Consider the following 114,868-nt stretch of genomic DNA (forward strand, 5'->3'; position numbering starts at 1 on the left):
AATTTTAGGTTTTGGTTTATTAAGTTTTGGTTTTGGTACATTAATTTTTTATTTTCAGCTATTATGATTCAATTGTTGACATGAAATCTAATAAACAATAATTTTTGATGTCATGACAGCACAGTTCGGTGTCATATAATCAATTGAATCAAAATACTCAAAAATTAAAATTTAGTATATCAAAACCAATCTTTAAATTTTTAATCGATCAAAACCCAAAATTAAACAAGTTAGTAAAAAAAATATTTTCTCTATATTCTATTATCATGATTAAATTTATGTAAATCAAAAAAAAAATTAAGTTAATGATATTAATTATCCTTAGAAATGAAAAAATAGTGTATTTATTGATATCATGAGGCGACAAGTTGATACAATTAATAATGCAAGTGGGTGCAAATATGATATAAAGAAGATAAAGTGCATGCTATTTTGTGTGTGTGTGTGTGTGTATATTTAAAAGATAATGTCCCAAAATCAATCTATAATCTCAGTTAATTATATACATTATTCAATGGAGTCTATAATTCATTTAAGATATATATATCATAGATTAATATCCATAAAAAGGTTGACTCAGTCCATATTTTGAGTAAAAACTAATATTTTTAACAAAAAATGTAATATTTTTCATAGATAGTGTCGGGGTAGGAGATTTGTCTAACAAAATTAAACCGTAAAACAGTATCATAATAGTTTTTGTGTATATATAATACAAGAACACCATATACTAATTACTATATGGAGTCATCGAATAATTTTTTTTTGTCCAAAACATCCTCCATCTTTTAATACCGACGAATTGGTCCAAATTCTCATGTTTGTTAAAAAGCCAACATGCTATTAATTAATGCGCGATCAATTAACAAAAGGGGACCATTATATATCCATGCTAATTCATAAAATTCCAAATAATTTCAATGATGTCCTGGAAATTGATATAATATCTCATTTTTTCTTAATAAAAGTACATTGCCCCACAAATTTTTATTATTTTTTAAGTAATTGAATTGCTTTCAACTAAATATCAACTTGGATTTGATGTATATTTCTAAGAAATATGTAGTGACCACAAAGCTTTGTAAATTTGAATGATGGATCAGCAATCCAAGAGTCGAAGAAATCTTCAGTTACTGCCAAATTTGATATATCAACTTTGTTTGTCATATATTTAGTAAATAAGATTCCTATTCATGCCTACAATAATCTTTTTTGTGTTGAAGTAGTTTCTGAATATAAATATAGAAATTAATGTTTTAAAATGAAAAATATATATTATTTTAATGAGGATTTTTTTATAAGTTTGATTCCCGAGTATTTTTGGTCATTAGAACTTGGATAAGAGATTGAGATAATCTTGTATACTTGTATAAATGGTTCATGTTTAATAATTACACACGCACACACATATTTAAACATGAAAAAAAAAAATCAAAATGAAATTATATGATATTTAATATCGAAAAACATAAATTTTCTTTCTGTTTGGTATTGGGGGCAAATCTAGTCACGATCATGTGATATTGCCACCAGGAGTAAAAAAAAAAAGAAGAAGAAGAAGAAAAAGAACGTATTATTTTATTTGGTTTTAGGTACTAATTAAAATGTTGCATTGTCTATTTATTATTTTTTTGTAATTTTTCTCTTACAGGAGACTCAGATTATATTGCATGCTAATCTATTCTATTTCGTTTGTTTTTATGTTCTAAAATGATTTTTGGTCCTAAAACTAAATTGAAGACATCATGAGTTTTGTTAAAGCTAAATGATTTCATTGTTTTCTCATGTGTAAATGTAATATGCTCTCAAATATTTTAGAGTTGACCTATAAACAAAAAATTTGTTTATGGAAACGTACAATCTTACTTTGCTCGTTGTCGTTCAAATTAGAAGGCATCCTTCTCCTACCTCAAATGTTCCGGATTCTCTTCCTTTTAACGAAAATAATTCGGTTGCACCTTAATATTAACAACGATGAAAGTCGTAATTACTGTACAAAATGCCATCTTAAAAACGACATTCAATTTTTTGATTTAATGTTAAGACTTAGATGGTTTTCATATGAAATTCTATAGAATTCCAAGTAACAAAATCTTTATATTTATTGTTCATTCTAGGTACTGTTGCAAAATTCCCTTGTCTCGCGCTCTTACATCAAATTTTGAGGTTGGAAGTACTAATATACATCAACAATAAACTCATTAGGTCATCTTCAACCCATAAATTTATTTTGGTACAGTTTTTGCACCAAAATAGTGCAATTTCTGCACCAAATATAACATTCATCTCCAACCCATATACTTCAAATCTTACACTAAAAAGTATATTCCTAATATATTCTCAAATTATTCTTTTTAATTTGATTTATTTAACTTATTTTAAATATATTATTGAATATATTATTATTTAAAAATATCTAATTATTAAAATAATATGTTATTATTATATAAATAATATTTATAATTTTTAATATTAATATTTATAATTAAAAAAAACAAAAAAATAAAAAAAAAAGATAGAACTCTGCGCCAAATTTGGCGCAGAGGGGAAATGGAGCTGCGCTATTTTAAAATAGCGCTTCTCCGTTGGAGCGATGCCCTTGCATTTTGGTGCAAGGGAGATGTCTTTATGACTATCGAGGTAATCTAAGACCATGTTTGGTATGGTTGAATGAAATAAGATGTGAAAGAAATAAAATTTGGCATGAAATAAAAATAAAAATAAAAATGAAATGATATATCTATTCAATTCTTATGATTGACATGAGAAAAAATGGAATATACTAGAATAAAATTATTTTAATAATTAAATCGTATTATATATAAAATATTTAAATTATAATTATTATAATTTTTATTATATATCTAATCATTATTAATAATGATTGCGGGTAGTTTTCTTAATTTATTTAGGTAGATTTATTTTTTTAAAATTTTTTTGCCAGCGATAAACAAGTCTCGGGTCTATGCTCAAGTCTCGTCAATATTGTTCCCAGCAGTATTTTAGTATATCCTTGGTAATTATATATATGTTAGCTAGTTGCAACATTTATTAAGATTCATTAATTTTATTTACGTAACACATCAAAATTATATCATAATGAACCACAAATTTGATAAACTTAAGATAAAAATTGAATATACACCCTTTTTATTTTCCTACTTGTGCATTTTCTGCGCTCAGACAAGCATTTCACGCATGATAATGCATGCAGTACTATGGAAGATATAAAAAACATTAAATATACATATACAAACGTACATAAAAATATATAGATTATGTTAATTGATCTGTACGTAATCATAGGAACTGAACACATTGGAAACAATTCCATCAGCAACATACAACGATATTCACGACGTCGACACAGTTGAGTAGCAAGAAATTTCGATGAGGTTAAGCAAAATGGTCGCTGGAAATTGCCCAATCCAACAATTTGTCTACACTGTGAGGCTTTATTGTTCCATGGTGTAACGTCTCAATTAATCTTGCTGTGGAAATTGACACACAAGAATACATCAAATACCTTCGCCAATAGAATTGCAAGAACCATACGATGCGGAAAATGAACAGGGCTGACATTTTTTTCAAGTACATCAGGATATATATACCATCATGTTTTCTCTTTTACGTCATCGTAGATTAATCTTTGGCAACCAGTGCAGATTGAATTTACACATTTCGAGCTCATGGCTAAATTTATCACTCGATTGGCAGCCTTTTGGCCCTTTTACAAAGTGAGAATTATAGACCGATGCACGTGCAGATGTAAATTGTAGCAAAGATCATGAAATAGATAACAAACTTCAATAAAATCAAGAATTTAGACGTGAATTGCTGACAAAAATGCAAAATATCCTCAATCAATTTGTTCATGTATTTTGACAAATTGGCCAACGCGAAGACATTCTCCGTTGCAGCCTCATCATCAAGCAGTAGAAACCACGCGAATATCAATACTGTCTACCAATAGCATCTCAATTTGCAGCTGTCATCGTTTGAACATTAATTAATCAACGGATAATTTAATTGGTCGAGACATTTTTATAAGGAATACAGGAAATCTTATGAATATTCAGAAAATCGTTGGTTATTATGATCATTTACAATTTCATCTCATTTGGTATACATATGGTTGGGTTGGGACACAAATAACTGAAATATATCAATGGTATCCGAATAACATGTCTGGACTACTATGCTGCATACAATGCTGTAGGTTAGAAAAAAGGAAAACATAAATATTTTACTTTATCAAGATTTGATATTGAAAAAATTCATAGACGCAATGGTTTATATAAATCGATCTTTCTGACATCAAGAAAATTAGAGTTAAATTAACACAAAAACTCAAATGAGACCGTGTCGCGGAAAAATTTTCTGAGACGATCCGATTCATGAAAAATATATTACATTTTATGACAAAAATATTATTATTTTTATTTTAAATGTGGATCGAGTGGATCATTTTCATGCAAATATTTATGTGACATCGTCTCCTTATTAATTAATATATGGACACATGTTGCAAACGGTCGTATCGTTTCTATGTTTTTACAGAAACATTTTTCCTTTTGTTTTTAATTAATTTCGAAGCGAGAGCAAGATCTGGATATTGAATAACAATTTATAAAGAATTTTAATAACTAAAATATTGATTAACAAATATTAAATACACAATTAATTACCAAGTGGAGACATAACTTTGACACAACTTTAAAAATTAACAAAACAAAAATATTATATAGAATAGAATATAAAATATTGAAATGAATTTTGGAAAACAATGTATTTAATTTCAAGGCTGGATTCAAGATCGTCAAATCTCCCCTCGTTTCCATTGTTAAATAATTTAAGTTAGTGAACTATGAGTTTATCATATATTCCTCGGAAGTCAACTGATTAGTACGATAATAAGCAATTTAAATAATAACTTTCGTTAGATTTTAAGAAATTTAATTTAATTTTTTTCCCAATTTCTCAAATACATTAAAGCATCTCATTTCATTGAATCATTTCCCATTCACAACTCGGCATACTTAGCTACGTAAATTGTCCATTCTCCAATCTTTATTCTCTTCAATGGAGAGATCACAAAATACACCTGAAACTCAATCTCCTCGACACCTTTCCAACAATGACTTCCCAATAATCGCCATCTTAATGTTAGCCATTGGCAGCCAAAACTTTCCTACTGATCAGCTACATTTTCGTGACCAAATGTTACCTCATATGGCAACCAGTTTCGTTCAGGCGAACACCACCGAGCGTAAATCCATCAGCATCTCACTCGCCTTTGTGGCAGAATCAAGGGCTCGACGAATTGCAAATCCGGGAACTTCCAACTTTCCAGTATAGCAAGAGCGAGTTTGGAAACAGCAGCGCTCTTTGGAGATGTGTGGTGTGTCTGACAGAGTTCCAAGAACATGAATTGTTGAGAGTTCTTCCAAAGTGCAATCATGCATTTCATTTGGATTGCAACGATTTATGGCTTAAGAACTGTTCCAACTGCCCTTTATGCAGATCGGCCATTTCTGGCCAGAACCGCTTTCGGTTTGATAAAATATTGGCACCTAATTCATCACCTCAAGATCCGCAGCCAATGGTTCGAAGTGAAGATCAAGATTTTGTAGTGATCGAACTAAGCGGGGAAAATGGGAATGGTGGTTTAGCTAATAGACAGCAGGAAAGAGTCAATTTGAGACGTTTCTTGGCACAACCTAGGAGCCATTCATCAAGAAAGCTTGAGCAGAATGTTGGGAAATCAAAACCAAGACAATTTCAGCATGTTTCGGTCATTGGAGATGAAGATCATCAGATTTCGGTTCAGCCCATCCGAAGATCTTTCTCTATGGATTCCGTGGTGGATCGCCATGTTCACTTGTCAGTTCAAGAGAATTTACCGCAAAACAGGGATGTCAGTCAGGTCAGAAGCAATGAAGAAAGCAGCAGCAGAAGCCAAAGATCATTCTTTTCATTTCGACATGGAAGAGAATCCAGAAATGCAGTTCTTCCCATTGAGTTTTAGCACGCAGAAGGAAAATTTCCTCCCTCGACTTAATTTTGCATCCACCCCTTTGTAGATAGTAAATGGAATCAAAAGAGCAGGCATAGGCAAAAGAATTGTTACGCTACATTTTTTTTTGTTGTTGAAGGGATTGTTACGCTATTTTTGCATGAATGAAAAATATTTTGTTCCAAGTTTGGGTGCTTTCCTTATTCTAGACCACCAGGCGTCATTAAGGAGCCAGCGATATTGCAAATTGATTCAAATGGGAAAAAAAAAATTGAAGTTGAAGACAGTGCGATCTTGGGGAAAATATCAGATCCTAAGCTTGCAAGAATCTCTTCAAAAATATTACTTTAATCGAAAGGGCACATGCTCCGATTACTATTTGGCTTATATACAATCTATTGACTATTATGTTTATTAACTTGTTGCTTGTTTTAAATGTGTTCTCTTATATTTTTACTTTAATCGAAAGGGCACATGCTCCTATTACTATTTGGTTTATAAACAATCTATTATATATATAAATCTGTAACTTGTTGCTTGTTTTAAATATGTTCACTTATATTTTTATTTATGTTTTAAAAATGTGTGATTATTAGTATTTGATCTTTTTTTTTTGCCAACCCAATATTTTACTTTTTATTTAATGATTTATAAATTTTTTTTTAATCTTTTCTCATTATGTAAATTAAATTAATCTTATCTATCTATCTATCTATCGAGTAGGCCTCTTGTGAGACGATCTCACGAATCTTTATCTGTGAGACGGGTAAACCCTACAGATATTCATAATAAAAAGTAATACTCTTAGCATAAAAAGTAATATTTTTTCATGGATGACCCAAATAAGAGATGTGTCTCACAAAATACGACATATGAGACCGTCTCACACAAGTTTTTGCCCTATCTATTACTATTACAAATTTATGACTTTGAATTATGAATTTACATGTATGTCCTTATCTTCATTAAATAATAATCATTAATACATGTCTATTTGTTTGTTTCATTATCAATTAATGAAATATGAAATAAATTGAAGAAAAATAAAATTTAACATCATTTTTTGAAATGAAATTTAAACTCTATTTTTAAAAAAAAAAACTATGTCCTTATTGAAATTTAAATTGTTTTATTGTTTTTTAAATTTATTAATTAATGAAATCTAAAATAAATTGAAAAAAAAAAATTAACCTTCATTTTTTGAAATGAAATTTACACTCTAATTTTTTTTAAAAAATATATATCTTTAATGAAATTTAAAATAATAATAATATTATTAAATACATATTTTTTATTTGTTTTTCTCATCTATTAATGAATTCTAAAATAAATTGATAAAAATGGAATTTAGTCGTCTTTTTTGGAACCAATTTATACTCTATTTTTTAACAAAGATTATATCTTTAATAAAAATTAAAAAATAGAAGAATAATAAAATTTTAAAATAAAATTTTAAAATAAAATTTATCTTTATTTTAAAAATAATTATTTTTATATGATTTATCTGTTTTTTCTTTTGTTTGAAAACCTTGAGCATGTCATCAAGAGACTCCACAGACTTGAAGGTCTCCTCAAGCTCGGATTTTTCCTTGAGTTTCCTCTGCCTCGAGGACATCTGGGGCACATTTTGCAACTGTGCATCCACGGAAGTACTATATTTCCGAGATGGGATGACTCGAACTAATTCAAGTAAAGGTCGAGGGGCAGCAAAGATCGAATCTTGGTGCAAGATTTGGCTTTTGATGGGTGAGTAAAAGAGTGGTGTTCGCAAAGTCTCTTGAAAGAAGAGAAAATGTAGCTGAGGGGTTGCATTTTCGAAGGTGGGAGAAGAGTTCGAATGAACCTCTTCTCGTGGCGATGGATTTGACGGCAAGTCTTGGAAATCTCTGCCCTGTAGAATTCTATTTTTAAATCACCATATTGATAATTTTTTGTCCTACATACGCTTTTATCAATACGCGAGATCATCTCAAAATTGTAATTCTGAAATTGAAAAATATCTCTATAATGTAACTCATGTGCACACATTCTTCTTTCTTTTTCTTTTTTTTTTTAAATAAAGAAATATATATATATATATACACAACACAGAGAAAACTTACCATATGTTTTCAAGCTTCGAGGAATCATAATGATAACGATATTTTTTTTAAAAAAAAATAACTAATATTTTTTATTCCATTCAAATGCATTTTCGACATTAAAAACTTTACTTTCAAACTTAAAACACAAATTTACTGATATTTCATAAAAAGATTTAAGCCGCATAAATTCAGGCAAGTATTGTGCAATGAATTGGCCACACAAACCTTTCATTTTGACAGTGAACACGGGACAAGCAATGGCTTCACCTGAGATAATAAATAAAGATGATAGTTGTTTCTACAATTTTGGACAGCTGACGGGACTTGCACCCTTTCATTCACCAGAGGCTCGTTCTGAATCAAATTAAGTGCAGTGTTATATACAACAAAGAATATCGAGCCGCATCTTCTTCGGGGTATAAGATCTAGACATGGAAGCTGATACATGTTCAATGGATGAAAATCAAGAAAATGATCATACAAGATCTGTGGGATCAGAAGAATTTTCATATATATCATCGAATGGAAGCTTAAATTCTCCAACATCTGACCCATCCATGTAAAAAGTTCGTGACAATCCCCTCGAATTTCTCAAGTCCAGAGGTTGTTCTTGTTCCTGTTCACGTTCCTCCATGCTGCTCTCTGAGAATTTGTCATAAGCATCACGAGAAGCTCCACGGAAGAAATTTGGAGGTTCGAGAAAACTTGTTTGCGGACCCGGACCTTGGAATCTAGTTCTAGCCCACCACTGGCTTTTTGCAGGGTGTTTGGTACTATTTGAGTCGTGATGCTGTAAGACACTTTCTTGGAAGAGAGGATCAGATGTAGAAGCTTCTAGATGACTTTGTACTCGATCCTCGAACAAGCTATCCCAATTTTCGTCGTACTTAGTTTTTGTGTGTGTCACGTTTGAAGGAATCCAGAAATCTTTTGGACTATTAATGATAGGTCTTGATGTATTGCCCCTCGAGTTATTGTCTCTGTCATGGTTTTGGGACGTGTAATACCAGTCTAGGATATATGGAAAATTCTTCTGTTCGACATCTATCAGCCACATTGAACCAAACTGATTGCAACCTCCCACAACATTTAGAGGTGTTTCTCTTGGGAAGAAACTGTTAGGGGAACCAAAGCCTCCAAAATTTGGATATTGTTGCTGCAAATCAGATGAGAAGTATGCATTTGTCGTTCCTTGAACTTGCATCTTCTGATCACGAAAGGTTTTAAGTGCCGCAAGGAATTGCTTTCCCTCGGCATCAGGTTCCCATGAAAGATAAGCAATCTGAAAGCTGCAAGTCAAGAGAAATTCAGTTAGTAAAGCGCACAACTCAAAAGGCATATTTTTATTGCTGTCACAGTCTCACACTAGCATATGTCAGCATGGGAAATTGTTGGGAACCAACATAAAAAATTTAATCTTGATAGTAGCAGTGGTTTATTTACGCCAGAGGTTCCGCAAATGCTCGTACCTCAGGAATGATTTTTCCATTTTTCCCTGGGAACTCCTCTGCTCGCGAGGTGAATCAAAGGGAGAACCATATTTTCTGTTGCCATGATTCTTGAAATCAAAGAGACTAAAACTGCCGGGGAAAAAATTATAAATTTTAGAAATTTTTTTGGAGGGAAGGCAGAAAAAGACGTTTATCTCCCATATGACAGAATCAAGATGATGGGTGATAGAACATAAAAATACGATTTTACAAACCTACAAACATGACCTACACCTTCAACATCCACAGTGAACTCCATTATGAATTGCAAGATAGCATCCACCCGCTACATCGACAAAAAACCATTATTTCAGAAGCTACTGATTTAATTTAAATGAATTTCCCGAAACTATTATAGTGAAACAATAACCTTTGGGACGACAAATAAGAGTAGGTATGGTGTCAGAAAGATTGAGGCCATCTCCTCTAATAACATCATTCCTGTGTACTGCACCAAATTTTTTTTTCTCAACATCAGTTTACACAGTCGACAATCATAACAGCCAACCCAAATTTTCAGCACATAGAACTTAAACAGCCTGATACTGAGTCTCAACAGAACATCTTATTGGCAAATCAAACGAATTCTCCAGAATAAGGGGAGAAGAAACGATAACTTAATATACTTTATTGCTTTATTGAGTTGAGGATGTTATAGTAAAATATGATGAGGATACCTGAAAAAGAGTTTCAAACTCAAGTCTTACTGCCTCGGTGTTCTCTTTCCCACGCCATCTTTTTGGCATATAATGTGTATGTTGAACAACAATGGACATTGCCCCCTGTGGATCAAGGACAAGAAGCTCATCTACAATAGCAGCCCGGCTTATAGCTGTTATAGTTCCAAAAACAGCAGCATACCAGAATAAGTTGCGACCAAATACCTGCAAGGTTAAAGTCATAAGAAATGCAGTAAATTCAATGATATCAATACATTTCTATTACATTATTGTTGGGTAAGAGACCAGAGTATTACATGGCCTTCCAGAAGAGATTCTTCCAAGAATGCAATGATAATCAGCACGGCAGCAAATCCACCAGAAACAAACGAGATAAACTTTGCAACAATAGTCAAGATAGGAGATGGAAATTGCTTTAAATAATCAGAAGCATGAACAATAGTGTTATTCATCCGGTGCTTGAACAAATGGTCAACCTGCAAAACAAGATGAGGATGTCCCAAGCAACCACCCTTTTAGCATAGAAGAAGAATAGAGAGATGGTTGACTGAGATAACAATTCTCTTTTCGATTCCAAACAAATGTCCAACATTAAGTTTTCCAAGAATCACAAAACCATGACTCCCAACTATTAGGCACATGCCAAATCAACGAAATAAAACATCACCCAAACTAAGCTAATATCTGTTTAATAACTCAAAGTCAAGAAAATGTAAATGGAGATACCTCGTTGAATTCTCTTAGCATCCATGTCGAGAGATTTGACCATCTTCGGGATGATGCAGTACTTGGATGATTATAGAACTGTTCAGCATGCCTCAAGAAGAGATACACGAGCATGAAGATGACAAGGAATGGAGACAGAAGAAGCAGCACAAAGCCAACTATCATAAGCCTTTTCTTTAAGGTTCCAGGATCTGAAACAAAATCCCTTCGTACACAGAAGTTTCTGGAAAAGTAGAGGACAAATCATACAAATACATAATCTACTCAAGAAGTATAATGATATCGATGGACATTATCATAGTATCTCAGAGGTATGCCCCACATCAAAAGCAAAAGAGTAACGTAATTTATTGCCATAAAAAAGAAGCAGCTTTACATATTACTTCTGTGATGGGAGAGTACATGACTTACCGGTCAAACATGCTCTGTAGTATGCACCAATTCAAGGTCCACTCGAGGGTCTTTGGCAGAACAAGACGATGCCGAACAGCATTTGGGCCAAAATTGGCAGTAGGTCCAGCACCTGGAACCCACCCAGATACAGAGAAGGCAAGGACTCCTTTGTTGAGCATCCCAATCAAGTAATTCTCTTTTCTCATCAACCTCATCACTACATCTTGAATAGAAAGATCTTTGACCACACACAGCTGCTGCAAACTCTGTACTTGAACAACCTTTTCGAGAATTGAGGCCCATGACATAGTCTGTATTTCATTGTCCTTCACATGGAGACTGCATATAGATACCAACTATTTTCAACCAACCAATGGATTCACTCACACTAAGCACCATATTAAATTTAATCATACCTGTTATAAAAAAATCGACGGATCTTAAGAGTCTCCTTTAACTGGGCAAAGAACCTCAAAAAACAGAAAACCCAGTATACAGAAAATATACCCAAATATCCAACAATTACTGCCTTGGAAAAAGTAAAAGGAGTCAATGGATGCTTATGCAAAGCTTCCACAGACAGATCACAAGGCTTGATTCCAGATTCCACTGCATTCATCCCACATTTTGCTTTGCGTAAGCCATTCCAATCAACATATAGCAAAAAAAATCCAGAGAAACATATAGTAAAACCCAGGCTCAGAAGCTCAAATATCCACTTGATGATGATGCACCAAAGGCCTTTGTCACAATAATAACTGTAAATCCTCTCAAAGAACAGATCAAGATCATCAATTGGGTCAATGTTCAAAGTCTCGCCATCTAGAAGCCCAGAAGGGCTTTCACTTCCAGGGCCTGGTGTCTTGTGGTAATCAGATAACTCAATTTCATGAGGTACATCCTCGAGTAACCCATTTGTTAAAGATGATTCTATGCGCCATTTCCACATAAAACAACTAAGAACACGTTTAAGTCCACTGAACATCTCTCAAACACACTGACAGAATGCAAAGACAGCCAGTCCATTCCATATGCTTCAATCAGAGCATTGCACTAAAAAGCCAAAACAAAATCAAATAACTACAAATATGGAACATAGAAACAAAAGTTTAACAAGGAATTAAAAACCAGTTATATATAAAGTGTGCCGCAAAGGCATGCTGGGCAGAAAAGGAATAATCTTGCTGTAAGATGATCAATGACACTTTTGTCCACATCTTAATTTAACACACTGAATTTCAGCTACATTAAATAGAACTTTATCTGTAAGAAAAATATTTCAATCTCGTTTGCTTGATTAGAAACTTGATGTTAACTGAAGCTGAGATGCTATGTTCTTCAAAACTCAAAGGAGTTCAAAAACAGGGGAGAAAAACCTGAAACTTGTTCTAGTGATTGTGAAACTGCATAAGAGTGTCAATAAACATGACAGAGATATTCCAAAAGACATAGAAAACCATTTATTAGCACATTTTAGCATATTCTGACTCAACTTCGTGTTGATAAATAGAAAAATCTAAGGGAACACATTTTTTCCCTACAAGAATGTAATGCACTTTGATTGAATCAGACAACCAAAGTGTCTGACTACGAATCCCTAAACATCATTAACAGATGATTTCAGTAGCTCCCAGAATGAAATTTTTCCTTGCATTCCAAAGATTGAACAATTGTTTCTCACTCAATTATTATAATTTATGCAAGAAAAAGTGGCCAAAACACCACTTGAGGAAATTGCTAGTTTTAAATCAAACAAACCAAAAAACTGAAGACAAAAATGACAGGTTACAATAAAATTGTCAGCAACTTATCTCGTCCGATTTCTAGCAAAATAACAAGATACAACAAAAACCCCAAACCAACCACTCAAAAAACAGGGACAAGTCTATAATGTTTTCAACATTAAAGGTCTACAGCTCATCAATAGCTTGCAACAAACTCAAAACTTGTCTTTCGTGCGTTAATCTGGTTCTGGACAGACAACAATCAGTACAGCATATCTGAATCCCTACGAAAATCTTAAACATAAAACCATAAAGTTCACAGACTAAACAAGGAAAATACACAAATAAATAGAAAAAACAATCTAACAAACAGTGAAACAGAACAGTAATCGAATACAACATGGAGAATAACTTGAGAAACCCAGATAAAGAATCATAAATTTTTGGCAAAACGCGAAAAGTAAAAGAAAAATCTTACCCAGCCAGTCGGCCCAACGAAGCCAAGAAACCACCGCTGGAGTAAGTAAGAATCTAATATTTTCGCCAGCAAAAAGAACGCAGGAACGTTAAAAAGGAATCGTAATTATTCTACGAAAAAACAAAAAACCTTTCTGGGTCTCAAGAATGTCCAATTACGGAAGAAAACCGACCGAAGAAGATTGGTTTTGATTGCGTGGAACAACGTCTTCTCTTGCTGTGTAAAACAAAACAATCCTATGGTTTCATTGAGTTCTTATTTTCTATCTGCTACGTCTCCAAGTAATTCGGGATTCATTGTTTCGTTATAAACAAATAAAAATTAAAGAATCAAAATTCTGATCACGAAAATTAAGTTTTAAATTTATTATATCTATAAATTAAGAGTTTCATCAAATTTTAAAATAACATATAAAAATTAAAATAATGTAACGTGAATTCTAGTTTATTTTGATATTACTCGAACCAATTTTCTAATCGAGTCCCGTTGATAAGAAGCAAATCACTTCATCAAAAAATAAATCAAGATTCGGCTGGGATTTGGGTTAAATTCGGTCTACATATGTATATATTAGTCTTGATGTGGCAACTTCCTATATATCTACCACACGGACACCGCTTCAAACAATGTTTATATAGATACCAACAATAGATCTTCACCAGTAACAAAATTCATTATACATATAACCCCAATCATTACTATATTGAGTTTTTATTGATTTTAAATTAAAATATTAAGAGATTAAATAAAATATATGGAAAAATATAACATGGTAATATTATGATACATCATCTCTTCGATTTTACATGCATTAATGGGCGTTTATTTCGATTTTCCTTGGATCTTTCGAAATAAATCAAGAAATATTCAGAGGTTGCAGGCATTTTGATCACCACATTCTTCACAAAATGCTGCAGAAGTGGGCATAATAAATATAATGGCGTTTCTCAGTTTCTATATTTGCTTTATACACATAATTTAGCCCATCCATAACTTCAGAACCTTGTCCTTGCCACCGGATGCTACTTTCTCGCCATCTGGGCTCCAGTCTACCGCAAAAACCTAAAGATCAAAAGGTTCTAATAATCAGTTTTTTTGTCAGCAACCCCTCAAAACATGTAAAAATATTAAGCAAGATAATAAATGTTCAACTCTGCCAGTAAGAGAGATTTTGTTTGAATAAAAGGCCTTACTTCATCTGCATGGCCTGGAAGGTCTTGTTTCAGCTTCTGTGTTCGGATATCCCAAACCTGTTCAAAATCTAACACGTTAATGCACATTTATAACCAACCAGAAAGTCGGTACTATTTGGTCTTACTGGGGTGATTCCATGAATTTCAATGCAAATAAAATATAACAAAGTGGAAAATGCTGTAAGAGGAGCCAGAGCACAACTTTCAGAGTGGAGCTGATATGATTTATACCAACTACAAAGCATTGTAAAATTAATCATTTCAATTATTGTGCTACTTCATTTTCCATTATAACTTCCGATGCTAACGCAACTTTATTCTTCACCTGATCCCAAAGCTGTAAGAATTACTGATCCTAAAGGAAATCAAGAAAATAAAATATTAAATTTTCCAAAAGTAGGAGATATTTCGTGCAATCACTCCCTTGATTCCGATTAATTATCCAGAACTAAAAAAAACCTATTTAAATATAATTTCAAACACAAGATTGGTTATGGAAAAAATAAATTAAGAGAAAATATTATAAAGCACGTTCAAATATCATAAGAACCCTTGCCTTTAAAGTCGAGTCTTTGCTCCCACTCAAAAGTAGCCTACTGTCTGCTGACCAACTGTAGCAAAAGAAATGTTATAAAGAAATACAGCATCTACATGGATTAACATAAGAGAAAATTTTTCTAACCTTATTTGATAGACAGGCCCCACATGACCACGGAATGCAGCAACAAATTTTCCAGTGATTCCATTCCATAACTTGACTGACTTGTCAAAAGAGGCACTTGCAATCCATTGTCCATCAGGAGAAAAGTAGACATGATTGACAAGCTGAAGCATAGTAAGAAATGAACACAGAGACTCAGTATGAAGCAAAAGTCTTGTTCAAATGAATTAAGTTACAGTGTATCACTAGTAAATTGACAATTAAACAGATAAGATCGAGGTGTTCAATATTATTAAGAATTAGTTGGAAGCAGAAAATTATATGTAGCAGAGGCTCTGCAAGCCAAAAGTTCTCCTAAGAGTGGACATTAAAGTTTTCAGCGCCCAGGTTACAATATAGGAGAGAGCAAAGGTAGTGTGTAGGTTAATTGAACGAGAAGAAAGGTTATTCTGCCTACCCTACTTCCCAACTACTGTGTCCTAGCCCTAGCTAAATAAATGGAGCACTTACAGACAACCCCGGTATTGAACATAATATCAAGTTTCTGTACAACTAAAGAGCTACCAAATACGACCTTTAATGATATACTGCAACTAGAACAAAAAATGATATGAATAAGATAATCATACCTGTTGATGACCAGTCATACGAGTTTTGGGTTGTTTGCTCACTGCAGGTTCCCACAAGAACATGGTAAAATCATCTGAACCTGAGACCAACCTTTCTGCGGCACTCCCCTTCATTTTGTTGTACCTATCTAAAGCTACCTGGAAGGGAGAACAGAGCTTAAAAGGGTAGCAGACCGAATATCTACCAAAATGAATATCCATGTAAATCCAAATAAGAGAATTTGACATAATAATTATAAGGAAAAGAAAAAATATATCATATCATCTCTTTTCCCTGAAGATATTGATGATACCTGCTTCATTTCCTCCGGAGATGAATACTGTTTTCCGGTGTGATCAAAGGCACCACTCCGGAGAACATATTCGGTGCTCAGTGCCAAAGAATTAACCCAATGCCCATGGCCCTACATTTCATGAGAGAATTAAAATATTTAACAACAAAACAAATTAGATTTGGTGTGCTCAAGGATGAGAAAGTTGTCAAACAACAGACTTAGACAGAGTGAAATATAACATTCTTGAAGAGTGTAGCAGACAATAAAAATTTACAATGACTAGTTCACACAAAAACTAAGTAAAGGTGTAATTTAATGCCATGCAAACTGTTAGAATCGAGAAAAAATCAGCAACCTCATTGTTTTGTCAAGAGAAGGTTTGTAAAGGAAGAAGTTAAGATAATTTTGAGTATCCATTTAATGAGATACTCTAATAGAAAAATATAAAAAGGAAGTCAGGTTGAAAAAAAACATTGCCAACACATAGGCAAGTACCTTTAATTCACGTATTAGCTTCCCTTGCGAGGTTTCCCACATTTTAATAGTACAATCCTGAGATCTGCAAATGAGAAGGTGTGAACTGTGCTGCACTTATAACAAGTTAAACCTTTCATACACACATGTATGAATTGTCACGTAAGTATCTCAATACTATACGCCTCAAATTTTCAAGAAAAATAAATGAAGGCATCATATCAACTTTGAAAGCCATATTGTCATTGGTGAGGGGAGCGTACCCAGTATATATCACTCCATCTCCACCCCATTTTACACAAGTTATGGCAAGTGTGTGTCCGCTAAGACATATAACACATTTCTTTAGTGAAACATCCCATATCCTTGCATCACCATCTTTACTGGCGCTAACAAAGCGACGACAAGGAGCATTGAGATGCAAAGGCTCCCACGAAATTCCAGTTATCCATTTCTTGTGACCCTGAGATGTCAATGATGTCATATATTTTTACACGTCGTTACCAATATGCGCAAAGACGTGAAGAAATGAATAACAAGTTCGGTAGTACAACCAGAAAATGGACATAAATTTATGTTTTTCTGATATCATAATCTTTTTCATCAACTTAAAGCAAAGAAATTAAGAAGGCCTCCATTAACTTTTTGCGAGCTTACAATAAGTGGATTGCCTGATGGCTCCCCAGTTTGTGGGTTCCAGCATAAGATTTCTCCAGCTTTGCTTGCACTTACAAGATGCTTACCATCTGGCGCCCATGCAACACACAGAACCCAATTCTTGTGTCCTAAAGAAAAGGAAAATATAGCCCCAATGGAAAGCTGCATCAGAGTACAGAAAAATTCCAGAAGCAATGAAACAAAGCCCCAAACTAAGTAGCAGACAAGTACAAAGGCGACAGACGGAAATGGATAAATAAACGAGACAAGGAATTTGGAGAACAGAGGCAGAGCCAACACAGAGGAGGAAAAAGATGAATTTAAGATGTCACTTCTTCCATCAGAAGTCCTTAAGCATCGATTCAGAAAGATCATGCACAGATTTATAAGTTCAGATGTTGTACCGCTTCTAAACTCAACTGAAACCCAGATGAGATCTTTGTGAAATTATAAAGCTCTATAACAATCACACACGTCTAGTAATGATATAATATAAAATTTCCTGATAGTAAAATTTCATTTTTTTATTACAAACCAGACATCTTGGACTTGGTGATTTCAAACGGACAACAAAATTAGTCAACCGTGAATGGCCATACATGCCACGAGAACATGCTAAAATGTAAATTTCAATTGGAAAGATAAAGCAAGTGTGCGGAATGTAAATCAAGCAGAATAAATATATCTCAACCTTTACATGTAAATAATGGTGTCTGTGTACTCAGATCCCAAAAACGGACAGTGGTATCACCGGATCCACTAGCTAAATTCCGTCCATCGGGACTAAAGGAAACTGAAAGCACGGCCTCATTATGACCTGCATACAATACGTACAAGGTTAGGGAAAAATGTGGGGACAGAACTTCCAAGATCCAACCATAACGTATCTGGCCCACTAATAAAAAGTTTCAAAAATAAACTGCATTCATAACAGATGTAATGTACATAAGATAAAAATACTAAAAGGCAGGAAAATACAAGTATTTATCAGTACCAAAGAGGACATAACTTGAGGATTGAAAATTTACACAAAGAACTCTCCAAAAACATATATAAGACTTCTAATTTTGATGATGACATATTTAAGCACGTCGCGTGAAGAAAAAAATTTGTTTCGGGTAAAAGCGTGAAATCACAGTCAACCCAAGGTTGATCACATTAAGTGCAAAAAAACGTGAGCTTTTTTAGGTAAAATTTTATGTTAACTTTTGATAACATAAAACTTATAAAAAAACCTTAAAGGCACCAAAAATTTCTTTAATGGTTACTGTTGATGGTAAAAAAAGAATTATTAAATTGTGTACGTTTATATTTTCTTTAATCTATCAATTGATTTGATATGATTTTTTTTCATCGGAAACTATCATTTTATTATCTATCAATTGACCTTGACTCACGCTTTTTAGAACTTTGATTGTGACATAATTATAGGGAAATAGAACCCACATAATAATCAGGCTTCAACAGCCTACCATATCAGAAAAAAACAACCAGAATAATACTTTGCAGAACATAAATCTGAAAGAAGTTCGATTCATGCATAGTCCACAATCCAAACAACACAATTAAATTGTATCAACACTGGAAGGAAAGTTAATATATTTCATACCAGCGATTGTTGAAGAACAGCGAGTTACTGGGCGTATTCTAAATACTGCTTGTGGCTGGTAAACAATCGTCAGAACCTTCTCCACAGACACTGCAATAACATTTAATGACAGTCTTCCCAACTGTGTATTGTATGCTGCTAGACAACATAAGCTTTGGTACTGAAAACTAAGATAAGCAGAACTTCTCACCCTTTTTCTTCTGCAAATATGATCCAAGTTGCACCAGAAGCTCATTGTCGGATACATAAAATGCATAAGGCAATTTTTCCTCCTGAAATTAATGACAGACCCACCACCAAGTTGAAGCCATTAAACTGGATGTTAACGTATATTGGATGTTAACGTCTCATTGCATCAGAAGCTCATGGCATATATTTATATAGTCATTCACTTAATTGCACATGTTAAAATTCTTTTCTTTTCAAGATAAAATGGATGTTAACGTATCATTGGCGCATAATCTAACATGATATGTCCGATTTATTTTATCACAATGTCTAAAGCTTCGATCATCACAATTCTCATGCCAAGGTCCATATATTTCAATTAGCAAATCAACCCATCAAAACACGGAAGAAAAACCACGTATTCTATATAAAATGAACCTTGAAGAAGACACATCAAAAAGAAAACCAGGATTAATGAAAGTAAACTACGTTTCAATAAATTATAACAGAAACACAACTTGAAAAAAAAAACCTCAGTGTCACCAGCACTTACGTTGTTGAGGATTTTATTGACGAGTTGCTGGAGTTCCTTAGGGCCGGCGCTCTCCGGAAGAAAAATTGGGGCCCCAAGAGGTGTACCTTCGGAGTCGGCCAACTGACACATTACCCGGTTGCTAAGCTCTCTCTCTACTTCCATCGTTCCTGCCGCAGTCGATCCTTCTACTTCCATCGTCTCTTTTCAATTGAAAATACTGAGTGAGAATTCTGGGCGAGGTTAGGGTTTTGACCTTTGACTTTCAACCCGGTAGAAGAAGAGGGTCGGGTTCGGTTAAATGGGCTTCTGTTTTCGTATAATTTTTCTTTTAAAACACACGGTTGAATGCATTTGGCGAAATAGATTATATGTTCATTTAATTTTTAAATTTAAAAAAGATTATCGTAAAATAAATTACGTAAACCTTTATGTGGTATTTGTTTTTTAAATATTACGTCGTGGTTTTTTGTATGAAGCTGATATCTTTCTTTGAAATTGTTTGAACAAACAACATTTGAATTTGAGAGATATGATAATAATTTGACCGACAAGGCTATCAAAAAAATTGATAAACTCGGAGTTGATTGGGTAACAAGGCACCTCACCAAGAGGTTCTTTATAGCTGATTATCGGCAATCATCGAATGTTTTTTGATTTATTTCAATTTATATTTAGTGGTTATTGACCTATATTCCGATATTGCACAGAATGAAGATCATTACAGAGATAAGTAGCAAAGGAACTGGAACAGAGCATTCACTTGTTAAAAGCTCGTGCTATTCTCCAGCAAGATCCCTCGGTTACATTACCGAAGATCAAGGTCCAAGTTTCTCAACAGCAAACCAAAGACAATCGCATGGAGGAATAATTGAATTATGTCATCTTGCTATCATTTCAGATTTCATATTTTTTGACGAGTGCGATGAAATAGAATTTTCCATTAAACTCTTGAATTCGACCCTTGATCATTGATGGCTATTTGGATCTTTAAATGTCTTACATCGACTAGGTTAAGATTCGAGGTTTGCATATATAGAATTGAACAATCCTTCTCAAATAGCTAGTTTTTGGAGTTGAGTTATATTCAAGTTTCAAACTTTACATGGTATCAGAGCTCGGGTTATGTGTTGAACTGCCATATAGGTCACCCGATAATGTCTTATAAACTTCACGTTCAAGTCGTTCATTCATGGGCTTTAGAGAGTGTGTTGAGTGTCCTATAGACTTGAACAATCATTCTTCTTGAGCTATCTTTTAAGGTTGAGACAAGTCCCAATCTTTAGATTCTCTCGCAAGAAAAGCACAAGGCTACTCGATTTTAATGCTGAGATTTCAAGTTCATATGTATTCTGCATTTCTTTTTCCACTTTTCATACACATAATTAACCATCGAACAATGTATATTTTTATTATAACTGTTCCACCGATGTCAAATCAAAAATAGCAACATTTGTAAAATAAAAATGGTAAAATTTAACATTGGCCATCAAGTTATATATTTGACACAAGTATATCAAACAAAGTTTATTGGCTTAGAGACGTATATCAAACGACTACTCGATCATTATGATGTGTATTCACAATGCTAGTGAAAAGTTAGGCTAAGAGATCTACTTAGGATCATTATAAATCCCACAAAGTAAAAGTGGGAAATGATGCAAATGACAAAAAGCTTGGTGGCCACTTCATCTAGTCTTGCTACATAAAACATATAATATAGTTTATAATATGCAGTGTATCTTATTAAATTAAATTATTATATAGAAAACAAGGTTTAATTATGCTCTAACATTTAATTTTCGACCCCATTAAAAATATAATATATGTAATGCGATATTTTCGTGGGCTCAAAATGTTTGAAAAGATGATAATAAATCATTTACATCAATCATAAATTACTGCTAGCATGGAACAAACCAAAAATTACAGTTGAAATTTATAGGGAAAAAAGGGGGGTAGAAATCGAAAGTGGAGCAAGGCAATATGTCTAATTTTGCGAGCTGTCTGAATTAATGATTGATTGCCAAGTACCATCTACTTGTTAGTGGCTTTGGCAATAATTAGATTAAAATCCCACTTTGAAACCATGAAATTATATGGCAAAAAAGAAAGGGGACAAATGTAATTGAGGTGTCACAACTTTTAGCAGTAAAAATTATTGCTGAATGGCAATTGAGATCTTGATTTGAATTCAGTATACTCTATTTTGGATTTTAATTTATCTAGTTTAGTTTGAGTTTTAAATTGGATTGTTAATCGATATTTGAAATCTCTCCAAAAGAAAACGCAATATGAATTATTTCGATACATTCCAAAAGTAAAACAAAAATTGGTAAGAGAGATAGATTATGTTTTACATTAATTATTTCTTAACCTTCATTCTCCCAAACACAAAGATCACATTTTTTTTAAATAAAAAATTCACGAATATATAGTCAACTTTTCATAGTTTATATTATTTTATGTATATTTTTTTTAGTAGGTCTATTGTGAGACGGTCTCACGAATCTTTATCTGTGAGACGCGTCAATCCTACCGATATTCACAATAAAAAGTAATTCACTTAGCATAAAAAGTAATATTTTTTCATGGATGACTCAAATAAGAGGTCTGTCTCGCAAAATACGACCAGTGAGACCGTCTTACACAAGTTTTTGCTTTTTTTTTTCAATTTATCTCATCATTGAATACATTAAATAATTTCAACAATTTTTTTTATTTTATTTAAATATTAATTAAATAAAATAAAAAATTTCTAAAATTTATTTTTTTAATAACTTTCTTGATTAATAAAAAAACACATATAAACCTGAATATAAAAGGCGAAATAGCATATTCATATGCTATGTCTTAACTACATGTTATTAATACATTAATCTAAAAAAATTCCGATGAAATGTGCTTAGATTTGTGGAGTTGGTGGGGCTGCGAAAAGGTGTAAAAGAAAATTTTGATGAGGGGAGAATAAGAAGCAAATTTATTCACACTGATATTATTTTGTTTGCCACAAAAGTGGACTAAATTCAAAAGCACACCTCATTTTCCATCATAATGTGATACATGTAACAATAATATTATGTAATTTCATTTTAAGTTTCCAGTAGCTTTGCATAATATTTAATCATTTTTTGTTTGAGTAGGTCTTTTGTGAGATATTCTCATAAATCTTTGTCTGTGAGACGAGTCAACCTTACCGATATTCACAATAAAAAGTAATACTCTTAGTATAAAAAATAATATTTTTCATGGATGACACAAATAAAAGATCCGTCTCACAAAATACGACTCGTAACACCGCCTTGCATAAATTTTTGCTTTCTTTGTTTAGCTTATATCATTTTTCTCTTTTTCAATTTATATGTTAGATCCTTACATGTTTTTTTTTATAATGAAAATAACTAATATAGAACAAAAGATTTCCGATAATTCTAAATATTAAAATTTAATATTTATTTATAAATGATCATATTTATGATAGTTAATCGAATTATTTAATATTAGTTATTTTGTTTTTTGAAAAGGCAAAACGAAAAATATTTCGGGATATAATGGACATTTAAACAATATGCGGCGCAAAGTGCCCAGCGGAGGATTAGAGAAAGCGCGGGTGTCAACTGTAGCGTCGACAAAAGCTGAACACTTTCTTTGTATATAAAGAGCAAAGCTTTTGAGTTCGAAGAAAATTTAGAGGAAATATACGATTGAATCAAGTTTTCATCTTTCTATTCTCGAGAACCCACTTTTCTTTTCTCCTTTAACGTAGAGGGTTGTCTTTTTCGAGTTCTCTTCTCCCCTGAAATGTTGTGATTGATGCTTGATATTCGTGATCGAAACTCTAATGGCAGCAAACGGATTCCGTTGCTCGTTTTTTCTGTGCTGAGTTTCGTTTTGAACCTGTGTGTTGAGTTATTTGTATTCCGGAAGCTGAAAGTTAATGAACGGAAAGAAACTGCCATGGACTGCTCAATGTCGTTTGATATACGATAACTAGCTGGTTTTTTGCTTCCTTGTTCGTTAGATTGAGTGTTTCAGTTGGATTTCTAAATCTTTTTTTAGTTTCTTGGAGTTGGAGTCTTTTGGTTGTAGTGAATTCTGGAAGGCTGTGGTTGGTTTGTTGCTCTTCTGTGAGGAATTTCAGTAAAGGTTATTCTGAGGGTTTCTGTGATGTTTCTTCAGGTTGAAGTGTGATCAAATATGGAGAATTGCTTGAAGGGTGGGACATGAATGGTGTTTTCCTAGATTTTTGTGCTGTTTTTTTTTGTTGTATTTTTGTGAGACAAAAGTTTGTACTTTGATTGTTGCTTGGCACTTGGGTTAGTGTGTAATAGTGGGAGAGGAGATGGAGAAGGATGATAGAATGTTGCTGCCAACGGTGGGTCCTGTAATCAAGAGACGGGTGAGAAGGAAACAAGCCGGGAGAGGATCTTACAGGGGAAGCTAGGATCAGGAATTTTACTTCAAAGACGGGGTTGAACATAGGTATTTTGCGGGTTTCTTTCCATTTAGAATTGGGTTCTGAATTAGGATTTTCGTTTGCTGGGAGGAGGAAAGATGGAAAGCCAATTACAGCAGATGCTGAGGAGCCTTTGTTTTAACACTGGCTGGAAGTATGCAATTTTCTGGAAGCTCAAACATCAAGAACAGATGTGAGTGCCATTACTAGTTTCTGGTCTGAATTTCAAGATTTTTTTATTCAATAAAATCACCATTACTGATAGTTTTCGGCTTGTCAAAGAATTTTCATGGGTAGTGACCCATTGTAGATTGGTTCTTTATTTACTAATTTTAACAGCTTTTACACCTGCAAATTTATGCAGGATATTGACTTGGGAGGATGCCTATTATGACGGCAATCTATACCCAGATAAGAAATATTTCATCGAGGCAGCTCACAGCTTGAATTATGGGCTATATTCGCATGATCTGTTGGGCTTAGCCGTGGCAAAGATGTCATATCAAGTATATTCTCTCGGGGAAGGGTATGGCTTGTTTTTTAGCATGTCCAAAATTTCCTCACATCCATATTTTACCGGGCTTGTTTTTGTTTTTGTTTTACTTGTGTTTGTGTTTGTTTGTGTTTGTTTTTGTTTTTGTTTTTTTTTTTTTATAACTAAAATCGACTATTATTGTAGCTAATGCTTGTGGCAACATCAATATGTCTCTGAGGGTCAATGTTTTATGAGTGAATTTTGTAGAAACCAATGATTTCTTTAACTTCTTTTTTTTTTTAAGATTTGTTTCTTGAAAGATGCACACATGTTTGATTTGTTTGAGTTTTCTCATCTTTCTATTTGCGCAGGATTGTTGGACAAGTGGCAGTTTCTGGGAAGCATTCATGGATTTACTCAGATAAGCATGTTGCCGATTTTTCCTCCACATCGGAGGTCTGGAATCTTTTTCTTACGATGTTGAAATGATTCATTTATGGAATAGAGCTATTTTCATAATTTAATTCTTGTTGTGACATCCAGTACAAAACTGATGGTTATTGTGAGAGAAAATAGTGCGGTTTACGTAGTTTTTTATTATTATGTTGTTAACTAAAATTTAGCTTTTTTACTTGAGACATTGTTGTTATAACTTAAGTAGTTGTTAATTGCATAAGAATTTGGTAATTCTTAGTGTAATTGCATTGTTATAGTTCACCTGGTTTAGTGCCCTATATTTGGTCCCCACTCACATATTTGTAAGAAAGATAAAAAGCACACTTTGATTGTTGCACGTGGTCCTAGTGTTAGAATTTTCCATTTGGAATATACGGGGGCGTGATTTTTTGTACCAGGTTAGGGATGCTTTGATTACTGGAAATCACAACAGGAAGGGGTCTCATGTTTATGAATTTTGGTTTAATTATGAGAACTGTGGTACGGAGTACGGTGGTTATTTCCCTCTCAATAGAAGAGTCTTTGGAATATGAAACTGAAATGGGAGATATGGCAATGAAAGTGTTGATGAATGTTGTGAAACTTTTTGCTTCTTTATTGCAAATCACATGGTGCCTTTTCACCCGTTCTAATTGAAAAAGTTTATTATTTCCAGACTTTTGATGGATGGCAAAATCAATTTTCAGCTGGCATTAAGGTGAATCTGTCATCCTATTTGTTTCTATTTTATACTATCAATTCTTATGTCATTATGTGATTGTTTCAGTGATAAAGTGAAATCATCCATTCAAACAGAGTGGCAACTAAACTCATGCTTAAGTGGCTTCTGAAAATATTTCCTTTATATTTCAAAAAATATATGTGTGTGTGTCTATATATATATATATATATATATATATATATTTCCTTTATGGCAATGGTTAGGGCTACGAAATAAGAACCTGAGTAGAATACTGAGGAAATATTTGAAGTTGGTGTTGAAGTTGGGCTACATGTTTGATTTGAGTGTGTTTTGTACATGAGTATAAACTTGTTGAGTTGGAGCTCAACTAATAATGCTTGTGGCTGGAGCTTGAATTTTGAATTGAGTACTTAAAATTACATGACCGGTTGTGAATCCTGATCAATGATAAAAATAATCAGCTTTGTTGCTTAAATGAACTCATTTCTAAACTGGCTCGAGCTCGATAAGTACCAATCTGAATCTAAACATTGTCAAGAATATATTGGCAGCTTCAATTACAGCCTGATGGAAATGGTAGAGAAAACCAGCTGAGCAAATTCTTCGCTAATATCTTCACATTTTGCTATTTATTTCTCATCATTTCTTTGTTCTTCCTTTTTCATCGCACCAAGACAAAATAATTCCTTGGTGTTTGTAACAATCGGCTTTTGATTTATTAAGAAAGCTCAAGTGATATCTCATGTCCTTCGAAATTCTACTGGCCATTTTGTTTCTTTTGGAAAGCAGCTTCTGAACCTATGTTGTATATAACAACCTTGACCCTCTTCGGATTTTGTTGAGGTGTGTTAATGATGGCGGATTTCTTATCTCGCAGACCATTGCAGTTGTGGCAGTTATTCCACATGGAGTCGTACAAATTGGTTGTTTGCATAAAGTATGCCATTTTCTAACTCAACTGTCCTCTTTGCTTCTTGTGATTTTTTATGCTGGGCACACTGGAAAAATTGATCAATTACATGCGCTTGTTGGCTGATAGTGCTTTGTATCGGTAGCATAGCCAATGAAGTAACTTATGTTTTCTTTTTTGATAAAAATATTTTGATAGATGAGGTATGTTATTATATATGTGTTCTAATCACAGATGCCATGAGGTCATTTGTGCTTGATATCATGATGTTTTCTTGATTTGAGAAAGTTGGGTAGACCTTGTTTGCCCTATCCTGCATCATTGTCTATACTTCAGTTAAACGAGTTGATGAATAAATATATTTTTTCCTTTGGTTAACATTTGTTTGTGCAATATAGTAACAACTCACCTCTACATTTAAAAACCTAAAGAAACAGACAGGAACGACAAATTAGGCTCCAAATTTCCTGAATTCTGCTTGATATTTTTCCAGCCACCATCATTGGTTGTCTGGATGATGACATTAAATAAGCACTTAGTTTAAAAATACTTACATAAAGGGGCCTCTAATAGTTAATGCCGTAATCCTAATCCCGTTCTCCTGATATGGAAATTACATTTAATTTTTTTTTTATGTTTGAGCTGATCAGATCTCTGAGGATTTGAAATTGATCAAGCACATCAGAAATGTTTTTTCTGATCTGCAAGATTCTTTAGCTGGTGGTATTCACAGTTCACTTCATAATACCCTAGAAAATTCTTGTCTAGTGAGTCTCTCTTTCTCTTCTCTCTATTATCACACTTTCTACTTATCCACGTGTATTTACGTATAAAGTCGATAAACTCATTTTCCCCCTCTTGCATGTTGCTACATGACTTGTCAGTCAGATGCGTGTGTGAGAATTCCGAATTCAGCAGGAAATCATGACCATAAAATGATTTTGGGCAGCTCTTTTTATGACGATGGGACGAGTTTGTGTTCTCAGTTTCTTTCATCCATTGGGAGTAATCACGCGTCTATTTCTCCTCTATCGGGAGGCTGTTTAACACTCAAAATGAAGATGCATGAAAGATCAGAGTGCTCAATGCCGGAGAATGAAATTTCACTTCCCTCAAGTTCTGAAAGTATTCTTACAAGGAAGAAAAGACAAGAAGCAATGGGATCTTTTCGTGAGATTAAGTGTGGAGAAGAAACAAATGACCTCAAGGATTTGGGAAAAAGACCAGAAATCTTGAGTCTCCCATTTCAGGATCAAAGTGAATTTTATGTTCCAGAAACTCCAAGTGAGCAGTTGCATCCAGACTTCGAGAGGAATCTAGAAATAGAAAGCAAGTTTGATAATTTTGAGATGCATCTTTCTCCTTTCCGTTTTTCTTCTGGCTATGAGCTGTATGAAGCACTGGGACCCTCTTTTAGAAAGCAGAATGGCTATGTCTGGGAAGAAGGAAAAAAAAACTCTGATATGGTTATTGAAAATCCCGAGGGAATGGGTAGTAGCAGTTTGCTGATGGAGAACCCTGATATGCACCTTTTGGATGCATTGGTGGTCAAAGTTAGTGGTAAAGATGATGATGCAAACACTGCGAAATCATGCCAAGAGACCGAGGAGAGTCTCTTTTCTGCAGAAAGAACACCTTGCAGCAGTGTTGGTACCATTAGATCCACAGGCTACTCATTTGATCGAGCCACATCAAGTAGCTTGAACTCGGTACCATGTGGTGTTGAGTCTTTGAAAGGTCTTTTGTCTCCCAGCTCTAGCAGAGGGAGTGGACTTTTGGAAAGGCCGCGGGAACCAGTTAAGATGAATAAAAAGAGAACCAGGACTGGTGAAAATTCTAGGCCAAGGCCAAGGGACAGGCAATTGATACAAGATCGAATAAAGGAGTTGCGAGAGCTTGTTCCCAGTGGATCAAAAGTGGTGTCGATACCTATTTTTTTCCTGATTTTGAAGCGTTTCTTTTTATTTTCCATATAATATGTGCTGAAACTTCTAAATGACACAGTGCAGTATTGATTCACTTCTTGAGCAAACAATCAAACACATGCTCTTTTTGCAAAGCATCACCAAGCATGCGGAGAAGCTGCATAAATGCTCTGCATCAAAGGTAAGGATTTAATATTGCTCAATCCAAGGTCCTATCACTCCTATTGGTTGGAATTCACTACTTCAACCTTTCTTCTCACTCATTGGAATATATTTACTAATGAGTGGGAGTTGGCACACAATCTCGAGGTTCTACTATTGTGGTGATGCTTTTGAGGTTCACTAGAATAAATGCAAAGAGATGATAAATTTAGAAATGTGACTGTAATAAACCCTGTTGTGGGCCACACAGGTTCATTTGTATTGCCAGTAAGCTCGAACAACTGCATTAACAACTTAATTTGGTGATGGAATTTTATAAAATGAATTCTTTGCAACGAAAAGAGCATAATATGTTTGCTAAGGAGAACTTCCATTCCACAAAGACGTTATCGTGAATTCTGTAGCGGCATGTTTGCATCTTTCGAATGCAAATTCTATTGAAACTGTGTATGGATAGCCAAGAATTGAGTACCAACTGGATTGAATTTGCTACATGTTATATATGATTTGTTTTAATCTAAGAACAAATGTGATTTTACAGTTGCTTGACAAGAACACAGATATGTGGAGATTTTCAAGTGAGCAGGGTTCGAGTTGGGCCATGGAAGTGGGAAATAACTCCAAAGTTTTCCCAATAATAGTGGAAAACATAAATATGCATGGACAAATGCTTGTTAAGGTATCGAAATGTTTCGTTATCCATTCATATTTTCTGCAGCCAACGACAAGAATGCATAGTTTTTAACCATCAAATGGAATTTTTCTCATCAAAGAGTAGAAAGTTTATACTCGTCGAAGTTTGCATAGCAAGAGTTGACTGTGGCGGGAAAAGAAAACACATCATATATATATTCTTATCTTCTAATCTTCATTATTACCCCTTTTTATCTACGTAGATGTTGTGTGAACGGCGCAGCCAGTTTCTCGATATAGCAGAAACCATCAGAAGTTTGGGTTTAACTATTCTGAAAGGTGTTTCAGAAGCATATGGAAATAAGACCTGGATATGCTTTGTGGTTGAGGTATAAATCTTACTGTAAGTGATATATATATATATATATATATATATATATTCAGGGAATCGATTCACATCTGGCATGTTTCCTGAAGTGGCATTCCATTTGGTGAAGTAAATAGTGTCAAAAAAATTGGTAAAGGCAGTTGCTGATTGTTGGAATATGGAGATCTAGAATCCCAAGACTTTCATACGTTGTCTTTCACGATCATTGACTCGTGAAGTTTCTTTTGTTATGCACAAGCTTCTCTCTTATTCGTTCATTTTCTAATGGTAGCATTACCTGCCTAGGGACAGAACAACAAAAGCATGCACCGGATGGATGTTTTATGGTCTCTGATGCAGATTTTGCAATCTAAGAGTTCTAGTTAGTCTCCTCTTTCTCTAAGCATTGGTTTCGTGATCCATTCACCTCAAATTCAACCTCTAGAGGCAGCTGTCGACCACGGGAATTTAATTTTCATGCTTCTTCACTATGACCACTGAGTGTATTTTCTTCTTGTTGTCACTTACAATATCTGGTTTCTTTTGGCATTTTTGTCAGATTAATAGATTGAGTGAGATTTCTTTTTAAGAAATTCGCGTGTGTTATGGTTTTCAAATATGTATTATCGGTTGTCGATGCTACATTTTGATCGCTTCAAAATTTGGCATTTGTAATAAGCTATAGTCGCATCATAATTAAGCTTAGCTTATTTTTTTTCTTTTCTTTTTTTGAGAGAATAATAAGCTAGCTTTTAATTGCCAAAAAAAAATAATAATAAATTCTCCAACAATATACTAAATGGATGGCAACGGGGCGACCCCAACAATAACTTGGACCCGAATCTGCCTTGCCGTCCACAAATCAGGCGGGTCCAATTCGATTTTTTATTGACCAAATGACACCCGTTTTTATAAAATAATAAAATTAATGTCTATTGTGTTCGGTGGCTATTTGTTTACAAAAATGTTACATTTTTTTATTTTATCATTTTTTGTTTTCGTGAAAGATGTGAACTACATAAACACGCAACACATGTATCAAAGTATTAATATATAATAAAAAAAATTTAAAAATTAGTGCATTCATTAAAATTACATTTAAACCATTACGTTTCAATAATATGTTAACCATAATAGACGAAAATATTCAGTTTCTAAACCCCGTTGATCGAGTTTTAAGTTATGTTTATAAATATTTTATAAAAATAATTATTTACAACCCGTTTAACCGAATTTAGACCCGTCTCAAATGGAACGAGTTTAACATTAAACCCGATCCATTCTTATATAAATACGTCCAACAAAATGTGAAATCGAAGTTGGACGATATGTGTGGATTGGGCCTATAGCCATAAAACACATTCACAGAGAAAGAAGCCCATAAAGTTTTGTCCTTCCCCATCCCCACCACCCGGTCCCGGTGGAGTCCTCGAGATGTCTCCATATTTCACCGACCTACTACCGTGAAATGTTCGAATTGCCCATTAAACAGTTCTTCAACATCGTGGGTCTGTTCTCTTCTTAATTAAATGAATTAATAATTTTTAACGTTTAATTTTCTTGTATATTTTAGTAGAAGCATTAGATTGTTTAAGAAGGATGGTTCTTACAAGAAATACGTGTACAGCTGTATTGTGAAGCGCTTCCAGTGGTCGAAGGCAGGTGATGATGAGTTCAAAGGAAGAAAGGATTTTGATAAGTTCGATAAAGACCTCGCAAATTATGATTCGAGAATCAGCAGGTATAGTTCAGGGGAGGATGATTTTAGCATTTATAATAAAAAATGAAAGCCGGATATTGCTTGGATCGCTAAAGCTATGGAACCCGCTTTACAGTTGTGAACGTGGGCTATTCCGGCAGGTTCTTGTGTTTTATCCTATCTTTCAATGTATTTGCAGAAAAAGTTTATATTTTTTTCTGAATAAATTGTTCACCATTTGGATTTTAAGTATGATTAATCTGTTGAATGTTTTCTAATTTGCATTTATGTGAGGGAGGTAAAGTGACGATGTTTTCGAATATTGTGAGTTTGTAAACCTCTTCGTGACTTAGATAAATTTGAATTGGAAATTAATTAGCCTGTTGGTACCATTAATAATGGAGATGGGCTTTTTTCCTGGCCTATAAAAGGATGAAGAATGGGAGATGGGGCAAAAGCTTGAAGTTGATGTGTAATTCAATTCTTGAACTTGATCTAGTCTTGTAAAATCCATGAAAATATGATGGATTTTTCTCTGTTATTTTTTTTTAAAAAAATAAATAAATAAAATTCATGTTTACGGATTTTATAATATAAAATTAGATGGATTAGCATCATTAGCAGCCGAAGAAAGTAATTTTCCTTAAACAGAGGGAGGACATCTTTGGGAATGATGGGACCTCATTCATCAAATTTACGTGGAAGCAAGAGTACTTTATTCAAATTGAGAACCCACGTTGTGACGCCATTATGCAGAACATGACAACTTTGGAGGCAAATATGCGGCGGCATGTTTCCTCCGTCGCCTGTCTAGTCAAATAAAACTTCTTGGCTTCATTCCATGTACCATTTATGTTTTATTTCTTGCTTTTTTTTGCAATAATTAGAAATAAACGAGTCAAGCATTGTTACGATAAGTTTAGAATGAAGTATTTTAGCCCCATAATCTTTGATTAATCATCATGTTGGATATTATACATCAATGAAGCGAATCAAGTTTTTAACGAGTTTTTTGAGCTAATATATTTTCCGTAAATGAAATCCTAAACTTTATTTTTAAAAAAATAGAATTCTTGATTAGCAAGCCAACAAAATTAATTATCCATTAAATAATTAGAATATATTTCTCTCTTTAATTCTAAGTAAAAGAGTTTTTTGAGCCAATATCTATTACATCAATTAATTACGTCTTATTTACTTATTAATAATCGAGTATGTTGCTTCCAATGTCTAGGGTTAGAAGTTGTCTTATTATTATACAAATATATATATATATATATATATATATATATATATATATATATATTCGAAGCTAGAAGTCACGTCCAAGTCCAGTCCCTTTTCTTAATGAACAAAAACAAAAACATCCCTTTCATTACATCTCTTAATAAGGCATCCTAAATGTTTATACTAAATTATTTAGATATAGAATCCCTATATTATGGTTTGGACTTTGAAGATTTGCCTCCTCTTCAAACTACACTTTACTTTAATTAAAACATTAATCATTGGCGAGTTTTGGAATATTATTTTCTATGTTAAGCTTGATATTTTTTAAAATAACATCTTAATATATAGTTGTAGGTTTTTTATGTGACGGTCTCACGGACGGTCAATCATGTTCATATTTACAATAAAAATAATATTTTTTAATGAGTGACCAAAGTAGAATACATGTCTCATAAAATTGACTCGTAAGATCGTATCACATGAGTTTTTGTGATTGTCAAACAATGATATGTAGTATCCAAGATTTCATTTTTTTCCCCAGTCAGAAATGTTTGAAAGAGATATTATTTGCACCCAAATTTATATTACGTAAATAACGTTGGAGCGTAAATAACATTGACCAAATCGAATTACTTAAAGTTATTTCGAGCTTTAATGAGACAATTGTTTTCTTAAGTGAGAAATTAGCAATATAATGTTATTATTTTATGATTATTATATGAAGAAACGAAAAACCCTAGATATATTTGCAATCATCCATACACGTGCGTCGGACCCACGTGCAAACTGTTTGTCTGCTTGACTAGAAATAGGAATGGCCGTATGTCGGCATCGCTTTCCAACACCAATCTTTTATCAATCAACCCAAACATGCCCTTTCTTTCACTTCAAAACCCTTATTTATTTTAGTCTAGATGTTATGTATAATTGTATCTTGAACTCAAAATATCATTACAAATTTGATATTTTCGTGTTTGATAGGCTATAACTCATCGACATATTCTTTAATAATTTCTTTATATATATGTATGTATGTATAATTCATGAATAAATTAAACAAAATGACTTGGAAATTGTTATAATTAACTCTCCAAAGTACGAAAATTGGAATAATACATGTAAAACAATCTTGTTTTAAAGAATGTATTAAGGTCACAAAAAGTCTAACCAAGAAACAGGATTTCACCTGGATTCAATTTTTGTTCGGAAGAAAAACAAAAACATAAAAAGATAAGATAAAAACCCATTTTAATCTTGCACGTAAAACTTAATATTTTTTATGAGAGAGCGGAGATAATATTTAAAAGAGTAGGTTTCTTGTGAGACGATCTCACAAATCTTTATATGTGAGACGGGTCAACTCTACCGATATTCACAATAAAAAGTAATACTCTTAGCATAAAAAATAATATTTTTCATGAATGACCCAAATAAGATATCCATCTCAAAAATTACGACTCGTGAAACCGTCTCACACAAGTTTTTGTCTATTTAAAATATATCCTAAGTTATATAATTATAATTTGATTAAAAAAATAGAATTATTGATGATCAATATTCTATAAGTTAATTTTAGTATATTATAAATATGTACGTCGGAACATATATTTTAATTTAATGTTCCTAATTAGGCTGATATTGGATATTTAATTCATTAACAAGTTGTGTACAGCTTTAGAAGTTGAACTGATCTCGAATTGTTTATTATTTATAAGGGTAAAGAATTAATAATTGACCACGTTGTTTATCTGTACGTACTATATACCACGAATCTAGGTGATTAATGTCTCTTTCGGCTTTCTTTTTAACTTTTTTATATACTCATAATATTAGTTAAATCCAATATATTTTGCCCACTTACGTAAAACATGTGTGGCGATTAATTTTTAACACGAATTTATGATTCATTAGTTTGACAAATCAAATAGATAATAATGATATTATTTATCTATGAGTGAGTCTCTTATGAGACGGTCTCACGAAACTTTATTTGTGAGATGGGTCAACTCTGTTCATATATACAATAAAAGAAATATTTGCCAATGGTTAACCCAAATAAAATATATGTTTCATAAAATTGACTCATGATACCGTCTCGCAAGAGTTTTTGTGTCTCACATATACCGGAGTAAAAATTTATTCGCAATCCTATTTTTAAATATGTATGAAAATCACAATTTCAATCTTTTATATATCTGATCACATTGCGATTTTGGTTCTTTACAAAAGCTACTTCTTAGGTCTATACTTTGACATTTCGAACGAGCAACTTTGGATGTTAATTTCTCATTCATTAAAGTGTGAACAAGCAAGGATTACCTAGATAATTAAGTTCATATGGTGTAGTGTTTCTGATAGATTAGTTGAGAACCCCTCCTCACATTATTGTCCCTATAAGTTGATTATTTTAAGGATCACGATGAGTTTACATTACTTCTTGTCTGAATATATAATTGTTTTGTCTTCTTGGTTTAGTGGCCAACAAATACACTTGATTTAAGTTAATTATTGAGAGTCGAAGAGATTAGAGACAAGATATATACCAACGGCACACGCGAAAAGGACACCATGCATTTTACCTTCAAAATCATGTGTACTATATGTATTATCAATCAACTATGATGTCCAAAACATGACATATAAAAAATTAACTTATGATACTATTATGATTTATTACTAAAATTAAAGACTGAGCATTGGGTACTACTTTATCAAAAGATATGATTTGCGATAATCATACAATTCAAATATTTTACAACGTAAAATGCAAGATTTTGATCGTTTTACCATAAAAGTAATTGTTGTTCCAAACAAGAATGGAGTTCAAGTATGAAAAAAGGTGTGTTGTAAATTTTAGTTTGTCAGAAATAGATTGATGCAGGTAATGTTAAAAGTAAAAATTAGGGAAAATATATTTAATATCAACTCATACATGTCTCAAATAATTTTAAAATATTTTCATTTTTTGATGACGACGACGACGATGAAGCACAGAAATGTACACGTGAAAAGCTCAAAGTTAATTATAGGGTAAAGAACCTGCCAAATTACTAAATAATTGTAGAATCATTGAGAGCCACCATTGTTCTGCGTGCTTAATTTTTTTAATAAAAATAAATTAAAAACATAGGAACTACCAATTGATCACAAGGAAACATGATCACCCTACAAGCCTCCTAACTTTCTCCATTAACTAGAAAAGTACAAAATCTCCACCTACAATTAAACACTTACGTGTAAAATTTGATCACGATTATCGATCTTTAATATTTTTAAAAAACGATGACAAAAAAATGAAAAATCATAAGTTACAAGATCAAAAATATAATTTTTCTTGATAGAGTAGTGTAGAAATATGTGTCATATTCTAGTTTTCTTATCTTAGGAATTACCGATAGTGTTTAAATTTTAAACTCTTGATATTATCAAGGGTTGTTAGTTTGCTTCCTTTATTCTAGCTTTTTAGTTTTTCCTCCTCTTGTATTTAAACTCTGATTGATGAATAATAAAATAGACACTTAAAAGCATATGTTGTCTCAGATTTCTTTATGGTATCAGAGCAATGACAAAATATGGAAACAACTATGGCTTCGCCTCGACTTCATCTGATCCTACCACAAACTCCCAACCAAACACAGATCACTTCTCTGCCCAAGTCACGAGTCACAAACTCAACGGGCAAAATTATTTGCAGTGGTCTCAATCTGTCTTAATGTTCATTTGTGGTAAAAGCAAGGATGATTATATCACAGGTGCAGCTACAGCTCCGAAGGAAGATGATTCTACATTCAAAGCGTGGAAAGCCAACAATAATATGGTCATGTCATGGCTTGTCAACTCCATGACTCCTGAAATTGGTGAGAATTTTCTGCTATATGCCACTGCTGCCGAGATATGGGAAGCAGCCAAGGTAACCTTCTCCAGTTCTGAAAACACTTCCGAAGTGTTTGAGACTGAGAGCCTCCTCTATGAGCTAAGGCAAGGTGATCTTTCTGTCACTCAATATTTTAGCACACTCACGAGACATTGGCAGAAAATAGATCTCATCGACATTCAAAAGTGGACTTGTCCTGAAGATGGTAAACTCTATAGACAAATCGTTGAAACCAAGCGTGTTTTTAAGTTCTTGTCTGGACTCAACAAAGAACTGGATGAGGCCCGTGGGCGTGTCATAAGCATCAAGCCATTACCCTCACTCAGAGAGGTATTCTCTGTTATTCAACATGAAGAGAGTCGAAGGAAAATTATGATGTGTGATTCCACAACACCTGTCTCAGATGCTTCTGCTTTGGCAGCCTCTGTTGAACCACAGAATCAGATACATGCTACCAAGGTTTCAAATGACAAAAGGAACCACAAAACACGTCCCTATTGTGAGCATTGCCGTCGTCCAGGACACACGAGAGAAACATGCTGGAAGATTCATGGCAAACCTCATGACTGGAAGTCATCTCGATCCATTGAGCAAGAGTCCCGAGGAAATGCAGCCTCAACCACACTATTTAGCAAGGATCAGTTAGAACTTCTCCAGAGTTTAATCAACCAGTCACATCAGATTCAAGCTCCACTGGCTCCGTCTCCTTCAACTACTGGAGGTGCTAATGTTGCTCAAAGAGGTAACATATCTCAGGCTGTTCACACCAGATCAAATTATTCATCCTCATGGATAGTTGATTCTGGAGCCTCTGATCATATGACTGGTAACCGGAGTCTATTTTCAGCATACTCACCTTGTGATAAGACAATTACAGTTAGTATAGCTGATGGTTCTAAGTCAGACGTTGTGGGTATTGGGACCGTGAATATCTCTCCTACATTACAACTTAAATCTGTATTTTTTGTTCCAAACTTGGACTGTAATTTACTGTCTGTTCATAAGCTAAATACAGATTTAAAATGTCTCACTCAATTCACGGCAAACTCATGTGTTTTTCAGGACTTGGACTCGGGGAAGATGATTGGCAGTGCTGATATTCAAGAAGGATTATATCTTCTCAAACACCCTGATCCACCACCAGTTCCAACTTCAAACTTGGCATCTAGGTTTAGTTCAATTTCTGGTAATAATGATCAAGAAATTATGATGCTTCATTGTAGACTTGGTCACCCTAATTTTGTGTATCTCTCACGATTATTTCCATCGTTATTTTTGAATAAGAATGCCAAGTTAATGCACTGTGATATTTGCCAACTCTCGAAGCATACACGTAATGTTTATCCCCCTAAACCATACAAAGCTACTCATCATTTTTCTATGATCCATAGTGATATTTGGGGTCCATCTAGAGTACCTAATGTAACTAATACCAAATGGTTCTTACTCTTTGTGGATGACCACACTCGGTTAAGTTGGGTATTTTTAATGAAAGCCAAATCAGAAACTAGCAAAATATTTAAACAATTCCATGCCATGATTCAAACTCAATTCAATACCAATATCCAAATTGTTCACACTGATAATGAAAGCGAATATTTCAATTCTGTTCTTGGTGATTATTTCGTCTCTCATGGTATTGTTCATACTAGTTCTTGTGTCAAAACTCCCCAGCAAAATGAAATTGCAGAACGAAAAAATAGACATCTCTTAGAAGTTGCTCGGTCTATTATGTTCACGTCCAACGTTCCAAACCACTTCTGGGGGGAGGCTGTACTCACCGCAACTTACCTCATCAATAGAATGCCATCCAGGGTACTAAATTTCTCAACCCCGTGTCAAATATTACTCAAAACCTTTCCAAGCACTAGGTTACTCCTCAATATATCACCAAAAATCTTTGGATGTTCAGCTTTTATCCATCTATATGACCAAAGTAAACTTGCTCCAAAGTCCCTTAAATGCATTTTCTTAGGGTACGCTCCTTCCCAAAAAGGTTACAAATGTTACTCACCATCTCACAGAAAATTCTTTCACACTATGGATGTCACTTTCCTAGAACACAAACCTTTTTACCCCAACTCTTCCATTCAAGGGGAGAATGTGAGCGAATATCAGAATTGGGAGTACACATACCAAGATCAATTTGATGTTCCTTCTGTGGTTCCTTCTGTGTCGATAACCACAGGTGTTTCTAATGCTCCTACTGCATCGGTTCCTACAACTCAAATTCAAGCTCCACCAGATATTCGAGTTCAGGGCTGCCAAGAATCAACCACAACTCCAATGTCCCCTGACCATGATCCAGGTACATCTGAACTTGGTAGCAGCTCCAATACTGACTCTATAACTGTTAATGAACTAGATTTGCCTATTGCATTGAGAAAAACAGCTCGTACTCACACCCCATATCAGATTGAAGACTATGTTTACTATGGGAAATTGTCATCTCAATACCGAGCTTATGTTTCTCAAGTGGATCAAGTGAACATACCTAATACAGTGTACGAAGCACTTGCCATTCCAGATTGGAAAAAGGCTACTTATGAAGAGATTAGAGCACTGGAGAAAAATAATACATGGGAGATCACTGTATTGCCTCCTGGAAAGCGTACGGTTGGGTGCAGATGGCTATTTACGGTGAAACACAATGCTGATGGTACAATTGAAAGGCTAAAATCTCGACTTGTTGCAAGAGGTTACACTCAGACATATGAGATTGATTATCAGGAGACTTTTGCTCCAGTTGCTAAACACAACACCATACGAGTTCTTTTATCTTTAGCAGCAAATTTGGACTGGCCACTTCACCAACTTGATGTGAAGAATGCATTCCTCAATGGTGATCTCACAGAAGAAGTATATATGGATATCCCTCCTGGATTTGAAAATCAACGCACTCGTGGCAAGGTGTGTAAATTGAAGAAGTCTCTGTACGGTTTAAAGCAAAGTCCACGTGCATGGTTCAATAGATTTTCACGAGTACTCAAACAATATGGTTATTCTCAAAGTCAGGCAGATCACACATTGTTCTCTAAGCATACACACAGTGGAAAGATTACCATATTGAGTGTATATGTCGATGATATTATAATCACAGGAGACAACGAGGAGGAGATTAAGTGCTTGAAGCAGATTCTAGCTACTGAATTTGAAGTGAAAGATCTAGGAAATTTAATGTATTTTCTAGGCATGGAAGTAGCTCGTTCCCAGACAGGTATTTCTGTATCTCAACGCAAGTATACTCTTGATCTTCTAAAAGAAACGGGCATGCTTGGATGTAAACCATCTGAAACACCTATGGAGCCGAATTTAAAGCTTGATGCTGGAGAATCTGAAACTGCAGTAGAGAGGGGGAGATATCAAAGGTTGGTTGGAAAGCTTATTTACCTAGCTAACACCAGACCTGACATTAGCTTTGCAGTGAGCCTTGTCAGTCGATTTATGAGCAATCCCAAGGAATCTCACATGGAAGCTGTTTTCAAAATTCTTAGATACCTAAAGGGTTCACCTGGCAAAGGTTTATTCTTCAGAAAGAACACCAGTCGAAGCTTAGAAGTGTTTACAGATGCTGATTGGGCTGGTTCGAAAACTGACAGGAAGTCTACCTCAGGTTATTGCACTTTTGTTTGGGGTAATTTGGTTACATGGAGGAGCAAGAAGCAATCAGTCGTTGCTCGGAGTAGTGCAGAAGCTGAATATAGGGCTCTAGCTCACGGGATTTGCGAAGGAATTTGGCTAAAACGCCTACTCAAAAGTTTACAAATTCCATTTGAACACTCCATCCATCTCCACTGTGACAATGAAGCAGCCCTGAGCATAGCCAAGAATCCAGTTCACCATGATCGAACTAAGCACATTGAGCTTGATAGACATTTCATTATTGAGAAGATTGAGAATCAAGATATTGCATTACACTATGTTCCATCACGTCTCCAATTTGCAGACATTCTCACTAAGGCCTTACTCCGTCCTATGTTTAATAACTTGTGTGGCAAGCTAAACCTCATGAATGTTTATGGTTCAGCTTGAGGGGGAGTATAGAAATATGTGTCATATTCTAGTTTCCTTATCTTAGGAATTACCGATAGTGTATTTAAGTTTTAAACTATTGATATTATCAAGGGTTGTTAGTTTGTTTCCTTTATTCTAGCTTTTTAGTTTTTCCTCCTCTTGTATTTAAACTCTGATTGATGAATAATAAAATAGACACTTAAAAGCATATGTTGTCTCAAATTTCTTTAAGTAGTATTCTATAAAAGGAGTTGAAAGGAAAACAGCTGAAATCAAACTGTTCTAAACTAGGATTTATAATATATAGAAAATCTAACAATTAATTAAATTAAACGATTCAAATGAAAGAGATTTCTTCATCTTCACATCTTCACTAACTTTACATATCGAATAGCTATACATTATACAAGGGAATACCAGTCAAAGTTTGTATTAATTGGAGCATTAAATATTTGGTCCATAATTACAATATGATTAATCGAAGTTGATTAATTTTTTGGTAGGACATCAGCATCGGTCTGAAGCTATATTGCTAATGTAATTTTCTTGAGTTAATTTCTCACCGTCATTCATTCATTAATTATAATGTTGAATACTCACTGCCAGCTCGAATCTTCAAGAAATTTGACACAAAACTTAATTCTTTTAAAAATAAAAAATTTATAAATTTGACTATATCAATATGCATATAAAAAATAAAGTACAAAATAAATCAAGTTATTTAACTAAAATCTATTTTTATTCCGACGAAATCGCTAGCTAGTTTTCACAAAACATATTAAAAATAACTTGAAAAAAAAACATGTTACAAATATTTTTATTACATCATCAAATTTTATCTGAATAGAATTCACGAGCCAGTTGAAATGTTGGAAAATAATACTGACAATAAAACATAGAATTTCCCCCATCCTTGCAGTCATTTCAGTAGAAATTTTCTGACAATTATCAGAAGCCAAGCTATAAAATCTAATCGTAGAAGGAAAAATTAAGAAGAGAATGGGTTTGGTTTATATTAGCTCTTTTGTCATGCAAGGAAACTGAATGGAATCTTAAACCAAATTTTATTTATAAAAAAATATATATGACAGAGGTTAAAGAGCACATTTATCATTAAAAATAACGAGAATGTAGCCCAGTAAGGGAACCACATGTAATAAATTACACAATAAAATATGATCTCTCTGGTATTTATAAACTAACCTTAGTACCATTGCAAATATAATCAAAACCCATTAAAGATCAGCAGCCACTGAAACCCCAAAAAGATCAAGAAACTTGTTCTAAAATGGCGGGTTCTGGTTCCCCTTGCGGCGCCTGCAAATTCTTGAGAAGAAAATGTGCGAGGGGTTGTGTTTTTGCACCTTATTTCTGCCATGAAAACGGTGCTACACATTTTGCAGCTATACATAAGGTTTTTGGGGCCAGTAATGTGTCCAAACTGCTAACTCATCTTCCGGTGAGTGATCGGTGTGAAGCAGCGGTCACGATTTCGTATGAAGCTCAAGCTAGGCTGCAAGATCCTATTTATGGCTGCGTTTCACATATTTTTTCCCTCCAACAACAGGTTTGATTTGTTTTCATTTTTTCTTATTACGTCCAACTCTATATTTTCATTTCAACATTAGTGTATATACATATATATCACTTGATATAAGGCGTCACGGAAAAAGATCGAATTAAACGCTGGTTTTTTTTTTGTTCGATCACTGAATTATGGAATAATTCGAGAATAAGAACGAGGGAAATATATAATTTAGTGGATTTTTATGCTAAATATTTTCCTTGAGTGAGCAATTGGAGCGATCCTTGTCATAAATGCCGATATATTGTCCTTTTCAAATGAAAATATCGAAATTTTACAGCATATTTTTGTAAATATACAGATTTTTGCCCTGTCCTTTCCTAAAACAAAATTCCTGACTCATCCCATCTGAGTTTTTGAGTTCCTGCAAAGGAAAAATCTTGTTTTATTTCCATTAACCTTTTTTTCCTTCGATATTATCAGGTTGTGAATTTGCAAGCCCAACTGGCTTCTCTGAAGGAAGTAGCAGCTCAAGACATCATAAATAGCTCTGCAAACCCTAATTCTCAAAAGTTCTACAGTGAAAGCCATTCTTTCCCACAAGATATCCAAACATGGTGGCAATGTCACCAGAATCTGGGCGGCACCAATATTACTCAACATGATGCAAACTTTATCTCCAACAACATTGAAAGCAACACTGACTACTACGCAAATGGAGCCATGAATCTGAACCAATCAAATAACAGGAAGTGGCCTTGTCAAGATGATTCAGATGATTTTCAATCGATGGCTTTCAGGTACATTCAGCACGAAAACTGAAAAGGCTTCAAGGAAACACAATTCTTGGGCGAGGTCATGAAGAGATACTCTGGCAATTTTATGTTACTAAATTTACAAATTTTAATGAGAAATAAGCATTTTTGGAGACTCCAAAAGGAGGGAAACCTAGAAATGTTCTAGTGCCAGGCCATCAAATCCCACCCTATATGATTGTTTAGTTTTATCTAAGACCATTTGTAACATTGGATGTATAATTAATAAGTAGAATTATTTTTATGCGTAATATTCTCATGTGTTCTGGTTTGGGCTAGTTAATTTAATATTAGGATTAAGATAGTATAATCTTAAACCTTGATTAATTAATTAAGGCATAATTGTATACATATACTTGATTAATTATATAATCCATTATCATCAACCAAATTAAGCTAGCTGTTCTTGCATTAACATTCTGATACGAATATATACTCTGATATGGGGACGACTTAGACCTTGTTTTCTGATCTATACATGATCACGATTCACATATATATATCGGCTCTATACTAATCCAGAATCAAGTCATATGCTAGAGTTATTACGTATTTTTTCATTTATAAAACTCGAACGTGAGATATTGTTTTAAGCATTTGGTGGACAAGTTTTCTTGCTGGTTCAACATATATCATTAACTCAGTGATTGTGATTAGAGGAAAAAATAATTCATCATAATGAAGAGGTTTCTTTCAGCTATACATGTGGAAAATTAGTGTTCCACATATTATAAAGAAGAACATATCGAATAGTTTATTCTCGAACAACGGAAAATAATGTATTAATTAAATAGTAAACCACAAAGAAGTTTCTTTTTTCTTTTTTTCTAGTTTTTAGCTCAATCTCTTTATAAATATTGATAAAAAAAATTGAAGTGTTGTAAACTAGTGAAAAAATAATTATACTAATAATGATTTATGATATTCAAGGTAAAATGACTAAATTCGTCATATAAGTAAGCTTATTCAAATCTGGTCCTCTCAAAGTATGGTCATTGTGTTGTTTTTTGTTTTTTTGGCATTTAGCCATATTTTATCTAGTATACATTGATGTGACATCAAAAATTGTTGATAAAATTACGATCTTACTAACATGACATGTGTCTCCAGATTGAACTATAATCTATAGAAAAGAAAGAAATAATGTACTAGACTTTTGTTGATGTTTTTTATTAGTAAGATTTTTTGTATATTTTTTAAATTGGTTTAGTTACTTAAACAGAAACTGGGCTGGGTTTTTAGGAAACCCATTCCCAGAATTCAGGAAATGGGTTGAGCTTTCTTCAACTATTTTAATCTGGGCCATTTCGTGAATTTATTTATCTATTTTATAAACTATACTGTTCATAATAAATAATTTTAATAAGTGAATAAAGAATACAACTCATAATCAGGAAATATACATATTATAGTTCAAATTAGTCTGGCGTTCAAATCCAACTATCAAATTCTATTTCAAATGTTCATGAAAGATTAAATATTAGGACACGTATCTTGAAATATAAGACCTCAAAAATGACATTTGATTTAGTATTCAATATTCTTCATCATTCTGAATGCCAAAGCTTGGAGCTCACTTAAGTCAGTCTGTGAAGGTCTCTTCTTGCTGTACGTAGTAAATTGTTTCAATATCTCTGCAGCTTTGGATTTCTTGAATCACATTAATATTGATTGCATTATTCTGACTATGCTCGATCGAAGAATTGAGAGAACTCTGTGGCCAAACCGAATAATTCATGTAAGTTGGATGAGATTCATGAACATGTAATGATCCCACGTTTAATCCTCCCGAAATCATGCTGCTTGGCCATTGATTTTCAATATTATTTCTTGATGACTCCATCAGGTTCTGTCTCAGCTGAGCTTTAACCCGTATAAGTTGGGATTGCAGATACGCCGCCTGAATCAAGAACTAATGTTAAATCTCCAATCCCACGAATTAAAATCTGCACATATATTTCATGTATGATTCGCCGCTTACCTGCTGTTGTAAGGCGAAAATATGGGAGACGCAACCATAGACGGGATCTCGAATTCGGGCTTGAGCTTCGTAGGCAATGGTGACAACCGCCTCGCACCGATCAGGTACAGGCACATGCAGCAGAAGTTTAGCCACGTTGCTTGCTCCGACTACTTTGTGAACGGCTGCGAACCTTGCAGGGCCTTGCTCCGAGCAAAAATACGGTGCAAAGATGCACTCTGACACGCACTTGCGGCGGAGGAACTTGCATGCTCCGCAAGGAGAGCCGGTCCCGGTTGCCATACTTAAAATCAGCTAACCAAATATTTTACTTGTTTTATGAGCTTTACACCAGTTCCATTGGAAAAATACTTTATAGGTTTAAATTTATAAAATATAATATACTGTAATTTGAATGTGTATTCTTTTATAATTGTGGATGATCCTTTCGGTCAAATTGTATATATTTTACGCCGAACGCCGCATCTGGGAACTGCTGCTAAATTTTTGTTGGTTTCTTGAAATTGTTTATTTTATATATATACATACATATACATATATATAGACAAGATTAGATCTAATATCTAATCATGATAAATTTATTAATGTTGAAAAATATATTTAAAATGTGAGTATTGAATATTTGAATGTTGAAAATAAGAGTTGTAAATATTGAAAATTAGTGTGTGATGATGTAGGTAATGATGTATTTTATTTTTGGATTATTTGTAAAGATTTCCTATAAATAGATCTCTCATTTGTGAAGAAAATCACAATTGAGTAGAGAGAAAAATATTATAAAGTGTGTAGTTTGGTAAATTTTGAGAGTTTGAGATTTTTACTTTTTACCATAAATTTTTACTTTTTCACAACACGTTATCAGCACGAAGCTCTAAAAGTCCTACATACTTTTCCAAGCTCCAAACAGAAGAAAAATGTAACAAAAATAATTATATTTATTTTACTGTTATTTATTTATTGTGTATTTATTTAATATACAATATAATGTTATTATTAGAAATAATAAAAATAAATTTTTCATAAACTTGTTATAAATCCTGGGAGGATGTTAAGACGACATCCCACACTCCCGGTAAGGGATACGACAAGTATAAAAGCCTATAAGGTTTTTAAACAAAATAAATTATGACACTCATTATAATATTATGATATGATATACATAATTATTTAAACATGTCTAATATTATATATATCATATTATTATCATAAAATTATACAAATACATACCTTTATTTTTTTTGTACCCCAACGGTCATAAATGGTAAACAACGGCTATTTTTGCCCTATAAATATGATCTCACAAACACATTCCATCACTCCAACTTTCTCTTCTTCTCTAAAAATTATTCATCATCAAATTTTTCGAAGAAAAAAAGAAGATGGCTTTCTCAAGGTTATTTTTAATTATTTTGGTTATCATACTCACGAGTCTTTTATTTATCGGAGAATATCCTCCTCGTGTGTTTTCTTTATTTTTACAAATACTTGTACTTGTTGTTTATCCGTTACTTTGTATTGCAATAATTATTAACTAATAAAATGCATCGTAATTTTTTAGTACCACCATGTCAAATTTAACAAAGCTCGAATTTGTTGCGCTCGACATCACGGGAAAGAATTATATGCCATGGACTCTAGATGTAGAAATGCATCTTGAGTCATTGGGTCTAAGCGAGACCATTAAAGAAAATGGCATATGCACGTCACAAGAAAAGGCAAGAGCCATGATATTTTTGCGTCGACATCTCGACGATGGATTGAAATGTGAATATCTGACTGAAAAAAATCTCATGGCTTTGTGGAAGGGATTAAAAGAAAGATTCGAACATATAAGAGAAGTTATACTTCCGACCGCCCGGGATGAATGGAATACATTGAGATTCCAAGACTTTAAAAAAGTCAGTGATTACAATTCGGCGATGTATAGAATAATCTCGCAATTAAAATTTTGTGGACATGAGGTCACAGAATCTGAGATGCTTGAAAAAACATTTTCCACGTTTCATGCATCAAATATTACTCTACAGCAACAATATAGAGTACGTGGATTCGCGAGATATTCTGAACTCATCGCCTGTCTTCTTGTGGCGGAAAAAAACAACGAGCTATTAATGAGAAATCATCAGTCCCGACCCACTGGATCAACAGCATTTCCAGAAGTAAATGCTGTAAGTAAAAATGAATTTAAACCTGGAAACCAAAATCAAATTCAAAGACAAGGTTTTGGTCGAGGTCGAGGTCGAGGTCGTGGACGTGGACGTGGACGTGGAATTGGCCGTGGTCGTGGTCAAGGCCGTGGTTTTGAAAATAATCGAGATAGTTATTTTTATAACTCATCTCAAAAGAACGTCCCAAACCATCCACAGAAAAGGCATCATGAGAATACAAGTGTTAATAAGAAGCACTCAAAAAGATATGAAAGTTCTTGTTACAGATGTGGTACTCCAGGACATTGGTCCAAAGTTTGTCGAGCCCCTGAGCACCTTTGTAAACTTTATAAAGAATCATTAAAGGGGAAAGAAAAGGAGACCAACTTCACTGAACGCAGTGACCGTTTGAGTGATTCAACTCATTTTGATGCTGGTGATTTTATGAATGATTTCTCTGGAAATGATCAATATGTTGGTGGGATAGAAATGAACAATATTGATGCTGCAGATTTTCTCAACGATTTCTCTGAAAATGAACAATATAATGGTAGAATATAAATGTACAATAATCTATTTTTCATGTATTCATAGAATAATGTTTTATTGTATAATCATGATTTGTGTTATATTTAAATATATATTGCAAGTAATTTATTTCATTGCATATTTTTTTTGAAGTTCAAATATGGAAAATGCTATGAGCAAAGCTGAAGTTTGCATACCCGATAGTGGTACAACGCACACTATCCTCCGAGATAAAAGATATTTCTTGGAACTAAAACCAACAAAAACAACGGTGAATACAATATCAGGTCCTGTAGACTTGATTAAAGGATGTGGTAAAGCACAATTTTTGTTACCTAATGGTACAAAATTTTTGATCAATGATGCTTTATATTCACCACAATCGAAAAGAAATTTGTTGAGTTTTAATGATATATATTCCCATGGGTACGGTACTCAAACAATGAATGAAGGGAATGAGAAATATATGTGTCTTATCACATATAAATCAGGAAAGAAATATGTGATTGAAAAACTACCAATGCTCCCTACTGGATTGCATTATACACATATAAGTCCCGTTGAATCAAACATGGTAGTTGATAATTCTTCGATATTAACCAATTGGCATGATCGATTGGGACATCCTGGTTCAACAATGATGCGAAGAATTATACAAAATACACATGGTCATCCACTGAAAGACCAGAAGATCTTTCAGAATAATAAGTTTCAATGTAAAGCATGTTCTCTTGGAAAACTTATTATAAGACCATCACCAGTCAAAATCCAAACTGAATCACCAATGTTTCTTGAACGTATTCAGGGTGATATTTGTGGACCAATCCATCCACCATGTGGACCATTCAGATACTTTATGGTATTGATTGATGCCTCCAGCAGATGGTCACATGTATGTTTATTATCAACTCGAAATGTTGCATTTGCAAGATTACTTGCTCAAATAATAAAATTGAGGAATCAATTTCCCGATTATACAATCAAGAAAATTAGACTTGATAATGCTGGTGAATTTACTTCCCAAACTTTCAATGATTATTGTATGTCTATGGGAATCATTGTTGAGCATCCTGTTGCTCATGTACATACACAGAATGGATTGGCTGAATCATTGATTAAACGTCTGCAAATGATTGCTAGACCAATGATTATGAAAACAAAGCTCCCTATTTCTATATGGGGACATGCAATTTTACACGCTGCTTCATTAATTCGCATCAGACCAAGTGCATATCATAAATACTCCCCATTGCAGCTTGCATTTGGTAAAGAACCAGACATTTCTCATCTGAGAATTTTTGGATGTATGGTGTATGTGCCTATTGCACCACCGCAACGAAAGAAAATGGGACCTCAAAGAAAGGTTGGAATTTATATCGGTTATGATAGTCCATCAATCATTCGATATCTTGAACCTCAGACAGGCGACGTGTTCACAGCACGTTTTGCTGATTGTCATTTTAATGAGGAAATCTTCCCAATGTTAGGGGGAGAACAGAAACATACCGAAAAAGAAATTACATGGTATGTATCATCATTGTTACATCTGGATCCAAGAACAAAACAATGTGAAAAAGATGTACAACAAATTGTACACTTGCAAAGAAAAGCAAATCAAATATCAGATGCATTTGCTGACACAAAAGGGGTAACTAAATCATATATACATGCTGCAAATGCCCCTGCTCGAATTGAAATTCCAAAGAAACAAATGGAAGATACTCATGATGTCATTAAACGCCTGAAGCGTGGAAGGCCAGTCGGTTCCAAGGATAAAAATCCTCGAAAAAGAAAATTCATAGAGAAACACGATGATCACAAAATAAAGAATGACGTTTCTGAAGAAACACATGATGATCACAAAATAGAGAATGGTGTTCCTGAAGAAACACATGATGATGAAAATGTTCTGTCAGAACCACAAACTGACGAGAATCATGAAATCTCTATCAATTATATTAATACTGGAAAAATATGGAACCGAAAAGATATAGATGAAATTGATGATATATTTTCTTATAATGTGGCAATCGACATCATAAATGATAACGAAGATCATGAACCAAAATCTTTTGGTGAATGTAAAAATCGGCAGGATTGAATAAAATGGAAAGATGCCATCCAGGTTGAATTAAATTCGCTAAATAAACGTAATGTTTTTGGACCTATAGTCCTTACACCTGAAGGTGTAAAACCTGTTGGATACAAATGGGTTTTTATTCGAAAGCGAAATGAGAAAAATGAAATAGTAAGATATAAAGCTCGACTTGTTGCACAAGGTTTTTCTCAAAGGCCTGGAATTGATTATGAAGAAACGTATTCTCCTGTGATGGATGCAATTACGTTTCGGTATTTGATTAGCTTGGCGGTATCTGAAAATTTAGAAATGCGTCTTATGGATGTTGTTACAGCTTACTTATATGGATCACTTGATAGTAATATATATATGAAAATCCCTGAAGGATTTAAGATGCCTGAAGCACAAAGTTCAAAACCCAGGGAATGTTATTCTGTGAAATTACAAAGATCATTATATGGGTTAAAGCAATCAGGTCGAATGTGGTATAATCGACTAAGTGATCACTTGATGAAAAAGTGATATGTAAATAATTCAATATGCCCTTGTGTTTTCATTAAGAAAACAACATCCGGATGCGTAATTATTGCTGTATATGTTGATGATTTAAACATCATTGGAACGAATAAGGAAATTCAAGAAGTTGTGTCATACTTGAAGGAAGAATTTGAAATGAAGGATCTTGGAAAAACCAAGTATTGTCTGGGTTTACAAATTGAACAAAAAGAATGTGGAATGTTTGTTCACCAGACAAATTATACAGAAAAGATCCTTAAACGTTTTAATATGGATAAAGCAAATCCTTTAAGTACTCCAATGGTTGTTAGATCATTAAACATAGAAAAGGATCCATTCCGTCCATGTGAAGATGATGAAGATATTCTTGGTCCAGAAGTACCATATCTAAGTGCCATCGGTGCCCTTATGTACCTTACAAATTGTACAAGGCCTGATATATCTTTTGCCGTGAATCTGTTGGCAAGATTTAGCACATATCCAACAAAGAGACACTGGAACGGAATTAAACATATATTCCGTTATCTACGATGAACGACAGACTTTGGACTTTTGTATTCAAAAGATGCTAATCCAAGTATAATTGGTTATGCTGATGCTGGATACTTATCTGATCCACACAAGGCACGTTCCCAAACTGGATATGTATTTACTCGTGGAGGCACTGCAATATCTTGGCGTTCTCAGAAACAAACGCTCGTAACAACTTCATCAAATCATGCCGAGATTATTGCACTACATGAAGCAAGTCGTGAATGTGTGTGGTTAAAATCAATGACCCAACATATCCAAATCTCATGCGGATTATCATTCGACGAGAAGCCTGTGATACTATATGAAGATAATGCTGCATGTGTTGCTCAAATGAAAGAAGGATACATAAAAAGCGACAGAACTAAACATATTCCTCCTAAGTTCTTCGCATTCACTAAGGAGCTAGAGAAGAATAAATGTATTGATGTTCGTCACATTCAATCAAGTGAAAACTCATCAGATCTCTTCACAAAGGCACTTCCTACGTCAATATTCAGAAAGCACATATATAATATTGGGATGCGCAATCTACGAAATTTGTGAAGAATTGTTCGTGTCAACATGAGGGGGAGTTTACGTGACTGCACTCTTTTTCCCTTACTATGGTTTTTATCCCACTGGGTTTTTCCTAGTAAGGTTTTTAACGAGGCAGTATAAAAACACGTAATGAAGACAATCATTATGAACATCATCACAATGGGAAGTGTTGAAAAATATATTTAAAATGTGTGTATTGAATATTTGAATGTTTAAGAGTTGTAAATATTGAAAATTAGTGTGTGATGATGTAGGTAATGATGTATTTTATTTTTGGATTATTTGTAAAGATTTCCTATAAATAGATCTCTCATTTGTGAAGAAAATCACAATTGAGTAGAGAGAAAAATATTATAAAGTGTGTAGTTTGGTAAATTTTGAGAGTTTGAGATTTTTACTTTTTACCATAAATTTTTACTTTTTCACAACAGTTTCCTTGCTTGTTAAGCTTTAAGAACAAAAATTTTGAGTTTTTGAATTTATAATTTGACCTTTTGGTTATAACATATAAGATCGAAATTAGCCACGTTACTATTCATTTAATATTTTTAAAAAATTAAGACCATTAATTAAAATTTCGAATCTCAATAAGATATCTATGTATTCATTTTTTTTTAAATGCTTATTTTGATAAGCCAAACCATAAATAAATATTGTGAGGTGTGGACGGGTGGTTTACTAGTTTAATTCATTAATGATGTTAATGACCAAAGTTAGGGATGTAAAAGCGTCAAACTTAACAGTATCAGCTCGACTTGTTTAAGATATATAGACTCGAACTCGATTCGAGTTTTTATTGTTAGATTGAAGCTCGGTCAGTTTGAAAATTATTAAGCTTACAAATAACTCGAGCTCGATCTGTTTATAACTTATCTGTCATATTTAACGAGACCAACTCGAGTTTGGCTCATTAAACATGTTCGTTTTTTAGCTCTTTGAGCATTCTTAGTCAAAAAACCAATTATTATTCCAAAATTTAAGAAATAGGCTTCTGATTTTATAATATTTTTTAGCATTCTAAGTCAAAAAACCAATTATTATTCCAAAATTTAAGAAATAGACTTCTCATTTTATAATATTTTTATGTCTTTTCTTTCACTACAATTTCAATTGAGACAAAACAAATAAACAATGTTGACTTTCAATGCCACATTTACGACCCAACAAACTAGCTGAGCTCGAGCTTAAAATCAAGCTCGCGAGCTTTCGAATCGAATATCTTTAAACTATACTGTTCATAATAAATAATTTTAATAAGTGAATAAAGAATACAACTCATAATCAGGAAATATACATATTATAGTTCAAATTAGTCTGGCGTTCAAATCCAACTATCAAATTCTATTTCAAATGTTCATGAAAGATTAAATATTAGGACACGTATCTTGAAATATAAGACCTCAAAAATGACATTTGATTTAGTATTCAATATTCTTCATCATTCTGAATGCCAAAGCTTGGAGCTCACTTAAGTCAGTCTGTGAAGGTCTCTTCTTGCTGTACGTAGTAAATTGTTTCAATATCTCTGCAGCTTTGGATTTCTTGAATCACATTAATATTGATTGCATTATTCTGACTATGCTCGATCGAAGAATTGAGAGAACTCTGTGGCCAAACCGAATAATTCATGTAAGTTGGATGAGATTCATGAACATGTAATGATCCCACGTTTAATCCTCCCGAAATCATGCTGCTTGGCCATTGATTTTCAATATTATTTCTTGATGACTCCATCAGGTTCTGTCTCAGCTGAGCTTTAACCCGTATAAGTTGGGATTGCAGATACGCCGCCTGAATCAAGAACTAATGTTAAATCTCCAATCCCACGAATTAAAATCTGCACATATATTTCATGTATGATTCGCCGCTTACCTGCTGTTGTAAGGCGAAAATATGGGAGACGCAACCATAGACGGGATCTCGAATTCGGGCTTGAGCTTCGTAGGCAATGGTGACAACCGCCTCGCACCGATCAGGTACAGGCACATGCAGCAGAAGTTTGGCCACGTTGCTTGCTCCGACTACTTTGTGAACGGCTGCGAACCTTGCAGGGCCTTGCTCCGAGCAAAAATACGGTGCAAAGATGCACTCTGACACGCACTTGCGGCGGAGGAACTTGCATGCTCCGCAAGGAGAGCCGGTCCCGGTTGCCATACTTAAAATCAGCTAACCAAATATTTTACTTGTTTTATGAGCTTTACACCAGTTCCATTGGAAAAATACTTTATAGGTTTAAATTTATAAAATATAGTATACTGTAATTTGAATGTGTATTCTTTTATAATTGTGGATGATCCTTTCGGTCAAATTGTATATATTTTACGCCGAACGCCGCACCTGGGAACTGCTGCTAAATTTTTGTTGGTTTCTTGAAATTGTTTATTTTATATATATACATACATATACATATATATAGACAAGATTAGATCTAATATCTAATCATGATAAATTTATTAATTTATTTTACGAGCTCTCAAAAAACTCTTTTGAAATCGTTCATTAATCTTATCGAATTCGAGCTCGAGTTCGACAGATTTTTCGAGTCGAACTCGAGTTTAAAGATATTCGATTCGAAAGCTCACGAGCTTGATTTTAAGCTCGATCTCAGCTAGTTTGTTGGGTCGTAAATGTCGCATTGAAAGTCAACATTGTTTATTTGTTTTGTCTCAATTGAAATTGTAGTGAAAGAAAAGACATAAAAATATTATAAAATGAGAAGTCTATTTCTTAAATTTTGGAATAATAATTGGTTTTTTGACTTAGAATGCTAAAAAATATTATAAAATCAGAAGCCTATTTCTTAAATTTTGGAATAATAATTGGTTTTTTGACTAAGAATGCTCAAAGAGCTAAAAAACGAACATGTTTAATGAGCCAAACTCGAGTTGGTCTCGTTAAATATGACAGATAAGTTATAAACAGATCGAGCTCGAGTTATTTGTAAGCTTAATAATTTTCAAACTGACCGAGCTTCAATCTAACAATAAAAACTCGAATAGAGTTCGAGTCTATATATCTTAAACAAGTCGAGCTGATACTGTTAAGTTTGACGCTTTTACATCCCTAACTTTGGTCATTAACATCATTAATGAATTAAACTAGTAAACCACCCGTCCACACCTCACAATATTTATTTATGGTTTGGCTTATCAAAATAAACATTTAAAAAAAAATGAATACATAGATATCTTATTGAGATTCGAAATTTTAATTAATGGTCTTAATTTTTTAAAAATATTAAATGAATAGTAACGTGGCTAATTTCGATCTTATATGTTATAACCAAAAGGTCAAATTATAAATTCAAAAACTCAAAATTTTTGTTCTTAAAGCTTAACAAGCAAGGAAACTGTTGTGAAAAGTAAAAATTTATGGTAAAAAGTAAAAATCTCAAACTCTCAAAATTTACCAAACTACACACTTTATAATATTTTTCTCTATACTCAATTGTGATTTTCTTCACAAATGAGAGATCTATTTATAGGAAATCTTTACAAATAATCCAAAAATAAAATACATCATTACCTACATCATCACACACTAATTTTCAATATTTACAATTCTTATTTTCAACATTCAAATATTCAACATTCAAATATTCAATACACACATTTTAAATATATTTTTCAACACTTCCCCTTGTGATGATGTTCATAATGATTGTCTTCATTACGTGTTTTTATACTGCCTCGTTAAAAACCTTACTAGGAAAAACCCAGTGGGATAAAAACCATAGCAAGGGAAAAAGAGTGCAGTCACGTAAACTCCCCCTCATGTTGACACGAACAATTCTTCACAAATTTCGTAGATTGCGCATCCCAATATTATATATATGCTTTCTGAATATTGACGTAGGAAGCGCCTTTGTGAAGAGATCTGATGAATTTTCACTTGATTGAATGTGACGAACATCAATACATTTATTCTTCTCAAGCTCCTTGGTGAATGCGAAGAACTTAGGAGGAATATGTTTAGTTCTGTCGCTTTTTATGTATCCTTCTTTCATTTGAGCAACACATACAGCATTATCTTCATATAATATCACAGGCTTCTCGTCGAATGATAATCCGCATGAGATTTGGATATGTTGGGTCATTGATTTTAACCACACACATTCACGACTTGCTTCATGTAGTGTAATAATCTCGGCATGATTTGATGAAGTTGTTACAAGCGTTTGTTTCTGTGAACGCCAAGAAATTGCAGTGCCTCCACGAGTAAAAATATATCTAGTTTGGGAACGTGCCTTGTGTGGATCAGATAAGTATCCAGCATCGACATAACCAATTATACTTGGATTATCATCTTTTGAATACAAAAGTCCCAAGTCTGTCGTTCCTCGTAGATAACGGAATATATGTTTAATTCCGTTCCAGTGTCTCTTTGTTGGATATGTGCTAAATCTTGCCAACAAATTTACGGCAAAAGATATATCAGGCCTTGTACAATTTGTAAGATACATAAGGGCACCGATAGCACTTAGATATGGTACTTCTGGACCAAGAATATCTTCATATTCTTCACATGGTCGGAATGGATCCTTTTCTATTTTTAATGATTTAACAACCATTGGAGTACTTAAAGAATTTGATTTATCCATATTAAAACGTTTAAGGATCTTTTCTGTATAATTTGTCTGGTGAACAAACATTCCACATTCTTTTTGTTCAATTTGTAAACCCAGACAATACTTGGTTTTTCCAAGATCCTTCATTTCAAATTCTTCCTTCAAGTATGACACAACTTCTTGAATTTCCTTATTCGTTCCAATGATGTTTAAATCATCAACATATACAGCAATAATTACGCATCCGGATGTTGTTTTCTTAATGAAAACACAAGGGCATATTGAATTATTTACATATCACTTTTTCATCAAGTGATCACTTAGTCGATTATACCACATTCGACCAGATTGCTTTAACCCATATAATGATCTTTGTAATTTCACAGAATAACATTCTCTGGGTTTTGAACTTTGTGCTTCAGACATCTTAAATCCTTCAGGGATTTTCATATATATATTACTATCAAGTGATCCATATAAGTAAGCTGTAACAACATCCATGAGACGCATTTCTAAATTTTCAGATACCGCCATGCTAATCAAATACCGAAACGTAATTGCATCCATCACGGGAGAATACGTTTCTTCATAATCAATTCCAGGCCTTTGAGAAAAACCTTGTGCAACAAGTCGAGCTTTATATCTCACTATTTCATTTTTCTCATTTCGCTTTCGAATAAAAACCCATTTGTATCCAACAGGTTTTACACCTTCAAGTGTAAGGACTATAGGTCCAAAAACATTACGTTTATTTAGCGAATCCAATTCAACCTGGATGGCTTCTTTCCATTTTATCCAATCCTGCCGATTTTTACATTCACCAAAAGATTTTGGTTCAAGATCTTCGTTATCATTTATGATGTCGATTGCCACATTATAAGAAAATATATCATCAATTTCATCTATATCTTTTCGGTTCCATATTTTTCCAGTATTAATATAATTGATAGAGATTTCATGATTCTCGTCAGTTTGTGGTTCTGACAGAACATTTTCATCATCATGTGTTTCTTCAGGAACACCATTCTCTATTTTGTGATCATCATGTGTTTCTTCAGAAACGTCATTCTTTATTTTGTGATCATCGTGTTTCTCTATGAATTTTCTTTTTCGAGGATTTTTATCCTTGGAACCGACTGGCCTTCCACGCTTCAGGCGTTTAATGACATCATGAGTATCTTCCATTTGTTTCTTTGGAATTTCAATTCGAGCAGGGGCATTTGCAGCATGTATATATGATTTAGTTACCCCTTTTGTGTCTGCAAATGCATCTGGTATTTGATTGGCTATTCTTTGCAAGTGTACAATTTGTTGTACATCCTTTTCACATTGTTTTGTTCTTGGATCCAGATGTAACAATGATGATACATGCCATGTAATTTCTTTTTCGGTATGTTTCTGTTCTCCCCCTAACATTGGGAAGATTTCCTCATTAAAATGACAATCAGCAAAACGTGCTGTGAACACGTCGCCTGTCTGAGGTTCAAGATATCGAATGATTGATGGACTATCATAACCGATATAAATTCCAACCTTTCTTTGAGGTCCCATTTTTTTTCGTTGCGGTGGTGCAATAGGCACATACACCATACATCCAAAAATTCTCAGATGAAAAATGTCTGGTTCTTTACCAAATGCAAGCTGCAATGGGGACTATTTATGATATGCACTTGGTCTGATGCGAATTAATGAAGCAACGTGTAAAATTGCATGTCCCCATATAGAAATAGGGAGCTTTGTTTTCATAATCATTGGTCTAGCAATCATTTGCAGACGTTTAATCAATGATTCAGCCAATCCATTCTGTGTATGTACATGAGCAACATGATGCTCAACAATGATTCCCATATACATACAATAATCATTGAAAGTTTGGGAAGTAAATTCACCAGCATTATCAAGTCTAATTTTCTTGATTGTATAATCGGGAAATTGATTCCTCAATTTTATTATTTGAGCAAGTAATCTTGCAAATGCAACATTTCGAGTTGACAATAAACATACATGTGACCATCTGCTGGAGGCATCAATCAATACCATAAAGTATCTGAATGGTCCACATGGTGGATGGATTGGTCCACAAATATCACCCTGAATACGTTCAAGAAACATTGGTGATTCAGTTTGGATTTTGGCTGGTGATGGTCTTATAATAAGTTTTCCAAGAGAACATGTTTTACATTGAAACTTATTATTCTGAAAGATCTTCTGGTCTTTCAGCAGATGACCATGTGTATTTTCTATAATTCTTCGCATCATTGTTGAACCAGGATGTCCCAATCGATCATGCCAATTGGTTAATATTGAAGAATTATCAACTACCATGTTTGATTCAATCGGACTTATATGTGTATAATGCAATCCAGTAGGGAGCATTGGTAGTTTTTCAATCACATATTTCTTTCCTGATTTATATGTGATAAGACACATATATTTCTTATTCCCTTCATTCATTGTTTGAGTATCATACCCATGGGAATATATCATTAAAACTCAACAAATTTCTTTTCGATTGTGGTGAATATAAAGCATCATTGATCAAAAATTTTGTACCATTAGGTAACAAAAATTGTGCTTTACCACATCCTTTAATCAAGTCTACAGGACCTGATATTGTATTCACCGTTGTTTTTGTTGGTTTTAGTTCCAAGAAATATCTTTTATCTCGGAGGATAGTGTGCGTTGTACCACTATCGGGTATGCAAACTTCAGCTTTGCTCATAGCATTTTCCATTTTTTGAACTTCAAAAAAATATGCAATGAAATAAAATTACTGGCAATATATATTTAAATATAACGCATATCATAATTATACAATAAAACATTATATGGATACATGAAAAATAAATTATTGTACTTTTATATTCTACCACTATATTGTTCATTTTAAGAGAAATCATTGAGAAAATCTGCAGCATCAATATTGTTCATTTATATCCCACCAACATATTGATCATTTCCAGAGAAATCATTCATAAAATCACCAGCATCAAAATGAGTTGAATCACTCAAATGGTCACTGCGTTCAGTGAAGTTGGTCTCCTTTTATTTCCCCTTTAATGATTCTTTATAAAGTTTACAAAGGTGTTCAGGGGCTCGACAAATTTTGGACCAATGTCCTGGAGTACCACATCTGAAACAAGAACTTTCATATCTTTTTGAGTGATTCTCATTAACACTTGTATTCTCATGATGCCTTTTCAGTGGATGGTTTGGGACGCTCTTTTGAGATGAATTATAAAAATAACTATCTCTATTGTTTTCAAAACCACGGCCTCGACCACGACCACGGCCAATTCCACGTCCACGTCCACGTCCACGTCCACGATCTCGACCTCGACCTCGACCTCGACCAAAATCTTGTCTTTGAATTTGATTTTGGTTTCGAGGTTTAAATTCATTTTTACTTACAGCATTTACTTCTGGAAATGCTGTTGATTCAGTGGGTCGGGACTGATGATTTCTCATTAATAGCTCGTTGTTCTTTTCCGCCACAAGAAGACAGGCGATGAGTTCAGAATATCTCGCAAATCCACGTACTCTATATTGTTGCTGTAGAGTAATATTTGATGCATGAAACGTGGAAAATATTTTTTCAAGCATTTCAGATTCTGTGACCTCATGTCCACAAAATTTTAGCTGCGAGATTATTCGATACATCGCTGAATTATAATCACTGACTTTCTTAAAATCTCGGAATCTTAACATATTCCATTCATCACGGGCGGTCGGAAGTATAACTTCTCTTATATGTTCAAATCTTTCTTTCAATCCTTTCCACAAAGCCATGGGATCTTTTTCAATTAAATATTCACATTTCAATCCCTCGTCGAGATGTCGACGCAAAAATATAATGGCTTTTGCCTTTTCTTGTGATGTCGATATGCCATTTTCTTTTATTGTCTCACTTAGACCCAATGACTCAAGATGCATTTCTACATCGAGAGTCCATGGCATATAATTTTTCCCGTGATGTCGAGCGCAACAAATTCGAGCTTTGTCAAATTTGACATGGTGGTACTAAAAAAATTACGATGCATTTTATTAGTTAATGAATATTGCAATACAAAGTAATGGATAAATAACAAGTACAAGCATTTGTAAAAATAAAGAAAACACACGAGGAGGATATTCTCCAATAAATAAAAGACTCGTGAGTATGATAACCAAAATAATTAAAAATAACCTTGAGAAAGCCATCTTCTTTTTTCTTCGAAAATTTAGTGAAGAATAATTTTTAGAGAAGAAGAGAAAGTTGGAGTGATTGAATGTGTTTATGAAATCATATTTATAGGGCAAAAACTAGCCATTTTGTTACCGTTTATGACCGTTGGTGTATAAAAAAATAAAGGTATGTATTTGTATAATTTTATGGTAATAATATGGTGTATATAATATTAGACATATTTAAATAATTATGTATATCATATCATATTATTATAATGATGTGTCATAAGATATTTTATTTAAAAATCTTATAGGCTTTTCTACTTGTCGTATCCCTTACCGGGAGTGTGGGATGTCGTCTTAACATCCTCCCAGGATTTATAACAAGTTTTTGAAAAATTTATTTTTATTGTTAATAATAACATTATATTATATATTAAATATATACACAATAAATAAATAACAGTAAAATAAATATTATTACTTTTGTTACCTTTTTCTTCTGTTTGGAGCTTGGAAAAGGATGGAGTACTTTTAGAGCTTCGTGCTGATAACGTGTTGTGAAAAGTAAAATTTATGGTAAAAAGTAAAAATCTCAAATCCTCAAAATTTACCAAACTACACAGTTTATAATATTTTTCTCTCTACTCAATTGTGATTTTCTTCACAAATGAGAGATCTATTTATAGGAAATCTTTACAAATAATCCAAAAATAAAATACATCATTACCTACATCATCACACACTAATTTTCAATATTTATAATTCTTATTTTCAACATTCAAATATTCAACATTCAAATATTCAATACACACATTTTAAATATATTTTTCAACAGAAACATTATTATTTGAATGAATAATTACACTAATACTAAAAATATAATGGTTGACTTTGAAGGTAGCTGAATTGAAAAATGAAAAGGTTACTTTGCTTCGGATCTATAATTTAAAGAGGTTGGGAATGGGGTAATTAACGGTTCGTTCGATCCTACCTGTGGGGCAGTGCCCCACAGGACTTAGATGGTCCAGATTTAGCCACATTTGTGATTTTAAAAAAAAATAGTGGACCTCATATACTTGTGCTTAAATCTTGACCCTGGATCTACACATGGGACACTGCCCCGCATGTAGGGTGAAATATTCCGTAATGAAGAGTAAAGTCATTTGAGTGTATTGACTTTTGAGCTGCCTCGTGTAAAATGCTACATCTCTTCGGTAATTAAGTAAATACAATATTATTATTATTTTTTAAATGGATCTTTTTCATAACTACAATATTTATATGTGTATCTTGCATGGGTAATCGAAAAATCTACTTTACTTTTGGATCAATAATTTAAAGAGGTTGAGATATGATTTTATAGGAAAATAATTGAGACAAGAATTGATCAATTCTTTTTCTTTAAATAAAAAAGATATTGTTTGGAGCATCCAAATTTCTAAATCAAACGAACTAAATGAATGTTCAGAGTTTTTCCAGCTTAATTTGATTATATAAAAAAAAAACTCACAAAAATTCATTCAAATCTTAAATGCAAGTATTGTTTTCTTATCAAATTAAAACCTCGTATTAAGAGATGCAGTTTAAAAGTTATGAGACAAAAATTGATTATAAAGTGAAGTATGTTACATATGCTTCCAACCACAGATGTTCATCCGTAATTAATTTATAAGTAATCAACTACATATTTCCGATCATGTCAGAGAATACTAACAACCTCTAAAACAAAGTGATTATCTACTTTTCATTTCCAAAACAAGCTTTTGATCAAATTTGAGTACACCAAACTCACATGAAAAACAAGTTGCCGGCAAAATGCATCAAGTGATTCATTCAAACCTAATTTCTTGTCCTGTTCCAAAGTGCTCGGTCCATCCCCGACCTTAACCAAGGATCGTGGCAACACTGACCCTAACACCAGAGTTTGGTCTAGGCACATAAGATGAGCAAGACAGCATTTTCATTTATTTCGAAATAAAATTTCGAACAATTTATTTGCACCATGTTGAGACTAAACCATAAACAGTCATCAAACATCCCAAAGCGGGTAGACCAGTTAACTAATTACATACTGACTGGTTACTACAAAACTACATCGCACGCAACAGGCTATTGAAAAAGAAACTTATTCATCCTAAAGCTAAACTGAGTTCGAAGCCGCAGAAAAGAACACAGATCTGTCAGATAGGAAGTAAGTTCTCATGCTTATCCCATCTTATCAACACTCTCTTCTGGGCAACTTGGTTTTCCTGATTTCGCGCTATTTGTCGATATATTAACCGGAGTTTCACTTTTGCCGTCACTTTCTCTTTGAATTGGTACAGTAGTTTCATTTGAGATGTAGTCACGAGCTGGTTCTTCTTCCCCTTGATTCAGTTGATGTCCTGATTCGAAGGCAGCTGTCATTTCATTGTATCTGGATATGACCAGTTGAAGTTCCTCGAGGAGATTAAGAGCATCGAAAAGCATGACCTCATCATCAGATGTGGTTTCAATTATTCTCTGTACAACAGGTAGAGATTGCTTGCACTTCTCTAGCATGCTCACTGTTAGCTCATCCTGCAAAAAAAGTCCAAAATGCTCCTTGAGAATTTTGTTAATTTCGATGAAACAGATGCCTTAAATGTGAAGTTCTGATCTTCGTGTACTTTGATGGCTAAATGCACTTCTCAAGGCGCCTTAAATATGAAGATAATAAACTCAATGTGAAACATAAACCAACAGTTGTTTCCTTCTGTTTACAGAGTTCTTTAATTTATCTATTAATAGTTTGCTAATTACATATTTGATTATAGGCGATAAAATTTTCTTATGATATTTAGATTCAACCATAAGGTGTCTCGCTTTAATATGAGTGCGTCACCTAACACACCTACACTCTACGATTTCTCAGAACCTTAGTATGCATCTGTAGCTGATACCTCTGCATCGGATATGTAATCAACAAAAATATGTAATCAACAAAAGCTTTGTCTTATTCATTAAGTTTCTTACACCATTAAAAGAAACTTTCAAAACAAAATGTCACTAATCAACACAAGTGTGAATGAGAAGGTGCTTTGGTTTGAGAGTTATTGAAAGCTAAGAAAAATTAATAAGACAATTGATAATCAGGCTGAGGGGTAATCAGAGAGCATCTAAAACTACCAAATTTTATGTACTAGTAAAGAAGAACAACATTTCAGAGAAACCTCACAAAAACATTGACACGGTAAAAAAAATTGTCTTTTAATTACTAGTACCCTCATTCACACTGTCCCAGACAAGAAAATTCATCACGATCAATACATTGTGATAGCTGTGACACTTCTGTAAAATATGCGAGAAAATCATAATAACTGCATAAGAGACAAGGAAAAATGCAAAAATAGTAACCTTGATTGGCTTTGGTCCAGTTTCAGAATTCAATATGCTGGACAGAATATCAAGACTATTTCGAGTCACAACAAGAAACTCTTTATTCTCTTCGATGGTCTGGAAGCCATAATGCATGAAAGTGGCATCTTCTTCATTTTCTAAGGCAGTGGGGGAAACAGGGTATCTTTCATGAGGTATTAGTGGCTGCGGATCAAGATAAGATTCCAGGGTGAGTTGATTAGAAGGTAAACTTTCTCCATGTGCAGTTGGAGGAATCACCCTCGACTTCAAATACTACAAAAAATAAGTCAAAATTAGATATCGGGAAACGAAAAACTTATGCAACACCACACTCTTCAAAATTCTTGAAGATGATTCATTAAATAAGAGTGTCTGACCAAAAGTCATCTGGGAATCTGGAATCATAGGCTACAATTGGATTTAAACATTCAAGAATCATTCAGAGAGAACAATTGAAAATTGCCAGGTTTGCATATAAAATATACACCAATTTCATGTCCATCATCCCTGATTTCTCGAAAGAGTAAGGAATTGCCCAATACTCCATAAATGATATTCTTAGAAAGGTATTTTCTAATTTGCCCGCCTGTAATTATAAAAAAAAATGTTAAATTTGCCCCCAAATACCCATGAAATCGCCTACTCAACTAAATTCGAGCCCACCTAAATCATTCAATCCTGTCTCGGTTTCCAACATGAACAATGCTAAGCAAACACAATTCGAGAATACCAACAAATGAAATAATATTAGAGAAACCACAAAACATAAACGAAACTGTCACTGTACCATGTAAGTCTGATGAAAAACAGGCAAGTACATGAGATCCTCGGACTCTCCCCAAGCCCGTATCAGCTGCATCGCCCTCACCCTGCACCCATGCTCCGTCCTATGGTCCTCGATCAACTTCACCATATCCTCCAACACCTTCTCCGACGCCACCTCGGAGAACACCTTCTCGCAATTGGAAGTACATGTCTCCAGTAAATCAAGGCTCAGTATCTGGCTCGCCGGATTCTTTCCCGGTACCAGCTTCTTCTTTACAGCCCTGACGATCTCCGCGCCGTCGTACTCATCACGGGAGATCATGGCGCAGATACGGAGGTTTAGGCCCCAGTTGGGCTCCTCCATGGATTCAGCGGTGGCCTCGTCGACGATCTTGGATTCCGGGGTTGGGGTCTGGAGGATTTCCTTCATTTTTGAGCTGATTGTGCGACCCATCTGGGCGCCGCTCGTCTTCAACCGCTCTCCTAGGGAGGAAGATGCTAACTTCAGTTTCGATAAGTCGAGTTTCTCCATGGATTCTTCTGTCGGAAGAAATATTCAAGAATTTGTTCTGGTAACGTTGCTGGCTCTTCGCTGTTTTTGTTAGGGTTGGTGGGAACTGTTAGATATGGACACGTGGCATCTTCTTAGGTGCATCTCCAACCCATATCCTCTATTTTTCCTCTAAAATAGAGATCAGGGATCTATTTTAAAAACCTTCTCCAACCCATATCCTCTAAAAATATTACAAAATACTTCATTTCTTTTTTTTTTTCATTTTCAAAAACAGACACATATAATTATATAATTACATTATGTATTATATAACCGAACTCAATTAATTCGATAAACATAATACAATAAAAAATCACATTTAACTTTATTGTTGTTTGTGTTTTTTAAATTGTTAGTGATGTCTTTTAATTATTTGTGATGTCATTTAGTATTGTCTATTGTTTGTCATCTAAAAAAATCGCATGTTTATCAAGTTAAATAAATTAAATAGACAATAAGTGTTTCTAATAAATTATGTTATTAATTTTTGTGATCATTATCTTGTTTATTATTTCCATTTCATGATTATTATAAACAATATACTTATAATTAATTCATGAAAATAATAAAACAATTAAAATAAATTAACTAAGTATAAAAATTATTTAACATTAAAATTAATTAATTAAATAATTTAAAATATAATAATATAAAATGGAGCAAAACAAATACATAAAATACAAAAGGACTATTTTGCAATTGTTATGATGGCATTTCAGTAATTTGGTGGAATCTCTATATGAATAGTGATCCTCCAAAAATGGAGGATGACTGTTGCAATCTCCAATTTGGAGATTGCATTTGGAGTTGGGTTGGAGCACCAACCCATACTCTATTTTGGAGATTTTCTCCAAAATAGAGATGGGTTGGAGATGCTCTTGACATTTAGAATAGATTTTTTTATTAATATTAATAATTAACTAATCTTATTTTTTAATACATAGTTCATTTTGTTTTATAGCTTTAGGTTATCCAGGATTGCATGATTAGCCATGATCGATTTTTTGATAGTTGGCCAACTGTATTATTCGGCTATAACTGATGGAGAAACCCAACGCAACATATTGTCTGTTATATTAATAATTTACACCAATAAAATCAGTAATATGGTAATGTCGGAGGAATGTTTTAAACTTCGACCCCTTGATAAATTTTCCCTGGTCGGCAATGTGATTTTGATTTTCTTGAAGCCGTTGATTGAGTTTGTAGGTAGAAATGGGCCAAACCCATCACAATGAATTCTGAAGTTTTGATTACATGAATCAGTTAAGCTAGATTGTTGTCCTACCTCGCCCCGTTCCCGAGTTCCTGAATCCTCCTGGTAGAAAGATATAATTTTGCCACCAAAATATGGTTGCTCCTGTACGTATTACTAAATATATGTGATTATCTATAGTCTATACCTGATGTTTATCCGGGCATCTCTGCGTGATTTGTTTGTAATGGCGTTCTTAATTCTCCTTGCAGGATGCGTGCCACTGCACCTGATAGCAGATGTCTTCGTTGCTCATGTGTTACCGGAAAAACATCGTCTAACTCTTCTCACGGTGGCATCAAGCTCGTTTCTGATGTGAAACTTCTATCTTTGAGACATGCTTCTAGGCGAACGGCTTTTCTGTGTAATGCAAGTCCGAGCAACTATAGGATGAACTCGGATTACTCGAGGCAAAACAGGCTACTCCCACAACGTAAAGAGGCACGGTGCAGAAAAGGATGGTTTTGAATATCTTGAAGAATCAGAAACATACTCTTCGAAAATGGATCCTTGCTTTCCGCATCGGGAAGTCAAAAATTTCAGGCAACTTCAGCTCCTGGTCCTAGAGAAAAGGAAATTCTTGAACTATTCCGAAAGGTGCAGGCTAAGCTTCTTGAAAGAACATCAATGGAGGAAGAAAAGAAAGTGGAGGATCCTGATCAGGGAAAAGGCAAAGAAAATGGAACTGTTGATTCTCTTCTCAAGCTTATAAGGAAACACTCAGTTCAGCGAGGGAAGAAGAACATTGACAGTGCCAGTAACAGGGGATTCATTCTGGACGAGCCTGAACCAATTGGGCCATCGATGCTAGAGAGGAACTCGAATAATTTGGAGTCTAGCAGCAGAGTGAAGAGGCGTGAAATACAAGAAGGCCCAAGGTTCACATCTCAGCAGGCCAAAAATCAAACTTCCCAAGACGATCTCCCTACCCGACAGTCAAATTCCGAGCCTGTTTATGTTGGGGAAAACCCATAAACCGTAGAATCCATCACGTTAAATCATTAAGAATTTGACTGAAAACTTAAGCGGAAGCGTACCTGAAGCCATAATCTTGAATTCTTTAGAACGTGTCTTGATCTTCCAGATCTACGCACTCTTTCCTTGAGAGAATCTCTTTAGTTTCTCTTTAGAACTATTTTCTTAATGGGGGAGAGAATAGTGAAAGTGATAACGCGATATCTGGGGACCATGACCCATATTTATAGATAATGTTTATCAATATTTTCTGATATTTCTGTTTTAGCCCATCATAAAAACAGAAATTACATTTATGTCTCTACCCATTAAAGGCCCACAACCCATTAGATACATTAAAGCCCAATGTGACCGTAACATGCCAATTTCCAACTGATCTTCCCTTTAACCTTATTGAGATCAAACTTTAAATCATAATCAGAGTGTGACTTAACTTGAAATTTATTTCTGCAACTGTAACTGAAAATGTCTAAACTGAAAAGCATTTAAAATAACAAACTCCCATTAAAACTGAATTTCCTCAATTGACATAACACCCATACTAGCAGTGTGCTCATGAAACTGTTTGGGTGGTAGTCCCTTAGTAAGCGGATCCGCAACCATGGAGTTTGTACCGATATGCTCAATAGACAACTTTCCACTCTGAATTCTTTCTTTAACAACCAGAAACTTGATGTCAATGTGTTTTGACTTCGTCGAGCTCCTGTTGTTATTGGAATACATAACTGCTGATTTATTGTCACAATGTAATCTTAGTGGTCTTTCAATGCCATCAACAATGCGCAGTCCTGTGACAAAATTTTGCAGCCATATTCCATGATTGAATGCCTCATAACACGCTACAAACTCAGCTGCCATGGTGGAAGAGGCTATAAGTGACTGTTTAGCACTCTTCCAGGAAATGTCACCTCCAGCAAGGAGATAGATGTAGCCCGACGTAGATTTCATACTATCTTGGCATCCAGCAAAATCGGAGTCAGTATACCCAATTATCTCAAGCTGATCCAACCTCCGATATATGAGCATGTAATCTTTTGTTGTCCGTAGGTCCCGTAAAACCCTTTTGACTGCTTTCCAATGTTCCACTCCTGTATTACTTAAATATCGTCCCAACATTCCTGTCACGTACGCAATATCTGGACGTGTACAAACTTGAGCATACATCAGACTCCCCACTGCAGATGCATAGGGAACCTTCTGCATTTTTTTTTCCTCAAAATCATTCTTTGGACATTGTTTGAGACTAAATTTGTCTCCCTTAGCCACAGGGGTATATGTTGGTTTACAATCTTGCATCCCGTATCACTTGAGGACTTTCTCGATATAGCTTTTCTAAGATAATCCAATAATACCCCGAGAACGATCCCGATGTATCTGAATACCCAGTACAAAAGATGCATCACCAAGATCTTTCGTCTCAAAATTCTTAGCCAGAAATCTCTTGGTTTCATGCAACAACTCTATATCGTTTCTAGCGAGTAGAATGTCATCGACATATAAAACCAGAAAAATATGCTTACTCCCACTGAACTTATGGTACACACAATCATCGACCAAATTCATCTCAAAACCAAACGAGATGATCACTTGATGAAATTTGAAATACCATTGTCGAGATGTCTGCTAGAGCTCATAGATGGATTTCTTTAATTTGCAAACCATATTATTTGTGTTTTTGGACACAAAATTTTCTGGCTGCACCATATAAATCGTTTCATCAATGTCACCATTTAGAAACACAGTCTTTACATCCATCTGATAAAGCTCAAGATCGAAATGCTCAATCAAAGCCATTATAATCCTTAAAGAGTCTTTCGAAGAAACCGGAGAGAAAATCTCTTTATAATCAATGCCTTCTTTCTGTGTAAAGCCTTTAGCGACAAGACGAGCCTTATATCTTTCCACATTGCCTTTCGAATCCCTCTTGGTTTTAAATATCCATTTGCAACCAATGGACTTCGTACCTTTAGGCAATGGGACAAGATCTCATACGTCATTGTCCTTCATGGACTTTATCTCCTCATTCATGGCACCATTCCACTTTTGAGAGTTAAAACTTTTCATGGCTTGACGGAAGTTAATAGGATCATCCTCCATCAATCCAATGTCTGCCTCATGTTCTTGAAGAAATACAATGTAATCATCTGGCATTGCATTTCTCCGCTCTCTAGTGGATCTCTTTAATGACATAGTTCTGGAGGTACTTGAGTTTGTTCATCTGGAATGGGAGAATCTCTAATATTGTCTTCCTGTATTGTGTCTTGGTTAAATTGAGGATTATGATCCTGATCAATGTCCAAGACACCTGTGGGAATATTTACATATTCATCTTCAAAGAAAATATCCCTTACTTTATCTCCCCCCGCAAACTCAACATCCTCAAAGAACCGGGCATTTCCTGACTCAAAAATCAACTTACTTGTGGGATCATAAAACTTGTACCCCCCGGATCTTTCAGAGTATCCAATAAAATAACAACTAACCGTCCTTGAGTCCAGTTTCTTTTCATTAGGCTTGTAAGGCCTTGCCTCAGCTGGACATCCCCAAACGTGCAGATGCTTAAGACTGGGCTTTTTACTCGTTCAAAGTTCATAAGGGGTTTTGGTCGCTGCCTTAGTTGGAACCCTGTTAAGGATATATGCTGCAGTCTTTAGTGCTTCTCCCCAGAGTGATTCTGGTAAGGTAGAATGACTGATCATACTCCTCACCATGTCCTTAAGCGTTCTGTTTCGTCTTTCAGCAACACCATTCATAGTGGACGAACCTGGCATAGTGTATTGTGGGACGATACCGCATTTCTCCAGGAATCTAGCAAAAGGTCCTGGACGTTGTTCACCTGAACCGTCATATCTACCATAGTATTCACCATTACGATCAGATCTAACGCTTTTAATCTTTAAGCCAAGTTGATTTTCAACTTCAGCTTTATAGTTTTTGAACACATCCAATGACTGTACCTTTTCATAAATGAGATAAATGAAGTCATATCTTGAAAAATCGTCTGTGGACGTTATAAAATACTGTTGACCATTCCAAGAAGCCGAAGGAAATGGTCCACAAATATCAGTATGTATAAGTTCTAAGACGCCTGAACACCTGTTGGCTTCAAATCTCCTTTTGTTGGTTTGTTTTCCCTTTATACAATTAACACAATTATTAAAATCTGTGTAATCTAAAGGTTCGAGAATTTCGTCTGACACGAGTCTCCTTATTCTCTTTTCAGATATATGACCCAATCTTTTGTGCCATAACGCAGCTGAATTTTCACTGGTTAATTTTCTTTTAGTGCCTCTACTTGTTTGCAGGGATTCATTAAATAAAGCAATAACATCCAAAGAATAAAGATTATCGTATCCTGATAAAGAACCAGAACCAACCAATTTTGAATCGAGAAACAAACTGAATATTCCATTTCCAAAAGAACAAGAATAACCAAATTTGTCCAATGCAGAAATGGAAATCAAATTCCGTCTAAAAGACGGCACAACAAATGTTTCATAAAAATCCAAATATATTCCAGTCTTTAACAATAATCTAAATTTTCCTATTGCCTCAACTTCAACTTTGTTGCCGTCACCAATATAGATGAATCTTTCAGCATCACTTGGTTTTCGGCAATCCAGACAACCCTGCATAGACACACTGATGTGAGTTGTTGCACCAGAATCTATCCACCACGTGTGTCTAGGCAATGAAGTTAAATTAACCTCAGAACAAACCATATTCAGAAGCATACCTTTCTTAGCACGCCAAGCGTGATAATTACTGCACTGCTTCTTCATATGCTCATCATTGCCACAGAAAAAACAACCAGAACTTTGAGAATCACTAGGATTCTTCTGTTGTTTCTTCGGAGGCTGTGTATCCGCAGCTTCTTTATCCTTCCTTTTCTTTCCTTAACCTTCGAGGTAGAGGCATAACGAGCACTTTCTGTCTTGTCTTGCTTCAACCTTTCCTCTTCCTGGACACAGTGCGAGATGAGCTCATTCAGAGACCAAGTCTCTTTCTGACAATTATAGCTCACCTTGAACTGGTTAAACTGAGGAGGAAGAGATATCAAGACCAGATGTACTAGCAAGTCCTCAGAGAGGTCAAGCTTCAGTGCTTTTAACCTTGAAGCAAGATGAGACATTTCCATAATGTACTCCCTAATGTTGCCATTACCTCTGTACCTCATTGAAATGAGATTTGCCAAAAGTGTACCAATTTCAGACTTTTCACTTTTAGCAAACCTCTTTTCGAGGTCTTGAAGGAAAGCCTTGGCCGTAGCAATGTCGCTAGACATTGTGCCCCTGAATGTTTCTGGAATGGCCCTCTTCATGATCATCATACACATGCGATTCAATCTCTCTCACCTTTCAAACTCCCTCTTTTCATCAGAGGTACTCTTATCCGTATGGCGGGAGGAGAGTCAACCCTTATCGCAAGGTCCAAATCCATGACTCCGAGAACTATCAATAAATTCTCTTGCCACGATTTAAAATTCGAGTCATTTAACATATGAATAGAATTTATATTGGAATGAATATTTGCATGAGTCAAATCTGAACAGAGAACAAAAAAACCAAATATACATGCTCAACCAAATATCCAAATAAAATAATCAATAAATTCAAATAATGTAAACCCCCATAAACAGAATATCGAGCACTCCATTAATGTTTCATCTTTGGACAAAAGATTAACTTGTAAGTGATATCCTGGCGCAGCAGTCAAACACTGATAGAAATTATCATGTCAAATAACAACCTTCCTTTGGGCCGATTTATTATTCACATGAAAAAACCGAACAACTATCACGTTTTTACCACCACAAGTGCATATGTAATTATATTAAATATTAACCTTCTTTTGGGCCGATCAATATTCATATAAATCACATATACCCAAAATCCTTTTGTATTTCAAAATAAAATTAATTTCCATAAAAGAGGTCACTTTGGCGACATTTTATTTCAAATAATCAATTTTAAAAATACATATAACCTTATCATTATTTGAATTAATGAAAATTTAACCTTAACCGAATAATCTTGAATCAGGAAAAAAAAATTTAAATTTTCGGAAATTCCGTACGGGTCGGGTCGACTTGGTTCCGAATCCGTACGGACGGACCCGGGTCCATACGACCCGGCCCGAATCTGTACGGGTCGGCCCGAATCTGTACGGGTCGACCCGAATCTGTACGGGCCGACTCGAAACCGTACCCAATTTTTTTTTTAAAAAAAATTTAATCCAAATTTTCGATTTTTCTCTAAAATATTTTGTTGAACAAAACTAGAAGGAAAATAGAAATTTTATACCAAATCCTTAAAATTTTCAACCAAATCTTTTTATCAAAACTGAAACTTTAAAAGATTTGTTTTTCAACCAAAATATTTTTCAGATCTGAAACCATATCAAAAAATTTTCAGATCTAAACCAAAATAATTTTCAGATCTGAAACCATATCAAAATATTTTCAGATCTGAAAACATATCAATATATTTTCCAGATCTTGAGCCATATCAAAAAGTTTTTTAGATCTAAAACCATAACAGAAAAGTTTTAAACAAAATTTTCTTTTCCAGATCTGGATCCAAATAATATGCCAAACTTTAAACAAATCTCAATGATTCAAACATGAATAGCTCTGATACCACTTGTTGGGGAAAACCCATAAACCGTAGAATGCATCACGTTAAATTATTAAGAATTTGACTGAAAACTTAATTGGAAGCGTACCTGAAGTCATAATCCTGAATTCTTTAGAACGTGTCTTGATCTTCCAGATCTACGCGCTCTTTTCCTTGAGAGAATCTTTTAGTTTCTCTTCAGAACTATTTTCTTAATGGGGGAGAGAATAGTGAAAGTGATAACGCGAGATCTTGGGACCATGACCCATATTTATAGATAATGTTTATCAATATCTTCTGATATTTTTGTTTTAGCTCATCATAAAAACAGAAATTACACTTATGTCTCTACACATTAAAGGCCCACAACCCATTAGATACATTAAAGCCCAATAACTCGAAACATTAATTGATCATTTTATTTTGGGCTTAACTTAATAGACAACCCACAACACATAATTATTCACATATAAGTCCATGTAAATAGTTTACTCTCACAACTCTGTTAATCATGTCTCAGAGGATAATCTGTATGATACAACAGCAAAAGCGATTGAAACTGATTCTGAATCTTACTTGGACCCAATGTTTCCTAGGAAAGCGTGTATGATGAGATAAATGATGAAACATCTGGATTAATGTAACCTTCCATGGCTCCTAGGAACTGAGGTTGGGTCTATCCATGTTCTGAAAGGATATATATCGTCGCATCAAATGATAATATGATTGCATTGGATTGGATGATTGGTAATTCTTGGTGATCATGTAATCCAAGTTTCAATTGCTCACTAACATATAAAAAGTTTAGGAAAAACTTAACGACCATAAATTACTTATATTCTGAATTCTTACGTTTATGATCTTGAAAATCCTGTTTATTTTCTGATACTTAAAAGTCCCAAATGTGGATTTTTTTCCACAGCATTGTTAACTTATATACTAAATAAAATTATTGTTGACATTTGAAATTATTAACAAATTGGTTGAGTAAGTGTGATGTTTCTTTTATTGTTTAGATTATATTATTCAAATTAACAATGCATAAAATGATTTAAATTCATTAAAAATAAATATTTGAATCTAGTTTTTGATAAATAGATTATAGTCTAATAAAGCTAGAGAGAAATTTAATGTTGTTTAAACTTTAAATATAAATAAAATTCATTATTTAAATCTGATATATTTATTTGTTCATTATATTTAAATTGTAGAAGGGTTGTATATATATATATTATATATATACACGGTATAGGCACCTCCAATTTTTGAGGTGTTTACCCAAGTGTACGTGATAAATGATAAATTTTGTTAGGTGTTTATCCAATTTTGTATACAGTAAATGGTAAATTTTGTTTATAATTTAAAGGCGATAAATATTTATTCATACATGTATATATTTAATTGTATGAGCTTTTTTTTAAATGGATGACAATTAAATAGATATAAACTGAACTAAAACAGTTGTATTTTTTTTGGTAAAATAATATAAGAAACAATATATACTGTGAGTTTTTAAAACACTAAATAAGTTTGATTTATTTGTGTAAGAAAAGTTATAGATGTTAAATATGAGGAGCAAAAACAATAGTATAATAGATATGAAAAAGCGTAGGAGTTAAGTTTATGTATACAAAATATATATCGGTGTAAAATGATATATTAAATGTAAGAATGTATATATTCAAAAATGTTTAAAAAAATATTCTTTACTTTGGTTAAAATTGTGTATGCATGTTGGAGTGTTTAAAATTTTTATTTAAGCTTGCTTAAAAAGTAGTGAAATTGACCGGGCTGAATGCGTCTAAATAATAAGAATGAACATGGAATTATCAGTTAAATATGAAGAGTAATGTTAAATTTTTTCCTTGTTTTGTTTTTTAGGTGAAAGACGGCTAATAATAGTTAAAAGTTTTTTATTTTTTGATATTTTTGCGTATTAGGAATCAAAAGCTAGAAATTGGTTTGAATAAGAAGTAATGTACTCTATTTTATTTATCTGGGACATTCTATCAATGGTGTTATTGTTATAATTTGATTAAAACATATGTGATATTTTTGTCTAGCTATTGGATAAGAATAGTACATGTATATTTCATATATGTTTGAGGGAGTTATTATTTTTAAAATTTTGGCAATGGACATGATTTATAATCTATGCTATTTTCGTTTGTATCTAAATGTTCATTTTTTCGAAACAATTAACGAAATATATTGTTTGAATAATGGCATTTATAGAAAATAAGATATAAAATATGTTTATCAATATAAATATTACAAACAAAAGTTATTGCTAAACCTAGGTGAAATTAGGTTGTACGTGTTCAGATATAATAGATATGACTCGATATATTAATACGAAATAAGAAATGAGTATTCTATATACATCCGTGTGAAAACAACAATTTTTAATTTAAAAAAAACATTTATAGGGTTAATAATAAGTAGGTTTAGATATATATTCGATTTTTAAAAATTACTTTTGATATTTATATTTTTCAAAAATAGAAGCTTTTACGTTGTTTAGATAATGAAGTGTGAGAAAAAATATGTAGATATCTAGAGGATTTTTTATGTATTTATAAACCAAAAGTATCATATTTTTAGTTTTTGTGAATATTGACATTTGGTAAAGCTAAGAAACAAGCTATAAGTTATTGAATCTTTACTATCAAAATATTAATAAAGCCTAAACATTATAGCAGCATGCTAATTTACATACATTCTATGTAATGTATTTAGGTAGCACATACCTAGAAAACACAAAAAGCTTAGTTATGTTTCTACTATTACAAGATCATTTCATTCCTCGTTTCTGCTTGTGGGGTTGTACCTGAAGAAAACAAATCCAATATTAAGGTGAGCTAAATTCTAGTGTATCAACTGGTACTCAGTTGTATAAATTTAACTTATTATAAATAAAAAAATCTAGAAAATTACATGGTATTATTTTAGCTTATTAGAAATAAACATCGGGTGAAAATGAGAAGATTTTATTAAAAAAAAAAATTCTACTAATGATGACAAACTATTGTTCGTAGACAATCATAAGTAATAATATATTTGCAAAAGCTATATCATATTTTGGTATTTACTGAGCATATGTGATTCAAAGGATATATATATCTTTTATGGACTAAAATTAGAAACCAAATAACACATTAGCCATTAGCTAGGTCAGTAATAACATGTTAAATCAGATATTCACCTTTTTTATGTTGCAATACATAAATAACTTTATCTAATATTTTTAGTATACCATTTGTTTCTACTTATTATATCTATTGTCAATTATTTCAGGTTGGGCTCCTTGAACGGGTCTTGCTCAGCTGTAGGGTTAGCGGAAATATTGGATTTTAATGGCGGCTGCTGGAGGGAAGAAGAGAAGGGTATATGAAAAAAGGGGATTTTTTGTGAGAACGAGAGGTAAAATGCTTTTTTTGTGTGTTTTTTTCCGGAAGAGAATGTGCGCTGCTGCGCTTTTTTAATGCGTTAATGCGAGGCTACATCTGTAAAAATATGGGGGCATTGAGTGTGCATATGCGCACCTTGGTTATGCTGGTGCACATATAGTTCTGTGTGTGACATGTAAAAAAGGGTGTTAGTCCGTGGATATAGAGCGCAATGGCGTGCCTACGACTGTATTTTGTGGCTTTTTGTGGTGTGCTGCTGCTGCACGGATATAACGCGTAACAACGCGCAAGCCTCGGGGTTTTTTTTGGAAGGGATGCGCGCGTTTGCAAGCTTTTATCCTGCAAGCGCGCGCAACCTTCTGCCATTTTTTTACTTGTAGAATGCGCAGGTGCACTCTTGTGCCAGCGTTATGATGCAGTGCCTACTGGGAAATGAAATTGCCAGAATTTTTTTCCATGTAATGTTTTACAAGTTAGGTCATGTAGCAAGCATATTTTCGTTTGCGAGTATTCTTAATCCTGTTGGTTTCTATTGCATTGTCTTTTCTTTGTCGCAGCATCGCTGATATTTTATTAGATCAAGTAGACCAAAATGCTAATCTTAATATTACATGGTTTCGTGGGCTACGAAACTTCTAAGCAAAGCTGGATATGTCACCTTCTTTAAAAGAAAGTAAGAACACAAAAACAAGCTATAACCTATAGTTTGACACCACAAAATCTAATAGTTAAAATTTTACTACGGTAATGAAAATTTAAAAAAAAAAAAAACAAGTACATACTAAAAATACAAGAAAACTAAATAGTAAACTAATAAAATTGCAAATAAAGACCGAACCTATATGGAGTGCGCAAGGACAAGCTCGCCATAGTTTCGATCTGTTGATTCTTCTTATTAATTGCAAGTCAAACCAATATTTGTGGAAGTAAATCAGCACTGTCAAGCTCAATAGATAAAACAAAATAGTAAAAGTTAAGAAAGCGACGTACTTGGTGGTGTTTAGATAACTCTGTTTACATTTGAAAATTGTGAATATTCAACAAAACCGAGCTTCTAAGGTTTTACCTAGATTTAACAGCAACACATTTTTTACAACTAAAACAACAATTTGTTCGAGAAACATGATGTTTTATCCTTGCAAAACAGAAAAAGGCTATACAATTTCTTGGTGCAAAAGAGAAGTTAATAAAATACGTAAAACGATTTATTGTTTTGAGCAAACCAAACGCCATTTTATTTAGACCAACAGCTAGATCAAATCCCTTTCAAAAGCAGGGCAAAATCCCAAAAGCTGTTGTCTAAGCAAGATATATTAACAAATAAAAATAGGGCACCAATTACATATTGAAACAAAGCTAAAGGGGGAAAAATAAAAGCAAATTAACCTAGAGATTTCGGGGGCAAGGAACATAGAGCACCATAAAGCCAAAAGCAAGTGGCCTAGAAAATCACCAAAATCAGTCTGGACATCCACACACCCAAAATTAGGGCAAACAAAAAATAAAACCAAGCACGTAATAGGTAATAGAGAGTGAGAAACATATCAGCCCAAATGAATTTCAAAAAACATTTAATTATCTAGGCAACGATGTATAAAATTAGTTTCTTCAGTAGCTCAATTAAATAACAAAAGGCTGAGAAGGTAAGACCAAGGGGCCTCCGCTCAAACAAAGAGAAAACGAGGAACTTCTAACAAGACACGGGAGAAGCAACACCAGAGTAAGGCAGACGGGGGCCGGATGAAACTTCGCAGCACCATTACTATACTTGCGAGGAAGGGAGAAAAAATGAAGAGCAAGGCCAAACAGAATGGAGGGGAGAACGGACGTAATCTGTAAGAAAAAAAACATCAAGGGCTCTCCGCTCGGGCAAAAAAAAAAAAAGAAAAAGGAGTCCCCTGCAAAAAACAGTGAATTCAACGGCAAACTAAGGCATTCCGGGGTGCCGAACGACACTCCCCAGCACGTTTAACGTAGCTACGAAAGGGAAAAGCACATGGAGAATAGCAAAATAAAAAAAAACACACAAAAGAGCACGCACCTATCAACGATTCGTAATTCTGAACCGGCAGGATGAAGGAGCGAGCGAAAATCAGGTAGAGAAATGAAGAGAGACCAAACAACAAATGCAAAAACTGAGCAAAAAAAAAACAAGAAGACAGAGATAAAAAAAGAAGGAAGAGGTTGAAGGAAGCGGTGGAGAGGAGCGCTTGTTCTCCTCTTGACAGTACGAGCTCTTCCTTGTTGGAGGAAGACATGTCTGCCGTGTGTCTTTCTTTTTTACCGACAACCGTACAAAAACAGGCTCATTCCAAATTTTTCATGCTTTTATATGTAGATATAAACATTAAATGCAACTAGTCCAGCTATCTATGTATGTGGATGCAAATTGTAACAAAAACGTGACACATATTAAAAGAAGTAACGTGTACAAATTGATATTGACGACGGGCAAGAAAATTTAGATGCGTACACGATTATCCTTCTGAATCTCGGCTCCCGATACACTCATCGATGGTATGAAAAACGCCTATAAATAGAGCGATTGAGGTCCCTGAGCACATACCTCGTAAGAAATATACACCATCTACAGAGAGCGTGAAGTGCTTAGAAGACTTCAACCGGAAGGAAAATCAGAGAAACTTACAAATTTTCAATGGCCAAAGGTAATTTTCGATAAGCTTCCGCATGTTGTTTTTTCATGTTCATGTATACGTAAAAACACGATTTTGAGAAAAATCTCTAACATTTAGTATCAGAGCAACGTTCCTCTGCCTTGAAAATTTGTTTTCATTTTTCGGATAACATGAACTTTAAGAAATTGATTTTCTGAAAGTTTACGTAAAAAATGAAATTTTGGAATTTCTGAAAGTTTACGTAAAATAAAGTTTGGATTAATATTAAGAAACTTACTTGAGAATTGTGTTTTCGATCGGAGTTTGAAGTTCTTCTTTGAATCTTGAAATTGAAATGAGAATTTTTGAAAGCAAAACATCCGAGAAGAAAAAAAATGGAGAAGGTTGAAGATGAAGTGCATGCAATTCTGATTCAATCATGCATTTGAATTCAATTATCCTACATGTGGAATTATTGCATGCGAAACCCACACCATTTAATTTTACAATTCATTTGTTAAACCAGTTCATGTACGTATGAATGAATGTTAGTAAAGTAATCTGATGGATACATTGAATATGAAAGTGTCGGTATATATTTTTTATTTAACAATAATAAAAAAATTTAAATTAATGTTGGACCCACGATAATAATTTAGTTTTATTATTATTATTATTATATATTATTATTATTATTTTAATAATAATAAATAAATAAATAATAATTAATGTGTTATTAAGTTATATGTATAATTCGGTATATACATATAGCATTTGGTAAAATAATTGAACACATTAAAATAATTTCAAGTTCGACGTAATTTCTAATACATGTTTAGAAATTATTTTTGCATGTTAAATATAATGTCAAATATTATGGATAAGTGTTTGATGTGTACATGCAAATTTAATATTACGTTTGCATTTATTCTTGAAATTTAAAATGCAAATAATATTAAAAATTAATTGGTACATCAATATTCACATTATGTTCATATTAAATTATATTAAGTTGCTTATAATTTGAAATGAACATATCGAGTAAGATGTGAATATAATAAAATAAAATATTTCAGATGTTCACAAATGAACAAATAATCATCACTTTATCATTACTCTTATAAAAGAGAAAAACTGATGAGGAGCCCACATTTTTACGTAAATGTGATCCTCGCTTTATCACTACTCTAATTGAAGAGAAAAACTGATGTGAAACGTATTTGTTCATATTAAGTAAAAATGTGAATATAAAGTTATTTAATGAAAAATTTTGGCTTATAAAGATTCACATAAATGTAGATAATTAAGTTGAATAATAATTATAAGGTGACGTAAGAAAACATGATCTGAGGGAGTTCTTCATAGATCGGTTTAAACTGCCTTGACTAGCCACTGGTCTCCCTGAGGAATGTTGCTCTGACTAGGAGTTAGGTATTTAAAGGGTCTTAGCACTACCTATATTTCCTGGGAGCACTCTTGAAAAATGTTAATTAAATTACTAAATAATTATTATATAAGTATTAAAGTAAAGCCAAAATTTTGTCCGGTGAACCGTATAATTTTAAATAATTGAGTAATAGCCACATCATCCTTAATTATGAAAAATTGTGTATTAAGTGGATTTGAATCACATAATGGACATCAATTGTAATTAATTATGTAAACATAATAAATTTTACCCCACTGGGATTTTATTATATTTATATAACTAATTAGTTTAAAATATCAAATTATATTTTTCTTAATTTACCCACAGGAGTTGAGGAAAATACATTTTGATAGTTTTATCATAAAGTTACAAAAAAAAATCTTATTGAATTAAAATTTTAGTCCACAGGCAAATTTTATGTCACTAGATTTTTTAAAACATGAATTACATTGGTAAAACATGATATTGTCTCAAAATTTTAAGCATATGATATTTTGTGCAGTTATGCAACCTGCGAGTTTTTCTTATATGAAATGTGACATTCCCGAACTAAAGGGCGATAACTATAAAATATGGAAAGAAAGAATTCTTCTTCAATTGGGGTAGATGGATATTGATTATGCTATATGGAAAGACGAACCATCTGCTATTACTGAAAACAGCATTCCAGATGATGTTGATCTTTATGAAAAATGGGAGCGATCTAATCGACTCTGCGTAATGTTCATAAAGACCAAAATCTCTGCTGGTATGCGTGGTTCTGTCGACCAGCATAATAATGTCAAAGAATTACTGAAGGCTATTGATGAACAGTTTCAGTCTTCAGATAAGGCACTTGCAAGCAGCCCTAATTATGAATTTTCTTCATTAAGGCTCACCAGTGTGAGAGGTGTGCGAGAGCACATAATGAAAATACGGGACATAACGGCTCGGCTCAAGACACTTGAAGTGGAAATGTCTGAGACTTTTCTTGTGCACTAAATTTTATGCACTCTTCCACAGCAATATGGACCCTTCAAAATTTCCTACAACACATATAAGGAGAAATGGTCAATTAATGAATTAATGACCATGTGTGTTCAAGAGGAAAGAAGGCTGTTGATGGAAACGAGTGATAATGTATTTATGACTACATAAGGAAAGTATAAGAAGCAAGCCAAAGTCAAGGGAAAAGGGAAAGGAATAATTCCACCCCAACCTGACATCAAGAAAGAATTCAAGTGTTTTTTCTGTAAAAAGACGAGACACATTAAGAAGGATTGCAATAAATTTAAGGACTTGCTTGAAAAGAAATGTATTCCTACTTCATTTGTTTGTTATGAATCTAATATGGTTGATATGATTTATAACACATGGTGGATTGATTCTGGTTCTACAATCCATGTTACAAATACCTTGCAGGGTATGCAAAACCTAAGGAAGCCAATAGAAAATGAGCGGAGCCTCTATTCAGGAATTAAGATGTTTTCGTATGTGGAGGCTATTGGGACTTGCTGCCTAGTGTTGAATAGTGATTATATTTTAAAATTGGAAAAGACCTTTTATGTTCCTAGTTTTTATAGGAATTTAATTTCAGTTTCAAAACTTGTACCCCTTGATTATTCATTTCAGTTTTTGGATAAATCAATAAATTTGTTTTATAAATCAAATCTTATTGGAAATGGTACAATGATTGATGATCTTTTCTCTATTTCTTTACAAAATAATAACACCACTATGCATGTTCAAGGAGGTATCAAAAGATGTGTTATAAATGAAGATTCCTCTATATTGTGGTACATGAGATTGTGACATATCTCCATAGAGAGGATTAAAAGATTAGTGAATGATGGAGTACTTAGTACTTTAGATTTTACTGATTTTGAGACTTGTGTGTACTGCATTAAGGGAAAGTAGACCAATAAGTCTAAAAAGGGTACCTAGAGGAGTACAGAAATATTAGAAATCATACATTCAGATATTTGTTGTCCAGATATGGACATGCAAAGTCCGAAATACTTCATCTCTTTCATTGATGATTACTCACGATACATGTATATCTACATGCTTCATAACAAAAACGAAGCACTAGAAGCCTTTAAGATTTTTAAGGCTGAAGTGGAGAAGCAATGTGAAAAACATATTAAGATTATGAGAACAGATAGAGGTGGAGAATATTACGATAGATACACTGAGAATGGACAGGCACCTGGTCCGTTTGCGAAGTTTCTCCAGGAACATGAGATTGTTGCCCAATATACTATGCCTGATTCTCCTGACCAAAATGGTGTAGCTGAGAGAAGAAACCGAACATTATTGGACATGGTGCGGAGCATGTTAAGTAGCTCAAAACTTCCTAGATCCTTGTGGACTGAAGCTCTTAAGACAGCTGTGTATATATTAAACCGAGTTCCAACTAAGGCTGTCCCAAAGACGCCATTTGAATTATTTAAAGGTTGGAAGTCGAGTTTGCAACATATACGCGTTTGGGGTTATCCTTCAGAAATAAGGAGTTTACAATCCACATGAAAAGAAACTGGACCCAAGAATTATAAATGGATATTTCATTGGGTATGCCGAAAAATCCAAAGGGTACATATTCTATTGTCCATCTCACAACACTAGAATTGTGGAATCAAGAAATGCAAAATTTCTTGAGAATGATTTGATTAGTGGGAGTGATTATTCAAATGACATAGTTTTTGAGAAAGACCACATTAATTCACAACCCTCTTATTCAAATGACAGATTGGTCGTTATTCACACTCCTCAAGACCAAATGAGTGTTAGACAACCAGTTACTGAAGTTCCACAAATCGCTGATGAAAATCCAGTAGATCAAGTTGTTAATGAAGAACAACAAGAAATTGTTGATCAACCAAAAAACCTAAGGAGATCTATTAGAATAAGAAGATCAGCTATATCTAGTGATTATGTTGTGTATTTACAAGAATCGGATTTTAACATCGGAGCCGAAAATGATCCTGAAATGTTTTCACAAGCCATGAGTTGTAATGAGTCAAAACTATGATTTAATGCTATGAAAGAAGAGATGAATTCTATGACAGTTAATTGAGTCTGGGATCTTGTTCAGTTGCCTAATGGTGTAAAAGCCATTGGATGCAAATGAGTCTTCAAAACAAAGAAAGACTCATTAGGCAACATTGAAAGGTATAAAGCAAGACTCGTAGCTAAAGGATTCACTCAGCAGGAAGGAATCGACTACAAGGAGACTTTTTCTCCTGTATCTAAGAAAGATTCTCTTCGTATCATTCTAGCATTAATTGCACATTCTGACTTAGATTTACAACAAATGGATGTGAAAACAGCTTTTCTCAATGGAGAACTGGAGGAAGAGGTTTATATGAAACAACCTAAAGGATTCTTCTCTAGTAATGGTGAGCAATTGGTTTGTAAGCTTAAGAAATCTATATATGGATTGAAACAAGCTTTCCGTCAATGATATTTAAAATTTCATGATGTTATCTCTTTATTCGGATTCGTTGAGAACCCCATGGATCAATGTATATACCAGAAGGTCAGTGGGAGTAAGATTTGTTTCCTTATTCTATATGTGGATGATATATTACTTGCAACCAATGATAAATATTTGTTATATGAGGTGAAACAATTTCTCTCTAAAAACTTTGATATGAAGGATATGGATGAGGCATCTTATGTCATTGGCATTAAGATACATAGAGACCGAATTCGAGGTATTATAGATCTGTCTCAAGAAACCTATATCAACAAAGTTTTAGAGAGATATCGGATGAAAGATTGTTCACCAAGTATAGCTCCTATTGTGAAAGGTGATAAATTCAATTTGAGCCAATGCCCAAAGAATGATCTAGAGCGGGAACAAGTGAAAAACATTTCTTATGCTTCTGCTATCGGAAGCTTGATGTATGCTCAGGTTTGCACTAGACCTGACATTGCATTTGTTGTTGGGATGTTGGGAAGATATCAGAGTAATTCAGGTTTAGACCGTTGGAAAGCTGCAAAGAAAGTCATGAGGTATCTTCAAGGGACCAAAGATTATATGCTTATGTTCAGACGAACTGAGAATTTGGAAGTAATTGACTACTCTGATTCAAACTACGCTGACTGCATTGATTCAAGAAAATCCACTTCAGGATATATTTTCATGCTAGCTGGTGGACCTGTATCTTGGAGAAGTGCAAATCAGACATTGACTGCTACTTCCACTATGGAAGCTAAGTTTGTATCTTGTTTTGAGGCAACCTCACATGGTGTTTGGTTGAAGAGTTTCATTTCAGGGCTTAGAGTTATGGATTCTATATCTAGGCCATTAAGAATGTATTGTGACAATTCAGCTGCTGTTTTTATGGCTAAAAATAACAAAAGTGGTAGTCGAAGCAAGCACATCGACATTAAGTATTTAGCCATACGAGAACGTGTTAAAGATAAGAAGTTACTTATCGAGCACATTAGCACTGAATTGATGATTGCAGATCCTTTAACTAAAGGCATGCCATCATTGAAATTTAAGGATCATACAGAAAGAATGAGACTTGGTTCCTCTATGTAATTTTGTTATAAGAACAAAGTAAATGAAACTATGATGTGATATTTTCTCATATTTGTTGTGTGCACATTCATTGATTTGATAAATATCAATAAAGTTGGACCTCGAATAAACATTGGGTTTATTCATTAAGTTATACAGATTTGAGAGACATAATGCATTGTAATACATGTAAGATAATATTCGTTTTAAGATGACTTATCGCCATGATTCATGTATTTTGTTTTCTCCTATGTTAAATGAGATATATGTGTCAAGTGAGAGAATGTAAGAAAAACGTGACACATATTAAAAGAAGTAGCATGTACAAATTGATATTGGCGACGACCAAAAAAATTTAGATGCGTACACGATTCTCCTTCTGAATATCGGCTCCCGATACACTCATCGATGGCATGAGAAACTCCTATAAATAGAGCGATTGAGGTCCCTAAGCACATACCTCGTAAGAAATATACATCATCTACAGAGAGCGTGAAGTTCTTAGAAGACTTCAACCAGAAGAAAATCAGTTACAAATTTTCAATGGCCGGAAGTAATTTTCGATAAGCTTCTGCATTTTATTTTTTGATGAAAACATTGATTTTGAGAAAAATCTGACTCCCGTCTGCCACTTCCTCGTACAATTTCCAACTGGAAACAGCAATGATTTCTTTTTTTGCGAATGATAATTTGTCATGTCGGAACAATAATTGCTCAAAATCTTGTCATCCTCTTCGCCTGTTTATTGAAAAAATATTCACTTTTTTTTGTTTTGTTTTAGGTGTTTTGTTTTTTTTGTTTTTGTTTTTTTTTTGTTTTTGTTTTTGTTTTTGTTTTGACGATGATTAGATATTCTTCTGATCTTCTCCAGTTCTAATCCTTCATAATTATCTAATAATAATGACAATGATGTAATAATTAATTAATCATCTCATTAATTTTTTCATCCCCACAACCAGCAGATTTGCAGATATGTAGGGGACCCAGGAATTCAACTGCCCTGTTTTCTTCTTCCTTTTCCTCACTTTTACTTTTTGTTGGTGTTCCCAGCCTTCTATTATTTCCAGAAATGAAGTAAGATGGGTGGCAGGAATTACTGGTCTTGATCGAAAGGGGTTGTTTTTCATGCAATTTTCCTGCTGATTTTGTGAAGTTGATTGATCAGGCACATGGGTTTCTGTTTTGAGGCCTGATCGATTGTTCGTTGGAATTCATCTAGATCTGTTTTTTGGTTCTTGTCTCAGCTGTACAGTCTTCTTGCTTTCCGACACAATTTCAGAGGTACTTTTTCAAACCATTCTTGGATTTTTAGTATGTTGGTATTAATTTAGAAGAACTGGGGTGTAATGGGGTTCTGACCATGGGTATCAGATAAAATTTGTTGGGTTTTAGATTAACCGAGTGGTTCTGGAAAAGTTCGGTGATTTCGTCAGTCGCCTTCGAGTTCAGCTGCAAGCTAATGTATTTTGGGGCAAAGTTTATATTTTTGCTCATGAAAATACATTGCTTCTGTTTTGAGTTAAAGTCTGTGGAAACTGGAAATATAAGTGTAAATTCTGTAGTTAACATTTTTAAAAAAACATGTAGTGACATAGATGGTATTTTTTGCCCTGATGTTTGTCAGATTAATGTATGCATCATTTCACTTTTATGGTCATTTTCTTATCTTTTTGTCAGTTAATTTGTCAAGGAGGCTGCTTGATTTTACCCCTTTGCATGAATGTATGTCGTAATTTTCTGATAAGCAATTATCGACCTCTTGGAACGTAGAAGGTTTATATGTGAATTTCATGCATTCTACCACCAATTTTGATGTTTCATGTTGATAAAGTTCTTCCAAGGTTCCGAATTTTTGGTTGAGATACTTAAGATACGTGTTCTATCTTTTTGGTTGATGATTGAGAGAGACGATTGATGTGGAATATCCTTTCTGTGCATTTTGACCTGAACTTATTCTTTCTCAAAGTTTTAGTTGTGATAAGTTTAGTTCTTTTTTCTGTTTGATCCTGATATTGCTATTTTTTAATACTAAAAAAAATCTTTAGCCCCACTCTATGTTTTGACTAGGTATATCAGGACTTCGATGGCTGTTTAATGCTAATTTTATTATCTTTTGTCCTAGTATCTATTTAATTACTCCTGTTTTGTTTTCTGATGTTCTATGATATTAAATTTCTTGCATTGTCTCTTATACTTTCTCATAACTTGATGTAAGTACTGCATATCTGATTTGATGAGTTATAACAGAAGTGAACTCTTTATCATGAAATTATCTATATATTCAAAGAATCAATACCTTGAATGAGTGAAATTAAGTTTGTTGTGCTTGAAACCATGCCTCGAATTGAACCGTCTCTTTCTTTCCCCTCCAGAATGTGTATATTAGTTTGTAAATCATATAAGTGCTTATCCTTGTCGTTTTTCATGTCCCATTGTTTAATTTTATGGGTGACATTATTTACACAGGTGAATGGATTTAACATTGTTACGAAGCCTTGTCAATAGTATTTCTCTATTCATTCATCTGGTAACATGCTGCATGTCAAAGGCAATGCCGGTTGAGAAGGAATACCAAAATATAGTATCTTTCTTGAAGCATTTGAAAGCTGTACTTGATGGTGTTGCTGATTGTAGACTGCCGTTGGATGAAGCTCTGTCTAAAGAGTGTGAAGAGCTTGACTTTGCAGTGAATGAGGCCAGAATATTCCTTGAAAAATGGTCTACCAAAACAAGCAAGATTCTGTGTGTGAGTAACTTCACTTGGCTCTGCTGTTTCCTTGCTTCCGCCGGCATATAAGTTTGTTCTGGAAAATTGTCGGACTCGCATCCTTTCGTGAACTAGCATTAATTTTGCCATGCCTTGGGCCCACAGGTCCACACAAGTGAAGTTCTATACAATGTATTTTGCTAGCAACTAATTTGTATCATTTCTCGTTCCAGAAAAAATTATTAATCCGAGCAGTTATAATTGTCACTATGTAGCTTTATGATAGATATGAGATGGGGTGTTGCAATCATGCTAAATTTAGAACGCGGTGTTTCACTGTGATATAGCACCTCAACTCACTAACCTTGGGATTCTAGAGGTATCTCCTTCATGTTCAAGCAGTGCGTATAGCACTTTATTCTATAGCTTTAAGAGGCAACTCCCTGCATGTTATCACTTTGTCCGACATAGCACTTGATTTTCAGTTTTTTTGCCAATAATTGTCTTTAATATCATTCTGTGAGATACTCGGCCACCCTCGCAAGCTAGACTTCTTACCTTAGAATGTCATCGCATCTTCAAATTATCTCCAGAATTTATATTGCTTACTAAGTATTTATGAGTACTCTGGATCTGCTTTAGCACTTCTCATGTCTTGCATGTTGAAATTGAGATCTACTTATTCCTTATTGCAAGCTTCTATAACTGTTCTCATGCTCAGATTGCCGCGTTGGGATTGCTTAGTTTTTGAGTGCTTAACATGGTCTGTTGATCTGGTAATTGTGAGCTCTTGGCTAGAGGTGGTCGGTACGATATATTGTACCGAAATTTCGGATACCGTTTACGTATCGAAAATGCCGATATGAGAAAAAATGATACCGTTACCTTACCTACTTTACGGTATACCCAAAGTCGGCATACTGAAAAGTCGGTACGGTATCGGTAAAGTACCATCATATGAAAATATATATAAAAAAATTCATTTTCTTGTAATTTCAAGGCTAATGATTACCAATACTTAAAAAATCCCTCGAAACAGTCAAAGAGACCAGGAAATATATATACAAAACAAATCCATAAAGACAATAAATATCAACTGCAACATGTGTCTGGAGATCCAAGACATCAATAAACACCAATAAACTTCAACCGCAACATGTGCGACTTCTTCATCCGCTATCTTTGCAACAATGTATGAGGTCCTGTGATTTCTGAAGCCTGTTAGCTTTTCAACAAGTGGAGGCTCAGCATCTAGTCCTTTAGCTAGCTGTAAGGTTAGGCTATAGAGATAAGACTTTCTCAATAGTTTAAATTCTCAACTATGAGTGGAGTTGCTTCACTGAACTTTGATTTGGATTATTCCAACATGATGAGTTCAAACAGAAGTTAAATTCTTTATTTTGGTACGGTATCGATATATATTGTTTTTTACCCAAAAAAAATATATATTTTAATTTATATATTATTTCAGTATTTCGATACTTCAGTATATACCGAAAATTTCAAATTCTATATCGTTACCATACCGAAAATTTCGGTATCGGTACCATACCGTACCGAAAATTTCGATAAATTCGCTATTTTTCGGTACGCTAACTTCGGTATACCGAAAATTTGGTATTTTTTTCCACCCCTACTCCTTGCTGCTCTGTTCTCACTGCCCAATACTAAAATTTTTTGGACATCACCACGTCCTGACTGCTTAATGTGTAAAGTTTGCCTCGTCGAGCTTGTTGAGCTTCCAACTGATCATAAACCGACTGTTTACAGTTACACCGTAAACGATTGATTTCTGCTGGTTGACTTAGATTTGTTCTAATTGCTTAATTTGCATCGAAAAATTCTGGCCCTTACATATTCACATTGCGAAAAGGATATACTCTAATTACTAGAATTGTTCATTCCTCCTCTCTCAACCCAATGATGGATGGTGCATCAAATATATAACACCAATCTCGCATACTTCAAAATTTTATAATGCCTTAAATTTTCAAAACCTATGTGCGCTGGCTGACAATTTTTTTTTCTTGTTTTCCTTTATAAATAATTTACAGGTGATAGAATGTAAGCCCTTGTTCATCAGAATTCAGAATTCCTCGGTCAAGCTCTCTTGTGTTCTATGTAAACTATCTGAATCATCACCAACCACTTTGAGTCTGTCTCGTGCTCAGGTAATGATCCGGGTTAACTTTCCATTTTTTGGTACTCACTAGTCGTGCAAATGGAGTGTTTTAATTCACTGCACAACGATAATATTAGTTGGGTAACATCCAATAATACCGAAGGAATATGTAATTCTAGATTCTTGTTCCAGTTCTGTATGCAGGAATCTCAAAATCTGAATCTTGGAAAATTGTCACAAGATATAGAAGAGATTTTTAAACGTCAAACCAAAGGGAAAAATTTTGATTCCAAGCATCTTACTGTGGTTGTCGAGTCCCTCAACTTGAGATCGAATCAAGAACTCTTGAGTGAACATATTGCATTGGAAAAGGAAAGGCAGAATGCTGAAGACAATAGAACAAACAGGAACTTTGATGACATCTCTCTAGCTGTTGATCTTATGAATCAAATTCATGATTTTACGGTGGCTAAGCTTGAGAATACTCCGGCCATTAATGGCATCCGGATCCCTTCATATTTTCGCTGTCCATTATCTTTGGAACTCATGTCAGATCCTGTGATTCTGTCTTCTGGCCAAACTTATGACCGTGTGGCCATCCAAAAATGGCTGGATCATGGACTCGTGACTTGCCCCAAAACTCGGCACAAACTCTCTCACAACAGTCTCATTCCCAATTATACAGTTAAAGCTCTTATAGAAAACTGGTGCAGCGAAAACAAAGTTGAACTTTCCAGAAACCCTTCAGATATCCTCTCGGTTGGAATTTTTCCTGAACGGATTAGCCAAGAAGATGATCTCCCACGTTCAACTTCAATATCCTCTTCTGGTTTTGAGGAGAAAAAGATTGGTGTTTCCAATGGGCTTGATGTAGATGGTAATGGTGTTTGTATAAAGGAGGCTGAGAAATTTGATCGATCATCCCCCGAACATTCTTATGTACATAGCAGGAGTGAGTCAACATCAAGTGCCATTTCCAGCGTTGAATCTCTCCCCACAGGGTCGTCTGAAATTTCCAGGATATCAAGCAAGCAAGATGGTGTAAGTGATAGATCTGGCGATGTAACATCTTCTTATCCCTCTTCCTCTTTTTCAAATAAAATTTCTGGGGTTTCTTCTTTTAGTGGAAAACAATATCACAGCGCCAAAGCAGTGGATGAAATGGCAACAAATAGAAATCATAACTCATTTAGAACTCTTTCATTCTCATCCACCTCGGGGTCCAATGATTTGACAACTACTTCCCATGTTGAAAAACTAATCAAAGACTTGAAGAGCGAATCAACTGAACTGCAAACTGCAGCTGCGGGAGAATTACGGTTTCTTGCGAAGTACAATGTGGAAAATCGCTTCATTATAGTCCAATGTGGTGCTATTGCCCCATTAATCACCCTGTTACACTCTGATATGAACCTTGCTCAAGAACATGCCGTTACTGCTCTACTAAATTTGTCAATTAACGATAATTTGAAGGCTAAGATTGCGGAAGAAGGTGCTCTAGAACCATTCATCCATGTTTTGAAAAATGGAAACTCGGTAGCCAAGGAAAATGCTGCAGCTGCTCTCTTTAGCCTCTCGCTGTTAGATGAGTATAGGATTAAAATTGGTCGGTCAAGCGCAATTCGAGCTTTGGTTGATCTTTTAGGATCAGGTACTGTCAGAGGGAAGAAAGATGCCGCAACAGCCTTGTTTAACCTATCTATATTTCACGAAAACAAGGCTCGTATCGTTCAAGCAAACGCTGTGAAACATTTGGTTGTATTGATGGACCCTTCAACAGAAATGGTGGATAAAGCTGTTGCTCTTCTTGCTAATTTGTCGACTATAGCGGAAGGATGCTCAGCCATCGCTCGAGAAGGTGGCATACCTCTTCTTGTGGAGATTGTCGATATGGGATCTCAAAGAGGAAAGGAGAATGCTGCCTCTGTGCTGATGCAGCTGTGCATTAATAGCCCCAAATATTGTCGGATTGTTTTGCAAGAAGGTGCGGTTCCACCTCTCGTTGCTTTGACTCAATCAGGCACTCCTAGAGCCAGAGAAAAGGTGCATATCCTCCATTTATCTCGTGTCCAGTGCTAAGTTGTATAGTCTTTTGATCATTTTCGTTATTTTGAAGCAGGCGCAACAGCTGCTTGGCCATTTTCGGAACCAACGTGAGAGTACCATGGCTAGGGGCAGATCAAGAAAGGAAACATAAACAATATCAATTTGTTGGTGATTTTTTTATTTTTGTCTCGTGATGTGATTACAGGTAAATTTATGCAGGGGGCAGGTTTTGAGAAGCCCATTCTCATCGGGAATTATTTATTTGTTGCAATGAGATGATGGTGGTTGAGGTTTTAAGTTGTGGTTCGCTTTGTTACTGCAAAAGTTTGTACAGACATTTGTATATATGTATGCGTTAAAAAGAATGTGTGAGTTCAACTATGGTAATTCATGATTGATTTCAAGATACCTGCATTTTTATGTGAGAGCCAAGAAATAGTGGCATAGTTGCTTGAAGAAAATTTCAGATTTTCTCCGTCCCCTGTAGTCCACCCTTTTGAGTGACAACCTGCACTTTTAGAAAATAGTCTATGCCATTGATTTAAATTAATAATTTTCATCGAAGCATCACCTAAAGTAACAGGCCAAATCCTCCAAGTTGAATAACGAATGTTTTCTCACATCTTTTGTAGTAACCTCAAGTTGATCACCCTTCTGTTCTGTTTTGAGCCGTTATTTCTTGTTCTGCTAAAATCTTTGAAGACGAAGAATTCAGAGAGCAGAAACAATACCAGCAAATCAAATATGGTAAGAAATTTATATACGAGTCAGATGTTTAATTATCCGACGGGTTGGGAGAAAATTTGTCATCCTACTCTCACCTTTGATTTACGCGGCTTTTGAGGGTCGCTTTGGGTAGGTAAGTGTTAGAATTTTGATGCTTAATGAATGAAAATTAAGCAAATAAATCAATGTGTTTGATTGACAAAATTCGAAAGGAAGAACGAAGCTTAATGAACGAATATTAAGTTCGGTGGTTCTGAATTAAACTCGAAACGAGTTCATCAAATGTTGAAAGAAATTCAAACGAGTAGTCGGAACATGTAAGGGGCGAAAACCGAAGAAAAAAATTCAGTCGTGAACAGTAGCAGGTGCGCACCTGCACGCGCGTCCGAGCGCTCTCGGCAGGTGATGCCGAGGCAGCGCGCGCGCAGGGGCGCATGCACGCGTCCCTTCGTGGTTTTCGTGTCCCTTCGGATTTTTCTAGTATTTTTTCATTTCCTTGGCATTGTTTGATGATTGTGGTCAGTTACAATGGCCAAGTGACACCACTATGAATGAAAGATCATGTCTTTTCACATGAAAAACATTAAATATTGAAAATAAAAAACATATAACACATAACATACTCATTTTGCACATTTTTTCTTCTTCCTTCTTCAACAAGAAAGAGTTCCCTCATTTCTTTGTTATAGAACTTGAATATTTGAGTGCTCATTATTCAAGAGTTGTAGTTGTATCTTGGGAGAAGATTGCCACAAACTTCTAGCACATTGTGAGGGTCAAATTCTTCTTAAAGAGAAAGTGTTCAACACTTGACTCTACAAACTATTTTCATTATTTTCTTTCTTGCTTTTCCTGTCATATTTGAATACCACAACCAACAGTAAGGACTAAGGACTGGGCTGCTTATTTGACAACTTATTTATGTACACTAAAATTAAGGAGCTTTTAATCTCACAAATAATTTTTTTTTATGGTAATCTCACAAATATTAAGGTGTCTGAAACTTCCCATTTTGGGGCCAATGGTTTTTTTTTTTGGGGGGAGTATTTTAGTGGTTAAGAAAAAAAATTATGGTAAGTCAATTTTAGATTTAGTTATTTAACGATTTTATATTATACGAATATTTAATTTTTGTACTCAAAAAATAGGAATAGAGATTATATTTAATTTATATAAATAAAATATATCAACAAATTAAATTTCTTTACACGTTTTATTTATTATCAGAGTTTCTTATTTCTAAGCATCGGAATCGACAAAACAAATGCGCAATCTAGTTTCTGATTTTGGATCCAATAGTTATAAGATCATATTTTTGAGAGAGTGATTTCAATTTCAATTCACGGTTCATATAGAACCGTGATTGAACCTATGAACCGTGATTTGAACCTAACATATTATTTTGAGTTTCTTATTCTTTGTATTCTCGTATAATTTTTTTTTAATAATAAAAAATTTAAAAAATAATAAACAAAAATCTTGAAGATTATAAAATAGTCACGCCATCTTGCAACTTGCAGAGAAAAGAAACACTGGGATTTCGTCACCGCTCAAATATACACAAAGATTTGGTTTTGCTTATCTTATACAACAAAAATATGCATCACCTACAAAACATATATTTTTGATAAAATTATCGACAACTTGATTTGCTTTTGTTCCAGTTCGGTGGGAGAATGGAGAGCAAATGAGAACAATTTCTATCTAACAGAACTTCTCTGAGTCACATTTACAAAACACCGTATAATCAATGCTTTTCATCTTCATCGTCACTAAGGACAACGATGTCAGGTGGAACAACAGATGATTTTACCAAAGTTCCTCTACCAGAGGGTAGTATGGTTGTACCTGGATTTGAGTGTTGCACAGTCTCTTGCCCACTGGAAACAGGACATGGAGACATGGATGTTGCTGCAGGACGCTTATGACCTGAATCTGGTTGATGTAAAGAATTTTTCATAGCACATGAATCTGGAATTGGTTGATTTTTCTTTTTCACCCAGATATGGATTGCTCTCAGATTTCCTTCAAGTGCTTCAACGAGGGACTCCAATGAGGCAATTTTATATCGAAAGAGGAAAATTTTATCTGCCCAGGAAGTACAATAACATAGCTGCTTTGCATGCCGAAGACATGTATATATATCGGGAGAACATGAACAGCATGTAGCAGAAAGGTATAAATCACACAAGCATACGCTGCACTCCCTTTTTGTGCCAGTATCAGCTTCATCTAGCACCCTTGATTGAGATGGATTGCTTATGTGTTTCCTCCTAATGCTTTCAAGTTGAACACGAAACTAAACAAGTAAAAATACGTAATTCAGAATAATTTTCACAACCCCCCAAAAATTAGATTAGTTCAGAAGTAGAATAAGGAAAAACTCATACAAGCGCATTCACTTTTATAGGCCAATGAACAAATGTCCAGCAGCTATGATAGAGCGAAATGGGTGACATATATACAAAATTTTGAAGTTAAAAAGTTCAATTTTAAACTTAAATAGATTGAATCTAAAAATGTTACCACGATCCAAAATGGCAATTGGTCTGTCCAAACCAGCAGTTCAACTAGCAGAAGCTAATGGGGGCTTTGTCATCTTGTGAAACCAAAAAAACCCAGAAACTAATAATACAGGTTTCAAGACTTGCAATGAAGGGTTCGAAATTCATCACCCAGGTAATTCCAATTTATATTATCTATGTATCACAGTTTTTAAGTTCAGACAACCAAAAACCAGTTCACTTTTAGAAACTGAGACATGTTTCAAAACTTGACTCACATGACTTAAAGATGTATACAAGACCTCATACATATGTAAGAAAATACAAGTAAGGTGCTTCACAAGATTTCATCATTAATAGAATCATCATATCAGTGACATATACCTTAAGTGCTTTTGTTAGCTTCACAAGATTTCATCGTTAGCAGAATCATCATATCAGAGACATACCTTAAGTGCTTTTGTTAAGAGCCCATCCTTCCCACAAACACTTTTCCACAGTTGATTACCCGCGGAATCATTTCTTATTGCCAAGGTTTCCCACTGTGCATTCACAGCTTCTATGGCAGCTCCAATCAACAGTCGATCAAAAGAAATTGAACTCTTTCGACAAAAATCATTATACTGTTCTACTGTGTTCAAGCCATGAGGTAACCAGTCGAAAGGAGCAAAACAGACTGATTCCGAACAGTTGAAGCCACAATCGAATTCTGTATGATATGCTCCAGGAAAGATGAGAATAAACTCACGTGGGTTCTGCACACAACGGTACACAGGTATTCCCTCAGACTTTAGCATTGAGGGGGAAAGCTGATATGCCTGTACAAACACAGAAAAGTCATGCACCAGGTAAACCAAAAAATATTGGACTTCACCTAAGAGGTCGTGAATGAAGTAACCTCAGCAGAAGGGAGTGTTAAACTGGAAAAAGGAATTTTTTTATATCAACCAAATGAATGTCATAAGCTCCAATATTTCAATTCATAACATGACAAAATGTGTGATACCCATAGACGCAGAGAACAATCCATTCACTGATTCACAGCGAAATTACCAAGTGAATTCCATAGCATAATAATCTCCATTGATAAAAGAATATTGTACCATACCTCGAAAAATTGAGCAATGTTGATAAAACAATAATGCTACTCACAAGTTCGTGAATTGAAGGATGTTCTGACAATTCCGGACACAGTTTTTTCGCAACTTCGACATACTTGCAGCAATATCTTCCTGGAATACTGTGCCATACTTTAGGGTCACCCAAGTGCAAGTAACATAGAGAATAGAGATGGTGGTCCTCGTTTCTCTATTTCCGACATTCCGACAGGAAAACAGGTTAAATCATGACAATAAAACTAAGGAGAAGAGACAGCAAAACCAATCTGAATAGGACAAACACCACATAATGGTTTCAGAAAGGATGTTGAGAGTAATCTAAGTCTTACCCAACACTGTGATGTAAAGCACATTCCAACGAACAGCTGAGGAACTAAAATGGCAGAGGTACTATCACATCCGAATGGAAGCAGAGAGCTAGAGAGCTTTGGGACGTTATGCAAGTTCCAGGCTGATTCCGCATATTCAGAATGTTCAACTTTATTTTCTAAACAGCTTTTTATGGGAAATCCACTCCCCAAGGCTCGACTTTCCATATCAGTACCATAAAGCACCTTTACAAATTAAAGTAACATTTTGAAGCGAGCTGATAGTAATAATTTATTTACATTGGTTAAATATGACACTTTCGGTGAGATACCTCAATTTCCTCACTGGGATTCTCAATGATTCGCCAATATTCACCCTCCAATCTTGCAATTAATGGTCCCTGATTTTTATGGCCCGCATTCAAGTTTACATCTGAATCTGTAACTTCGTCGTTCTTGCAAAAGTACTGATTCTTGAAATCATCAGCATACTTCTTAAAGCTTTGCAAGGTGTGTTCTGGCCCAGATTCAAAATCAGATCTGACAGCAACGCAGTTAGCTTGCTTGAGCTCAGCCCTTCCATTAAGAGACTCATGCTCCGCTCTTACTGAAACTTTTGGCCTTTTATCTTCAAATTTCTTCATAGTTCTGGATAGTTTTCTCTTTACATAGAAATTTTTAAGCCCGTCAATCTTCTGAATATGAGTATTGAAAGTTGCTTCTTTCCATGTCTGGATATCTTCAAGAAGGCATGGAGGTCGCCAAGAAGGAGGAGGAACAATGCGGCATATTCCATACTTCTCGGCTCTTACTCGTATTTTGGAAATATATTTCATAGGGTCCTTGAACTCCTTGTATAAGGTTATACGGATATGCAACAGCACTATTTAAATCATTTCTAGATAATAATACAAAATTGGAATGACAAAAAGCTTCAGGATATATCTAATGTGTAGAATACCTCTTCGGTGGGATGGAATACAGGAGCATCGTCAAGCACAGGCAGGCATGACTCTTTGGGATGCCACCTAGCAGTGACCTATCAGAATCTTTTTAAGAAAGTCCATATACAGAAAATCGATGCCATAAAAAAATTAATTCTGAAAATAAGTAAATAAGGAACTGAATCAACCTTTACACAGTCATGACAACTTGCACATCCCCGGAAAACTCCTTTTGGAAGGCTAACTCTCAATGAGTGATCCTGGGAAAGAAAGCTTCAATATCAGTCATCCATCAAGAGGAAATTATCTAACATGGTCTAAACTGCACCCATTAAAAAGATCGCGCACACACAAATACACAAAAAGTAAAAAACAGACAACAATAAATGCTGGAGTGGCTAAATGTGTTTCTGTTAATTCATGACTACTAGATGGTAAACATTCTGCATATGTCAATTCCACGTAGGTTGCAAACATTGGGATAAATCAAAACCAGAATTAGCTAGCCCACGGTGACTTGCAAATGATTATAAAATTACATCAAACTACTCAGTAAACAGTAATTTGAGATTAACAAACATCAATAAGCTAAATTCAACAACAGGTATTAATATCAACCCCATAATAGAATCCATCATGCTATTAATCCATTCAATGTCTAACTAATCACATAACTTGTCTCCAAGTTTATCGAACACTGCTCGTTATATCATGGCCATGCTAAAGGTACATCCTTTATTTTATCTTTTGACAACTTTCTGAGCATGTTTTGGAGTTCCAGCATGAAACCAAGAAGTTTCCAAGACTGTCATGTTGTGACTTAGTGTCATACACATGAACTACTAGTTTTCCGAGTGCCCCAACATCTTAGCTAATAGCAGATACCAAAGCCAAAACAGTTATATCACCTAGCTGGCAAATAGCTGTCCATGCAAAAGTAGCATATCCAAAATCAAGATTAATATACTGATAACAAATTTCATTGTGAGAAAATCCTCAGAAGTTATTTTCTTTATTCTCCGAATGAAACTAAAGCTTTTCTCCACTTGGGAAATCAAGAACAAACCATTTATCTTATTAGTTTCTTAAGATTTTTCTGAGATTATGTTTAGATTTCCTCCATACTAAACTGATTCTCCGAATGAAACTAAAGCTTTTCTCCACTTGGGAAATCAAGAATAAACCATTTATCTTATTAGTTTCTTAAGATTTTTCTGAGATTATGTTTAGATTTTCTCCATACTAAACTGATTCCCCCATGTTTTACATGGTTCACTTACTTGGTTCACCATCTAACTTGGCAAACCAATTTAGTGAGCTTATGCCTAAATATTTAAAAGAAAAACCAAATGCCACACATGGAAGGTAAAGAAAGAACTATACAGGTGCAAATTCAAAGAAAGGGTACGTAAAAATAACATCCGAAAGATGAGAAGACCGTGTCAACTTCAGTCTCTTCAAGGTTATCATTTTGCAAAGCACAATCAAATTGATTATGAAGTATCCATGGTCTCTGACTGAATGAGGTCTTGAACTTTTTGATGGCGTGTTTGCTAAGTGGATCGATTCTTTCAGTGGCCATATCATCAGTAGCCTCCTCACTACCATTTGCTGTCCTCTTCAATGTCAAGGATGTTAGAGACACGAATCCAGGTGGAACTGATAATTTTTCTTCACTGCCATTTCTAAGAGATTGCATTGAGCGCTTTGTCCCCATCAATTCTGTAAAGAAAGGAAAATATACATTAACGACATTCGATCCACAAGTTTATCAACACGAATATGTAACCCAGAAACAGTATCTACTTTAAAATGATCCAGCATTAGCACCAATTGACCTAATCGTAAGCTGGAAAAAATCACATTCGTTTCATATCCATATTATGTATGAAAATTAGCGACATAAATCTAGGAAAGGGAAATACAGGAAGCATACAGAAGAATAACCATCCCAAATCAAAGGATACTGAATAAAACCGAAAAGAAGACAAACACAAAATCTAGCGGGTAGAATTAATATCAAGAGACATCTACTCAATACCCATCACTAAACATTTAATACTCAATATTCTCTAAAATTGATAACTATGCTCACTGATAAATGTCAGGTGAGAAAAATATATCAAATAATGCAATTTCATGATTTATACAACATACTTTCGGTGTTCAGGTAACCTATCAATATATTCCCTCAAACTCCAGCAATGACTCTCTACAGTTCCAAAAAGATGTATACAATTCTGCAAGTATTCCGGCTAATAACCTAATAAATTACTTCTAAGGACTCAAAAATCATACAATAACTAGGCAACGAACTTGAACATAAAGTAAAACAAATTTCCATTTCCAGCTTCTTCACGCAAGAACCCAACAAAATCAAATTCCTCAAGAAATAGCAACACAGACCCACGGAATTGAGCTGTCAAACAATTGGTCATCACCAAAACAGCGAATTAATAAGCTCATAATTACACCGATCAAATAATACACTCCTTTATGATAAACATGAACTCGAGTAATGTGAAAAAATCACACATTTCATAATTCCCAAAGTAAGAACCACAACGGAAATAGGAACGGAAGAAACTCGAACCGTGAAACAAAAATGAGCAGCCAGTAACGGAGATCGACGATTTAATTAGAAAATAATCCTTAAAAATTAATCAGATAAATGATCAGGGAGAAATAGCATTTTGCCCCCTTAAAACATTAAAAAAAAAACGATAATATCCTTCGTCAAAATATTTTAGATAATAATATCTAGTTTTTTTTATTTTAATTTGAATAATTAAATATTCAAACAATAATTATATTATTAAATTTAATTCTTTATTCTTAAATAATAATAATATTTAAAAATAAGTTAATTATTAAGATATTATTATAATGACATGTATTAATACTATAATATTATTTATATTATATAAATTTTATAAATAAAGGATAAGAAATAATCCATGTAAAATAAAAAATTTATAAGATTTGAAGTAAAATTGATTTATCCACCACCAATAGAAAACAATTCTGGAGCCTTTCTATTCTTTTTTTTTTTTTTGTTCTTTTAATTTAATGTCATGTTTATTTATTTAATAAATTGATATTGATGTCACATATCAAACATGATGCATTTTTAATTTACAAGAAAAATAATTTTCGACCCGTTTTACCTATAAAGACTCATGAGATCATCTCATTCTTTGAAAATTATTTGTCTGATAGGGTTGACCTGTTTGACAGATAAAGATTCGTGAGACCATTTCACAAGAGATCTACTTACTATATGTTTATTATCCAACGACGTCGATTTACATTAATTTGTTCATATGTTTTATTTTGTTGCTTCGATTATTGATTACAACTTGTCAACAACTTCATTAAATTCTAACTAAATAAAACGAAAGAACAAATAAATCGACGTCGCATATTGCCAAGAAATTCAGCTTGACGTGATAGGTTATTAATATAGTAATTAAAAGATGTATTGTATCGCCATGCACATAAATCATTTTTATTCATTTAAAGAGTTTTTTAAGCCCAAATGTCCATTAAATACTTGAGTTGTTTCATATCAGAGTGTACTTAACGACTATAGATCGAACTCCATGTTCCGTCGTCGCAAGATATTCAACGGCGACATTCAAATTCCATCGTTAAATCCATTTGGAGAGAACGAAATTGAAGACTACCGGTACTTTCATGTACAGACGGATTATTCCTTTGTCAATTGCCGATAATTATTTCATATTCATGAACTTGAATATAACTCTACTATAAAATCTAGCTCAATAAAGAATATTGTCGAAATCTATATATACAACTTCAAATAATTTAATTCAGATAGTGTGAGCCATCTGACAAAGTGAAACTGGTTTTTTAAAAATAAATGATGAGATATTATTTATGCACACAACAATCCAAAATTTTCATAGCCCACAAATTCATAACTATTTAAACTAAAATTGATCTAATATATATTGTTTAATAATAATATTTACATGTACCCCAAGCCCACATTTCTGGATAGCTACAACAATCATCTCATACATTTTATATTTTCACAAATTATCGTGCATCCTAACATTACATACATATATATATATATATATACATATATATACCAAATTGTCTTAAACGTGCAATTTTATAAACTACTAGGATGATCACCAATTAAGACAAACTCTATGAAATGATTGCTCCATTCGAATCATCGTCGAAATTCATGTCGAACAAGAACCCGTAATCGTCTTCACATCTAGGAGTACTACTCGATGGATCACGATCCGGACTGTTGATCAAGTCATTGTATCGCGACATTTGTTGATCAAGGTGGTAGCCTGGCCCCCCCGAAGTGCTAGGGTTTTGAAGAGATGAGCCATTGGAGAAGAAGGAATTGATGATGTTTTGGAAGCCACCATCCAAATTAGCGCAACATGTGTTGAGATGATCCGGATCATATACATTTTGTGTGCTATTTTCACTTCTTGATTTGTAAAATACTCTGCATAATACCCAGTCTTCCTGTCAAATTCCAACACGAATCGATTATATTTAAGAAATTTCGACTCAGAGGCATGCAGTTGAAACTCTAAAATTACAATAAAAACAATTTTACATGTATGTATATATATATATATACACACACACACACACACACACACATACACATATATTCAAATTATAATAGAGTACTTCACATAGACTATCAGAATTTTTGAGTTTCCGTGGAGTATAAGTAAGTTTCTTGAAACTTATATAAATACGCATTGCCACCTAAGTGACCTCATTATATTTCTCTAATTTCACATTTCTTAACACGTTATCCTTAATTATTCCTTTCTCCAGAGAACATATGTTTCAATAATTAGGTCGAATGAATTAAACAAAAAATTATTAACAGAATAAATACTCGAAATTTAAATTTAAAAAAGAATTAACTATATATTTAAATTTATATTTTCAGAAAAATTATGTTATAATATTTGGATTTTTTTTATATATTTAATAAGCCCGACTCAATCACCTACATGCATGCCAATAGACCACGATAAAATTTTATAATTAAACCGAAATTAAGTTGCCAACCTTAGGAGGCACGTGAGGGTTCTCTAGACGAAACTCATGCATGATCCATCCAGTCTTGATTCCATTAGGAGCTCTACTCTTGTAGAAAACCAAAGTCTTTCTCATGCCCACTATGGCTCGAGTCCCAGGATCGACCACCGTTCGATCTTTACCGGTAGCCTTCCAGTAGCCTGAGGTGGTGGCCCGATTGGTTCGATATCCAGTTGCATACTTGCGATCACGGAAGCTAAAGAAGTACCACTCGCTTGAATTCAACTTTGCTAAATCTTTTAAAAAAACAATATTAATTATTAATCTCATGGTTTTAGTTAAGTTCTATTCTTGATCATAAATTAAATATTGTTTGATTATCAATTTCAAATCACTTCCATAATATATATATAATATATATATATATATATATATATATATATGTATATATATTATGGAAGTGATTTGAAATTGTTAATCAAATTTATTTATTTATTATATGTGTGTGTGTATTGGAAGTAAGTGTGGGATACAACTATCCATATATAAGTTAGTTATATTTCATCACTTGCAATATATTGTTAACTTGTATGACGATTTCTGCAAAGGTGACAAAAAAAGTTGGTTACAAGTCACCAAGATTCTCAAGGCAAGCATGCATACATTATACTTTTTCTAATTTCTTATAGTTTTGAAAAATCAAATTTATAATATAAAATGGAAAATTTGTTTAGCCTTTTTCTATACTTATATAGACTAAAAATATACATAGAGGTCACAATAATTATAAGGTAAGAAGTTTATGTCACAGTTCTTGTCATCTCTTGTAATCACAAACAATAGTCGATACAAATGCAATCTCGTAATATTAGTTTTATGAATATATAATTTCTTAAATAAAGTATATAGGTTTTAAATTTTCAATTAACTAAAATTTGAGTCATGCGTGCTTGTGATCAAATAATATATTTGTAAAATATTTTAAAAATTTCCTCAGTGAAGTTATTTTTGAGATAGAAAAGCTCGTGCATATTTGTATCGGCTGAAATGCAATCTTTTAAAGTTAGTTTTTATTAATTTTTTCTAATATTTTTTACAGGATTTTCAAATACACAAAGGCTTATCGAAATAATATTCTCTGCCTTTTGTCACATAATATATATATATATATATATATATATATATATATATATATATGTTCAGTTACAAAATATTATCCAGTAGTCTCAGCATACGTTGTCAAGATTCACTGAACCTACGATAAAAAATGTGTGTTCGATACCTTTTTCTTCGAAAAACTGCAGACCCTTTCTAGATTTCGTCACACTTTTGCTGAAAGTTACAATAAATTTTGTTCATTTTCGTAATTAAATTTTATTAGCTGGGTACTCTCAAGAGATAATTAGAACATATTTAATACATACATATTTTCATGAAGCAAACCTTAAATTTTTCAGGTGCAAATGCATGCACTCAGTTATGTGCTTCATCCAGCCATTTAATGTAACACCCTTCTTTGTGTGTTGTAATAAATCATTAAAGAAAACATTGTTTGGTTTTAATGAGAAGCATAAAATTCTTTGAACTTGTGCTCTCAACGGAGCTAGCTGGATCATAATATATATACACACATGTACGCATACATATATGTATACATACATCAACGCGTGTTTGTGTGTATCAATGATTTTAAATCAAAATCAGGAAAAAAACATACCAAACTCAAATAATTAAGAAAAGTGTGATGAGATGGGACAAAAAACTATCGTATGCAACTAACCAAATCATCAGAAAAAAATAAAAAATAATAAAATTTGAAAACACTTGGTTTTTAAAAAACAATCGCCCTTAAAAACATCGATCTCCGACTAAATTTTCGAGTCGGTCTTGTGCGTGTGTGTCCATATATATATGAAAAGAAACCTACCAGGAAGCTGCCATGGCTCACATGTATGCAGATCGATTTCCATCAAAGTTTCTCTGACAACTTCTTCATTAGCGATCTTTTTGTAAAGATAGTGGCAGATCAACTCTTCGTCGCTCGGATAGAACCTAAAACCGGGCGGCAGCGTGGCTCCGATATCTCTTAAACTCATTTTTCTTACAGATATAATATCTGAATGGATCCCTTTCAAGAATTTAGGGTTTGAGATACAAGAAATATATGTGTAACTTTAGAGGGGAAGGATTTGGAGAATTATTTTATATATGTGGTGATTAATTAAATGAAAGAGCTATGGCTTTATATATAAAGAGATACGATAATTAATGACAAGCTTGGCAAAATGGAAATTTATTTAATTATTTGTGTTTATATTTAAATGATAAATATAATGTAGCTTTTAAATCATGCTTGTCTAATTTTGTTAGAGTAACTCTCTTGTGAGACGGTCTCACGAATCTTTATCTGTGAGACAGATCAACCTTACTGATATTCACAATAAAAAGTAATATTCTTAGCATAAAAAATATTACCTTTTCATGGATGACCCAAATAAGATATCTGTCCCACAAAAGACAGCCCGTGAGACCGTCTCACACTAGTTTTTGTCATTTAGTTATGGTTAAATGTATATATTCATGTGGGTCTTTCAAGAAAAGGAGAACTACCAAGAAACTCTTACGTGGGCGATAGGGGAGGATTTTTGCCACTCCAAATTATTTAAATTAGAATGTGATAAATTTATTTGTATACTGAAAATTATAGAGAAGAAAACTCCAAACATTTTTAATAATGTATGTATACTTTTTGTTTTTCATTTTTATGCTTGAAAATTAAAATAAATTTAATGAAAGATAAATGTGATAAATGTTCATCACTGGATACACTTTTAGGGGACGAAATTATCTGCTACAATTATTGCTATAAATCGTGTTATATTTTTGCTCAAAATAGCTCTGTTTGCACGAATTAAAAAAAATTAAAATTTTCGAACATTGTCTATAAATAAATATAATAAATCACAGACAACAGATTTTTTGTTCATTTTTTTTTAAGGAACGAAATCCAAATCCTATGTCTAAATAAAATGAAGAACCTCCAAAATACTCCTTTTGACGACCATATCGCTATGTACATTTTGTATAACAAACAAATGCGTATAGACAAATTAAATATCGACACGTTATTAAATTTTCTTCAACAATCTAATTATTTAATGAATGTGGTTTAAGCTTAATTATTCTCCCAAATCCAGAACCAGCATGATGATACTGGGAAACAATGTTGTAATTGATTTTTTTTTCTTATCGTATCTTCATTTTATCTACAAAATGATTTGAGAAATTTAGAGGGGCAAGAACGAATATTAGAGAAGAAAGTGAAAAAAATAATTATTTTTATATCTCTAGTCAATAAAATTTAAAAATTGAAGGGAGGTGGTAGCACTCAGCCATCCCCTTGGCTCCGTCGCTATATAGATAATTGGACTAATATTTGGAAAAGGTAAAATAATACACTGGATGCAAAAATAGGGAAAATTTTCATATTCATCTGGTAAAATGTCATATTTTCTGTTTCGTCCATTTACTTGTCAATATTGGGTCCTAGAATAATAACTTTGTTTTCCTTGTTTTTATTTTTATTTCTATTTTGATGGAAGGATGACATGATATCGGAAAATGTTGACGTGTCTGGTGTCACGTCAGCCGTATAAATAGGAATAAAAAGAAAAACAAAAACAAATTTATTGTTAGTACTAAAACCCAACTTTATAGGACGAAATCCAAAAATTATTATTTCAAAAGTATATTTATAATTTTTTTTTTCTGCTGTTGGTGAGAAACAAGGAGACACAGCTCATGTTTTAAAACATTTATCCTTTGATATTCCTAATTAATTATAACCTAAACCATGTCTAGATTAGATCATATATACATGCACGTAATTAATCAATATAATAATCACTGGCTTACTATATCGCTGGCATTATTTGGAGTCGTTTCTCATAATTATTTGTGTTGCATGACACATCCGACGCAATCAGAAGTAGATGCAAAGGAAGCATAATCCAACACAAAAAATTTAATTGAAAAATTGGAGTTTATAATTGTATATATTTTTTTTATTAAGATAAAATTTATTTTTTCGTGATATACATACAGTAACGTATATACGTGAAAACAATATTCAGGTATAGAATATGATGGCAGTGGGTTTTCTATATATCTTTAAATAAAATCCAATTTTCAAAATTTACCCGAAATTTTCGCCAAAATTTTATTATTTTCCTAAATTTATCGAAAATTTATATAATTCCTCTGGAAACAAAGAACTCACAAGATAATTTACTAATCAAAGCCATATTTAAAAATATTATGTCGATGGTATTGATTTAGACTTTATGATTTTTTTTTAAAAAAAATCTATGAATTTTCATGATTTTTCTAAACTAAAATCGAAACTTCATGATTTTTTAAATCAGATTCGGAATTTTAATCAAAATCGATATCAAATATCCTGCTGATAAATATTCAATCAATGGGTCAACAATGTTCAATCTCTATCTTGAGGGATTCTTAATAATTTAAAATTGATGCTAAAAATCGTGGTGTTTTGAAAAATATGGGAATCTGCCAATGATCATGATAGAATTCAATTATTCCAAATACAAGAAAATTATTATATAAATTATTTAAAATATCTTGAAAATGTTTGATAAATTTTTTACTCTCAAGTAACTAAGGAATATTTTAAATATTTTATTAAATTTTTGGAAGAACTATTGATATGACAGTTTGAAATGCCAAATTATGCAAAGATCAAAGACAAAAACGATATTATTTGTCAAATATAAACATAATTTAATTTCAATAATTGGGTGTCCCATTCCCATCTTGTAGACAGAGGGATTATTGTATTTAGCCTCAAACAATAATATCAGCACAAAAATGACGTCGTCATTTGTGGTTTTTTTCTGATTAATTATTGACGTCTTGACGTGAATTATTTTAGGTTGTACTTAGATTCATGATTTCAAATTTCCTCTTCAAATTAAATATCTTTTTTAAAATCAAATTTATATATTCAAATACAACCTTATTTCATACAAATATATATTTTCCAATAAATTATGTAATTATCTTTATAGTTAGAAATATCTTATTGATGTGTTATAAGCATGGTTTAATTATTTCGATCTAATTAGTCAACCTATTTCAATTTCGTATTTTTCTAGGTTAAAATTATTGAAGCATGGTGTCTACAAAGGACCAAGTCCGTTAAACATTTGTAATAAATTTATAAATAGAGAAGCAGACTCACTATTCAGGGTACACCCTCATTTGCCCTACTTAAGCTATCTAATTTCCAAAGAATATATTTGAATTGTTTTATAACTTGAACGTCGGAGTGTCTACGTCAGAAAATCTCTAACGTTTAATTTGTTCTAGACGTAAGTGACAACCCACAACGTTTGTTGTTTATTAGATACTCGAATCCGTTTACGAGGCTGTCAAATTACCGGTCTACCAATACTTGCATTCTTATGCGAAAGATTACATTTTCTTTGATACATCACATATTATTTGTAACATGGGTTTTTGTAATCATTAATTTTTCAAAAATATTTATGTTTTTTTTAGAAAAATGAGAGAAGAAATCCACGTAGGTCCAAACATTTGCATGTGACGGAAATGTGGGTACAATTCATCAGTACCACCTGGCATGAGTTGTGACTAAATCTTTTGGAAAAATTATATTTAAATTTTTTAATAGATGTCCGAGTTTATTTTTATTATTTTTAAATATATTTAATAATTAATAGGAAAAATAAATTGATTATTCAAAAGTTTCCACATTTATTTTCCAATCTCATCATCCTAAGTCTTAATTACGGCTATCTTATCATCCTAACATTGAAGAAAATAATCTTTCCAAAAAAAAATTGAAGAAAATAAATTCAAATTTACAAAAACATATTTTATTCACGTACGTACTCAGTGGAATAATATAAATTATTAAGTGAGAATCTAAATAGGGTTAGGGTTAAATTATTTTTGTAACAGTAACAGTCAAGGTCTTCTATATTTCGATCGTTGTAATTTTATATCCCGATTTATACTTAGATACGTAAAGTGAATGGGAAAAAAAAAAATCGTCGATAGGTCCTCCACGCACGTTGGGATATATAGATTTTTTATAATTTAATTAGTCAAATTTTGTTGAGTAAATTAGATAAAAATCCTCGATCCATGTTTTGATTTAATATTTAATTTTCAGGGTCTAAAATATTAGTTTGAACTCCCAAATTTTAAACTAAAAGATCAAATATTTCATTGTTCTATAATTGGACTATTAGAGCCGATGTAAAATTATTATTACAATGTAATTAAATATTTGAGGAGGATAATTTTCTCAAATAGTATGGATCCGAACACATATTCGAGATTAATCATTTGCAGGAATTATTTCAATACTTTAAAATATTTGAAACAAAAAGATCTAATCAATGTTAGATATCAGGAGCAAAGTGAAACTTATCATGAGAAGATCTAACCAGTGTTAGATATCAGGAGCAAATATCTAACTTAACAAGAAGATCTAACCAATGTTAGATATCAGGAGCAAGGATTTAAATTTATGATTCAGTCTAATAAGTTCTTGGAAATAGTACCAGTTTCATCTAAACTCTCTAGGATCTTAGGAAAATCCAAAAGACGAATTATGACATTATATTATATTATGTACCACAAAAGGTGGAAAAAAAATCTTTGAAAACAAAAGAAATTCTTGTAAAATTAAGGGATATTCAAACAAGAATTTAAACTCTAGAACAAAAATCAAGTTCTAGTAAAAAGACTTCGGTAGGAAGGTTGCTATCATCCTTTGGTACTGGACCCTTACTATACTAAAGAGAGATAACCAAGGTGACACCAAAACATTTAGCCGAAGAAGAAAAAATAATCAATCTAATTAAAAATGTCACGTAGAATAATTTCATCTGGTGACAACTTTATAAATGATTGGTCTTGATGATCTCCAAGGTCTTGCAGAATTTTTTGCAAATCTCAAGGTCGTAAATCTGAAAATGAACACGATTGGAGGTGAACAATCCACAATAACATGGTCATATTTTAATGAACCACCAAGCCAAAGTATGAAATCTCATAATACAAATTTGAGATAACCCCAAACATATTTTCATGTTGGTGGAGAAGCACACCAAACGTGAACCAGATCAAGGAGAAGAAAAATTTTCTTGAACTAAACATTCTATGGGAAATCTGTTTTGAACATATATATCTATATGAGGTTATGTTTAACCTTGATGTACTAGATTTCAAAAACAGAGAAGATCGCATTTATGATTGGACATCCGATATGAGAATCGCAGAAGGAACACTTGAGCTCAATAGAGAAGGATTCACTAAATTTTTAGAAATGAGTCTTATGGGATCTGTAACTTCGGTAGAACCAAATAGTCAGTTCTAATCGAAGAATCTCTCAGTGAGATAGCTAGAAGAATGACTACCTTATTTAAAGTACAATTTATAGGAATAAATTATTTTAACAGTCAAGACACAGGAAAAATATATATATATATATACTCAAACTTTGTATAGTATTGAATTACATGATATCTGTTTAGTTGATGAATATATTATGTTATTAATTAAATATAGCAAGCTGCCATGGAGTAAAAAAACTCGCCCGAAATTCTGTAATATGAATCATGTGGGAAGATGATAATAAAACATTTGCCCAAAATACCCAAACCAAAAAAACCATAATTCAGGAAAGGTTTTTGGCTAAGATCTAACTGAAAGCATAATCCAGAAACAAGCCCAAGTATTGAAGAACACCATAAAAAAAATTTCATCGAGGATCATACAAAAGCAGAATATTCTCCGACAAAAATAAAGCATACATGTGATCCAACCACTCTATTAATGGAAGATGAATCACTACTAAAAGACGATTCCACTAAATAGTGGAAAATGAATCACTCAACCACTCATAAAGACAAGTCACTAACTATTAGTTGAAGGGATCATCCATCGTAAGAAGTTGTCAGTCATAACTGACAGAATAATTCACAAGATTTGAAGTCCGGATTTCAAATCCACCAAGATTTCTGTAAATGTCAATGTATAAGGAAGATGAAGACATCATTTAACTTCTTCTTGTTATTTCAAATAAATTTTAATATTTCTCTTTCTTAATTTATTTGTTGAATTTCGGCTACTATAAGTAGCTAAGCAAGTTCCTCCTCCTCTAGGAGGTTACCATGTACTAATAAATTATATGTTTGAATAAAAAGATCAAGATTTATTGTCTCTCTCATATATTATTTTCAAATTGAACTATTTTATTATACACTTTGAGATATGAAACAAAACATGGTTTTTCTAAGTGCTATTGAAGGAATCTGCGTCAGAAACTATATGTTGTGAGTGCGTGGTTAGGCTGTGAGTAGCAATCTGTAAAGCTCAGTGGATACAACCCGACGACACTTCAATAAAAGAGGTAAACTGTTATTTTATTTAACGGAATCACAAGGAACCATAAAAAATAAAAATAAATAAATAAATTTAATATAATCAAGATATATTAGCTGAAAACTTTGTATAACTCTATTTTTTTAGACTATATGTCTTTAAGAATATGCTCGATAGATATAACAACGCCACATACCAAGATTAAAAAGCTCAAATATGATTTTTCAACATTGAAAATAAAATGAAGAGCTTAAACTAACTTTTAAGGAATGAGAGAATAAAACATAAATGAAACTATAGTTTAAGTATTTATTTACAATTTACCCAAATTTGATCATAGTTCAGTAAATTGCTTTGCTTTCAGGATATGCATGTAGTATGATTTAATGATAGTGCTAATATCACGTTTCGAAATGATATGACTAATAAGATGATCAAAACCTTATCTAGCTAGGCTATCTTGTACGAGATTTAAAAATAATATAATACATATACAAATTCAATATTTATGTGTGTGCTCGACGAGATATAATAATCTTAACATGTAAGAATTGAGACGAGTGTGCGTGTGTGATTTGAGCAGGTCTCTTGTGAGACGGTGTCACGAATTTTTATCTGTGAGATATTCACAATAAAATTAATATTCTTAGCATAAAAAATATTACTTTTTCACAGAATGATCCAAATAAGAGATCTGTCTCATAAAATACGATCCGTGAGACCGTCTCACACAAGTTTTGACGTGTGATTTTTGTGAAAGATTGACGGCTTGATATTGTAATTACATATGGATTGGAGCCAAGAATTTATCTTCGTCATTTTCAAATTGTCCATTCATATTATATGGCGCGCTCCATAAGTCATGGGTTTGAATAGGACCCCCCATGACATTTCACACACTCATCAAATTAATATTTTTTTCGACCTAACAATCAATCTCGTATAAAAACCATAATATAGCTAGGAGTATTAATATATGCATACGCTTTAATTAATCTCAATAATTACCAGCTGTTTATTGTGGAACACACTTTGAAACTCATGATTTTGGTGGAGTAGATTTGCTCGTCAACTATCAAGAGTTCGATTCTTTATGCCAACAGTTTTAATTTCGGGTTAGCATGTCGCATATAGTTTGCCTAATATGATTTACTTGACCAACATGTTATGCAGGTTATCGTGTTAGTACGAGGGATTGCACGTACCGACGGTTAATGGTTTTGGATTTCATCTCATAAAAAATTAGACAAGTTAATGGTATATATTCGACCAAATAATATAAACTGTTACGAAAACTATATTCGACCAAATTATGTATGTATATATGTATGTATGTATGTATGTATGTATGTAACACGTTCGTGTTAAGACGTGTTAAGAATAATCAATAATTGCAATAATCACACGCCTCACAAATGAATTCCAAGTTCGGGGGGCAACAAAGAGTATTACCAAATTTAGGATCCGTGACTTAGAGCAACAAGAAAGAGGGGTACTGACTGCATATAGATTATTATTTAATAATTTATATATGCAATTTAATTTCCTATACTTGGGGATCAAAATTTATATATAAATCTCCAATTTTTTTTAAACTTTATTTGAGAGATTTACGTGAACTTCCTTTTTTAAGAAGAAGAAGAAGGAAAATGGACAATTAGAAATACCTAATTAACAACTAGAATCATATATCACATCATATAATTTGATTATAGCAATCGAATAATCACTATGGTAAGATTCCCTTATGAGGTTGACAAGCAAAGCTTTCTAATATGATATCTTCTAATTATGCCATAAATTAATCGTTTTAATCCATTCTATTTACAACACTATTTATCACTCTCTTCCCATTTCTCTAATTGCTTTGACGAAACCAGGGTCTTTCGGATAATAATACATAAGAAGCTGGTACTTCCATGTTCAAGAAGAAATTGTATTTGTGTTCCTCAATTTTCATGTTCGGTCCGGTTATCGGTTAACTCGCGGTTACTAACTTATATATTTTTTCAATTGTAGTCTTTTCACCGAAGTGGCGACATTTTCGCTGACACATAATTATTTTTCGATGTTAAGTTCACATTCTGATAAAAAATTATCAAAATCGAAAAAAATTTAAATTAATGAACTAAGGCATAGTTTTGTACATGTGATAAGAGAGGAAATGATAAATAATCATCCTTATCCCACGTTTGGTATCTTTTTAGAAAGCCCATGATCGTGATAAATAATTTTATATAGGAATAAAATATCTCTTTTATGAGATGTGATAATTTTAATCTAATGATAAAAACATCACAAATGACTTAATTGCTCTCAATACATAAAAACACTATTGTTCTCTCATTTTACTTGTAGGTAGAAATTAAAATCAAATAAATATTTTTATATAATATATAATATGATAATTATATAAATGAACTCGAGATAATTATATAAATGATTTGTATAAATCTCAATAAAATTATTCTCGATTAAGCTTAAAAATTTATATTTGAGCTGACTCACAAAATTAAGGGCTCAATTATCATATTATATAATATGTAAAATTAGGTAAAAAAAATAAATCATGCAAGCACTGTCGGCGCATGAACAGATAAGAAATACGAACTCAAGCAACAACTTTGAAATTATAAAATTTATTATGATAAGGTTAATTTTGTCATTACAATCTAATATATAAATTTAATCACTCTTATTAAAATCATACCAAACATTAAATATAATATCCTACATCTTATTTATCATTAACTTATCCTTATATTATATATCACATGTTTATTTTATCATGTGTATCAAACTATGCCTAAGACTGTAGCATGAATGTATGATTGATAATATGATAGAAAATAAAAAACATGTAAGTTAGAAGGTAAAAAGTGTAATTTTACCATATCCAGATATATATGTTTTGGATAATAATAAAAAAAAAAAAAAGAAAAAGCAGCCCCTTCTTGAGAAGATGTGTAAAGCGAATTAGCTTCATGGCATGTTCCTTTTCAGTTTTCACAACCCTCTTTCAAATACTGTCGAGGTCCGTATATGGCTTAAAATTTATGGTGGAGTAGAATATAATGTATGAAAAAAATATTAAAAAATTGATCACTTGGAGGACATCTGTCTGCCTTTTTAGATCCATTGAAAATGTATAGATATGCCAAATTTTATATAAATGAAACCAACCAGTTTGACCGAAAATAACATATAAATATTGTCACACATTAGTTTATTGAAAATCACTAGTGAAAATAGGAGCTACCCAAGTTATCGACGAATAATGGTGACTTGAATTAATGAAATTTGTATAAATATATAGAATACGTGATAAAACAAGATTATACGTAAAACAAACAAATCAGTCTTTTTTGCTTCTTGTTTTCCCTCAGGCCCTATATATCTCACACACGCGCTCGCACACACACGTGTGTGTGTATGTGTATATATTAACTGCGATGATTGGGAAAAATTCCACATAGTGATGTATCGTACTTCTCATAGAGACAAGTGTCTAATTATATGATTGCAATGGTGACTCGATTTAAGGATAAAGCGTGTTGCCAAAGGGTTAAGTGCTTATATATGGATCACATCGTCCCCAATATCTCGTAAATTAAGTTGATGTTTAATTTTGGCACCTTATATACTTCTTGAACTATACGTATAAAAATATATCTATATAGTTTCCAACATAATTGAATAAATAAATCAATTACTCCCCTGTTGAGTTTCCATGTCTATCTTTCCTTTCCCTTAGCTTTATATAACCATACAAATCCTTTCACACAACTAACTTTTAGTTATGACCAAATTAAACTTAAGCTTCAGAAAAACACACAGGGACTTTTGAGTGGACGTTCGAGTTGATGAAATAAGTGAATGTTGATCAATTTATCAGTAGTTTGATTCTCCATATCAATATTTTATCGGACGAGTATGTCATATAGGATTGGTGTCACGCCCCGGTCTTGGGCTAACACCTGTGTGACTGCACAATGAACTCCTACAACAACTACTTCATATTCGTTCACGTTTTATGAAAATGTTCGAGTTGTTATAGAAGTTAATTGTAGGTCATTATAGATTCATTTTAAATTTATAATTTTTAACATGTGGTACAAGAGATATCACAGTTTGTCCAGTGTGATTTACCTAATTAACGTGATTTGTAGCAACTGCGTTAGCCAATGTGTAGGTGCTCGCATGCAAATGGACAAGGATGTGAAATAGCCGAGTTCATAACTTGATTATCCATAATCATTGGGTTTTTGAATACTTGACAAATTATTGAATATGTGAACCCCCCCATTTGCAATATCGGGCGGGCGTGT

General features: G+C 33.5%; 11 protein-coding genes, 1 long non-coding RNA gene and 1 pseudogene across 20 annotated transcripts; 5 read left to right on the top strand and 8 right to left on the bottom strand.

Annotated features, from left to right (window-relative positions):
* Nucleotides 1-5,082: 5,082 nt before the first annotated feature.
* LOC142528568 (RING-H2 finger protein ATL1-like) lies at nucleotides 5,083-6,028 on the top strand (annotated as a pseudogene).
* Nucleotides 6,029-8,352: 2,324 nt separating this feature from the next.
* LOC142528765 (autophagy-related protein 9-like) lies at nucleotides 8,353-13,883 on the bottom strand. The gene is made up of 10 exons (XM_075633919.1): nucleotides 13,721-13,883; nucleotides 11,806-12,442; nucleotides 11,408-11,728; nucleotides 10,997-11,219; nucleotides 10,567-10,746; nucleotides 10,268-10,474; nucleotides 9,961-10,038; nucleotides 9,806-9,876; nucleotides 9,570-9,680; nucleotides 8,353-9,389 (listed from the first exon to the last, which is right to left on the bottom strand). Exons 2-10 carry the CDS (start codon nucleotides 12,372-12,374, stop codon nucleotides 8,576-8,578), a joined length of 2,574 nt encoding a protein of 857 aa, XP_075490034.1. The 5' UTR covers nucleotides 12,375-12,442; nucleotides 13,721-13,883; the 3' UTR covers nucleotides 8,353-8,575.
* Nucleotides 13,884-14,334: 451 nt separating this feature from the next.
* On the bottom strand, nucleotides 14,335-20,078 carry LOC142529583 (notchless protein homolog). Its single transcript, XM_075635151.1, has 13 exons — nucleotides 19,811-20,078; nucleotides 19,280-19,361; nucleotides 19,090-19,179; nucleotides 18,172-18,297; nucleotides 17,481-17,608; nucleotides 17,087-17,286; nucleotides 16,845-16,908; nucleotides 16,368-16,478; nucleotides 16,075-16,212; nucleotides 15,467-15,609; nucleotides 15,341-15,395; nucleotides 14,785-14,841; nucleotides 14,335-14,653 (listed from the first exon to the last, which is right to left on the bottom strand). The coding sequence occupies exons 1-13, from the start codon at nucleotides 19,985-19,987 to the stop codon at nucleotides 14,570-14,572; spliced, it is 1,455 nt and encodes a 484-aa protein (XP_075491266.1). The 5' UTR covers nucleotides 19,988-20,078; the 3' UTR covers nucleotides 14,335-14,569.
* A 3,293-nt stretch (nucleotides 20,079-23,371) lies between these two features.
* LOC142528820 (transcription factor EMB1444) lies at nucleotides 23,372-30,586 on the top strand. Of its 6 annotated transcripts, none has more exons than XM_075634011.1 (11): nucleotides 23,372-24,438; nucleotides 24,610-24,771; nucleotides 25,092-25,176; nucleotides 25,832-25,873; nucleotides 26,736-26,795; nucleotides 27,419-27,535; nucleotides 27,653-28,687; nucleotides 28,773-28,874; nucleotides 29,397-29,534; nucleotides 29,752-29,877; nucleotides 30,162-30,585. In XM_075634011.1, exons 1-11 carry the CDS (start codon nucleotides 24,344-24,346, stop codon nucleotides 30,240-30,242), a joined length of 2,043 nt encoding a protein of 680 aa, XP_075490126.1. In that variant the 5' UTR covers nucleotides 23,372-24,343; the 3' UTR covers nucleotides 30,243-30,585. The 6 variants fall into 6 exon arrangements, with proteins under 6 accessions (XP_075490126.1, XP_075490128.1, XP_075490127.1 ...); XM_075634013.1 differs by having other exon boundaries at nucleotides 30,168-30,585; XM_075634012.1 differs by having other exon boundaries at nucleotides 27,653-28,684; nucleotides 30,162-30,583.
* An 11,317-nt stretch (nucleotides 30,587-41,903) lies between these two features.
* LOC142529548 (LOB domain-containing protein 29-like) lies at nucleotides 41,904-43,242 on the top strand. Its single transcript, XM_075635097.1, has 2 exons — nucleotides 41,904-42,239; nucleotides 42,681-43,242. The coding sequence occupies exons 1-2, from the start codon at nucleotides 41,961-41,963 to the stop codon at nucleotides 43,017-43,019; spliced, it is 618 nt and encodes a 205-aa protein (XP_075491212.1). The 5' UTR covers nucleotides 41,904-41,960; the 3' UTR covers nucleotides 43,020-43,242.
* A 1,352-nt stretch (nucleotides 43,243-44,594) lies between these two features.
* On the bottom strand, nucleotides 44,595-45,275 carry LOC142528200 (LOB domain-containing protein 16-like). Its single transcript, XM_075633226.1, has 2 exons — nucleotides 44,994-45,275; nucleotides 44,595-44,912 (listed from the first exon to the last, which is right to left on the bottom strand). Exons 1-2 carry the CDS (start codon nucleotides 45,273-45,275, stop codon nucleotides 44,595-44,597), a joined length of 600 nt encoding a protein of 199 aa, XP_075489341.1.
* Nucleotides 45,276-52,805: 7,530 nt separating this feature from the next.
* Nucleotides 52,806-53,486, bottom strand: LOC142528247 (LOB domain-containing protein 16-like). Its single transcript, XM_075633283.1, has 2 exons — nucleotides 53,205-53,486; nucleotides 52,806-53,123 (listed from the first exon to the last, which is right to left on the bottom strand). The coding sequence occupies exons 1-2, from the start codon at nucleotides 53,484-53,486 to the stop codon at nucleotides 52,806-52,808; spliced, it is 600 nt and encodes a 199-aa protein (XP_075489398.1).
* An 8,526-nt stretch (nucleotides 53,487-62,012) lies between these two features.
* On the bottom strand, nucleotides 62,013-64,798 carry LOC142528999 (TOM1-like protein 2). Its single transcript, XM_075634340.1, has 3 exons — nucleotides 64,235-64,798; nucleotides 63,445-63,720; nucleotides 62,013-62,628 (listed from the first exon to the last, which is right to left on the bottom strand). Exons 1-3 carry the CDS (start codon nucleotides 64,742-64,744, stop codon nucleotides 62,275-62,277), a joined length of 1,140 nt encoding a protein of 379 aa, XP_075490455.1. The 5' UTR covers nucleotides 64,745-64,798; the 3' UTR covers nucleotides 62,013-62,274.
* A 911-nt stretch (nucleotides 64,799-65,709) lies between these two features.
* Nucleotides 65,710-67,033, top strand: LOC142528569 (rho-N domain-containing protein 1, chloroplastic). Its single transcript, XM_075633606.1, is given in 5 exon segments — nucleotides 65,710-66,086; nucleotides 66,233-66,436; nucleotides 66,438-66,517; nucleotides 66,520-66,914; nucleotides 66,917-67,033. Coding segments are annotated over 4 exon segments (795 nt in total). The 5' UTR covers nucleotides 65,710-66,086; nucleotide 66,233.
* An 8,224-nt stretch (nucleotides 67,034-75,257) lies between these two features.
* Nucleotides 75,258-78,305, bottom strand: LOC142529229 (uncharacterized). The gene is made up of 2 exons (XR_012815857.1): nucleotides 76,859-78,305; nucleotides 75,258-75,440 (listed from the first exon to the last, which is right to left on the bottom strand). It is a non-coding gene; the product is annotated as an uncharacterized LOC142529229 (long non-coding RNA).
* Nucleotides 78,306-85,396: 7,091 nt separating this feature from the next.
* On the top strand, nucleotides 85,397-91,827 carry LOC142528257 (U-box domain-containing protein 3-like). The gene is made up of 5 exons (XM_075633303.1): nucleotides 85,397-85,855; nucleotides 87,041-87,320; nucleotides 89,336-89,452; nucleotides 89,596-91,446; nucleotides 91,523-91,827. Exons 2-5 carry the CDS (start codon nucleotides 87,045-87,047, stop codon nucleotides 91,598-91,600), a joined length of 2,322 nt encoding a protein of 773 aa, XP_075489418.1. The 5' UTR covers nucleotides 85,397-85,855; nucleotides 87,041-87,044; the 3' UTR covers nucleotides 91,601-91,827.
* A 1,869-nt stretch (nucleotides 91,828-93,696) lies between these two features.
* Nucleotides 93,697-99,768, bottom strand: LOC142528694 (putative lysine-specific demethylase JMJ16). 4 transcript variants are annotated; one of them, XM_075633790.1, is made up of 9 exons: nucleotides 99,643-99,768; nucleotides 98,488-98,771; nucleotides 97,238-97,309; nucleotides 97,067-97,144; nucleotides 96,438-96,956; nucleotides 96,127-96,351; nucleotides 95,832-95,987; nucleotides 95,129-95,497; nucleotides 93,697-94,474 (listed from the first exon to the last, which is right to left on the bottom strand). In XM_075633790.1, the coding sequence occupies exons 2-9, from the start codon at nucleotides 98,764-98,766 to the stop codon at nucleotides 93,923-93,925; spliced, it is 2,250 nt and encodes a 749-aa protein (XP_075489905.1). In that variant the 5' UTR covers nucleotides 98,767-98,771; nucleotides 99,643-99,768; the 3' UTR covers nucleotides 93,697-93,922. The 4 variants fall into 4 exon arrangements, with proteins under 4 accessions (XP_075489905.1, XP_075489904.1, XP_075489903.1 ...); XM_075633789.1 differs by having other exon boundaries at nucleotides 99,585-99,663; XM_075633788.1 differs by lacking the exon at nucleotides 99,643-99,768 and adding an exon at nucleotides 99,366-99,408.
* Nucleotides 99,769-100,981: 1,213 nt separating this feature from the next.
* Nucleotides 100,982-104,312, bottom strand: LOC142529494 (NAC domain-containing protein 21/22-like). Its single transcript, XM_075635049.1, has 3 exons — nucleotides 104,029-104,312; nucleotides 102,132-102,397; nucleotides 100,982-101,567 (listed from the first exon to the last, which is right to left on the bottom strand). Exons 1-3 carry the CDS (start codon nucleotides 104,195-104,197, stop codon nucleotides 101,229-101,231), a joined length of 774 nt encoding a protein of 257 aa, XP_075491164.1. The 5' UTR covers nucleotides 104,198-104,312; the 3' UTR covers nucleotides 100,982-101,228.
* Nucleotides 104,313-114,868: the final 10,556 nt, after the last annotated feature.

This window comes from Primulina tabacum, chromosome 16, assembly GCF_025594145.1.
Source record: "Primulina tabacum isolate GXHZ01 chromosome 16, ASM2559414v2, whole genome shotgun sequence".
NCBI lineage: Eukaryota > Viridiplantae > Streptophyta > Magnoliopsida > Lamiales > Gesneriaceae > Primulina > Primulina tabacum.

Coding starts and splice junctions, on each gene's coding strand:
- LOC142528765 (XM_075633919.1), bottom strand. CDS start 12,374: ATGTTCAGTGGACTTAAACGTGTTCTTAGTTGTTTTATGTGGAAATGG. Junction 10,747..10,996: donor TGCTAAGAGAATTCAACGAG/GTATCTCCATTT, acceptor CTTGTTTTGCAG/GTTGACCATTTGTTCAAGCA. Junction 9,877..9,960: donor TCTTATTTGTCGTCCCAAAG/GTTATTGTTTCA, acceptor TTGTCGATGTAG/CGGGTGGATGCTATCTTGCA.
- LOC142529583 (XM_075635151.1), bottom strand. CDS start 19,987: ATGGAAGTAGAAGGATCGACTGCGGCAGGAACGATGGAAGTAGAGAGA. Junction 16,479..16,844: donor AGCTAATACGTGAATTAAAG/GTACTTGCCTAT, acceptor CATGAAATGTAG/GGCCATGGGCATTGGGTTAA. Junction 16,213..16,367: donor CTCCGGAGGAAATGAAGCAG/GTATCATCAATA, acceptor TCTCCCTTCCAG/GTAGCTTTAGATAGGTACAA.
- LOC142528820 (XM_075634011.1), top strand. CDS start 24,344: ATGGAAAGCCAATTACAGCAGATGCTGAGGAGCCTTTGTTTTAACACT. Junction 25,177..25,831: donor ATTTTTCCTCCACATCGGAG/GTCTGGAATCTT, acceptor TATTATTTCCAG/ACTTTTGATGGATGGCAAAA. Junction 28,688..28,772: donor TTCCCAGTGGATCAAAAGTG/GTGTCGATACCT, acceptor TAAATGACACAG/TGCAGTATTGATTCACTTCT.
- LOC142529548 (XM_075635097.1), top strand. CDS start 41,961: ATGGCGGGTTCTGGTTCCCCTTGCGGCGCCTGCAAATTCTTGAGAAGA. Junction 42,240..42,680: donor TTTTTTCCCTCCAACAACAG/GTTTGATTTGTT, acceptor CGATATTATCAG/GTTGTGAATTTGCAAGCCCA.
- LOC142528200 (XM_075633226.1), bottom strand. CDS start 45,275: ATGGCAACCGGGACCGGCTCTCCTTGCGGAGCATGCAAGTTCCTCCGC. Junction 44,913..44,993: donor TTTTCGCCTTACAACAGCAG/GTAAGCGGCGAA, acceptor TTCTTGATTCAG/GCGGCGTATCTGCAATCCCA.
- LOC142528247 (XM_075633283.1), bottom strand. CDS start 53,486: ATGGCAACCGGGACCGGCTCTCCTTGCGGAGCATGCAAGTTCCTCCGC. Junction 53,124..53,204: donor TTTTCGCCTTACAACAGCAG/GTAAGCGGCGAA, acceptor TTCTTGATTCAG/GCGGCGTATCTGCAATCCCA.
- LOC142528999 (XM_075634340.1), bottom strand. CDS start 64,744: ATGGAGAAACTCGACTTATCGAAACTGAAGTTAGCATCTTCCTCCCTA. Junction 63,721..64,234: donor TTTTTCATCAGACTTACATG/GTACAGTGACAG, acceptor TATTTTTTGTAG/TATTTGAAGTCGAGGGTGAT. Junction 62,629..63,444: donor CTGGACCAAAGCCAATCAAG/GTTACTATTTTT, acceptor CTTTTTTTGCAG/GATGAGCTAACAGTGAGCAT.
- LOC142528257 (XM_075633303.1), top strand. CDS start 87,045: ATGGATTTAACATTGTTACGAAGCCTTGTCAATAGTATTTCTCTATTC. Junction 87,321..89,335: donor AAACAAGCAAGATTCTGTGT/GTGAGTAACTTC, acceptor AATAATTTACAG/GTGATAGAATGTAAGCCCTT. Junction 91,447..91,522: donor CTCCTAGAGCCAGAGAAAAG/GTGCATATCCTC, acceptor ATTTTGAAGCAG/GCGCAACAGCTGCTTGGCCA.
- LOC142528694 (XM_075633788.1), bottom strand. CDS start 99,393: ATGGAAATTTGTTTTACTTTATGTTCAA. Junction 97,310..98,487: donor AAGAGACTGAAGTTGACACG/GTCTTCTCATCT, acceptor TTTCTTTCCCAG/GATCACTCATTGAGAGTTAG. Junction 96,352..96,437: donor ATCCCAGTGAGGAAATTGAG/GTATCTCACCGA, acceptor TAATTTGTAAAG/GTGCTTTATGGTACTGATAT.
- LOC142529494 (XM_075635049.1), bottom strand. CDS start 104,197: ATGAGTTTAAGAGATATCGGAGCCACGCTGCCGCCCGGTTTTAGGTTC. Junction 102,398..104,028: donor TGAGCCATGGCAGCTTCCTG/GTAGGTTTCTTT, acceptor TTTTTTTAAAAG/ATTTAGCAAAGTTGAATTCA. Junction 101,568..102,131: donor ACCCTCACGTGCCTCCTAAG/GTTGGCAACTTA, acceptor GGAATTTGACAG/GAAGACTGGGTATTATGCAG.